At 38.5% G+C, this 144,179-nt stretch overlaps 1 protein-coding gene, 1 long non-coding RNA gene and 1 pseudogene across 2 annotated transcripts; 2 read left to right on the top strand and 1 right to left on the bottom strand.

Annotated features, from left to right (window-relative positions):
* Positions 1-22,999: 22,999 nt before the first annotated feature.
* On the bottom strand, positions 23,000-47,167 carry RGMB (repulsive guidance molecule BMP co-receptor b). Its single transcript, XM_037529489.2, has 5 exons — positions 46,902-47,167; positions 45,893-45,968; positions 42,514-42,770; positions 36,908-37,416; positions 23,000-23,975 (listed from the first exon to the last, which is right to left on the bottom strand). The coding sequence occupies exons 2-5, from the start codon at positions 45,895-45,897 to the stop codon at positions 23,307-23,309; spliced, it is 1,440 nt and encodes a 479-aa protein (XP_037385386.1). The 5' UTR covers positions 45,898-45,968; positions 46,902-47,167; the 3' UTR covers positions 23,000-23,306.
* On the top strand, positions 37,730-39,171 carry LOC129144703 (uncharacterized). Its single transcript, XR_008549141.1, has 3 exons — positions 37,730-37,800; positions 38,520-38,573; positions 39,151-39,171. It is a non-coding gene; the product is annotated as an uncharacterized LOC129144703 (long non-coding RNA).
* A 24,864-nt stretch (positions 47,168-72,031) lies between the features above and the next one.
* LOC119260436 (elongation factor 1-alpha 1-like) lies at positions 72,032-74,540 on the top strand (annotated as a pseudogene).
* The last annotated feature ends 69,639 nt before the right edge of the window (positions 74,541-144,179 follow it).

The following is a 144,179-nucleotide window of genomic DNA, read 5'->3' as shown; positions in this document are numbered from 1 at the left end:
CATTTCTTTTTATTAATGATTGATATACTACTCTATATTGGATTAGTACAGTTGTTTATCCTTCCTACTGAGTTTTCTGTTTTGGGCTGTTATGAACAATGATATTAAATACATTTATATAAAGGAATAATCTATTTTTTTCCTTTGATAAATAACCTTGTAGTGGGATTCCTGGTTTGTGCAGTAGTATGTTTTAATATATAAAAACTCAACTATTTTTATGGATTGGAACAAACCATCTTATAGTTCCACCAGACATTTCCACTATAACCATGTGAGCATTTTATATTGTAGATTATTTTTCATTTGAGTCATTCTGATAGGTGTGTGGTAGTAACTTAATTTGCATTTCGCTAATGAGTAATGATATTCAATATATTTTAATGTGTTGTTTGCCATCCTGGTCTCTTTGGTAAATTATCTGTTCAAATGTTTTCCAATTTTATAAAATATAGTTGTTGATGCAAGTCATCTCTCAGACAAACTGCAAATATTTTCTCCTAGTCTGTGACTTGTCTTCATAGTCTTAACAGTGTCTTTTGAAATGCAGAATTTTATAATTCTATTGATTCATAAGCCATTATTTTCTTGTGATTATTTGTATATACAATTTTTTTTTACTTTTCTAAAGAACAGGTTTGTTAGGAAAAAGTAAAGAAAAAGAGGCACGTGTATAGTCATAGGTGGGCAGGAAAGATGCTGTGTGTAGAAATTTTTAGCTTTAGGTCACAAAGATTTTTGCTTGTGGGTTTTTTTTTTTTTAGGGAATTGCACTTTATTCTTTTGGGAATTGCACTTAGATTTATGATTTTTCTAAGCCAATTTTTGTGAATATTGTGAGGGATGAATCAAAGTTGTGGGGGAGACAGCAGTTTGGAGTTTTTGGTGGTTTGGGTTTTGGTTATTTTGTATCAAATAGTGCTAGCACCATTCCTTGAAAAGAATATTCTTTTTCCACTGAATTTATTTCACCTTTTTTGAAATCAATTACCAATATGTATTTGTGGGTGTATTTCTGGGCTCCTTTTTCTGTTCTATTAATTTGTATTTTTGTCCTTATGCTACTACCACACTATCTTAATTACTGTAACTTATAATAAATCTTGAAATCAGGTAATGTGAGTTCTAAATTTTGCTCTTTTTAAAAATTGTTTTGGCCTAATTTCCTTTACTCTTCCAGTGTATACCAAAAAGTCTAACGGATTTTGATTGAGATTAAATACTATTCTGCATTGCAAATGACCTTTTATTTCAATTTTTAAATGTTCACTGACTTTTGGATGTGATCTTTATTCTGTGACCTTGACAAAGTCATTGGTTAGTTCTAATAGTTTGTTTCAGATACTTTGACATTTTCTACATGTATCTTCTGTGAAAGAATTTTACTTGTATCTTCGAATCTTTTTGCCTCTTTTTCTTGCATTAATGCACTTTCTAGACATGTTTATGCACATTAGTAAGAATGGTAGTCTACCTTATCCCTCGCTAGGGTGAGGGGTGGTAAGAATTCAATTGTCACCACTGAGTATGATATTAGCTGTAGATTTTTTGTAGATGATCTTTATCTTCTTAAGGAAGTCCCCTTCTAATCTTAGAGTTCTAATCCTTACATATTAAAAGAAAATTACACTTGCTTTCTATTCTTTTTTTTTTTTTTTTTAAGATTTATTTATGCATACAAGAATTGGGATGTGGGCAAGACATGTGAAGGGTGAGAGGATTCACCAGAGACAGAGTATGGAGCAGAATAGGCAGATCTGAAATTCACGGCTGAGGGGAGCAGTAGGTGAGACGAGAGGTCTGCTGAGCCATGTGGGTTAGTTCCCTGGCTGGGGATCAAACTCCTGCTGCAGTCGAACTTGTGCTGCAGTGGCTGGCGATAGCTTGATAGCGCTGTGTCTTTAACCCCTGTGCCACCAGAGAGGCCCTGCTTTCTATTCTTAAAATAACCGTAAGTACCCATTCACAGGATACATGCACCTGTTGTACAACTTAAATTGTGAAATCAGATTGAAGCCTGCTACTCTTATTACCTGTTCCACATTGATTTACTCATAATAATTGTTTTTTTATAATTAAGTTTTTTTTTTTTTTAAGATTTATTATTTATTTATTTATGCAAGCGGTGGGTACAGTCAGAAGCGCGGGAGGGTGAGAGAATTCACCAGAGCCAGAGCGGGGAGCAGAGCAGGCAGAAGGACCGAAGTACACTGCTGAGGGGAGCAGCGGGCGGCAGGAGAGGTCTGCGCGCCATGCGGGACCCTCCTCCGGTGGCCGGGGAGCAGCCGGGGATCGAACTGGCGCCGCAGAGGCTGCGGGTAGCTTCGCAACCCAGGGCTCAACTGCTGCGCCACCGGGGAGGCCCAATAATAGTTTTTTTTTTAAATCAAAGAAGCTACCAAAAAAACCAGCTTTGTAATGTAGTAAAATCAAATGATGTAACTGGACTCACCAAGCTGGTAGTTTGCTTTTACAGATGAATATTATCACTGTTTCCTTTGAACATTTAAACTTTCCTGCAGCAGGGCATCCAGCAAGATGGTATATAAATGGAAGATGCTGGCTTCACTCCTCCATATAGTCACAACTTCATTGCAGCAAAACAAAGTTAATAACCCCTACAAGACAAATAGACAACTACAGCATTGAAAAAGAACAATGGTCTGGCAGAAAGACATAGGAGAATCTGTAACTGAACTCTGTTTGTAGAGATACTGGGGCAGTACAGCTAAGATCATACTTAATAGAGAAAGGTGAATGCTTTCATCTGAGATAAGGGTAAGCTAACGATGCCCATTTTTTTAAAGATTTATTTATTCATGCATACAAGAACCGGGGTACAGGCCAGATATGGGGGAGGGTGAGAGGATTCACCAGAGACAGAGTGGGGAACAGAACAGGCAAATTGACTGAAATGCACTTCTGAGGGGAGCAGAGGGCGAGATAGGAGACGTCTGCTGCGCCATGTGGGTTATCTCCCTGGCTGGCCGGGATCGAACCCGCGCAGCAGAGGTTGCGGACAGATTCACAGCTCTGCACTAAACCTCCTGCGCTGCCAGGGGAGGCCCCGATGCCCATTCTTAATACTCCCAGACATCAACTGTCATAGAGGTCCTACTTAATGCAGTAGGACAAGAAAAAGTATACTGATTGGAAAGAAGGAATTAAAATTGTATGATATTAGCTGTAAATGTTTTTTACAGGTGCCTTTTATTGGGCTTGGCATTTTATTCTTGGTTCTGTAGAAATTTTAATATAAATGTCTACTGAGATATACTCTTGCTTATTAATAATATAAACTGCAATTTTCTTTCAAAAATCTGCTTTAGTTTGTATTTTTTTAAAGAATTTTACTTTTTAGAGCCATTTTAGTTTTACAGCAAAATTAGGTGCAAGGTGCAATTGCCCCACTACTAAAATCTCTTACTAGAGGGATACATCTGTTAAAATCAACAAACATACATTGACATCTCATCACCACTTAAGTTTCACTCCTGGCTGTGTACATCCCTTGCATTTTTACAAATATATAATGAAATGCATCTGCCATGGTAACATCATACAGAATAGAATAATTGCCCTATGCTCTGCCTATTCATCCATTCTTCTCCCCAACCCCTGGCAACCATTGACCCTTTTACTATCTCCATAGCTCTGCCATCTCCAGAATGTCATGTAGTCATTTATTTATTTTTTAAAGATTTACTTATTTATGCATAAAAGAACTGGGGTATAGGCCAGAGGTGCAGGGGGTGAGAGGATTCACCAGAGACAAAGTGCGGAGCAGAACAGGAGAATCTAGTTAAATACACTGATGAGGGGAGCAGTGGGCGAGACAGGAGAGGTCTGCTGCATCATATGTGTTGCTCCCTGGCCAGCTGGGATCGAACTCGTGCTGCAGTGGCTGGCAATAGATTGATAGCACTGTCTTTAGCCCCTGCGCCACCAGGGAGTCCCCCTTGTCTTACTTTTGGATTTTGGTTAAATATTAAGTCCTTTCTCTTTACATAGGTTACAATATATTTTCCTATATTATCATTCATTCACTATAATCTTACATCCACATTTATTTTTTTTAAAGATTAATTTATACATATAAGAACTGGGGTGTAAGTGAGAGGTGCAGGGGATAAGAGGATTTACCAGAGAGAGTGGGGAGCAGAACAGACAAACCTACTGAAACACACTGCTGAGGAGATGGGAGAGGTCTGCTGCGCCATATGTGTTGCTGCCTGGCTGGCTGAGGATCGAACTCATGCTGCAGTGGCTGGCAATAGCTTGATAGAACTGTGTTTAACCCCTGCACCACCAGGGAGTCCCCCATATTTATGTTTTTAATTCACTTGCAACCTATTTTATTCATGGTTCTAGGTGAGAATATAGGTTTACTTTTCTTCATATTGTGAACCAGTTCTTTTAACTATCTAACAATAGTCCTTCCTATTCCTGCTGATTTGTGCTGTAACCTTTGACATGTATCAACTTCCTCTCTATACATGAGTCCAGTTGTGTGGTTTCTATTTTAACTCCTCATCCATCCTTTACTACTATCACTTTATCCTTAGATTGTAAGAGTGTTATTAGGTAGTAGAGCAAATTGACCTCCTTTGCTGTTCTCAGAGCTGCTGTGGACATGTATACATCTTCAGGCAAATGTGTTTTTCTCTGCTCATTGTCTATTTACTTGGCGCTATAGTTTCCAATAATTTATACACATTTAAAATGTATACAGGGCCTCCCTGGTGGCGCAGCGGTTGAGCGCTGGGTTGCGAAGCTGCCCGCAGCCTCTGCAACGCCGGTTCGATCCCCGGCTGCTCCCCGGCCACCAGAGGAGGGTCCCACATGGCGCGCAGACCTCTCCTGCCACCCGCTGCGCCCCTCAGCAGTGTACTTCGGTCCTTCTGCCTGCTCTGCTCCCCGCTCTGGCTCTGGTGAATTCTCTCACCCTCCCGCGCTTCTGACTGTATCCAGTGCTTGTATAAATAAATAAATAAATCTTTAAAAAAAAATTTTTTTAAAAATTAAATAAATAAATAAAATAAAATGTATACAGAAAATGTGATTTTTTTTTTTTTGGTGAAAACTTTCTCTGGGTTTATGCTTTTTTGATCTATACAAATAATTATAAAATAGTTAATTCTTCCATTTTAATAATATGTTTTCAGTATATTGATGCCAATATTAGTATAGTTAGTGGAAGTATTTTTATATTTTAAACTTTTATACTCCTTAAATATTTTGGAACTAAATACATGGATATGTTTAGAAGTTCTTATTCATAGAGAAATAGTCAGAAATTAATCTTAAAAATTATTTCACTAGTTATTTCACCTAGTAAATAAGAAATTAGAAATACAAAGGTGTGAACTGAACTTTCCAGGTGAATTTAGGTTAATTATTGGTGAAGTCAAACAAATGTTTCTTAACTTGGCCTTTATTATGTAGTTCTGGACATAAGTATGGCTTATTTACTGCTGAATCTTTTTTCCAGTTATGGCTTTGGAAAACATGTTTGGCAAAGTATTTTTTCAGATTTTAAGCAATTCTTTTCATGTTACTTGGTTCTCACATGCCCCTCATTATTGGATTAAATCTTTTGCATGGAGACACCACAGGGAGACTTACATGAAGCAACAATTTGTATTCAGCTGATAGAATGTCTGTGTTATGTCTCTGGACTCCTGGACTCCTGTTTAGATATGGAAAAGCAAAAACTTGCCTGGTCAAGATGAAGTCTCAATTATTAAAATCAGACATCCCTTAGGTTGTCAAGTATTAATTTTCAAAATGCTTCTGCTATGACCACATTTTGAAATACTTGTGAGAATATGTGAGATGTAGTCATCTCTACAAGTTGCTATTTATTCAATGCAGTAAAAAGGAAAGGGAATTCCTGTGTTTCCAAAAGGCCACTTATCCAAATTTGTATTTCATGTGTTTCAATCACTGTAACCACCAGAGGGCAGTATTAATCCATTCATGAAACTGAACCACAGAAAAGCTATTTTTGACAGATATTTTGCAAAATTTCCCTCTCAGACTTCCAAAATTAACTCCAAAAAAGTATCATTATCACCAACTTAAGTTGATATCTAAAATTTTTTCGATATACTTTCTGTATAATAAGATACCATTTCTGGTATATTTTAAATATTGACTTATTTATTATTTATTATTTTTTTAAAGATTTATTTATCTATGTATATAAGAATGGGGGTACAGGCCAGAGATGTGGTCAGTGAGAGGATTCACCAGAGACAGAGCGGGGAACTAGCAGAATGACTGAAATACACTGCTGAGGGGAGCAGCGGGTGAGCCGAGAGGTCTGCAGTGCCGTGTGTGTTGCTCCCTGGTCGGGGATCAAGCTCATGCTGCTGTGGCTGCGGTTATCTTCATAGGTTGCATCTTAACCCCTTGTGCCACCAGGGAGGCCCTAAACATTGACATTTTTTAATGAAATTAAAATGGAATTTAACTCAATACATGGTAATTTGATACCCATAACCATCCTCTTAAAAATTATATGGTAGGGTGCAGGGGAGGGAGTGCCCCAATGGATTTGTGCTTTCCCTGAGTGGTTCCCCAGTACCCATCCCCTGCCTGGCCACATTCTTATATTTAAGTAATTAAACAAAATTCAACCCCTATAAAAACTATGTGGACATGTTTTCTTTAGCATTTGGAAAATTTGCATTTTTCTGCTTATTGTGTATAAATTCCATTTTTTATACATATATACTTGTTAGTCAGCCTCTCATTCTTCTGCAACAATATATATTGATGTGCAGTTTTAAAAATTTTCATAATTATTAGTTGTTAATAAAATATAATTAATATGTAATTACTCACAACAGTATAAATGTATTATAAATGTTGACAAATAATTACTAAACACAAATTAAATTTTAAAGGTAGTGTTTATCTTAGAATGAGACATGATTTAGCATCAGTTTTATTTCCATTACTCTGACAAAGTTGATCACATAAATGGGTGTTCATCGAACAAGTTTTTTTCAGGCAATACATTATTTCTTGAACTCTTGTCTTCCATTGTTATACAACATATGTCACATTGTGATTGATCTTCAGAAATGTGTTAACGTTCTTTTAGTTGACAACAGGATTAGATCTGCCTATTTTATGGTAAGTAAGAAGGAATTTTCTGAAAACGACTTGATTTTTAAAATGATTTTTCCCCACCCATTGGAGTCATTCACTTGATAACCAATATTTTGAATTGTCCCATGACTTGTTGCTCCAAAGGTTTTTAAAATCAAGGTAAGAGGGTTGAGATTCCACAGTTAAGACTGGGGACTTGAAGGGTGTGCATTTCCTTTCTACTTTAGGAGCAGGGTGATTTTGAAAAGGAAACAAGGAAAACCAGCAGTTCAACCCCAGAGAATAGGCAGAACAATTTTAAGAACCACTATGTATGAAACACGAGTGTCTAGAAATCTGTATGTCAGTAGGAAGATCATTGTCCTAACTTAAAAAAAAAATGCAGGGTTATTCTCACCCCTGTACCTTTGAAATTAATTGAATTGAGATTATGATAAAAAAAACTGAGCACAGGTATGCAGCCCCAACATTTGAATTTTATTTAATCACTATTTTAAGGAGTAGGGAAGACATTTTTTTCCTCCAAATCCTTGTCTTTTTTTAGTTATGTCTTCTAATTCTTCATATCATAATACATACCAATTTGTATTCTGAGCTTTAGTAATTGAAATACACTCTGTGGTTTTTATTAAAACTGAAAACACAATATAAAGACAGGTACCTTTACAAAGACTTTATTATTAAAAAAAAGCAGTTCCTTGTCTCACGCATTTTACCCCTAGAGTTGTCTGCCTTCTCTTGCTGATCCGATGATTGCAACTCACTAAATAAAATGTGTGTGTTGCTGCTTTTCAAGTATACAGTTTTAGGCAGAGACTTTCAGTTTTGAAAGAGGAAGATTGTGCCTCAAAATTCCCATGTGCAAATCTTCCTGTGTAAATATGTCTTTAGTAGGAACATTGTTGTTTTCACATTTTGAGGATTTCGTAGACACTGCTGAGGCCACCTGCCATGGTTACAGTCTGGCCTGCATGATATTTTGTTTACTTTAGAATTTGTGCCTTGTTTTTCATTTTCTTAGTCTAGTTCAATTCCCAAGGACCCCTCAACTGCAAGTAAGGCAGGATAGTTTTCCATGGAAGGTAACCAAAAGTTCCTAGTGTGCAGCTCAAACTAATCATCTTTGGAACTGAGAAAAAGCCTAAAGTGTTAAATTGTTTTTAGACACTGATTGCATGGAAGAAAAAAAAATAATATTTTCTAAACTGTTTTCTGAGGTTTACTTTTATTTATTTATTTTTAAAATTTTTTTAAAGATTTACTTATCTATGCATACAAGAGCTGGGGTACAGGCCAGAGGCGCAGGGCATGAAAGGATTCACCAGAGACAGAGTGGGAAACAGAACTTGCAGACTGACCAAAGTACACTGCTGAAGGGAGCAGTGGGCGAGTCAGGAGAGGTCTGCTGTGCCATGTGGGTCACCTCCCTGGCCAAGGATCAAACTTGTGCTGCAGTGGCTGTGGATAGCTTCATAGTGCTATCCACACTAGCACCACCAGGGAGGTGCCTCTCAGTTTATCAATTTTAAGGATTTTTTTATTACATGTCTTTAATAGAAAATACACATATTCGAAACTTGACCCTGCTGGGAAATAAGGATATAAATATAAATGAAATTTCCAGATAACTTTATTTGTTGTTCATCTGGATTGCTAGATGTTTTCTTATTTTCCAAGAAGATTTTATGTAGGTTAAAGAATATGATAACTAATCTCTAGGTGTCTCAGTTTTAATTATCTATAAATGAACATAATTGCACCTGCTGCATAGGAGTAATTATGAGAAATAAATGAGCTAATATTAAGTGCTTAGAACCCTGTCTAGCACATGTCAAATTCCCTACATGTTTCAAAGAATGAAACACAATATAGCAAAAAGATAAAAATTCAAAATAATTGAGGATGAGGTAAAAATGGGAAAGGCAAGGGATGTGATTGGACTCAGCACATGTAAGCAAAAAAAAAAGGTATAGAAACAAAAGGCAGGGGCCTCCCTGGTGGCGCAAGGGGTTAAGACGCAACCTATGAAGCTGTCCACAGCCTTTGTAGCACGAGTTCGATCCCCGGCCAGGGAGGTGACCCACATGGTGCAGCAGTATATTTCAGTCAGTCTGCCTGTTCTGCTGCCCACTCTGTCTCTGGTGAATACTCTCACCCCCCACACCTCTGGCCTGTACCCCAGTTCTTGTATGCATAAATAAATAAATCTTTTTAAAAAAGGGAAAAAGGGAAAAAAACCTTTAAAAACAAAAGAAAACAAATAAACAAACAAACAAACAAAAAAATGCAGTTCACCAAGCCAATCCACCCCCCAGGAAGTCCTTTTCATGAATAAGAGAAGTTGTTGCCCTTGATTCACACTGTTGGTTTCCAGCTTTCAGATACCAAGCGGTGGGAATAGGGAAGGAATTCAGTTAAATGACTCGTAGCAAGAAATAGCCCTACTCTTCATATTAAGAACAGAGAGAAACGTGTTTCCAGGTTGTAATATCTATTGTTTTCCAGAGTTAGTGAAGTAACAGGTTTTATGAGGCCTGTCTCATCTCTTCACTCCCCGATGACAATGCGTTGAGAGCAGTCTGGGCTGCCGCGGGTGTGCAGACGGCTGAACACCGTGAGCCGGTCACATATTATCTTTACGGCTTGGCTGATTTTAGGAGTAACTTGGAGAATGTCATTAGCAATAAGTAGATCGTTTTACTTCCAGGCCTCCTTGATGTAGAATTAAAAGCCAAAGGCAAGGGATGCGATTGAATGCAGCACATGTAAGCCCTGGATGTCTAATGAATGAATGCATGAAGTTCTTTATTGTAGCCAATTTTAGACATCCTTTATTTATTTTGTACTGAAAAGTGTTACACAAGGGACAAGACACATTTTGCCATCTTATTTGGTGAATTCAAAATGTACTTGAAGCTTTTCTTGGTGACTCGGTTCCACCGCAGGGAACATCAGGGATGCCCCCCCCCGGGGATATTGAGAGCCTAGCCTGTTTGCTCCAGTGATGGATGTTTTGAAATTTCTCTTTCCGCATCCTAAGCAGCTGTCAGGTTACTTTTAGTTATTGCCAGGGTGCCTGATTCTACCATTCTTCTTTCTTCTCCATGCATATTTGTAGCTTTCCTTCTGATGCTGAATAAGAAGTTGGCTGATTAAGCACTTAAAATCTGTATGTAAAATAGAAGTAAATAAGCCCTGAGTGGTGGCCAGAGAGGCTCCTGTGAGTAAAATTTTCAAGATTTTATGCTCATATTCTGAAAGCTTGATTTGCTGGTTCAGACGGCTTTTTATCTTCCTATTTATTCTTGACTGTCTTCTGGATTGTTAAATCTGCCAGATAACTGATTTGGAATAAGTGTGATATTACTCTACACATGATACAGTACTATGCCAAGCAAGGTACTAAAGGGAAAGCTTTCTTGCAAAATATTTCATGAGAAAGAGATTGCAGAAGTTGTTGGGAAAGTTATCTCGTTAGGCATAATAGATTAGTTAGGCAAGAGTTCCAGGTGAATGGGGACCAGAATAACCAGACTGCTGCATTGAGTCATCCAGGTGCTGGAGACAGGCGTTGAAGGCCCAGGGCTTGGAGCACAAATGTCCTAGATACCCATCTTAAACTTTGCTGGCCCATCCTTGGAGCAAAAGTTTTGGAGTTAGTCATTGTCATATTCCATGGTAGAATGAAAAGGACATTTCTTCCTTTCATCTCTGAAATTTGGGAGTGTTGCATCCAGAGTATATTAGAAGGTGGCCGTTTAGTGATTTCATTGTTTCCCCAATTCGTATTTAGTAACCTGGAGATATTTGGGAATGGGATAACAAAAGACATGGACAACAGAACACATTTTTAGCAGCGTGAACAAGGTTAACTGAGGTTAGTTTACTTTTTTAAGTGGGTCACTGTATTACGGTAAACTTGAGAAGTAGAGTAAGATTCTTAAGAGAACAAGGGATAGTCTGTAAAGAAGAAGTAAAAAGAAGTAAATCTTTGAGCTTTTTTTTTCCTGGCAAAAAGCATTACTCAACACACCACTGACAGCCAAAAAAGAATGTATTAAGACTATTTTAAAATCTTATAAAATTTAGTGCACACTGTACCTACTTGGGCATGTCTTTCCCATTTTAATCAGATAATCTTTTGCTAGCAATTGCACTTGTTGATGCTGCTGCCAACTTGATTGATGAAATGGAGTGTTTGGAACACTGGCCCATTTATTTCTCTAAAAAATAAACCATTTATCTTTATTTCTGAAATTTCTTCCCACACTTTCCTCATCTTGGTCCCTATCAAGTTTTTCCCGAAGGTCTAAAATGCATCTTTTTCCTGTAAGAAATGGGCTTCATAGTGAGTAATCGCGGTGTTGTCAATTGGTATGTTCAATTTACTTTAATGTCATGTTAAAAATTATATGGTCCTTAACTGTAAGTTGTTCAAATTGAGGTCAAAGGGAGCCCAAGGAAGTAACCTTCTTTACCAAACCACAAGAGCCCACCCCCAGAATTCACTGATCTTTATACCAAACCCATGTTCACCATCGATTCACAGTATCTCCCAGTGAACCAGCCTCCTCCTACTTTCTTGGGAGAACTTGGGAGCCCTCATAACTGTCCATATCGGTAGGTGGGCATAGAAGTGAGGAAAGCGAACCGAGTTTTTGCTCCCAGATAACATGAGGTGAAGGAGAAACTTGTTTCCTTTGATCAAAAGTGAGACTGGAGAAAGCTCTTGGCAGGAAATACTGCAACCTTCGAATACACTTTTCTATCTTCCACCATGCCAGAACCTGTATATGTCACCATCTGGGATTTTCTTAGTCTCCACTTAAAAATTTTTTTAAAGAAGACTGAATAGACAGAGAGCTAAAAGCCTTTAAACATTAGGAGAATATCTGGGGTTTTTCCAAGTCTACCTATGAACACTTTCCAAGTATAAAAGAGTTGATAACAGCCTACCTTGAATTAATTTATTTAGTTATTGTGAAAATTATTCATAATTCGTTTATATGGAGCAGCGGGGAGAACATTGAGACATTTACAATGATCTTATCTCTACATATGGGTAAACAAGAGTTGCTTGAACCTGTTTTTAAAGGAAGGCAGGTTAAAAGGCAGTCAACTCAAAGTTGATTCTATATTTTATGCAACTTTATCCGGTAACACTTGAGGGAAAAGGTAAAACAAAAGCATTCGATAAGGAGAGATGCATCATTCACTGCTGAGACTAATGCTAAAGAAGAGATGCTATTTTTCTGCCCTTTGGCAAAATCTATAAATTCCAGGAATTTCTGGATTATAAGTTTTTATACAATATAAAACATAACAATACCATATAGATGATTTCATTAGGATAATTGCTGTTTATCTGATGAAGAGGTGAAATATACATGGCACTCTAAGAGAAGCATTTAGATTTATTACCACTAAAAACTCTGGATTTATCGTCTTGCACTTGCTATTAGGACTTCTTTAAGTGCTACATGGGGTGTGTCTGTGTGCGATGCACATGTTAGATCTGAACAAGTACTTGTCTCACCATTTGAGAGGAGGCATTTCTTTCTTTCCCTTAGGAAATTGTAATTAGGATAAGCTTGTTTGCAGATACTGCTTTTCAAACTTTGAACACTAGGTTAAAATAATTTGAAATAAAACATTGCTCAAAACAATGACTTTCTTATGTGTGGCAGATGATGTTTTCCAAAGATATCTAGAGATAACGCTAATCCCACATAATCTTCTACAATGTAATCTTGATACTCCCTCATCAACAGGTAGAATTATTTCTCTCTGTTCTTTTTTTTTTTTTTTTAAGATTTATTTATTTTACACAAGAACCAGGGTACAGGCCAGATGCATGGGAGGGTGAGAGGACTCATCAAAGACTGAGCGGGGAATAGAACAAACAGCCTGACTGAAAAACACTGCTGAGGGGAGCAGCAGGCAGGGCAGGAGAGGTCTGCCACGCCATGTGGGATCGAACCAACACTGCAGAGGCTGCGGACAGCTTCATAGCATGACGCTCAACTGCCTGCGCCACCAGGGGAGACCCTCTCTCTGTTCTTAAATTTGAATGAGCTCTGTGACTGCTTAGACCTATGAAACACAGTGGAAGTGACATTGTGCTAATTTGTGGTCAAACCTTAACATTGTTTGATTTGCTATCTTCCCTAGATATTAAGAAACTGCTTTTGTACTATGGTCTCTCTTGATATAGTCCCTGCCAGAGTTGCTATCCTGTGTATGGGAAGCCAAGGTCAAAGTCATTTGGAGCAGCCATGGGCAGGTTCTTTAGTTCACTTCTCAGCTCACCTCTCAGCAACAGGCGCCACTGACATCAGTCATATGAGTCGGCCATCTTTGATGTCCAGCCCAATTAAGACTTCAGATCAGAGACCCCAAGTGACCACAAACCACCACTGCATGAAAAAACTCAGAGATGAACCACCCAGGTGAGCCCAGTCAATATGCATAATCATGAGAAAAAGTACTTGAATTTATTGAAATTGTGGATAGATTTTTACAGAAATTAATTATACTTGATCTATACAAACAATTTAAACCCATTTCATCTATTTATTTATTTATTTTAAAGATTTATTTATTTATACAAGAACTGGGGTATGGGCCAGATGCGTGGGAAGGTGAGCGGATTCGCCAGAGAGAGAGAGCAGGGAACAGAACAGGCAGACTGATGAAATACACTGCTGAGAGGAGCAGCGGGGAGACAGGAGAGGTCTGCTTTGCCATGTGGGATTCTCGCCAGCTGGCTGGGATCGAACCTGCACTGCAGAGGCTGCGGACAGCTTCACAGCGCGGCCCTCAACTGTCGGCACCACCAGGGAGGCCCAAATTTAACCCATTTTAAAACATTTTATTTCAGGGCTAAGGACTGAGGGTTGAGCATTCTGTTCTCTTCTGCTAAACTCTGAGTCCCTCTAGGTAAGGTGATATGACTACCCAGCTTTTACTCTCTAGCATTCAACATTGTTTTGTACTTAGTGAAATTTCAATAAATGTCTATTGAATGAATAGCCCTTTCCATTGTTACCACATTCAGTCTAATTTTCCTACTCACTGAAATCCTTTTTCAGTTGCAGCGAGTTATTTTATACATTGAATTCATAACCATTTTCTGTAATTGCCAAAAAATGTGATTGTGATGAGTTGACAAGTTCCAGCACATTTTCAAAAAGTAATTAGTAATGGTGAAGTTTTTATTGACATTACACACACACATGCACACACATGTTTATAAGGTATAAGGTATTTACACACACAGCAGGCCAAATATTCTTTGGTTTCTGATCCAACAGATCCAAACAAGAATGATGAAATTCATTTTTTTCAATTAAAATAAGAATTTCATTTTTATAATAGTTACACAAAGTGTTTGATAAGTAAGTTTATATGAGTACTATTTACCTTCTCATGACAATATTCTCAAACATTTTAGGTGCCCTCCCAGCAAACAATTAAAATGGTAATTTGTAGTATTCCCTTATTCATAAAAGCAAGTCTGTTTAATAGGGCTATTTATCCAGACTTTGTTAGTATATTCTTTCAAGTAGATACTATAATTTAATGTAAACCATATGGCAACAGTAAAACACTACTGGGCTGGAGCAGGTTTCACATGGCAAACAGGGACCTTATGATACCACTGGGTCTGGATCTAATGTAAGCTCTACCCCTCATTGCTGATGATCAGACTCTAATAACTCAACCTCTCTGCTCACAGAGTTTGCAAGGGGCCTGCATCGTGCCTTGGCTGTAGTAGATGATCAACAATGCTAGATCCCTCTTTTTCCCTTCTGTTGCTTGCAAGATCAGTCTAGTTCTAGAATCATTTCCTTCACGTTCACACAGCCTCCACCTTGTTACTCCTAATAGGTAAGTGTCTGAAAAAGCAATTACCCAAAGTTCGAAGTCTCCCTGATTATAGTAGTCACATCTGCCACTCTGCTATTGACTCCTCCATTCTTTGTTTTAGTTTCAGTTCTAGTTTACCAGTAAAGAATCACCAAGTTGAATTTCTGCTTGTTCTCTTCCTCCCCACGCCCTTCCACAAATACTCTATTTATAGGTAGTGGGCGCCATTGTCTTTTCTGGGGACAAAACATGAAAAGAAAAAAAAAAGTCTGTTCTTTTGGAATTTACATCCTGGCATGGGAGGCAAAATAAACACATAAACTAGGAATACAGCATATTATGAGATAGTGGAGAAAAAAATAAAGTAGGGGCTAAGGGTAGAGAGTGAGGGATGGGCTATCATTTATTAATTTTTTTAAAGATTTATTTATTTATTTATACAAGAACCAGGGTGCAGGCCAGATGCTCAGGAGGGTGAGAGGATTCATCAGAGATAGGGCGGGGAACAGAAGAGGAAGACTGATGAAATACACTGTTGAGGGGAGCAGCGGGTGAGACAGGAGAGGTCTGCCCGGCCATGTGGGGCCCTCGCAGGCCGGCCGGGATCGAATCTGCACTGCAGAGGCTGCAGACAGCTTCACAGTGCTGAGCTCCACCGCCTGCACCACCAGAGGAGGCCCTGGATAGGCTATCATTTAGATTGGGTGGGATGCTCGAAACTTGAACATAGAGGTCACAGCACCAACGCCTCAGAGCGCAAAGTGCGGAAGCATCAGGAGGCCTGGGCTGAGTGAGGGAGATGCCTGCTGCCCATTTTGCTTTGTGCTTTCGTATCTGGCCTAAGCTAGGCCAAAGCCACAGCTCCCCCAGCCCCTGCCCAGTAATGTGAACGCTGTAGGTAGAGGGAACCAAAACTCTGTGAGGCGGCCATGTTCACCCAGGAATACTTTTGTGGGAGAGAAATCAGCCTGCAGAGTGAGAGAGAACAAAGGGTTAGTAGAATCAGAAGCAGAGATGAGGACCAGTAGCTTTTCAGAACATGTCATACTCTGTTTCCAGCCCTATGGCCTACCTCCCACTATTGTTTTTGGGTTCCATAAAATACCTCTATAATGTGGGCCTCCCTGGTGGCGCAGCGGTTGAGCGCTGCGTTGTGAAACTGCCCGCAGCCTCTGCAGCGCCAGTTCCATCCCTGGCCACCGGTGAGGGTCCCACATGGCCCGCAGACCTTTCCTGCTGCCCACTGCTCCCCTCAGCAGTGTGTTTCGTCAGTCTGCCTGCTCTGCTCCCCGCTCTGGCTCTAGTGAATTTTCTCGCCCTCCTGCGCTTCCGACTGTACCCAGTGCTTGTATAAATAAACAAATAAATCTTTAAAAAAAAATCTGTATAATCTTACAATAAATCCCTCCTTTCCCCCTTTGTGTTTCAGATAGTTCGAATTGAATTTTTTCTATGAAGCCAGAGTCTTGGGCAATAATTAGCTTCTCAGATGCCTGAGGGATATAAAATACAATTTAAAAGCAAATATATAAAAGGAGCACATGATGGTTAATTTTGTGTGTCAACTTCACCAGGCTATGGGATATTCAGATAATTGGTAAAACATCATTTCTGTCAGTGGCAGTGTATCCAGAAGATACGTTGCATTTGCATTTGCATTTGCTTCAGTAGGTGGAATAAAGAGATCACACGCATTAATGTGGAAGGCATCATCCAGTCCACCAGACACTGGAATGGAACAAAGCTATGGAGGAAGGAAAAATCTGTCTTCTTGAACTGGACATGCCCTGCCTTTCTTGGAGCTCGTAGATCTCAGGCCTTAAGATTTACACCAGCCGCCTTCCCCTTCCCCACCTGCTCAAGTCCCTACTCCCTCTATAAGCCCCCCCCACTATCCCCCACCCTCACCAATCCCTCAAAACCTTTGGATTCACACTGGAGGTCTCCACTGATTTTCCCTGTTCTCCAGCTTAAAGACAGCAGATTGTAGGATTTTTTTGCCTCTATTATAACATGAGCCAATTCCTATGAAAAGTCACCTCTTATGATTAATATTACAGAGGCGATCCGATTCTCCCCTGCACTGCTTTTCTTCAGAAATATCACCAGAGGGGCTTGAAATTTTGTGTCTGTACTCTGTGTTTTTTTCCTTTGTTTTGTTTTTTTTTTTTTAAAGATTTATTTATTTATTTAGACAAGCACTGGGTACAGTCAGAAGCACGGGAGGGTGACAGAATTCACCAGAGCCAGAGTGGGGAACAGAACAGGCAGACTGACCAAGTACACTGCTGAGGGGAGCAGCAGGCGGCAGGAGAGGTCTGTGCGCCATGTGGGACCCTCGCCAGCAGCCGGGATCAAACCAACGCTGCAGAGGCTGCGGGTAGCTTTGCAGCCCAGCGCTCAACCGCTCCACCACCAGGGGAGGCCCTGTACTCTGTGTTTTAACAGTTGTATAAAACTTTTCTCCATCATTCCTCCTCTCTTTACTTCTTCACTTTATCCATTTTCCCCTCCCATTTTTATTATTTTGTAGTCTTTTTAAACATCTTCCTATCAACTTATTTTCCATGTTACCTTTTTAGTGTGTGTGTGCAATTTCTCATAGTTTTCCTCTCACTTCTTATATTTGGGGAAAAAAATCCTAAAATCAGAGAATGGAAGGACTTGGCTGACCTGGGTGACTCTGTCTGTCCACCGCCGTGATAGCCAGGCCTTACCTCTTTCCTTTTTCTATGACAAGTGTTTCTGAGAACATAGTTATGTATAGCTGGTCGAATCTAAACAGAGTTCTTCCTGTCCCAGCTCACCCTTAACCCCTGAAGTTCTCTCCTGGGAAATGGTTGCTCACAAGTCAGGATTACTTTTTTAGTGGGGCCTTAAAAGCATTTATGTTGAGATTTCTGGAGAAGCTGCAAGAGGGAACAAGCAGGCAGGACCTGAGAGACAGTTTTGCATTTTGTCTTACCACTCACCCTGGAGACACGACACAGAGTTCACCTACCTCATGAGTGTGTCTAAGCTAAGGGGTCTGTAGAATTTTGGCCCGTCCCCAAACTACGGAATGTTCATTGGGACATGAATACAAATAGCTCACAGGGTTGATCGTTCCCCAAAGTGAACATATAACCCCTCCAACCAGTACATTTCTTTCTTTTTTTTTTCCAAGTTGTAAATATGTATTTATTTTCACACACAAGATCATCTATGTATAGAAAATCCCAAAAGGTGGTAGCATTAAGTGAATTAAAAATGTTGTAAAATCCAAGGTCAATATACAAAAACAATTCTATTTTTATAAATGGCCAATGGATAATTGAAAAATAAAATTAAAATAACAAACCCATTTATAATGCCGTAATAGTTAATTAAAAAATAATCAAAAAATATTGAGAAAGTTCAAGTTTAAAAAACTATACTGCCTGATTTTAAGACTTATAAAAACTTATGCTATTAGCATAGATGCAGACAAAAATGAGTGGCTCTGGAGAACTTACAGATTGACTGTTGTATCAACTCAGTACATTTCTAAGTAAGGTATGCTGAGCACTAAGTCTGTACCAGGTACTGTGCTAAGAACTTTTTAGATGTTGTAATACATTTAACCTTTACAATGAATGTTTGTGGTGCTAAATTCTTTTTTTTTTTTAAGATTTATTTATCGATTCATACAAGAACTGGGGTACAGAGGCATGGGGGTGAGAGGATTCACCACAGGCAGAGCGGGGAACAGAACAGGCAGATTGACTGAAATACACTGCTAAGGGGAGCAGCGGGCGAATCAGGAGAGGTCTCCTGCACCATGTGGGTTGCTCCCTGGCCGGCCGGGGATCAAACTTGTGCTGCAGAGGCTGCGGACAGCTTCACAGGCTGCACCTTAACCCCTTGTGTATGGTGCAAAATTCTATTAGGACCCCCTAATTTTAAAGATGAGGAAAGTGGCTCAGCATGTCTAAGGCCACACAACTAGGGAAGTAGGTGGATTGAACTCAAAACCATGCACCCCTACAAGACAGAACCATGCTCTCCTGCTCCCCCCCACCCCAAAAGAGGATGTGTAAAATAAATATTTATTTGTATGTCTGATCCTTAATAATGTCCTGTGGCTCCAAATGCAATCAGTGAGTTGCTATTTATCATCCTGGAATTACTTTCCTGTTGCGACCCTTCCTCCCAGCTCCCCAGATAAGTCTTCACCTCTTTTCAACCTCTAGATGTCATCGAAATTTCTAGTGAAGGATGTGGAGGTTGTGTGCCATCTCCAGTTATTTCACAGCTTTCTTTTTTCTTCCCAAGAAGATGAACATTCCTGTGGGGACAGACTAGAATCCTTTCTTTGTACTTAGAGCAAGCCAATCAATAGCTCTCCCCACAGACTTCACTGCATGGCCAACAGTGCATTAATGGCATTGCTATTTGGCAGCTCAAAAGAAGGGCTCACATGAAGATAAATTTATTGTCCTCCTCTCCCTTCAGTGACTCTTACCTCACTGTTTCCTGTTAGAAGGCTTCGGAAGCCCTTTGTACCATCAAACAGCACCATGTCCTGTGGCAGTGTTACATTATTGATAGATACTCCTGCCTTTTTTAATCTCATTTACGGCAATTCTTATGTGGCTCATTTGTCTTGTATCAATATGTTCAACCTGGTGGCTGAAGCTTACTTTTTTTTCTTCTTCAGGAGGTGGGAGTTTTCATTATTGAAATAAAACAGGTCATAGAACTGTCACCCACGAATTAGAAAACAACGAACTGTTGCTTTCTTCCTGTGGTTTTAATGTAATTGACAGAATTACAGAATTTAATGTAATTGACAGAATTGGTTTGCTTAGTTGGCTCGAACACCATTCTAATGGGCCAAAGGCCCACGTTCCGTGTCAGCTATTCTCCTGGGCCCAGATGCCCAGTCTCCTTGTAAACTGCATGTTGCTCACAGGGAGATGAGACACAAGGACAGTCTAAGCACACACCTCACAGACATCACATGTGGGTAAAAAGGACCACGTGCTATTGCTTTTAGTTAATAGTGTCAAACATCTTGCTTATCAGAGGTACTTGGGGGGAGAACGGTAATTTCAAATAAAAATACCATCACACTTAGCTCCACTTAGTATTCTACCACTAACAATGCTCGCAGCTTGGATTTCCCTTCCAAACACCTCTATCTACCTTTTGGTGTTTCTTGAACAAAGATGAACTTGTGGTGTCTCTTCATAGAACACTCAAGAAGTGAGGATTTGCAAGTTTCCAAAGTCAAGACTTCCCACCAGGTCAGTTCATGTGGTGCAGTCCACGCTGCCTTGAAAGAATCAAAGTGCAGGCCCTGTGTCTGTGAGGGACCAATACTATTACTAAAGCACTTACAATACCTGAGGGCCGATTTCAGATACTGGTTTCTTTGCATTCACTTAATTTTAATTTTTTTCTCCCCTTGGTTTTCTGGAAGCAATTGTTTAAAATTTTAAAAGGAACCCAGTACAGTAGTGAATGAGATAGTTTAGAAAATAAGAGGGTTTGTGGGCAGGTGGTAACAACTTACTGTCAGTAACCAAAGGATTTTGTGTAAACACACCCTCACTTTCTGGTCCTGAGTTTCTCAGTTCTCCCAGCAGGTGTCACTATAATCACAGAACAAACATTCCACAGCGTAGTAACTTTATTTTTCTAACATAATAATTTAAAGTATTTACACACTGCACACTCACTGTTTTACACAGATACTTATTCATATACCTGTGAACCACATCTATAGGTTTCTTTGCAACGACTTGACACATTGGGGTTGGGTTTGTGGTTCCAAGCATGACAAAGTGGACAAAACCCCCACCCCCAAAAAAACTATTTTGAGTCTTTTAAAGACAGCCATGTGGAGCATCTGTGAAAACGAGGGTTTCCCCCAAGTTTGAAGAACCCCCAGGAGCTCTTTGGACAGCTATAGTCTGTCCAAAGACTACAGGATGGCCTGAAACACTTCAGACTAAGGATTTCTAGAAGCAGTGTTCAAGAAGCATTTTCTCTACAAGTCCTAGAAAAAGAACAGAACGTAAGCTTGGCCCTTCTGAGAAAAATAGCTGTAATTCTGAAAGTCATCTGTGAGGACTGTAAATGTTGTACGTGGCCAGTGATTATAAAGGTAGACTAGCTAAATACACTTGTTCTATTCATGGTGTAGGATGCTTTTAAGCATCCTTTCCAGCTAAATAATACGGCAAAACAACCCAATTCTTTCCCCAACTATTAGTAGAGGTGATTGTTTACCCTGAAAAGGACAAAGATTAATCATACACAATCTAAACTCAGATACTGCAGACATTTCTACTATCATTTTTACCTTACTTTTATACTATTTCCACAAAAACAGTCATTATAAGTATCCTATTTTTCTTCCTTCACAATTGTAAAATTCACTATCTAATTATAGCTCCTGAACCTGGCACATAGTTCCATTAGGTAAACAGTTCAGAGCTGATGGTAGCCCAGTTTCTAAAAAAGGAAGACAGGTTTAGGTTTCAACTCTTTTGGTGTTGAATCTTTATTGAGTAAAAAGACAGATGCCTTTATTGTTTTTCCATACTACTCAGATTATCCTCATATACAGAAAATGTGGAGACTTGCCAAGTTGAGATGAACTTACAACTCCATCCTATGACTAGATGACATACTAGTTCACTAAGAAACAGAAATTCACAAAATGACACCTTCTTTTTCACTCTGGCAGTGCCATTAACCAATGGGAAAAAAGAAATTTGGGGCAAAAGGAAATTTGCCCAACTAAAACAAAGCACAAATTTGACTTAAGTTACTATATTTAAAGTTCATTATTTTTGTTTGCATTTATGGAAACTTCAGGTAAAGTACAAATTCTATCACTTCTTGGAACCAAACATTCACACTTATCTAAACAATACAAACCTACCAATCCTGGAGTTAATTTTCTTAGTGACTGTTCTTGACTTGTTGGTGGTGTTTTCATTTTACAGGGGGATGATAACAATGGAATGGATGTGATTAGCAGATATTTTACTTTATAGGGATTTCACCAAGACATTGAGCAACTAAGTAATAGCCACCTGCAGATGTACAGAGGGAGAGTATCTGAGTGTTCCTGGGCAGCACACTGCTGAATGAGAATCTCTGGACTAACAGGCACCAAGTTAGCTGCAGAGACTCAGGTGACAAATCTTTCCAATCACAGATACCTCATCCCCTCCAGCACATATACAGAAACATGGAAGATGTGAAAACCATGGTATGAAGTGCAAGGAATAATGCAAACTTTTGTGAGGGGATCTGAGCCTTTATGTTAAAAAAAAAAAAAAATCCAATAAACCCCAGTTCCTAGGTTCCTACAGAAAGGATGGGGGCTTATGCGGGTGGAGGTGGGGAGCAGCATGTTTCTGTTTAGTGTTTCCAAACTACCAAGGAAAAATAGATTAAGAACATGGATGGCACAAATTATAGAGAGGCATGATTACTAAATTTGTTTTGTTGTTCAATGCAGAATAGAGCTCAGAGAGGAAAAACTATGATTTAAACAGGGACATGGATAGAAAGTCTGAGAGCTACTGGGGTCTAGCAAAACGCCTAGTGTTTATCCATAAAATTGCCATCACTAGCCCCTTTTGACCTATAAAAACAGCAGTTCCATACAGTTCAACCTAACCTATCGTAAGTGCTCAAATATAACAATCCTAGTTAATAGGAATTGTGGTACTATCTCTGCACCCTCTGAAAGGTGACAGCTGTTAAAGAGGCAGCGGATTTCCTGTTTTCAGTGTTTAACAGAGTCAAATGCACCTGTATGGGGAGTTAACTAGTCCTTCAAATCCAGTGAGGGCAGAAGAAAGGTAAGGACCTAGTTCACAGGAACAAGGCAGGTCTTCCAGGAAGGGGCAAATCAGTAGCCACAGGAAAGGGCGGGAGGGAACAGTAAGAATAGCTCCAAACAACATCACCGCTCATCTTCGACGGGAACACTGCAGATGGTGTCTGTGTATATGTACTGTACATACTAACCAGGTACACACATAAATATTTAATATATAAAAAATAAAGTGCTTTCTAACAGGTCCCCAGGCAGGGACATTATAAAACATTTCACAAAACTGCAAAACAAAATCGATACAATCAAAGAACGCTACATCCAACGTAGGTGAAAACAGTCAAACACATTATGTACAATATGGGGGGTGTCCCAGGACAAACATCCCGTCATATACATGGTATATACATATATATAATCTTTTACTCAATATATTATGACAATATATACTTTAAAATTTGTTATAGACAAAAAAAATAAACAGAACAAAAGACAACCCCTACAAAAACACAAGGAGCATCAAGCACGTGAGTCCTAGACCGACAGACAAATGGCCGCCTCCCTTGGGGGTCCCATGGCCACTGCTAGGGAAAATGTGCCAGCGTTCCTTCCTTGGGTGCAGTGCCTCCACATCTTCCAAGGCACTGTGGGCTGCGGCGGTGAAGTTGGCATCACCAGTGGTGAGCAGGTCAAAGACACAGGACTGGAAGTAGATGTCCTTCACTGGCATCTTCTCATGGCACTGAGCATTGGCAGTCTCCAGTGTGTAACCGGGCCAGGTCCACGCCAAGGACATGCGAGGCAGGGTGTGCCCCAGGATGGCCGACACCTGACCCTGGCCGTCATCAATGCGCTCACTCAGGGGGCAGCCGTTCACACACAGCTGCAGGTCCTGGCTTTCCTCGTAGGACATGGCCAGGTCTTCTGGCATACGGATGGCGAGGGTCAGGTAGCGGCCCAGCTGCCGCACGAACACCGTGGTCCCTATGTAGCGGGCGTGCATCTCCACGTAGCGGCCACTCTCCCTCTCCACGATGCGCAGGCTCTTGGCATCACCGTCCCCACCGCTGGTGCTGCCATCCACAAAGGCGGCCGGCAGGTCATCTGTCACAGCTTGGTATACTTTCTGATCCGTACACTCCCGATGGGCTTTGAAGATGATGGTGATCTGTGGGGAGGAACGTGCACAAAGTTTAAGGTAAGGGAACAGCCCTCTATTGCAAACGCTCTCTTGCATGCTGGAGTTCAACGGCTAGAGATGGACTCAAACTCAGGCCAAAGACTTTGCCTCATAAATGTTATTGTTAGGGAGAAAAATATATCCCAAGTATTCAGAGTGAAAAATTGACACAAATGCCAGAAAACATGTATCAAGAAAACAATTTACTTTCCTGAGACGGAACAGTGTTGCTGCTGGGACAAAGGCAATTTTTATTGGTAATTTATATCTGTTTCCTCCCAAAAATAGATAAGCCATGGGCATAGCTCTGAGGAAAAAAAAGCCCTTTCTAAATTATGCAGAACTTTATGGGCCTTAATAAGCAACACACCTATGAAACTTAAACTTCTAAACACAAGAGACAAAGCAGAGTGTGTGTGGATGGGGGTGGGGGGGTGCATCCCAGCAACAGCTACCCATCACGTGCCTCAGGAAAGATTTCTCTAAGTCTCTTAATCAAATGTTTCACATGACTGGGTAATCCCTGTGACAGGGAAATCACTCGGCAAATACAGTTCCCTAGCACTGGAGGAGAATAAATACACTAAACCTAGTTACAGCAAATCTTGCTGAATACATCTGTGACCCTTTAACTCCTCAGAAAAACACTTCCTCAGCCGATTCTCAATTTTTCAAATTGAACAGATAATTCATAGAGAAAAAAACCTATAATACAAAAGTTTCCCTTTAGAGAACCTAATTTCCCCCCTTAATTATAAGAACTAGTGAAAAAAAACACCACCTCGTGCACCTTCACCTCCAACATAATTTCTCTGGTGCAGGTGGTAGAAGAGGAGACATGGCCTTCTGGGTCACACAAGGTGGGAAAACTGTCTGGGGAAGAGGGGAGACCATATTTTGAGATTTGTATTATTGTCAGTAACTGGGGTAACAGCTTATTTTTACTTCTTGAAGGGAAAAAAAAGTATCAGGTGACTTCGGTCAAGGAGGAAGGTAGTGGGCCAAACACTCTACAAATTACTCTGGATGGAGGAAACCTTCCACCTCCTGCAAGGGAACTAATCAAAACAATAGACCCTTGTTAAAAAGGCCAGAAAATGCCCTGCCTGCCCCTCCTCCCTACCCCTCGTTCTACAAGTCCCCACCACCACCCTCAAAAGTTTATGTCTGAAGTTTTTTTTCCCTAACTCAGCCAGCATTTGCTCACACTATTTAATTCCACATGTTCCCACTGGTGTTACTTGACTGGAATTTTCCAGCCATTTCATTTTACTTCAGCCAGTTATAAAGCCAGATCTGAACCAGCTGCACTGTAGCAACTGGTTAAATTCATATCCGTTGTTTGCAGCTGCAACTAAAAGCCAGACAATGTACTATGAAAATGCTTGGTTTTTTCCCTTCCTAATTACCCCGAGCCACAATTTAATTTCACTACCAGCCTTCTCACGTTTCAACACCTTCTTAACAACTCAAAGGAGGTGTACCAGAGATGATTTCAGGAAATTTGTTGTGCATCCAACCAGAGGGCCTTCCAGAATGAATGGGATATTAAGCTAGATATCTAATGGGACTGTAAAATAGATTTATTTGGTGGCTCACAAGTCACTTTGACAAGTGCTTTATTAAGGCAAGCTAGAATCCCTTGCAGGTGAAAAGAAGAATTCAAGTAAATTCTGCACTTGAAAGAGCTGGAAGTTAATACAGATGGCAAAAACAGTCATGAACATATAACCACCATCCTCACTTTAAACTAGAACATGCACACTCAAATATTCAACAAATAGTCTCCCAACAACTAAGTAATCTCTTTTTCTAGTTTAACAAGCCTCAAATTTAAACCAAATTGTCACTATTTGCAAAGAATTGGGTACTTTTTTGTTCATCTTTGGAAAAACAAAGTTTGTGTTGGAACAAATCAGAGATCTAATTTCAAATGTTTCCAAAAAGGCAGGCAAAGGTCAGTATTAGGATGAGTGGACTGGTTCCACATGTCTTACCAAGTCTCTTTTGCTTTCTGTAAGTACACCAGTTCCAAGTCAGTGGTTATTTCACACATTTCAAACACTTCACACGCATATATTTACGCCTGTGACAAGAATACTAACTCCCACACCTCCGGAACAGCAAGTAAAAATCCAAAGCCTAACCTCTGCACCAGCACACACACTTAAAAAAATAATCCAGTTTACCTAACAGACCTTTGTCCCTTTTATTTCCTTGGAGTGATTTTTTTATGAGACAATGTAGTGCGATACTTCTTGTTTCTCCTTTGAGTGGAGTTATTCTCACAGAGCTTAGGTACAGCCCTTGAGTCAAAATGCTGAGGGTGATGAATTGATTACCAAGGATGAGAGGCGTTTCCTGAGTGGTCCTCTGTAGTTTTAAGTATGTACTGAAGAGGCATCTAGAGATATAATCAATGTAAATGTAGAAAACACTAGGCAACAGTTTCACATGACTTAAGTCTGTAAAGTAATTTCATTCCTCATACCAAGTACAGCACCAGCTCTGAAAAAGCCAGCACTCAGCCATGAAGGGCCAAAAATGCATTTTTATATCCAGCTCCTTCAAAAAACCAAATTTGTTCGTTCTTACTAATTCTTACTTTAAAAACATTCAAAATGCAGTTGGAATGCTTGGAAATTCATTTTATATCAACCAGTAGCTATCAGAGTGTGGAAAAATAGGATATTCAAAATTGTATTTTAAGTCTCTCAAATAGATAATTAAAAAACACCAGTTATATTGCTTACTTCTCCCCCCAATGATTTGCTCCATATGCTATAATAACTCAATTTGGCACATCTGTTCTATGCCACACCATTTATTATTGATGGATGGCATTTCTGTGCATTTAAAACATCAATGCCTTTTGTTAAACCTCCCCCACCCAATCCCTCTCAACCCCCACTCAGACAAACTGCTCCAGTTCTCCTCATTCATTTTTAATGTTTCTCTCCCTGAGATCTTTACCACCCACAAGGTCTATTAGGAGGGGAAAGATAGCAGCTACAAATCAACCTTTCCACACGTGAAAGGCAATAAAGATTTAAAGTTTGCTGTGAAATGTCAGAATGTAGAGGTACTTGCCTCTCCTTTCTACCAGGAAAGAAAATACATTAAAAGAAAATGAGGTGGCCAACAAAGAGGAAAGGCTGGGCACGGCCTGGTCAACACACAGATCTTCCTAGGGCTGAACAGCCACGCCAAGTGCTGCTCAGAGGTTTGCAAACAGCAGAATTCCCCAAAGGCGCACTTAACTATTTGTGCTTATTGTATTTTGGAAGAAACTTTTATCGGTGTTTAATCAGGCCATTTGCACTGTGAGTACAGAACCTTACTGGAATTCTCATATATCGGGACTGGGCATTTACATTAAGGAACACACATCTCTTGTGTGTTAAGATGGACCAACAAAATAAACCGAAACACAGAAATTAGCTTTGAACAGGAGGAACACCATTTTGGTTGGTGCCTTGTTAAAATTCTGCTGAGTTAGAGGAGGCTAAAATGAATTGGCTCTCTCTCCAGCTCTAAAACACCTAAACTTGACTTCTGAAGATCAGTTTTCCTAATGTTGAGAAGTCAGAGCCTACAAAGCATGGATACACCGACAGAAGAGAGGTTTTTGAAGGCACTTTTCCTGGCCCTAACACCCTTAACCAGCAGGGTAACCTGGAAGGGTAGATCTTGACCAAGGCAGGCTCTCTCCATGCAAGCTGAGAAGTGAAAGTGCTGCAGTTAATTAAGCACTGGGGGAGAACTGAGTCTTCCCTCCCTTTTTTGTGGAGCAGGGAAAATTAGCACATTCATCTAGAACGTTCTTTTCTTTTTGTACACTTTAAAACGACAGGTTTATTAGGAAAAAAGAGGCATCGTCACCGTCACAGGTGGACAGCAGAGCTGCTCATCTCGAACTTTCTGTGAACAATTTCATGTAAAACTCTGGAGAGTATCTGTATGTACCATATTTAAGAGAAAATGCTGGTGTGAGAAGTAACTGATGTAATTGTAACTTTCCTGAAAAATTAAGGAAAAAAATTGCTAGGAAGGTGTGAACTCAATGAATTGGAATGTAATTTTACAATCACTACTCAGCTTGCATATCAAATATCTACCTCCAGGAAGGCTCAACTTAACACACACACAAATATATTTTGTTAAATAATTTTAGTGAACTAGTACAGATATTAATATGTAAGGAAGATAGTCTGTGGCTTTTTTTTTGTAAAGACTTATTTATATATGCATAAAAGAACTGGGGCCCAGGCCAGAGGTGTGGGGGATAAGAGGATTCACCAAAGACAAAGTGGGGAACAGAACATGCAGATTGACTGAAACACACTGCTGAGGGGAGTAGCGTGTGAGACAGGAGAGGCCTGCTGTGCCATGTGGGTCACCTTCCTGGCCCGGGATTGAACTCAGAACTCATGCCACAGTGGCTGGCCACAGCTTGACAGCACTCAGACTTTAACCCCTGCGCCACCAGGGAGGCCCAAGGAAGACAGTCTGTGTTTTAAAGAGGAGGGCAGCAGATTAAAAATCTTATCATAGACTCCTTAGCTATTGAATAAAACTGTTTAAGATTCTACCACATTCAAAAGAGTTATTAAAATAGGTCTCTCTCTATTCTCAGTCTCTTTCCACACAGCCCTGTTCTACGGGCACTTACCGAATTCCAAAGCAATGAAATGGATCAAATTATTTGTTCTTCACTGCTGTCCTAAGTAACATGAAGGAACGGCTGCCTTGGCTTAGAAGGTACTTGGCAGCAGATGGAGAAAGAAAAAACCAACGCAGAGGAAGAGGACAGCCACAGCTGAGGATGTGTAAGGTCGTCCTCCCAGGGGAGAAGCATTAAGTTCAGTGGCTGGAAAGAGCATGAAAGCAAAGGGAAGCAGGACTAGAGAAGACACATAAAAGGCACAGGCATGAAAATGTCCACTCCCAAAGAGTAATTTTTGTACACTTAAAACAAAGAAGACTAAAAGTTTCAATAGACTCAAGAGACAGAGAAATTGGCTGGCTATTTAGTACAGACCAGAGCAATGCTGTGCTGCGCAGGAGAGAAAGGTCTCTGGTCTTAACTCAAATTTCTTGTTTGTTTGGTGTGTTCAGTCTTTGCATTACGAAGTGGTCAGCAAATGTGAAACTAGGCATGTGTGCCCAGTACACCAGGCTGTGGCCACAGTGTTTCAGACCAGAGGTGAAAAATATTTTGAAAGGTGAGAGTCAGGGCCAGCCAGGGGCAGAAACTCCAGGGGCAGGAATCTATCCTAGCGGGTGTTGCTTCAGGGACTGCCCTCCAAAGCGGGAGGGGGCACGGTCACAGATCCCTAGGCCCTAGTGGGACCTCTGACAAATGTTCTGGGCCCAGGTTCAGCACAGCTGTTCTCTAAGCAGATGGGGATTGGGAAATCACAGCCTCTTTGATCATTCCTCGGTTTTTGAAGGTGATTAAAAACGTAAAAAGGCTTGAAGGTCTTCACGATACACTGACACTCTTGTCACTTTTAGGTTCAATTTCAAGTTCCCAGGCTTATTTGAAACAACAACAACAAAACCCAGTCAGGGTCAAGGTGGTTAGAGCTGGTGACCATATATTTCAGGAAGCCAGTTAAGTGGAATGCTACAAAACAATATTCTTTTGTCTGCATTTTCCTGAGCAGGAGAAGTACGTGCACACACCTTTAATGGGAAAGAGTAAACCTTGACCCCCATATCGGAGCAAATGCAGAGCAGACAAGAAGTGTTTAAATGCTGTCATATCAATTCTATCCACATTATAAATATTATGTTCCAACACTGAAAGAACCCCACCAAATGTTCTTTTGGCTCCAACTCTTAAAATAACCAGCCAACTGGATCACAAAGAACTCCTCTTTCCACAGACCCATTTTCCCCTCAAATTCTTTCTAGACCCAACAGAACCAAGTGTTACTACAAAGCTGTGCAGTTAAATTCTGTATGTGAGTTGTATGTACCTATTCCTGAGTTTACACTTACTGACAAATTGAGCAGTTTAAAAAGTCCTTAAGTTACCCCACCCAGAAGAACACAAAATTCAAACAGTGGAAGAGCAAGTTCTACTGCAGTCAAAACAAATAAAGACAAATGGGTAAGGTAGCATTTTTTCATTGTTCAACACTGTAGGTAACTCTTTTTTACATACCACATTCCACACAAGCAGAAACTGTTTGGTTAGCATTAACTGAAGCCAACAAAGAAAGTACCAGCCCTCCAATGTTTCCTTCTCGCCCCTTTCTCTCAAAATGTTGACTTAAAGAAAACTTAACAGGGTAGAGAGACATTTGGAACTGTGACAGAAAAACAAGTTCTAACTCTCAGCTGGATATCAGACTTGGCCTCCTGCCTCTCTGGTTTAAACTGTGGTGTGTGGATTTGTTTTAAAGCAGAAGCTCATGACGCCCACATGGAATCCTGCCTGGCTAGGTGGGCAGGCAGGTAGGCAATGGGTTAATTTCACTTATAAATGGAAGGTTTTGAAGGTCCCCTTCTTTCAAACCACACCTTCCAAAGGAACAGAGGGAAGGGCACAGTCATGGAGAGTCAAAATATAGGACTTAAGATGGTTTCTACCTAGCATCTTCTAGGTCTTCATTCCAGATGGTAAGACTTACTACCCAGGATACCTGACAGTCTATGGACAAGAGGTACCTTGTTTACAAAGTACAGCATAGAGAATAACCAAGAGAGGCCCAGTCATCTCACAACACAGTGTATCATGCAGCTAATAATCTCTTCTCCTATTTCTGCTTTCTTTCCCCATATGCATTTGGAAATCCCTTTACCTCCAAGCAATTTGTTGAAACTATATGAAACAAAGTCAAGTATTTCCTGAGCATAAGACCTTATAATCCAAGAGATATGCAGGAAATAGAAAAAAAAAAAAAAATAAGAACACTCCACCTCGAATTCCAGCCAGAATTTCTGCTCTTATAAAAACTACTGCTCAATGTTTCAATATTGTTTCTACAATAAATATGTTCAGGGAAGATAAGAATATCTAAGACATGCTCTTGTGTGTTTTGAAACTGAGATGTGACCCTCAAAAATGAAGAACTAGTGACTTAGGGCCTCCACGGTGGCGCAGCGGTTGAGTGCTGGGCTGCAAAGCTTCCCGCAGCCTCTGCAGCGCTGGTTCAATCCCCGGCCACCGGCGAGGGTCCCACATGGCACACAGAGCTCTCCTGCCGCCCGCTGCTCCCCTCAGCAGTGTACTTCATCACTTTGCCTGCTCTACTCTCCGCTCTGGCTCTGGTGAATTCTCTCTCACCTCCCGCGCTTCTGACTGTACTCAGTTCTTGTATAAATAAATAAAAAAATCTTAAAAAAAAAAAAATGACCTTGTTCAGGTCATGAAAACTTAAAAAAAAAAAAAAAAAAAGAAAAAAGAACTAGTGACTTAATAGTCAAATTGCAGAAAATCTTTTGGTACTTACTCAAAGATCAACCACCTTTCAAAAATGGTAGCCAGACATAGACATAGCATGGTTGTAAGGGAGAGGAAATGTCCATGTAGGTGAGGAGCCACTTTCACTGTGGGAGGTGGACAACAAGTCTGTGTCAAATTCCAGGAGTAAAATGGTTGACTTTACACACAAACCCTGTAATTCTCCACTGACCATTGCATTCAGCTCTGCTTTTCTCACACAGTAGGTCTTTTAATGCTTGGTTGTTTAAATGCATCATCAAATCAATCACATATTTTATGACAGAAATGGTTACACTAAGTAGGAAACTACAATTGCAAACTTCTTTCCAATCTGTTCCACACTGTGCCTGAATGGTCTGATAGTATTTTAGCTTTTTTCCAAATTAGAACCATAAGAGCAAACCTTAAAGAGATGAAAAGAATTATCTGTATAACATAATCATGGAAAAATAAGAGCAATCTCAGACTTTAAAGATTAGTTATAGTATCTGCACAAGATAGTTTACACCTTGTGGGACAAAGAGGTTCTTTATTGTCAAAGAAAACATCATGTGTCTAAAAATGCTACACTCAATATATGGTGTACTCATATTCACAACACAACCCTGTTAATGGTCCCTAGAAATTTCAATCACTTTGTGGTTCACACAGTCTCCATAAAGACAGTAAAACATAATGGGTTACAAAAACTTAGCTACAAAAAATGCAATAGGTCTGAGGTCAAAAGAGGACAGATTTCTAAACCTTGATAGAGAGATATGCTGAAAATGACAGTTGAAAATCTTTGCAATGCAGGCACACCTGGCTCTGATTTTGTAACCCAGAATGATCCAGCACACTGGTTTTCATGCCTATGTGCTGCTGTGGGAACAATAAATACAAGCTAAAGGGCATTAGAAAGGAGCAGTGGACCCAACTTATGCACTAAGAACACACGCAGCTTTTGTTTTTTAAATAAAAATGTTAAATGTTTTATAACATTATAGGCATTTCAAGTGCACAGCATTAGAAACAGTGTTTTATTAAGAGGGCATACTGTGTATTACAGTCTGACAAACACTGAGCAAGAATGAACCAAATGAAGGAATTCTTTCTACATCTCTAGGATTATAAAACAGTGAATTTTTAAGGAATTTTCTGAGAAAGTAGCTAGTCTGGTAATTACAAACTTACACACACACACACACACACACACACACACACACGCGCGCACCCCTGATGGGCAGGGCCTCTTTCTAGACTTTTGCATAGGTACTGAGTGCTCCTACCCAGGGGATTACCAGAAATGGGTGGCTCATGGTAGTACCAAGAACACAAGAGGACTTCAAGAGAACTCACTCATCTGGCCAAGACATCTGGCATGGTTGAGCACAAGGAACACATCTCTCCCGAATGTCAAATGCCTTAAGGTGACTCACCTTTCACTAAGGGATGAAGCATGGAAAAATGTGTAGCAAGATTTTAAAAGGGACTTGCTGTCACCCCCAATCTCTCCTGCTACTTGTAATTTTGTTTTCCTGAGCGTGAAGTACAGGCTAAGAAAACCAGAGATAGGAAAGGGCATAATTACAATAAAAGATAATAAAACAAAGGTATTCATATTACTTTTAAAACGTTTAAACATACTGCTACTGATTAGATGTGCAATAACTGCATTCCCTAAGTTTTTAGGAAAAGGAATTTCAAGTGCAATAGAAAGACTGGTGAGTTTAGTGCATCTGCATTTGTACAGATTCCTTTCAAAAAACGGAATATTCCAAAAGCAGCCTCTGTAACCATGGCGTTTACAAATCCTTACTGAGTCTTTTCAGTGATACAGTAAACAGGAGTTGAGACTGTAGGGTTGGCAAAGAGAATGGGGCAGAGAAGGTACAGAAGTCAAGCATTAGCACAGATGGTTTATTCATCTGTGTCAAGTCCAGGAAAGCTGCTGACATACATGTGTTCCCACTGCAGTTAAAATTGTGGCTACAAAATGAAAACTGCTTTCCTTTTCTGTGTAGGCCAACTGCTAATTCTAATCCCCGCTCTCTCATCTCCACTCTCCCCCAGTGCCTACAGGCCTGAAGCTGCCTCACAGCCAAAGGTGGAGAAGAAGGCGCAGAGCTGATGTGGATCTCTGCCGAGGTGTGCAGTTGTGCCAGAAACCCTGCAGCCCCGCGGGAGAGAGACGGAAAAACCAGCCCTGGCCTCCCATTGAGGAAAATACCTACCTGGCAACCTGTGGACTCCTCCAAAGGTATAAGAAAAACCCAACAGCCCTGAGAAAGCCTGAGATCACCGTAACCAAGTAGAAAACCAGCCTGTTTCCCAGGCAAGGGGGAAAAGAAAGCAGACACGTTAGAGGAGTCCAGTGTAGAGCACTGCAGGTTCAGTTCCCCTAAACAGCTTGCCAGGTGGAAAAAGGAAAAGCCCTAGCTAGGTAATGAAATGGGCCCTTGAGAGCAGATGACTTCATTTTTCTTTCATTTTTTTTGCTTACAACTTTTCCCCCCCTGAGGTGTGTCTTTTTTTTTTTTTAAAGGTCATTATCAAGGAATCAGGAATTTATTATTATTTATTTATGTATTTGGTGGGACCCTCACTGGTGGCCGGGGAACGAACTAGCACTGCGGGTAGCCTCGCAGCCCAGCGCTCAACCGCTGCGCCATCAGGGGAGGCCCTGAGGTGTGTCTTTTTGTGATGAGGGGAAGACCAATGCTGAGGGGCAGGTGGAGCTCATAAAGAGAGGCTTTGAAGATTGCTTGCTCAAGATTCTAGATTCCCTCGAGCTGTGATGTCAGGGACCTCAAAAGCACAAATAACTAAACCAGTGCCTTAGTTCAGTGCTGAAGGCAGTGAAATGAATGGATGCTAAATACAACCATTTTAGTGTGACAGCCAGCCAGCCTCGACTGCATCACTGGTCAGTCTTTAACACTAAGGTAGCACATGGGTAGTAAAATTCCCTGACTATAAGGATGGTACAGTACCCACAATATACAGAGCTGGCTTATCCAACAGCTGGTCTACTACTGTATTTACCATCACAGCAAAACTGAACTGATACAAAAAAAATCTTCTGAAAGATTTTTTTTAAAAACATTAGACATCAATGAAAAAAAAAAGTGGACCTTTCTGGGAACTTATTTCATATGTACTTTTTGCCTCATCTTGTTTATATTGTTATTACCATCATTTTCTCATTGCTTTAGAATTTTTCAGAGTTTTTTTTTTTTTTTTGGGGGGGAGGAGGGGTCTCTGGGCAGGTAAAAGGAAAATGCACTGCCTTAGCTTCGTTTCACCAGCACAGGTTATACCAGCATCGAGACAGGTCTTCAACAACAACCAGTAACATTCCATATCCTTTAGGGATTTTGGAGAGAATTACAAAAGGAAGGGGGAAAAAACCAACTACCAGAGGTCATGAAGCCATAGAGTAATTTGTTGCTGAACAGCATGGTCACCAGATGTAGGAAATACTTTCCAATAGTGCAATTAAAAACCAAGCATTCACATTGTCTGCTTGGATTTCTGTCAGAGGACAACTCCCCCACCCTTCTTTTCAGAATGGGCAAAACCTTTGATCCTTACCAAATTGAGGGAGAAAGCAAAGTTGTACTTTTTATTTATTTCCTAAAAAAAAAAAAAAAAAAGAGCTAGATTCTACCACAACTGAGATAGAATAATCGGAATCAAATGTTCCACTTATATAATAATAACAGTGATAGGACAACTGGTTGTCTCCAAATACTTTCACCATAATTGGTAGAAAGTATAAACTTAAAAAGATTGAATGACAAACAGAAGTGACACATTACTGGATAGATGGCAAGGAAAAAAAGAGCTTGATAAAAGAACTAATATTTTCCCATGTACACAAGACATATTAATTTCAATAGTACTGCCTGAAGGTTATCCCTCCAAATGCTGAATTATTTGCACAATCAAGGATGACTTTCTCCATTCCCAATGGAACTGCCTTCTTTAATTTTCAGTATAATTTTTCCCCCCAAAGACCACCCCCAGGTTTTGTTCCCCATGACTCCACAGCATTGGTGAAATTTTGCCCACGGTTTCTCATATAACTTCAAGACTGCTTAACTTTATAACTTACAGCAAACACATTTTAATATACAGATAGAAAAAATCATTTGATACTTAAAAAAACAGAGGAAGAGAAGTCTGAGATATAGGATTTTGTTAGGCAAAAAGCAACCTTGAATTTTTATTGGGTGTTGAAGTGTAAATATTGTGGAGTTCCCCTAAGATGTCTGGACCAATGTAACAGTCTTCTTTGTTCAGAGCAATGATTTTTAATCTTAATTTGTGACACCCCTGGGTGTCTCCAGATATCTCTGGAGGTGTTGTAAAATTCTCTCCACCAAATGCCAAGTAAAATAATTTAAATTCACTTAAATATTATGCCACACATGTTTGGAGGCAAGAGAAGTGTCCTGGAATCAAAAGAACAATCGTAAGTATTTCAAAAGCCTGGTTCTCCTCGATTCTATTTTATTATATAAACCAACTTATGAACAGATAAACAAAGGAAGTTAGAAACAAAATGAGATCTTATCAGGGTGATTTTGTTGTTGGGGGACACACAGAAGGAGCTAGAGACCTGGGGACATTTTTGTGGAAAACCTTTTAAGACCGCTTTATTTACTCATGACTGAATTAGTGCTGCCTAGCAATTGGAAATCCAGTTTATAGCTCTCCTCTCTACCTCTGCGCTTTAAGATATTGGTACCTTAGAGGATCTCAATTTAGTAGTAGTTTCTTTAAAACAAACAAGAACCACACACACTGACAGCTCGGCAGGGTAAACTTAGCTTAATTTTGTTGACTTCTTTTAGTTTCTGATTTAAATTGCTATCTGGAGATTACATGGGGGTTATGTATTACTGCTCTGCAATAAGCAATTCTCAACTTGATCACCACAAGGCTTAGTAACTGAAACACCACTGTAAGTTTGCTATTGGAAACCTGGTTTATGGACATTACATTTTACTATAGCTTCCAAATTTCCAATAAAATGTTTCCTTATGGGTCACTGCCTCAGGCTTGACAGATTTCTCTATTCAGAACTTCCACTTTAGTAATATGATAAATATGAACATGGATTTCTTCAAGAAGAGTCATACACATATGTACTAAAAAAAAATCTCAAAAAAAAAAAAGCACATATTTTTTCATTAAATAGGCCTGTCTTTTCCCTAGAGAATTCAACTTCACTGCTTACTTATTTTTTCATGTCTTTGCCTACTTAAATTTAGAGCCACATTTTATACAAGGCCTAGAATTCCAGAGAGAAATCCTCCCTAAATAAATTTTATTTAATCCTTTATCAACCCTGTTAACTATTATCCAACAAGACACCAAAAGTTTCTTTTAAGCTATGTCTTCTGCATCACACTTCAAAAACTGAAGAATCAAACATCAGAAAGTTGTAAGTTATAAGAAGGAAGAAAATTATACTTGCCTTATTTGTAGCAGTAGCACTGGATCCAGGGACCACCGGCACATTTGTCACTTGAACTGAAAGATAATTATTATCTATGAGTGGCCAGGCCCCTTCCACTTTACAAGTCTGGAAGTGATCCTTAAAAGTCCTAAGGTGAGGATCTCCAAACAAGCCACAAAAAAGATAATTGGGGGGGTTCTGGTCCCCTTCTCTATGTTCTCTGGCTCCTGTGTGACTGTGATAGTTACAGGGATCATGGGTCACTTCTGGGTTGGTAGAGGATGTGGGACCATCCTTGGAACAGTTCCTCTGGCTCATGAGGTCACTGATACCCAGCACAGCAGAATGGTATACCAGGTTGCCTCGGCAGGCTTTTGAAGTCCGCTGGGTGCAGCCAGCATAGGCACGCAGGGCCTTGCAAAACTCAGAGTCAAAGCCGTCAATGGCAGAGTTCAGGTGTGAAGTCAGGGACACAAAGTCTGTGGTACATTTCTGGATACGACACTGGGCCGGCTGTTGGCAGTCACCTATGGGAAAGAAGGTAAGACCAAATAATTTTTAAATGCTTCAGAACTTCCTGAGCTACATGAGAAAATGACATTCTCCCCTGGGAACTGTTTGTTCTATTTCATATTCTCCTATTTTTAAGAAATCAGAAATAGGGTTGTATTGTGCTCTGTGCCTCTCAAAGTAAGCCACTCACTGGGAGAAAAACTGCATGCAGTTAACATCAAACATGGCTCATTGTTAGTGAACATGAATCTAGTTCAGTGTTATTAGGTTAAAATTATAAGGGAACGGTAAGTAAAGTATTTTTATCAACTTGCTATTATTCACAGATTTTGAAAAAGATTCCCTGGCTCTAAGACCAAGTCAAAGATGGGAACTTTATAGTTGATTCTGAAAACTGTGTAAGTAATTTGCTTTGGAAAGCATTGTCTGTGCACAAAACCATTATTAAAGTCTCCACACCTCAGGTAGGGGGAAACCTTAAATTATAGCATGATAAGTTAAAACAACTTTCCCTGACTCTAGTACAGCTACAGGGTAAGAAAATCAAGAAAAAAATCCAGGTACTAAGTTATTTTGCATTTCCTGAGGGATGTTTATCCACAAATTGTATATAAACCGAAGACATCTTGGTTTCTACAAAGTATAAATGTTCTCTTAAAAAAATGTGGCCATTTCATTGCGATCATTCATTTCAAGTGATCGTTTGACCAAGCTAGGAATTCACTTGGCCCTTAACACACACCACCCAAGTATCCCAGGTTCCAAGAAGTTTACCAGTTAAAAGAACAGTAAATCAAAAGGTATACAACAACTGAAATTACCATGCAGAGATGATTTCACCAATTATGTCATTTTTTTAGAAGTAGAACCAAAGAACTTTAAGATACGGAATTCTTAAAAATCTATATAAACTTTACTTTTTTTCTTTAAATTGGCAATTCAGATAAGCTTAATGATTAAACAAAGTTAAATGAGGTAATGAAATACCAAATATCACTGTCTTACTATTTAAAAGGTCATTTTCAAATAATGTTTTGCCACTAAATTCTCTAGGTCACTGATGTGCTTCTTTTGAAAAATGAGTTTGTTCTAAAATGACCTTTGTGATCTTTTTCAGGCCTAAAAGATGTTAGAATCTGTTCTCTAGATTGGGGTGGGGGATGGAAAATCGGTAAGTATTATTAAATACATAATTATTTCAATATGTATGTATAATAAACTTCAGAGTAATATCAGCATTTATGATTTCATCTGATAATGCCTTAAAACTAAGTGCACTATTGCTTTTAGAAAAATATTTTAATCTTTTCAGTAGTAAACTGCTTTATAAACTGAATTAAATAACTTGTAATCTCTATCTCTGGTTTTAGTTGGGGAGAAAATGGTGGGTGGGGGTTGACGACCTCTGAGGACACCCATGAACCCCAATTTTTAAATTTCAATGACCAAAAAGGAGAAAATGTTGAAATTTTCATTGGGTATTTACTTGAACCTGAGGAAAAAAGATAAGATTAAAACAGTAAGATATTTCGGAGGTATGGATTTATAGCTATCACTAGATTGCACTATAAAAAAGGTCACAAAATGTGTTCTTTCTATTTTGCTTATTCCAAAGTTGACAAAAGCAGCTGATATTTGTAGAATTCCTCTTTCCAAGTAGATCAAGTCATTTTCAGCTATTTTTACTCGAAAAGCAAAAATACCATACAACTCCGCCACCCCCACAGGCATTTAATGCCCTTTTACAGATGGGAAAACCAAGGCAAAGGCCTAGTCCTGGCTATATCATCATGTGAGTAAGTAACCTAAGATTCGAGGTCTTTCCTCAAGTCTGTTTTTCCTTCCCCCACACATCTCCTTTGAATTCCTGATTCTCACAACATGGTTTATTTGAATAGCTTAAAAAAAAGACCTACCTATTTGTATCAAAAAAATTTTTTTCTTTAAAAATCAGATACACAGGGCGAAGATTACTCAGTAGCCAACAGCTCTTTGACTACAAGCAAATGACAGCACAAGAACTTTCCGCTAAACTTGCAGTGCCTATTTGTTCTTTTTATGGTCTATAAAATCCATGCTAGCATACATTTACTTGTAATTATTTCAAATAGTCATAAAAAACCTAAAGTAAGAAGAACATGTGAAACAGCTGTAGATGCAACTGTTCGGAAAGGAAAAAAACTGAACGATTTTAGATTTCCAGCTCCTTTTCCCACTGCTTCCTTCTTGCCTCCCTCCCTTTTTCTTAGCAGGCAGGTGCTGATTGATTCCTCTGAGAAATCTCACATAAAACAGAACTCCTTGGGTTTTTTTGTTTTGGATAAGGTTTCTAACTACCTAATAGAGATGATGGGAGGGAGGAGAGTCTAACTAGGTAGAAAGTGCATTTGGGTCAGCAGTTTTAGCCCCATGGCAGGCTCCTGTATAATGACTAATTTGCAGCATACACCCAGAAATATCCAGGCTTCATGAATTTATAATGACAATGCACACTTTGCCTGTTACAAGCGGTAAAGTAAGCCTCTTGTCAAAGTGCCAAGACAATGCAGAGCAGAAACATCTCAAGGATGTAGCCAAGAAGGCCATGAAGTGTATGAGTAAGCAAATAACTCCCATATTGGATCTCCATTCAGGAATTGCAGAGATCTGCTTACCAAAAAAAAAAAAAAAAAAAAGGTAAATAAAAACACTCTTCATTTCCCAAGGCAAAACTTAAAATCTGTCGTTACTGAGCTTTATTTTTTTAAGTCGGGTCATCCACAACTGGTGTGAGTGTTTTCACTCCAATTAATGAAAGTGCAAAAGGATTTGTTAGGTCTATTAATCTATTAGTGATTCAGACATAAAGACAGTAGCATTCAGTCCAGTTTTCTCAATGCCAGGACTGCACATGTGTAAATTTGCAGCACAGTCACCAATTCATGACAAAGGAAAGGAGATATGCTGAAGTTAAGTAAAATGTGGAGCCATATGGGGTGTTGAGGCAAATTGCATGGACCCAGGCATCAAGCATATGGTAGTCCATCTGCAAAGAGGACTTGGCTAGGCTCCCTGCTGTGAGAAACAACCCCTGCATTTCAATACCACTGCTCTTCAAAGAAATCTCTCAAAAGGAGCCTCTCTCTTCTAACCAGATTAATTGCTCCACTCCAACAAGTTGTCCACACAAATCCTTTACCACAAGAACTGTTGATAGAATTTAATAGTGACTTTAGTAAGGGCACACACATTAAGATACTAAGAGTTGTTTCACATTCCAAGTGCTTGAAATAAGGCACCTTAATTTTATAAACCTTTAAATGAACCTACGTCTTTCACAGGCCAGAAAAGAAATCTTCAAGGACCACATTCCAACCCTGCCATAAGGCCCTGTGGCAACAAAGGGAAACAATACCCAACCAGCCAAGAGGGACACAGTCTCACCTAGCACTTCAATTTCCATTTCAAGAAACCAACACTTTGACATTAGGGACACAATTTTCACGCAAAACACTCCTGATTATTTGACAGTCATGAAAAATGCCCTATAAATAACTTTAAGCAGAATGACACTGTTTTCGCAGGTTCTAATGTCGTCAACTTAGAACCTGAATCATCCTAAAACTTGCTAGTACACTCGTTGACTTCAGTTTAGTTTCTCCAAGTGTCAGTTTTAAAATGCAGCTGTTCCATCACAATGCAAAGTTACACAAAGTCAATTAAACTGTCTTCTCAAAATTTTGCCCCATTACTTAAAATCCTCCCAGATTTTCAGCACACTTGGTATGACTTAGTAAATATTACTTTGCACAGCTGACTATAATTCAGGATTCTCCAGAGTCACAGCGTTGTGACTGCTGTCATACAAACCTCGGGCAAAATATTCTCTAAGGAGGGCCTCCCCTGGTGGCGCAGCGGTTGAGCGCTGGGCTGCGAAGCTGCCTGCAGCCTCTGCAGCGCCGGTTCGATCCCCGGCCGCTGGCGAGGGTCCCACATGGCGCGCAGACCTCTCCTGCCGCCCGCTGCTCCCCTCAGCAGTGTACTTCGGTCCTTCTGCCTGCTCTGCTCCCAGCTCTGGCTCTGGTGAATTCTCTCACCCTCCCACGCTTCTGACTGTACCCAGTGCTTGTATAAATAAATATTAAAAAAAAAAAATATTCTCTAAGGAAAAGTTATCTAATGCTGCGAATTACACTCAAAGTAAAAACTAACCTCAAATTTGGCACTGAAAAAGTTCCTTGTCTAGACTGGACAAACTCCTACAAATGGTACTTATCTGCGAAGAGCGTCCTAGATTTGCCCCCCCCAGTTTTACTGAGATGAACGGACATAAAACACTGTGTTAAGGGAACGCTTTTAACAGAAAAAATAGGTGTCACGTGCCAGCGGGCGCATCTGCAGAGACACCTCCCGTGCGAAGAAGCGAGTCTCGCTGCTGCTTGGGGAGGAGCGCGCCGACCCGGGAGAGCCGCGTGCGATCTGTCAACCCCTCCTGAAACCCCAAAACAGGCGGCTGGCCACAAAGCACGAGTTTTTCCAAAGAGGCCAAAAAAGCGAATTAAAAGCAGCTTTCGCAACAGGACCGAAATCCCCGCTTCAACAACGTGGGCGTTCACGTTACTTCGAGATGAACCCCTCCAGGTTTTCAGACTCGGGGGCAGCTCTTCCCATCCGGTGCAATTTCCTCGCCCGGCCGCCACCCCTCTCCGGAGCCGCCGCACAAGGCTCCTTGTCTCCCCTCGGAGGCGGCGGCGGCGGAAACCTGAGCCGAGCCTGCCTCTCAGTAAACACCAACGCGCGGAGCCATAAAGCGTCCGGAACGCTCGTCCCGGGCGCGCGGGGCGCGCACCCCCGCCGCCCCCGCCCGCCGAATCCCCGCTCGGCGGCCGTCGGAGGGGCGACTCCCCCACGGCCCGGGAGCGGCCGGGCGGGCGGCGGGGCCTCTGCTCCGCGCCCGGGGCGCGCCGCGCGCTCGGCGGGTGCGTCCCAGCCGCGGGCCGGGCCCAGGTGCGCGTCAGGGCGCGCGCGGCCTTCCCCGGCGCGCCCCGCCGCCTTCCGCCCGCGCGCCCCCTCGGGGCCGGGCGCCCGGGAACAAAGCCCTCGGCCCCCGGCCGGCCCCCCGCGCCGCGTACCTGCGTGGAGCAGCCCGAGGCTGAGCAGCAGCAGCAGCAGCAGCGCCGGCGGCGGCGGGCAGAGCCGGGGGCGGCGGCGCGGCTCAGCCCCGGCGGCAGCGGAGGCGGCGGCGCAGGCAGGGGCTGCTCTCAAGCCCATGCCCGTCCATGCAGGTCTCGCGGGCTCCGGCGAGGGCGGCGGCGCGGGCGCCGTGGCGGGTCCGGGGCCGTGGCTGCGGCATGGGCCGGGGGACGCGCCTCGCTTCCTCCTCTTCCTCCTTCAGGCCCGCGCCGGGGACGGGCCGCCGCCACGGGCGCAGCGAGCAGCGCGCCGCGGGCGGAGCGAGTCGGCGGCGGCGGCCACGGGGCGCAGCGGCATCGCGGCGGCGGGCGGCGCGCGGGGGGAGAGGGGCGGGAGGAGAGACACAAAGACCGTGAGCGAGTGCGGAGCGCGGCCCAAGCGCGCGGGCGCCCGGCCCCGGGCCAGCGTGGGCTCGGCGGGCGTGGGCCGGCGGGAGGCGCGCCCAGTCTCCACACGCAGCCGCCGGCGGCGGGGACAGCTCTGCGCGGGGCCCCCGCGGTCAATCAATCTCAGCCCCGCACTGCCGCCCCGCCCCGCCCCAGGCCGGCCAATCCGCTTCGTCCCAGCCCCGGCCGCGCCCCGCCCTCCCGCCCCAATTGGCTACGAGCGCGGTCCGCTGGGCCCAGCCGGCCACTCGTAGGACTCCAAGCCCCCCCCGGCCCCGCCTTCCCTTCAACCCTCTCTGTAATTCGAGTTCCGCGTCGGCCGACTGTGGGGCGCGTCCGCCGCTCCCGGGCCCGACCTCCCCGCGGCTCCCTCCCCTTCCCTCGCCTCCGCCCCCTCCCGCGGTTTACAGTTTCCTCGCGCCCAACGGCAACCGGCAGCCGCAGCTCGCCGAAGCCGTTGTTACGAGGAACAGACCTTTGACCTCTCTTTGAATTAATGGGACTGGGTTCAACTTCCCGCTAAGTTTTCTTTTTTAATGGCCCCCCACCCTCTCCGTCCGTGCAGTTCTGGCTGCTCGGTGGAAGCCGCGCTTTCTGGGGAGCCGCGCGGCGGGCCCCTCGCAGCCCATCGCGTCTGCGGGACCGCGTTTCCAGTGTGCTGGGGAGTTTTGCTAAATCTAGCGTCAGGCCGCGTTGGAGATTCGAACTTGATCCGCGGTCTGGGACAGATCGGATGGTCTGGGAGGGGACCCACCAGCTCCCCCCCTCCCGCGCCCCCCCAAGTCTCTGGCAGGTGTGCGCGCGACTCTGGTGTGTTTCTTTGACGTTTGCCTTCCTGAAAGTTACGGGGAGGGGTCTGAGAGTGGGCAAACTCCAACGTGTTCAGTTACAGTGTAATTAGATTAATGAGGATGGTGAGTTTTTAATGTAGTGTAATTACGCCATGATTTGTTGTTGCTCAGTGGCTTTTCCACAAATTTTCACAGTCTATTAGATTAATTCAGTGGCAGGTCATTTTCTACTTTTGCTATTGGCTGGATCTAAAAATGAGGGGGAAAAAATACAATTATCTGCCAGAGAGGAGGTTGCCAAGTGGAGATATAGGAAAGATGTTTGTGAAATTGATGATAGGTTCCAATTTGTTATCAGTAGGTGTGAAGTGGTATCTAATCTCAAGAACGGCCTCAAAGGCCAAAGGCTCAGGGCTGCTACTTTAAATCCACTTATAATCAAATTAAAGTTCACAGCGTTAACGGCTCTGTTCCTCAGAACCTCTAATTAGGAATTTCACATCAACCAGGGATGCCTTAATACTAATATTCCACCTTATGATGTGTTAAATCAATAGATCAGGATAAATGAGGGCAAAACTTCGATCACTCCAGCTTACTCATTAAACACATTATGATTCGTACAAACCACTAGGTCCCTAATGAAGGATGCCTATCTATTTTTACTGTAACTTTTCATTACTTACTCATTACACATTTGATGACTCAAGAGGTAAACACACCTTTCACTGCCCAAGATATAATCCAAGCCATGTGTACATCCATAATATGCTTAATAACAGCTTCAGAGTTGCCTGAAGAAATGACTTTTTTGGGGGAGGGGGAATGTTATCTGATATGATTTTTAGATAATACTGTGGACTTAAATATTATTAGAGCAAAAATTAACTGTCTTGCAAATACTACATATAATCAATGAAATAAAGTTAAATACTGGTAAATGCCTTTTCAAGAGTACTCAAATATGTACACTTTTCCAAAGTATTTTTGCTAACGAAAACTAAAATGTTTCTTTCTCTTTAACCCAAGATTTAATTAGATCCTATGAGAGCAACATCTCATCTTATTGATCATATTTCAAAACATACAACTAAGAGTTAAGGATCAAATTCAGTTTAGTGTAGGTCTTTTCCTTTGTGACTTTACGATCCCACCCACTCTTCTCCCCCAGTTATATCCTGTTCCTGAAATACACGGTGCTCTAATTTTTTTTTATCAATAGAGGGCGCCCTCTAGTCACTGCAAATCCTGGTGTCATGAAATGGAATTGTTCTTTTAGAGGAAAAACTTAATTTTTTCTAAGGTGCTTTATTGCTCCTCTGTTGTAAAATTTGACAAGCTCAAGATTTATAAGCCTAACAATTCATTTTTTATTGCGGCATAAGTGTTCAGCCGGGTGAAGGAAAAATGTTAATTTTCACAATTAAACCGCAAGGTGGTTCCTATTTTCAAGACATTAGGTCAGTGGCACACTCCCCGGATAAAATCGGACTGTTCGCAAGATCTCCAATCGTCTTGGAAAGCAAGAGCATGGGGCATGAAATGATCGCTTATAGCGCATTCATTGCTCCGGCTTCTAAACAGCAAGTAAGGGAGGGTTTTAAGATTCTACAAAGAAAACTCTGGGAGCTAGAACACAAACAAAAATCGAGGAGTTTTGGAAGTTTCACATTTTAATCAGAAAAAAAATGTGAAGTGACAGCTTGTTCAACTGACAAATCCAGTCTGCTTCTTGACACTTGTATTTTTTCTCCCTCGTCTTTGTTTTCAGGAGGAAAGGTGATAACTAGTACGGTAAATTCAAGGAACCCAGCAAAATGTCCCATGGTGTGAACGTGCGAGAGGATAGAATTTAAACATATGCCAGCAACATTAACGGGTTCTAAACAAGATGCGCTATCTTTCCCTGAATCTATTTGGGATGTCAACTCTTCTGTTAACATATCTCCATTTCCAGAAACCAAGCATCTGCTTAACAGACCACCTGGGGCAGAGAAGCCAGCAATCCAACCCCCGGTTTGCGATTTGTGCAACCCATTCTAGAGCAAAGGTTTCCAGGCTGCTCCCTGGTTCTCGGTGGACATAAAGCAAGGGCTGAAATAGCCCCCCAAGTCTGACCACCCCGAGGTAGTTGTACTTACATCATTCTTAACCCTTCAGTTCCTGGAGGGGGCTTGGTGGGATCAGGGGGTCCCGGAGCTCCTGAAGACGTAGGACCTGGGTGTGAGAGAAGAGTCCCAGAGACCCTGGTGAGCTCTGCGCCCCCGGAAGGAGATGGGCCAGGGCGTGCGGGGGGCTCATCCCTCTGGCGTGCACAACCCGCTCCCGAAACCCCTGCGGGCTCCGCCGTGGCTCGCGCCGCTCAAAGCGGCAGGTGCAAAAAGCATTTGGGAGCCACTTGCCAACGCGGAGGTAATGCGCTTCCTGTCCATTTATCTCAGGAAACCAGTGCAGCCTTCTCTTCGAAACAAAATTAACCTCTCATTAGCCGGCCACTCACTCTCGAGAAGGCCTTAAAAGCTTTACCAGTTCGCTAATGTATTTAGGCTCTTCCAGGCAAAAGCCGCGGCGGCCAGGACTTCCGTCAGCCCCGGGGGTTCCTCTAGGTCCCCCGGGGATTCAATCGCCTACCTACCCCCAGCCTCAAGTCTGGGAAACTCGGACCAACCGATACCCTAATTCGTAGTATTGGGTAGATTCCCACAGATGCCAGAATTTCATGTTAGAAGCCAGCAGAACAAGTCACCACTAATTTCACGAGCTCCTCAAATTAAAACCTCAGTTCCCCTCTGTTCTAGGAACCAGGGAAGGCGCGGGGGGCTGGGGGGGGGGCGCTGACTGTCCTTGAGGGCGCCCTGAGCGCCGGGCGACCCTGGCGCGGGGCGTGGGTGTAATGGCAGCTGGGGTCTAGTTGATCTCAGGAGTGGAGACTCAAATGTGGTTCTAGGTCTGCAAGCGGCTAAAAGCGGCCTTTGGGAGCGCCGGGATTTCTCACCCCGCACCCCCTTTTACTCCCGCCGGCTCGAGGCTGGCAGATTTATACCACACAGGTGGACTGAGACCTAAACAAAACAGTCCCGGCCGCTGCCTGCCGCACGCCCCCCACGTCCCCCTGGCCCACCGCAAACTTCAACAAAATAAACAACTCACCACAGGCATTCCCTTGTCTGCAGCGCGACGCTCGCCAGCTGGGAAAATAAGCCGCAAGCCACGCGGCCGGGGCGCAGGGGAAGGGCAGAGAGGCGCCCCGCGCTCCCCCTGGGTCGGGGCAGCGGCACCCCAGCCCCGAAGAGTCTCCGCCTCGGGGTCCGCACTCCCGACTCCCCGACCGCGGAGAGCGCGCCCGGCCAGGGGCTGCACCCTTCTAGAGACCCGGATCGCTTCGCCGCCTAGGGGAGGGGGCGGGGAGGCAAACCCCTTAATTCCCTCCTGCTTTCTGGGAGCCGCTTTCTCCCTTGTCTGGTTTCAAAGAACAGCAAACCTAAGGGTCCCCACCCAAAGCCTCCAGCATTGTAGCGCCCCCTGCCGGAACTACCCGGGCCTTCCCTGAGCGCCTGGGAATCGGCGTCTTGCGACTTCCCAGACCTCAGCCTCCAAGTCTGAACTCAGCGCTCACCTCTCTCCCCCCACCCGCCTCCCCGTGCTGCACAAAGACGCCTTTCACGCTGCCAGCGCCACCCTCTGCGTCGCCCTCCTGGTCGGCCTCATCGCCTTTGCCCACCCGTCGCACCAACCAAGTCTCGGTCGCTGATGGTGCCAGCCGCCCCCCAGCAGGGAGCGCAGGCAGCTCCCGCCGCGCGCCCCCCACGGTCTACAGAAGTGACCCCCCCACACACAGCCCACCTTCCGCAACTTTGTCCGCCAGCGGCCGCGAAATGCACCCTTTCTTTTCCATGCATTATCTTCGAGGGTCTTCCTAGTGTCTAAATATGGTGGTGGCGGTGGTGAAAGGGGAGGGATCTGGCAGGAATGATCCTCTGGACTTTGACGAAATGGGAAATCCAGCGACCTTCCCTGTCCACCTGGGGTGTCAGTGTGTCTTTATTTGACAGCTTACGCAAGCCCAGGATAACGATTTGGAAATTGAAGAAGGGACAGAGAATAGAATAAAACACCCAAGATAGGTGAATACGTGTATTACACACACACACACACATATATATATTTAAAAAGCCCACGAAGTGCTTGAGGAAAAACAGGGTAAGCGTGGAAGGCGCAGAGGAGGAGAAGGGACCGACTAGCATTCTTCACTAGGCCGATCTTATAAGCATCACAGACATTCAGCCGCAACGACTGCTCTGTGAGCTGTGTGTGCCTGGACCAGCAGGCTGCCTCTCTTGGTCCAGGCTCTTGTTAAGCACTTTGATTTAGGTAGTTGACTTCTTGGGAGTATCTCACCCTCAGCTGCAGCTCTCAGCCTTCTGGTACCTCTACTCCTGAGAGTTTCTCGTCTAACGCTAGAGGCGGTATAGGGCAGTGGAAAGACGGCGGGATAGGAATCCAGCGAGAAGGGTCTAGGCTTGACTGAGTACGAAGACGTCTTAGGCAACAGATCTGATGTCTTTGGACCACGAGGTCACAACTAAGAAAGGGTGTGTTAAAGCCAATGGCCGGGTTCCTTCCGGCTCTGAAATTCTGTGGCCGCGGACGCCTCTTCACACCCTCTACAGGTTCACTTTTATGTCTTTGCTCACTTTGCTTTTTCTTCTCCAAATGCCAATCGAATTGAAAAATAAAATACTGGGGATGGTGTTTTTGGTAAATGTTAGCTATTTTAAAACATGCTCTTTCGGTGGCTGAGATTTAAAAAAAAAGAAAGAAAACAAAAGCCAAAAAAATTCAGCTGCTGGTTCACAGAAACAAGGAATTTTAATGTTCCCACTTGCGTTGCCTTTGAAAGGCCACTCCAGCAATCAACAGAGCAGAGTTTTGATTTCAAACTTAAAGGAGAGTCTCCTGTGTTTTCCTTTTCCTTTCCACCAACACAAAGACAAGCTGTCGCATAAAATAATGATGAACAAGAGTTCAAAGCAAGCCCAGAGAGCTGGGGAAGATGCTTTTTAATGCAGCTCCAGTCCTCACTCCCCTACTAAGCTGGCTTCGACAGCAGATAAATAGTAGGCACAGGCTGCCAGTATCCCTTTACTCCCTCACTCCTTTTCAGTAAACACTGGTCAGTGGAACCTGTATGTTAATTGTCAGTCATCGTGTAAATGCATTCGTTAAATCAAGATCTTTAATTTTTCCTTAGCTTCATGGTACTTTCCAGGATTTTGATTTGCAAGATTTTGAATCTTGAGCTTTCTTCTATCCCATGGGCAACCGTGCCTGTTTTCTGTGGAAACTTTTCTGAAACCAAGACAAAAACTAAAGTGAAATTTCACAGTAAGGTATACAACAGGTTCAGTACTTATTTTTAAACTACAAATTGCTTAGTTCTTCAATTTCAACAACAGAATTTCAGAGTTACTCAGCATTCATAGCAATGGACACTTTAAAACATTTTTCATTAAACTCTAAATTTTCATTGGAAAAATGTTTCTTTAAATAATACTGGTGGGAAAATATTTTAAGTTTGTCTAATTCTTTTGCCTTCATTTGTGTCAGTGTCAACCTCCTTTCCCCCACTGTTCTATTCACAGATCCTAAAAACATTATATTTCTAATTAGACTTGGATGTTATATTAGTAAAAGGACATGATTTGCCCCCCTCCATATTCTTTATCTTGCTCAGTGCTTCACAACTCCCTCCCCTTATCTCATTCTGAACTTTCTTCCCCTCAAGTCATAGTAACCATAAATTAAAGATGGCAATAGACAAGGGACAAAAATCACTATTCAGTAAAATTGGGCATATTGACCTAGTCTGTTGACTAGAAAGAAAGCTGATGATGATGCAAGGTATATTTGCAACATCTTCTGAATTTTCAATTAAACTGTGATTGAACTCCAGCTTGGATGGGTACATTCCACTCTCCACTTGTCAAGGTCACAGCTTGAAATATTTTTTCTTTTTGCAAATTGAAGGCATTATCTCAATTATCAAGAAGTAAGTAGAACATTTTCTAGTATTTCTTGTTTTGTATTTTTGCATGTTTTGTTGAAGTTATTCTTTAAACTAGTAATATTATCATAAGATTGGTAAGGAATAGACTACTTGTAAAATTATACTAGGAGAAGATGCTACTTTTTTTTTTTTCCAAATATTTATTTATTTATTTATACAAGCACTGGGTATAATCAGACATGCTGGAGGGTGAGAGAATTCACCAGAGCCAGAGCCAGGAGCAGAATAGGCAGAGTGACATAGCACACTGCTGAGGGGAGCAGCGGGCTCGGCAAGAGAGGTCTGTGCGCCATGTGGGACCTTCGCCAGCAGCAAGGGATGGAACCAAGGCTGCAGAGGCTGCAGACAACTTCGCAGCCCAGCGCTCAACCGCTGCACCACCAGGGAGGCCCGAGAAGATGCTACTTTGTACATGACATAAATAGAAATATTTTATTTAGAGGTAATTGAACTTCATCAAGATCTTTTTTGTTATACAGCAGTGTTTAATTTAAGTAAAACCATAAGGGATCAAAAGCACACTTCAAGTTTTTAAAAGGGTAGGAATTCATTCCCTACCCCCCCACCTCCTTACAAAGGTGTAGAAATATAAGGCTGTCTTGAACCACCAACATATATTGTAGCTAATATAAAGAATTCTGATAAAATGTAAATTTTAGAGATTAGCTTCACACACATAGTTTAATGAACAAATAAAATTTATTAAAAAGTATATCCTTCAAAATGCAAATGGCCTACAGGCATATGAAAAAATGTTCAGCATCACCTGTAATGAAATGCAAATCAAAACTACAATGAGATACCAGTAAGAATGGCACATATTAAAAAAACTAGCTACAACAAATGTTGGTGAGGATGTGGAGAAAAAGGAACTCTCCTGCACTGCTGGTGGGAGTGCAAACTGGTCCAACCACTATGGAAGGCTGTGTGGAGAATCTTCAACCTGCTAAAGATGGAGCTTCCATATGATCCAGCAATTCTACTTCTAGGTATTTACCCAAAGGACACAGAATCTTTAATTCAAAAGGGCACCTGCACCCCTTTGTTTACAGCAGCACTATTTACAATAGCTAAGCTATGGAAACAACCCAAATGCCCAAAAATAGATGACTGGATCAAGAAGATGTGGTACATATACACTATGGAATATTACTCAGCAATCAAAAAAGATAAACTCATTCAATTTGCAGCAACATGGATGGAGCTGGAAGGGATCATGCTCAGCAAAATAAGCCAGAAAGAGAAAAAAAATACCGGATGGTCTCACTTGTAGCAGGAAATTAGAAAACCTAAATAAGGGACCAGGAAAAAGACTAATTATAATAAAGTAAAAATCAAAAATCAAAAAGCAACTGTAAACCAGATATATGCTATGGGCAGGGATGGGGAGGAGGGATTAGGGTCAAAATAAGGGGGGGGTGGGAATTGTATGGGAAATATAACCAAGATGAAAATGCATACATTGTGCAAAAATGAAAAATGATGTAAAAAATATATAAAATAAAATAAAAAGTATATCCTTCAGAAGATGAAAACTACTACATTGTATAACAGTGCAAGCCTGATTTCATGGAGAAGTGTTGCAAGGCTAAAGTGTTCTTGCATATGTACACAATAAAATAGGTAAGTAGATGCATACTAAATTAATCCTCAATATTCATGAAAAATATCTGATAAAAAGAAAATAGACTACCTCCTCAAAGTGCTTACTATTAGAAAAAACTGTTGTTATGACTCTTTAGTCACTCAGCACAGTATAAAATAGTAGAATATGAAACAGCAGGGACCAGTGTTTTTATTTATTATTTTAATTGCAGTCATTACAGACACACATATACCCTTTTCTAGATCTTGTAATATGTCTAAATATGCAAAGGGTATATATATTCCTAAGTATTCACTCCTTTACATTATATTTGCCCTATAAAAAGCAACTTCAAGGAGTTGAAAGAATCTTTTTAGAGAGGTAAATAATCATAATTCATAATTTCTTTAGAGGCAAAATCTCTATCCCCACACTGACCTGTATACACAGTGGCAAGAACAGTACAAAAGCATGACAGAATGGAATACACTATGGGCCTTAAATTTCCATGAAATCCAAGACATATGGGGAATAAGGTACTCTTGATTCTAATGGCCAATATTACCAATTATGAGCTTAAATAAGAAAATACTGGGTGTGTTCTAATATGCAGATGATATTTGTTTATATCTTACCGGTATTATAGAAAAGATACATTCTAACTCAATAAATTGAAAAATAGACCAAAGAAATCAGTGTTCAAATAATCACAAGTACAAAAATAATAAACATTTTCATTTCCCGTCTCTCTCCAGATTACATCATCTCATCATTTCAAATTTTCTAACCTACATAAAGAGGTTCCGGTAGTGTTAGACTTAAGCCTGAGAATGAATTCAGGGATGAAATAGTGCATATTCATCAGAAGTTTGAATGAGACAAATCTGGCTGAATTCAGAAGTGGGACTTATTTCAAAAAAAGAGCATAGCTTAGGAATAGGAAAGGTTTCTTAGAGGTTGAACTTTTGCTGTGGAATTGTTAGGACCCTTTTTAGCTGTCCCAGTTGGGACTGTCCATCAAGGAAGAATGTGAGGAATGCATGACTGGTGCAGGGACCTATGTGAAAGAGATGAAGTTTCCCTTTCCCTTGCCCCCTGGGGTAGGGCGTAAGGAGATGGGGATGCACTTCCCCAAACCTCAAGTTTTGTGATCAACATCCAGGATACTTGTTCTTTGTTAAAAAAAAAAAAAGGTGGGGGCGGGGAGGGGGAATCTAGTACTATTCATGCTCAAATACAAATCCTTTCTTTTAACTCCTTCATTAAACAGATTATTTTTTGAGCACCCTCTAATGAGTCAAGCAATCTTGAAAGGCCTAAGGATACTGCTGTAAATGATTAAGAAAAACCTCTTATGCATGTGCATTCTGATGATGAAAGAATAAACAGGTAAACAAACAAAATGACTTTAATAACACTATCATGTTTAAGGAATCTGGTGCTAAGGTAGAGAGTAACAAGGGTAAGAAGGAGGTACAGTTAATGGAAAGGAATTTCTGAAATAACAGGCTAGAGTCTGCATGAAATTGGGGACTGGATTTCAGACAGAAGTGAGGTCTCAAGGTGTGAACAATTTGTTGTAGACAGAAACAGAAAAACCTGTGATGGAAAGTTCCTTTCTCTAAAGAATTTTTAGCAATCTAAAACAGTGTTCTTTGTAGTGCTGTGAGGGAGACTTCTTGGTTATTCCCAAACCTCAGGGAGATAAGAATGGAAATGGAAATAGTATTTATTTAATTACTACTAAGAGGAGATACTTGATGTCTGGCTCTCAGAGGCTCTAACTACACTCTCATGACTACTCTGTGAACCACAAATTATTGTTTTAATTCTATAGATGAGGAAATTAGGTTAAAACTTAAAAAAAAAAAAAAGCTGTCCAAAGGTATGTAAGTGGTTGGTACAAGATTTGAACCCAGTTAATGTTAAAGTCCAGTTGTTACATGAGATTTCATTGCTCATTATTTTTTGGACAGTGCCTAGAGATTAAAACGCATAGAGATTCATTATTAATGTATTAAACCACTGACAAATAATTAATAGGGGAATTAAAAATGAAATGGTTGGGGAAAAACTTAAGAATTGTTTTTATTCATTTGTTTTTGCTGAATTAATGTTATAACATTAAATTAGTTTCAGGTAAGTGAGAGTCTGGCAAGATGGTGGTAAAGTGTACTCCAGGCTTGTCACCTCCAAATGTATGTAGTAAAACTGGTGTTAAAAAAAAAAGCCAAAAACCCTGAGGGAAAAACTGATTACCACTGCACACAACAGGAGCTTTAGTCCCATGGAAAGGTTTAGGAAAAACTTTAAGTGAATTCTGTGACAATAAGCCAGTGCAACCCATAAGAGGGAGAAGTAACTACCATGCAGAGCCCCCTTCAGCTATTGACTCGGGCACACATAAATATTGGAGCCCCTAAGAAAGACCCAGTTTTGTACTAGAGAAGGGGGTGCAAGAGCAGGCACCCAGGAGGGAGGATATATCACTAGAGAGCTATGGAGGTGAGGACACAAAGCAAGAAACACTGGCTTGAATCTGAGGCTCATAACACAGAATGACTGTAGGGTGAATTGGACCAGAGCATCTGAACTTCCCTATAAAAAAGGCTACTGCTGGAGCCCAGGCTGAGATATCCAAAACACCTGCCACTTCTTACCACAAGTTGAGATATCTCCCACACCTGCCATCACCCACAAACACTTCACAAAAGGAAGTTCAAATTCCTAAACCTATTGGAGGTGATCCTTTAATGCCTATTGTCCCTGCTCTCTTTCATATTTACTGTTAACAGTTCCCCTACTATGCCAACAGTTGCAAAAATAATTGCTGAAAATCTACCCCTACTAAAATCCATATGAAAACAAAACTGAGGATGCAGAAGAACACAGTACAAATATCAGAACCACTCCCGACACCCAGCATCAACTCAGTGGATTTGCAAAACATGGCAGAAGGGGATTTCAAGGCAGCAGACCTGACAACATTGATAGAACTTAAAAACAAAACAAAACAATGGAAGATATAAAACAACAACAGAATAAAGATAATGAAAATATAAGGCAGCTACATTCAGAGAAAAATGGAGTAAGGAATACTATAGCTGATTTTAAAAACATAATTGAGGGCCTGAAAAACCAGACAAATAGAAGTAATGAAAAGGATTAATGAATAAACCTTAAAAAAAAAGAATTGTTAAGCTGAAACACAATGTTTGAGAATATAGAATAGAAAGTGGGAGAGGAAAAAGAATAAAAAAGCGAAAATAGTGTAAGAATTCTCTGGAAAAACACAAACAAAATTAACATCTGTGACATGGGGATCCCAGAAGGAGAAGAGAGAGAGAAAGGTATGGAAAACCTAGTCAAAGAAATAATCACTGAAAACAACCCTCAGTTTGGGAAATGAACAGAAGTTGTACACCAAGAGGTCAAAAGAGTTCCAAACAAAATAACACCAGACAGACAGACACCAAGACACATAATAATAAAACTGTCAAGAAATAACAGTGCAGAATATTAAAAATATCAATAGAAAAAAAGGATAAACTGTAATGGATCATTAATCAGACTGTTGGGAAATATTCAGCAGAAACATTACAAGCACAAAGGGACCAGAAGGAGATATTTGGAATATTTAAAGAAAAAAATTTCCAGCATAGAGGTCTTACCCACCAAGATTAACAATCAATATAGAAGGAAGAGTGAGGAGTTCCACTGAAAAGCAAAAACTAAAAGACTTTATCATCCCCACAGTGCAAATGAAAGTAATCCTAAGAGGGTTATTATAAAGAAAAAGAACGATAGATATGAAGGTAACAGACACCTAAGTTACTTCACATAGAGGAGAGAGGATGAATGTAATAATATGGCCCATCAGACTGTCCAACTGGTCACACAAATAGCCCATCAAATGCAAACCTCAGTAGAACCCTTAAAAAATATATACAGAAGTAATAAATAAGAGAATGGAAATGGAACTTAAACAAAACATAATAGCAAGCTCACGCCAAAAAAAAAAAAAAAAAACAAAACCAAAAAACAAAGACTAGTAAACCAAAACAAAAACATCACAAAATGGCAACAAGCACCAATATCTCAATTATCACCTTAATCATAAATGGCCTGAACTCAACAGTCAAAAGATGTAGAGAGAGTGAATGGAATTAAAAATAAAGTCCAACCTTCTGTTGTCTATGTTAAACTCACCTTACCAAGAAAGAGTTAAAGGTTGGCAGGCAGAGTGATACTGATAACAGCACAATAATACTAGGGAACCCTAATACCCCACTTAGAATAATGGGCGGATCAACAAGGCAAGGAAACAATTGCTTTCTTTCTTTCTTTCTTTTTTTTTTTTTTAAAGATTTATTAATGCATACAAAAGCTGGGTACAGGCCAGAGGCTAGGGGTGTTGGGGGTGAGAGGATTCACCAGAGACAGAGTGGGAAACAGAACAGGCTGACCGAAGTGCACTGCTGAGGGGAGCAGCGGGTGAGGCAGGAGAGGTCAGCTGTACCATGTGGGTTGCTCCCTGGCTGGCTGGGGGATTGAACTCGTGCTGCAGAGGCTGTAGACAGCTTCATAGGTAGCGTCTTAACCCCTTGCGTCACCAGGGAGACTGGGAAACAACTGCTTTAAATGAGAAGCTAGACCAAACGTGTCTAACATATCTACAGAACATTTAACCAAAAAAACTGCTCCATATACTTTTTTCCAAGCGCACATGGAACATTTTCAAGAATGGACCATATCTTGGAACATAATTCAATTGTCAATAAAACCAAAATGATTAAAATTTTATCTAGCACCATCTCTGACCATAACACCTTAAAACTAGAAATCAACTATATGAAAAGTATGGGGAAAACTGAGTCATGGAGATTAAACAACATGCTTTTTAACAGCAACTGGATAAAAAAGGAGATCAAAGTAGAAATTAAAAAATACCTGAGATGAATTAAAATGATGATACAAGTTACCAGATTCAATGGGATGCAGCAAAAGTGGTCTAAAGGGGAAAGCTAATTGCAATACAGGCCCATATTAAAAGCAAGAAAATTTCCAAATGAAAAACCAATATTATATCTAATGCAACACAAAAAAGAGGAACAAATAACACCCAAAGTTAATAGAAGGAAGGAAATAATAAAAATATGAGTGGAAAGAAATGAAATAGAGATTTTAAAAAACTATGTAAAAAAAATCAATGAAAATAAGAGCTTGTTCTTTGAGAAGAAAAAAATAGATAAACCTCTAGATAGGCTAAGAAAATTAAAAAAAAATGAGAAAAAATAAGCACAATCACAAATGAAAGAGGAGAAATTACTGATAGCACAGAAATACAAAGATCATAAGAGATTACTGTAACAATCATGTCAATAAATTTGATAACTTTGAAGTAATGGATACATTTCTAGATCAACATAATCTACAAAAACTAGTCGAGGATGAAACAGATGAATTGAAGAAACTGATCACAAACATGGAAATTGAAATAATAAAAAAAAAATTCTTCTGAAAAATAAAAGCCCAGGACCAGATGTCTTTATAAATGAATTTTATCAAACGAATACTAATATTCTCTTTGCTCCAATTGTTTTTATTTTTTATTTTTATTTTTTAAAGATTTATTTATTTATTTATTTATACAAGCACTGAGTACAGTCAGAAGCACAGGAGGGTGAGAGAATTCACCAGAGCCAGAGTGGGGAGCAGAGCAGGCAGAAGGACCGAAGTACACTGCTAAGGGGAGCAGCAGGCGGCAGGAGAGGTCTGCTCGCCATGTGGGACCCTCCTCCGGAGGCCGGGGAGCAGCCAGGGATCAAACTGGCGCTGCAGAGGCCCCGGGCAGCCTCGCAACCCAGCGCTCAACTGCTACGCCACTGGGGAGACCCTCCAATTGTTTTTAAACATACAAGGAGAGGGAATCTTCCTAATACATTTTATAATGGCAACAGTACTTTGATATAAAAACCAAAGACAACACAAGAAAAAAATTATAGATAATAGCTGTGATGAACATCAATGCTAAAATTTTCAGCAAAATACAAGTAAATTTAATTACGCAGTATTTCACAAGGATCATATACTATGATCAAGTGGGATCCATCCTAGGGATGCAAAGATGGCTTACTATATGTTGCTCAATTAATATAATACTATATATATAAACAAAAAGTAAAGATGAAAATCATATGATACTATCAATTGATGCACAAAAAGCACTTGATAAGATCCAGCACCCATTTATGGTAAAAACTCTATTCTCAAGATGAGGATAGAAGGAAACTAACTTAGTATAATAAAGACTATATATCACAAGCCAGCAGCTAGCATAATACTCAATGGTGAAAAATTGAAAGCTTTCCCCATAAGATTCGGTATAATATAAGGATACCCATTGTCACCACTTCTTTTTAACTTAGTACCTAGATGTTTTGTCCAGAGCTATCAGACAAACACAGGAAATAAAGGCAATCCAAATGGAACAGAAGAAGTAAAACTATCATATTTGCAGATAATATATTTTACGTAGAAGATCCTAAAAAGTTATCAGAAAAATAAATGAATACAGTAAAGTGGCAGGCCATAAAATCAACAAACAAATCTATAGTGTTTTTATACACAAAACAAACAAGAAGCAAAAGAAATTAAGAAATAATTTAAAATTGCTTAAAAAAATTAACCTAATAAATAAAAGAGGTTAAAAAAAAACCCTATCCAGTACTAACTACAAGGTATTATTATTAAAGCACTTAGATGGCAACATAAGGAAATGAAAGGATATCTCATGGCTGGGGAAAATCAATATAATCAAAATGACTCTCTTGCCTAAAATGATATATAAATTTAACACTATTCCCATCAAAATCCCAGCAGTATTTTTCAAAGAAATTGAACAAAAATTATTGAAATTTATATGGGACTACACAAAACCATATATATACCAACACCTAATCTATAATAAAACATTCATGACCATAAAATGGATTTTAAAAAGTCTTGATAATAAATGGTGCTGGGAAAATTAGAAAGCCACATATAAAGAAAGAACCTGATTACCTGCTAACCATACAGAAAAACAAATTCCAAACAGATTAATGATTTATATGTAAGACTGCAACAATAAAATACATGGAAGAAAACATTGGCGATAAGCTCCACACTATCAATAATAAAGGTATATATGGTGACTCAACCCCTATGGTAAGGGAATTATAAACAAAATTAAACAACTTTGATTACTTCAAATTAAAAAGGTTCTATACAACTGAAAAACTGCACATACATTTCAGTTCTCTAATCTCTATATATTCTATATCTCCCAGGCCTTTACATATTTTAATATTCTTTAGAATATATACATGTTAATGTTTATTGTCTCCCCACCCCCACAAGGGAGAAGGATTTTTATATTTTATTCATTAATGTATATTTTAGTTCCTAACTCCTCTCTTTAACTGATAAATTCCAGTGTGCCTGGGAGAGTGCCTACTATGTGTCAGCACATAGTAGGTAGTTCACTACATATTAGTTGAATATTTGGTCAAAATACTAAGTGACTGACTCAAGATGAATAAATGAATATAACAAGACCAGCTATCTATTTAAAGTAATAATGAAGGGAGTGATGAAGCTTTGAACTGATGACCTGGATTATTTCTCATTATGAATCTTTTGGACTTTTTCTACATCATTACCTTTAGTTCTCTTCGCAGGCTTTGAAGTGGTAGGAACCACTAGTATTACTGTGAGCCTGACATCTTGGCTAACACCCACTGTTACCATAGTCACACAGCCTTAAGTAAAGAAATAATAAGGAAATGGCATAAGCTAAGTTGTGAAGTAGGCTAGAGTATTTCCACAAGATAATTCTGCTTGTGAAATTCATTAGAAACTTAGAGGCCTCCCATTGAAGGACCCTCAAAAGACCCTGAATGGTCTTTTTTTTTTTTTTTACATATTTCATTTCTTACATTGTTAACTTTTGGACAGTACTTGATTTCTCTTCTCAGGTGTAGTCCGCGTAGTCCTCCCACCACCACAGCACCCGTGATCCATCACCACAGACCCTGTACCCCTTTCTCCCCTGTTTTGACCCCTTTCCTCCTCCCTTTCCTGCTGTATGCCTCAGATCTATTGTCCACGTGTAAGTTTTGTCTTTTTAGTGGGCCTTTGCTTTGTTTCTCTATATTCAGCATATAAATGAAACTATCCAATATATACCTTTTTCTTTGACTTATTTCACTTTGCATAATCCTTCTAGCTCCATTTATGTTGGCTCAAACATCATGAGTTTATCATTTTTGATTGCTGAGTAGTATTCTCACATCTTGATCCACTGAATATTCTTTTTTTTTTTTTTAAAATTTATTTATTTATGTATACAAGAGCTGGGGTACAGGCCAGAGGTACGGGGGGTGAGAGGATCTACCAGAGACAGAGTGGGGAACAGAACAGGCAGACTGACTGAAACACACTGCTGAGGAAAGCAGCAGGCAAGTCAGGAGAGGTCTGCTGCGCCATGTGGGTAGCTCCCTGGCTGGCTGGGGATGGAATTTGTGCTGCAGAAGCTGTGGATTGCTTCATAGTGCTATGCCTAACCCCTTGTGCCAGCAGGGAGGCCCTCCACTATATATTATTGGCTTAACATAATAATACCTACATTGAGCATTGCACTATAGATGCATTCTGTCATTTTGCCTTCCAAGCTGACAAAATTCTAATTGCCACCAAGGGTTGCCCATAATTTCTAGCTCACTTAAAAAAAGTCAGGCTCTGTGCACCTACAATACTCATAATGCAGTCCCAGTCATGGATCTTGGGAGCTGGTGAATAGTAGGTCATCCAGGACATGAGTCAATGAAGTAATCACAAAGATGGTTGCATGGTGTTGCTAAAATCTATGAGAAAGAGGAAATTCAAAATTTAGCCATATCATTGAATTCACTGCCCCAAACTTACTTTTCTAACATGTATCACCAGGAATCTAGGTGTTGGTATATCCTTTGGCTTTTCTGTCGTACTTCTGTGCAAGGCACTCCATGTTAACTCACTGATTTTCTTAAACTGTCAAGCTGAAGTCAAGCAAGATGTCAATCAACTTCCATTTTCCAATGTGAAACTTGTAATTTCTGTTTGGGTTTGTGCCAGGATAGATTTATTATGAGTAAGTCCTCACGTCAATCATTCTCTTCTATTTTCTTAAAAATAACTCAATAAAATGCAGCTTGAGGGAACTTTTTAATTTCTTTTTTATCCTTCAGAGGATGTTTCTAATCATCAGGGTTAAAAAATAAACTAAAATGACATTCTAAATTGAATGGGAGAAAGTACTCTGTTATGTGCTTTTTATTGCTGTCTTTGTTCTGAGAATAACAGGTAATTGATGAAACACTTGGAACTTTCCAGTCATCTACCCTCCCATTTTTGGTTTGATAAATATGCAGTTTGAATTTTTATATAATGATTTAGAACTATAAGAATTTATGCAATTTTTGAGGTGAAATGTGCCATAATTGTTTAAGGGTTAAGAAAAACTTTTTTGTTATATCACCAGTGTAATATATTCTTAACAGCTTCACAAAATGTGCTAAAATTATTAGTTTTTTTATAACTACATTATAGACAGTTAACTATATTATAGACAGCTAACTATATTATAGACATTTAAATATATTATTTTGTAGTTTCTGGGCATCAACAAAAAGAATTATTAAATAAACATATAGGGAAAATAGAGACTTCCTGGTTTATTATTTTAAAGACATTTTATTAATGAAATGATTTAAATAATCAGATCTCAAATGAGACACAGAAAAGGAAATGACTGATGTCACATCAGAAATATATAACAGATAAAGTATAATATATGTGTCAACTTTTTAGTGTGCTCATGAGCCTGAAGGAAAGATATCATTCAGAAAAATGCTTCCTGAGAAACTCTTGATCTTGGAAGAGCAATTCCCTTTATTTTCTATGTATGATACTCAACTCTTCACACTATATCAGCATGAACTTTGATTAATTTGCATTATGCAGCATGTTCACAGGAAAGAGACTCAAAGTTGCCTTGCAACAAAGCAAACAAGAAAGTGGATAGATCAATATACAGTGCAAACAAAAGGATTCAGAACATTAAAGATTATTCTAAGTAGGGAAACTAGTTGCATGCTGTGGCTAATTTTCTGAGAAAGACATCATTCAAAATTTAGCATAAACTTCTCTAAATGATAAAATATATGAGGTCTAGCTTCAGTGTTACAGATTAATTTCTCCCTAACCAAAACACATTTGCTGACCTCTCATTGTCACGATCCTCTCTTCCCTGAAATAAATGCATTTTAGCTAGCTTTTTTTTTTCCTGAAGAGAATATTCATAAGGGTGTGCTTAGATGGAATTCATGGGAGAACAAAAAGATCAAGTTTTCTGGGTGATGAAAATCAAAATTACAAAGTCTGTGCTAAACAGCAAAGTGTGTAGTTTCTTCCTCATTGGCTAGCCCAGTGATTTCCAGGTGTGGTGGCACTTCAATCAGCAGCATCAGAATCACCTGAAAACTTGTTAGAAGTGCAAATTTTTAGGCTAAACCTTGGACCTACTGAATCAGGATCTCTGAGGGTGGAGTCCAGCAACCTGTTTTAACAAATACTCCAAGTTATTCTGATGCATCTCTCACAACTTTGGGGCTAGCCCTTGCTAATTAAAGTGTGATTCTTAAACCTGCAGCAAAAGCATCACCTGAATGCTACTAAGAAATTCAGATTCCTGGGCTCTACCCTAGACTCATGTAACCAGAATATGCATTTTAGCAAGCTCCTAACATGATTTCACTGCACATTAAAGTTTGGGAAATACAGAGCTGGCCATTCTGTCAAGGTATTTAGCTTTGGTGAAATTCAGCCATGATGAAAGTGATGGAGGACAAGAATAGAAAGACTGGAAAGGAGGTGTCCCAAGACCAGAACCTGACTCACAAGGAGGTGGGGGTCAAGGGGAATAACGTGACCATTAATCCAGCTGTAGAGGTCATGACCCTCAGGCACCAGTGCCTTATCACAAGGCATGAGACCCAAGCAGGATCAGATGCTCCAGGGAGTGGAGCACAGACCTGAGGGTAAAGATATAGAGATTGGGCCCACCCTGGGATCTCTGGCCCCTTCCTGGTTTTGCCTAGTGTAGGGTAAGGAAAAATGTCAGGCTTTTTTGCCCTCTCACCGTCAAGAGAGATGATGGATTCTTGCAGTCCTGAATGCATGCCTGATGGCGGGCACCTGGAATAGGGTGTGGGCAGATGTAGATGGGATTCACCTGGGCTAAGACTGTGCTTTTGTTGTAGAGCAACCCCGATACAAAACGGGGTGCCTGACTGTGGGTCCTCACCCTGTATGGGTGTAGGGGCAGGACTGGGCACAGTGCAGGTTTTCTGATCCCATGCAGACCGGGTAAAGGAGGAGTCAGAGTCCTCAGTAGTTTTGCAGGTTTATTTGGGGTTCACCAGGCATATGGCAGGCAGGGGTGCTGGCCGGGGGGCTGGGAGGCTGGCAGGCTCCCAGCCCCCAGCAAGTCTTCACTCTATCTGGGCTCTCTGGCGTTCTCTGCTTCTGCTTCGGCTTCTCCTTCAGGTTCTGCTGCTGCTGGCTGGGGCTGCTCCTGCTGCTGGCGTCCCCCCGTGACGCCGCCCTTAAAAGCACAGTCTCAGCTCAGCTGAATCCCATCTACCTATGCCCACACCCTATTCCAGGTGCCCGCCATCAGGCATGCATTCAGGACAAGGATCCATCATCTATCCTGATGGCGGAAGGGCAGAAAAGCCTGACATTTTCTTTACCCTACAATGGGATTAACTCAGGACATCATTTCCCCCTAACACTTTTAAGGGCGGTGTCACGGGGACGCCAGCAGAAGAAGCAAGCCAAAAGAGAAGCCAAAAGAGAAGCTGAGAGATGCAGACGCAGAGAAGCAGAACCACCAGAGAACGCCGGAGAGCCCAGACAGAGTGAAGACCTGCTGGGGGCTGGGAGGCCTGCCAGCCTCCCGGCCCCCCAGCATCTCTGCCTGCCATATGCCTGGTGAACCCCAATAAAAGACCTGCAAAACCCCTGAGGACTCTGACTCCTCCTTTACCCGGTCTGCTGGATCCTAGAAGACCTGCTCAGTGGCCATTCCTGCCCTTACATATGGCATAAGTCAGCAAGATGATCCATGCAGATGGGTATGGAGCCCTCAGAAGACCTGGAGGGACTAAGGAGTAACAGACTGTGTGAGCCTGTGATAGGACTGTGAGCCTGTGATAGCACTGTGATGGCACAGAGGGTGGATAAGGTCCAGGAGCTACAGAATAAGACCACACCTGGAGGAGGAGATGCCCGAGAGGACCAGCCAATTACCCCTGAGGCAGCAAGAATTGTTGCGAAGAGAGGACCATGATTCGGAGCTCACCAGTGCTGATGCAGGGAGAGGCCAATGGACTTGGACTAATAGACTTGGACTGATGGACTTGGACTATTGGAGTTGGGCTGACAATCCCACCAGAAGGCGGAGGACCTTGCAGGTTGATATGTTTAGGGACCCTGAGGGTGGAACAGTTTCGTTTGTAAACCCCAGGAGATGGGAATCTGGGGGTGGCCAGTGGGCCTCAGTGGCCAAAAGCAGCCTGTGTATGCCCAGCAGCCAGGCAGAGGAGAAAAGCCAACTAAGAAGGCAAAAGCTGGTGCTGATGCTAAATTGAGAAATCCTGAGCGGCTGTTAAGCAGCCTGAGTATGCTGAAGACCAGTGAGTCTCGTAAAATCACCTGTGGGTGATGCCCTGCTCATTGTCGAGAGAGGGTGAGGAGCTGAGGAACCCGTCCTTGGGGGACGGGTGGGGAACGTGGCTTGGGGTGGAGCCCAAGCCGAATGTAGAGTTTGGATCCCCGACCCAAGTGCTTGTGCAGTGGGTGGGCCTGAGTGCAGGGGTCTGTGAGTCGCATTGGTGGCCATGAAGGCCGAGTGTTGGAGCGACTGCAGACAGAAGCCCTGAGGGTTGGCGATTACCCCCAACAGTATAGAATCTCCAATCCCAGAGCCAGTGCATCCTGGGGGTGGATGCTGTGTGTGGCTTGTAGCCGAGACTATAGCCAGAGAAGGTCAGGAAGCTTGACGGTTCCTGGTGTGTTATAGTAGACGCTGTCAGTGATTCCCCTCTCTCATATGAGCAGTGCCTTTGGCAGCAGATTTGGTGGCTCATCTGCTGGTACCAATAATTGTCTTTTGCCCCTAGGTTGGGGCCCTGCCTGGACTTATTTGTGTTCTGTTGTATTTTGTTGTTATTTTGTGATGTATTTGCTTTTGTGGGCCATGGCTGCATTGTTTATGCTTGCTAAGAAAATTGTATATATGAAGACTATATGGCAGAAACCCCTGAGGGGGTGGACTGTAGGTAAGGAAAAATGTCAGGCTTTTCTGCCCTCCCGCCATCAGGAGAGATGATGGATCCTTGCAGTCCTGAATGCATGCCTGATGGCGGGCACCTGGAATAGGTTGTGGGCATAGGTAGATGGGATTCACCTGGGCTAAGACTGTGCTTTTAAGGGCAGTGTCACGGGGACGCCAGCAGAAGCAAGCCGAAAGAGAAGCCAAAAGAGAAGCTGAGAGATGCAGACGCAGAGAAGCAGAACCACCAGAGAACGCCGGAGAGGCCAGACAGAGTGAAGACCTGCTGTGGACTGGGAGGCCTACCAGCCTCCTGGCCCCCCAGCACCCCTGCCTGCCATATGCCTGGTGAACCCCAATAAAAGACCTGCAAAACCCCTGAGGACTCTGACTACTCCTTTACCTGGTCTGCTGGATCCTAGAAGACCTGCTCAGTGTCCATTCCTGCTCCCTACACTTAGTTATCCCAAATCAGCAACAAACGGGCCACTCCACGGAGGAGTGACCCCTCCCAAACAGAAGAGGACTAATTAGTGCAGTCTCTGTACAGGTTCGGGGCTGCACTCCCACTGCCCACCTGGGACTATGTAGCTCCTTTTCACCAACTCTCTCCCTCTGCAGGGCAGCAGCTTCCTGCCTGCCGGTGACAGCTACCATGCCAGGACTTCTCTTCACTGACCTCCCTCAGTGGAGGCCGCTCTCCTCAAGGTCCCCCGCCTGCAAACATGTAGGTCTCTCTTAGCAAAACCTGTGCCTTTTCCTTTCCCTAATAAACCTGTTCTTTAAGTATGACTAACATCTCTGTCTCATGGAGAAACTCGCCTGGGAAACTCGCCGTGTGAAATGGGTGCTCTGGTGAAACCTTTCCCAGAGTGAACCCAAGGACCCTGCACTCTACAAAACCCCAACAAAAGCACACCTCCAGAGATTCTTATTAAATTGTGTCTGGGGTATTTTCTGGACACCGGGGATTTTTTTTTTTTCCTTAAATCTTCCTGGGGAGTTCTAATGGACAATGGGGTTGAGAATGACCACATTAAACCCTCAAGCAGACTTTATTTACTTTTGTTTCTTGCAAGCTTAATCACATGGCTTTCAACCTTCTGGAATATTTAAAATTTTTTTTTTAATTTATTTATTTATACAAGCACTGGGTATAGTCAGAAGCTTGGGAAGGTGAGAGAATTCACCAAAGCCAGAGCGGGGAGCAGACCAGGCAGACTGACGAAATATACTGCTGAGGGGAGCAGCGGGCGGCAGGAGAGGTCTGCTGTGCCATGTGGGACCCTCGCTGGCGGCCGGGGATCGAACCGGTGCTGCAGAGGCTGCGGGCAGCTTCGCAGCCCAGCGCTCAAATGCTGTGCCACCAGGGGAGGCCCTGGAATATTAATTTAATCTTTAACTGCATTCATAGAAGAACATCCCAGGTAAAAGTGGTGATCATTTCACTTTAAATAATCAGATGAAACTCAAATCACTCCCTTCAGTCTGGACTCTTCTGGAGAAGAATGTAAAAAAAACAAGAGCATGTTTTGAGGGGTAGGACCAAGAGAAACAATGCAAATCATTCCTGTGAGAAATACAGGAATTTGTAACATTCAAGCAGCCTGAACAATCTTTTAAAATACAAATCAGATTTTATCAGTCTGGTGCCTGTCACTTGCCATTGCATTTGGAAAGAGATCTAAGCCTTTTTACCAAATTCCTGCATGATCTGGTGCTACAAACCTCTCCCACTCCTTTATATCACTGCCCCTCCCATATCTCACTCTGCATTCTCAGTTGCCTCCTTTAAGTTCCTCGATCATTTAGTGATCATCTGGGAATGATTTTATGTGCTGTTCTTTCTGCCTAAAGTGCGTTTTCCTCTTGGCTTTTCCTAAGGGCAGAGCTACAACTCTCCTGTCTACTCAGATATGGTAATGTAACCCGTGGTTGAAGCCAAAGACTGTTTATGGGTGGTGCCCCCTTGAGGGGGTTCTGGTGAGAATGGATAGCCCCAGGGAAAATGTGAACAAAGTATGGGTGGGGGTGGGGACTCTGATAAGAAATATAAGGGACTGCAGAAGCAGTATAGCCCCCAGGATTTTCGGTGTTTGGGATTTCAGTGTTTTCAGGTCTTCAGCGATTCCAGGGATTTCTGCCCCCACCATTCCTGTCTTCCAGAAGGCTGTTGTGGGCCTCTGAAGAACGTGGAAAAGTTTCTAGTAGCCAACCCTCCTAGAGAGGAAAAGTTCAGAGGCTTTGCAAGTAGCTGAGTGACTGAAACTGTTCAGCTTTATTGCTGTTACAGCCTGGAAGGGAAGGCAAAGACCCAGAGCCAGGCGCTTCACTGAGCTGCGTGATGAGCGTGGCTGTTTGTCAGGCCGTTCGGCCACTGCAGCTGCTGCTTTGAGTTTCAGTTGTCTGGTGCTGTGCTGGGGCATCTTTGCAACTCTGGTGAGTATCTCCTGTTGTCTTCTGCTGTCTTTGTGAGTTGGATTCCAGCTGCTGCGTGCTCCAGGGCCTCAGTGGCAGGAAAACACCATCTTGGGGGATTTGTGTTTAGGACTTGAAAACACTAGACATTACTTTGGGTGAGATAAACAGCCATTTTTGGCCTCCATAAATCTTTCTTTTTCCCTGGCTTGTTAAATAAATTCCATTGTTGTTGTTCTCTGAACCTGAGTAGTCTTGTGATTGTGCGTGTGGGTGAAGAACTCAGATAGTGACCAGTGCCCTTGGCCAATTTTAGTGCCCCTTGCTGCCCTGTATCAGTAACTTTCTGTATTTTCATTCTCTCCTAGTACATTTTTAGAAGAAAGTCTACTTTGGTTTTTCCCTATACCTACTGTGATCGGTAATTATCTTGTTTACTTATTTATTTTCTTGTTTATTATCTTCTACTTTAGTTGGATAAGGAACAGGGATCTTAATTTGTCTTATTCATCACTATATTCTCGACTTTTAGAGCAGTGTCAGCAAAAAGTAAGTACCAAATAATAAATGAAAAATGAAGGAAAAGAGAAGACTTTGGGTACCACGGTACTTGTTTTTTAAATATGCCAGGAACTGTAATTGGAAAAGACTTTAGAATTGAATGACCTGAGGGGCTATCACTAAGAGCAAATGGTGAGTATCGCAAGGGAAATTCACAAAACTGAACAGGGCAGCAGCCAGCCAGTGGAAGAATTAAGTTGTACTTAGAAGGGTGCAAATTTCAGTTGGATGGCATTTGGCCGTTGTAAATGAAGTGATTTGAGCATTCCTAAGGTCACTGGTTTCAGTAACCTCTGACATCCTATTTAGTGTTATAACGAAGAGATTAAAAATGCAAGGGGCTTCTAAGGACAGGTGCGCTGTCAATATTGGGAAGATAGCACAGGAGGCCTTACAACAATCCAGAAAGGCAGAAATATTTTGAAGTCAGGCACTAGACTTGAAAAGGTAAATTTCCTGTGTAAGATGTTAAAGGACTAAGCATAGCAAGACAGCAGCCATTTTAAGGAAAATGACCGTTTTGAAGAGCACAGCTGTTCGTTGCAGGGTACTTAAATTCAAGGCCGGAAAAAAACTGAAGGAACTCAAGTTAGGGATCAAACTGCTGAAGTTTATGGTTGAGGCCACGTTTGGGTCAAAACCACACCCACAACAGCCGTATGCGCGGAGAAAAAAAAACTTTTCAAGACGTGAAACAAAGAGTTTCACTGCGAGTCCTGCAGACCTAATGCGCTTTTATGGTGACCAACGCAAGAAAAATTACTTTGGGCTGGTCAGCCACGGGTGAAACTTGCAAATCACGTTTGGGCGCCAAGCTGTTATAGAGCAACCCCGATATTAAACGGGTTCCTGGCTGTGGGTCCTCACCCGCGCGCTTTAAAGGGACTTATGAATACTCTACTACAGACACACACAAAAGGGTTAATAAAAGGTTTATTTACAAGAGGAAAGGAAATAAGGAAATGTACAACTCAGGGAGAAAATAGGGAAATAAAGTCTTTAATGCGTCCTACCCGATCCGACGACCTGGAAACCCAAAGTCACTCCCAGAGCTGGCCGGAGGCTCCGCGCTGGCCCAGAGCCCAAAATGGAGAGAGAGCCCCCAAAGCCCACGTGTCTGCCTTTTGTATCCACCTGGCTGCTTAACCCCACCCTCAGGTCCCAGCCACCTTCCCTTTGGTGGTGATGGGATTTGGAGTTCCCAGTGTCTTTGGCTTTGACCTGGGGTGGGGGTGGAGTCCACAAAGCCTGTATGGAATTTGCTTTGGGACCGCCTTTTCCCCCTAACAGAACCACAAGGCAAGGATGAACAAAACTTAAAGGTTGCCAAAGAGGTACATAATCAGATCAAACTTGGTCCGCGTTGTGAAAGGTCCCCATTTTCTTATATGAAAGGTCCCCTTTTTCTGCTGTAACAGAGTATAAAAAACAGCTTGTCACCCTTAAAGGGGTCCTTCTCTCAACCTGATGAGACTTCTGTGTCAGTACACCAGGCAGAGTCGGACCCTAGCTTAAGCTAGCAATAAAGCCTTTTTGCTTTTGCATCTCTGGCTCCGTGTAGTCTTTGGGAACCCTGGACGGAGTTGAGGCGCCAACTCCTAACACCTGATTTCATTTTTATTGAAGAATAATTAATATACAACATTAAATTAACTGCAGGTGTATAATCTTATGCTTTGACATCTGTATGTAATGTGAATTGATTATCATATTGTCTGCTACCATCCATCCTTAGCAATTTTTCAAATTTGCAATACAATAGCATTGCTTAGGAACTTTTTTTTATTTGAACAAACAACTCTGTTCTCATCAGCAAGTTTTAAGGTGACCATCGTACAATATTACAATATTGTATGCTTTCATAGTATACTTTCATAGTAAGATTTATATTTTTCCCTTTGTAAAAGTGTGACATGTTCATTGTAGGTTTTCATTTCATAAAAAATTGTAAACATTGCTTATTTTGTTATCATTTATCTATACCATTTTAATGGCTTTTGAGTACATAGTGTACAGTCATTTATGAAACCAATTTTATATTGATATCCTTGTAGCAGCTCCTTGTGTATCCCTATTATGTTAAAAAGATAAATTCTCAGTAATGAAACTATTAATGTAAAGCATATACCACTATTTAAAACTTTAATAATTGTTATATTTAATGATGAACTTGGGTCACTAATATTTTATTTATTTTAACATTTATCAATTTTTTCACATTTTTAGACAATATTTGCTTCCCCCTACCCCCTCCTATTGAGTCCCCATTGAATTTCCTTCCCCAAGGCACCCGTGCACCAACACCGCAGTCCCCTGTGCTCCTCAATCCCTCTCTCTCACCCTCTCCCTCCTCCTCCCCTGCAGTATGTCTGGTTTACAATTGTCTGTTTTTGCTTTGTTGTGGTTTGTACTGTAATTATTATTTTTTTTACACTGATGTCCTATTTGGTTCCCCTATATTCCTTTTATAAGTGAAACCATCCAATATTTTTCTTTTTCCTTCTGGCTTATTTCACTGAGCATAATTCCTTCTAGCTCCATCCATGTTGCTGCAAATAGCATGAGTTTATCTTTTTTAATTGCTGAATAATATTCCATTGTGTATATATACCATATCTTCTTGATCCAGTCATCTATTTTTGGGCATTTGGGTTGTTTCCAGGTTTTACCTATTGTAAATAGTGCTGCAATAAACATAGACGTACAGGTGCTCTTTTGATTCACTGTTTTTGTGTCGTTTGGGTAGATCCCTAGTAGTGGAATTGCCAGATCGCATGGTAGGTCCATTTTTAGTAGATTGAGGAACCTCCGGGCAGCTTTCTAATGGTTGGATTGGGTCACTAATATTATTTGTTTGAAGAGTCAGGCAAATAGTGATTTATTTTGGGACGAATTCTTCCAAAGAAAATTAAAATATAAGAGGTTGGGCATGATAAAATAAGGAAGTCAGCTTACAAAAATAAATCAACTTTCTGGAAGTATTCATTCACCAAAGGTTCCATTCCACAGGTTATTATACATTTCCCTCCTCTGGCTTTGAGAGAAATTTGACACATAACATTTTATAAATTTAAGGTATATGGCAGGTTGATTTGATATATTTATAAACTGTAAACTAATTACCACCATGGTGTTAGTTACCATTTCCCCGGTCACATCATTATTTTATGATAAGGACATTTAAGATCTATTTTCTTACCAACATTCAAGTGTATGATACAATATTAACAATCACCATCTTGCGCACTAGCTCTCCAACTTGTTGATTTTACCGTGGAAGTTTGTACATTTTGACCAGTATCTTTCCCCCACAACCTCTGGTAATCACCATTCTTTTCTCTGTTTCTTTGAGTTTGACTCTTTTAGGTTTCCCATATAAGTGATATTCTACAGTATTTGTATTTCTCTGTCTGACTTAGTTTATCTAGCACAATGTACTAAAGCCTTATCCAGGTTGTTGCAAATGCAGGCAGGAGTTCATTATTTCTCATGCTTAATCATATTCCATTATATACACACACACACACACACATATATGTATATGTGTGTGTATATGTATGAATGTGTGTGTGTATATATATATATATTTATATATAATCATCCTTATTCATTCATCTGTCAATGAACACCCATGTTTGCTTCCCTAGCTTGGCTACTATGAGTATGTTGCCATGAACATGGGATATATTGTTTAAAAATCCTGATTTCAATTACTTTGTAAGTGGGATTGTTGATCATATGGGAGTTATATTTTAAATTTCTTGAGGAAAAAGGATTTCCTTTCACTACATCCTCACCATTACTTTTTATCTCTTGCCTTATTTTATGATAGCTATTCAAACTTCATGTGATTTGGAGAGAAATCTCTATAGTTCTCTTTTCTTTGCTGAAAACTATGTTTTAAAATAACATTGACTGGCAGGTCTACAGTCAGACTGGATACAGTTTCAGCCAATACCATTGTAGCAAGAGTTTCTCTTTCTTTTATTCCCTACAGTCCCTTGATTGACTTTGACCCCAGCAGGGTTCTCCCTGGTGATCTGCAACAGCTGTTAATCTTTTGTGGTCTGATTTTCACATCCTATGCAAAAGAGGGAGAAACTTTGTTCTAGGATTTCTAGAAGTGTTTCTTTGTCTCTCTTTGAGTCAGGTGCTTATCAATGGGCCAATCACTATGACCAAGATATGTGGCATGCTGCTAAATTCTGTGCCACACATTCATCCTATAGCTCATGTGCTTTGATGGAGGGAGAATTAGAATCAGGGGATCATTGCCAGGAGAAACTGAGTGGATGCCTGCTGGTAAAAACCAACCACAGATATCATTTTCCCCATACAGTGGCTTTTCTAGTGCTCCCTTTTCATTTCAGATTCAGTTAAATGAACCAATGCTTTCTTAATTCAATACCATGCTACAATAAAGTACTGAGTACCTGTTTTATGCTTGGCCCTATGTTAGTTCTTAGAAGCAGAATGAAAATGACATGGATCCTTTCAAGAAGCCCATAGACAAGAAAAAAATTAATTATTTCTAAATATTTTATATTTTCGTGACATAATTTAATCTTTTGGCCTCATCAATATTATCTACTTTACACAATAGCTTTAGGAAAACAGAAACCTGCTCATGTTAGCTTGTTTGATACAGTTTTGTAGACAATTCCTTTTCAGTGAAGAGTCTTCCAATGGACATTATTTTTCCAGAGCCTGAAAGGATATTGAGAATTCATGAAGTAGCTACTTTTTCTTAATCTGTCTTATACTATCAGATTTTATAATTTTTTGTGATACAACTCATTTTGTTCTCAGAATTAAAGAAAAAAAAAACAAAAACCTTCCATAAAAGAAATTGCTGTATGGAATAACCTAACACAAATCAACTAAAACACTTTTTTTTAAAAAAGAAACTTCAGATGGAAAAACAACCATTGAAAATTTTAAAAAAGAGGCTGCTTAGGTAGGGAAAATTTCCTTCAAATGTGCCTGGGGCTTGGATAATCTGAAAATGAACATGGTATCACCATCAATACCACCTTGTAGAGAATCATGATCATCATTGATGCCCTAAGATAGAGACTTGATGAAAAACATGATACAGGTACATTTCAGGCTGTCTGTCTTGTCTTGATTATTGCTGCAGGTGTTAGTGAATTTGAAGTTCGTGTCTTCAAGCATGGGAAGACACATGAGCATACCCTTCTGCTTACATACTGGGTATGAAACAAGTCTAGTTGTTGGTATTTTTTTTCCAAAACCTGGAAACAACCCAAATGCCCAAAAATAGATGACTGGATCAGGAAGATATGGTATATATACACAATGGAATATTATTCAGCAATCAAAAAAGATGAACTCATACTATTCGCAGCAAAGTGGATGGAGCTAGAAGGAATTATGCTCAGCGAAATAAGTCAGAAGGAAAAAGAAAGATACCGGATGGTTTCACTTATAGCAGGAATATAGGGGAATCAAATAAGACATCGATGTAAAAAAATAACAGTAATTGTTAATATTAACAAGATGGATTCCACTGAACTACTCCATAGCCAGAAGCAATTCAAGAAAATCATTAGGGAAATCAGCACCTACATTGGGAATACTGGATACATACCTGACATGTAACATCTGTATCAATTTCTGGTAACAGTAGTGACATGACTAGAGCCAAGTGCTAACATGTCTTGGCTTGAGGGATGGAAAGTTACTGTAAAGATGGCAATGTCAGTTGGACCACATTGCTTGAACCTCTGGATTGTATCTTTTAACAACTCATTCAAATTACAAGCCCTTGCACCTGCCCCTCCAGATTATCTGAAAAATTGTGTTTTGGGATTGTCCCTATGGGCTGAGTTGAGATCAGTGTTCTTATTGTTTTTAATATATTTTATATAATTCTTACATCATTTTTCATTTTTGCACAATGTATGTATGCATTTTCATTTTGGTTATATTCGCCATACAATTCCCACCCCCCTTATTTTGACCCTAATCCCTTCTCTTCTCCCTGTCCTCCTCCCATAATGTGTCTCTGGTTTATAGTTGCTTGTTGATAATGATTTTTTATTTATTATAATTAGTCTTTTTCCTGGTCCCTTATTTAGGTTTTCTAAATTCCTGCTATGAGTGAGACCATTTGGTATTTTCCTTTTTCTTTCTGGCTTATTTCGCTGAGTGTGAGATCAATGTTCTTAAACATAGCACAATGGTCTCCTTTGCTCCAGTCAATGTCAAAATTTAAGTCTGTTGAAATGCACCATGAAACTTTGATGAAGCTTTGAGACAATGTGGGCTCCTATGTTAAGAATGTTAAGAATGTGCCTCTCAAAGATCTTCTTGGCAATGTGGCTGGTGACAGCAAAAATGACCCACCAGTGGAAGCATCTTGCTTCACAGGTCTGGTCATTATCAACTATCCAGGCCAAATCAGTGCTGGATATGCACCAATACTGGATTGTCATACAATCACATTGGTCACAAATTTGCTGAACTGAAGGAGAAGATTGATTTATCTTCTATAAGATGGTCCCAAATTCTGTCTTAGGCTTGGCCTTGTGTTAGTTCTTAGAGCAGCAAAACTGAAAATGACATGGATCCTTTCAAGAATCTGGTAGTGCTGCCAGAGTTAATATGCCTCCTGGCAAGTCCATATATGTGGAGAGTTTCTTTGACTATCCTCCCATGGGCTGTTTCACTGTTCATGACCTAAGAGAGTTGCTGTTTCATGGACCAGAAAGCAACTGAAACTAGTAAGGTCTCTAAGTCTGTCCAGAATGTTTGGAAGTTTAACTGAGTTATCCCCAATACCTGCCACTCCAATGATGGAAGACCTCAACTCAATTGGCCATTTAAGTTGAATAATAAAAGACTCATTGATAATTATGCATTATGAAACCTTTAAAATAAGTGTTTATGGGTGATTTTCTTTATCTGTGACAGTTTTAAGTTATTAGTTTTTAAAGTAGGGACTTTCAATAGAAATTGAACAAAGATCTATCACAAAATTTCAGACCCATTAAAACAAAATTTACTGGAAAAAAAAGGAGGCATCAAGAGACATTTTAGAGTTAAAATCTTTTAATTTTGCTCATTTTTAAGGTGGTTAAGGTGGTTATTTGATATTTACTATATAACTTAAATAATGCAAGTTCCCAAATGAATTGTATTTTCTTCTTCTTTTCTCTCTTTTTCTTCTTTCCAATCTCCATCATGACTTTTTGTTTCCTTGTCCTCCCTCTTTACTATCCATTCTCTGAATATTCCTTTGTATCTGTGATACCTGAAATTTTATGGTGGATCTTTTCAATTTGTTTTGTTTTTTTCTTTTTCTTATATTGTCTTATTACCTATATATGTAAGTACACATACATACATACATATTAATATATATGTTTGTCAGTGTGTATTTTTCTATCAAGTTGTATCTGGTTAGAAACAGAACATTGCACTCATTAAAACAAGCGTGGATATCACTATATCATTAAGAAGGTGCAGAGTTTGATTGATCTATGGTCCCTTGATTACTCAGTCCCTGGATGGCAGTAAAACAAATTCTCCCTGATGTAGGTGTCTAAAAAAAGTAATTAATTTTTTTGCCTTTTATATTTATGCCCATTCTGTTCAGTACATTCAAGTTTATGGTTATTTCTTCTGAATGGATTGTTCCTTTATCTTGGCTAGTGATATTTGGCCTTATTTTGCCTGATATTAATATTTTACAAAGCTAGTATTTTGATAGTGTCTCTTTTTTAAAAATTTTTCAGTTTGCCTTTATTTTAATTAGGTTTTTTAGAAGCAGAATATAGACTAGTAGCAAAGAATTAAGAAACAAAAGAAGTGATAGTTACTATCACTTGAACTACTGTAGTTTGGTGACAACAAAAATGTTTATATTTGAACTTCCTTCTACAATTTTACTTTGTATTTTGTGTTTTTTAACCTCCTTCATTTTCTGTTAGATTTATAAAATTTTCTTTATTCTGGTATTTGAAATAAATAAATTATATTTTTATTGTTTTAGTAACACTTGAAATATTAAGATACATTTTTAGTTATAGTTTCCTAGTCTTTAAGTTTATTTTTTATCAAACTTGGGAATTTTTCTCATTTTTATTCACATTTTAAAAACTTGCTCTTTCCTGTGCTGATGAAACTCTCCTTACATATATGTATATGTATAAATATTTATAAATATATTTATATAATGTAACATAAATTTTAATATAATTATTTGTTAGTTTTTATTTAATATAGTTATGATGTGATTTATCAATGTGATTAATATAAATAATATAACATTTATATTATTAAATAATATAATCCTTTTATATTATGTAATATGTCCCAGAAGCGCTAATCTTTCCCCCAACTTTTTTTTTTTAAAGATTTATTTATTTATGCATACAAGAATTGGGGTACAGGCCAGAGGTGTGTGTGGGGGTTGGTGAGAGGATTCACCAGAGACAGAGTGGGGAGCAGAACAGGCAGATGACTGAAATACACTGCTAAAGGGGAGCAGCCGGCAAGCCAGGAGAGGTCTGCTGTGCCATGTGTGTAGCTCCCTGGCTGGCCCGGGATCAAGGTCATCTTGCAGAGGCTGCAGATAGCTTCACAGTGCTGTGCTTAATCCCTTGCACCACCAGGGAGGCCTACCCCCAACTTTATCTTCTGTTCTTCAGATTTAATTTTTTCTGTGGACGTAACTTCAAATTCACTGCCTTGCCACGGTCACCGCCATTCTGCTGTTAAGTGCATCCAAATATTTTTTTAATTTCAGACATATTTTTCAGTTCTAGAATGTCCATATATTAATATATTTCTCTGTTGAAATTTTTTTAATGTGCACATATTTTCCTTCATGTAGTTGAACATAGTTATATTAACTGTTTTAAAATCCTTGTACTTTTCTTCAGATTGATGATCATCTCCCATTGGTTGCTTTCTTTCTTTTTTTTAAAGATTATTTATGCATACAAGAGCTGGGGTACTGGGCAGCGGTGTGGGGGGTGAGAGGATTCACCAGAGTGGGGAACAGAACAGGTAGATCGATGGAAATACACTACAGAGGGGAGCAGCGGGCAAGTCAGGAGATGTCTGCTGCGCAATGTGGGTTGCTCCCTTGCTGACTGGGGGATCAAACTTGTGCTGCAGAGGCTGTAGCTTAACCCTGTGCACCACCAGGGAGGCCCCTCCCTTTGGTTTCTGTTTATAATGTTCTTCACTTGAAAGTGGGTCATATTTTCTTGATTGAGTAATTTTGGATTTTATACTGGATGTTGTGAAATTTTATGTTGTGGAAACTCTGTTATATTCCTCCAAAGAGTGTTAGCTTTTGTATTTTAGCAGTTAACTTAGTTGGAATCAAATAGCAAACTCTGACCCTTAGGAGGTGGACTCAAATCTTAGTTGGAGTCTTTTATCTTTATTGGAGTATGTCCAATGCATATATGATTCAAAGGTAAGCCAGAGATATGTTCAAAGTCTTCACACAGAATTTGGAACTTTTCTTCTCTGTTGTCCTTTTATCCTGAATTCTCCTCCTTCCCACTCTCCAGGGTTTTTTTTTTTTTTTTTTTCTCTCTCTCCCTCCTGACCCACGGCAATTGAATTGTTTTACGGTTGCCTCCATTTAGTTTTATGGGCCCCCAAACAAAAACTAGGATTTATAATAATGCTGCACTGATTTGTGAGGATGGAGACATCGTATACAGTTTAGCTTTAGTACCAAGTTGCATTTTTTTTAATTGTATTACTTTTACTGATGTAACATTGGCTTATAACATTTCATATTATTTAAGGGCCTAGGATCACACCTCTTCAGATGTATGTTACCATAACACATCCTTCACAAAAGCACCAATAATTTCCTACTATAATCCACTAGGCCTCCCCAGCTGCCTCTCTGGCTTCAATTCTACAGTCAGATCTTACAGTTGATTTTGTCTGTTCTTTTGTTTTGTTTCTTTATATTCCACACTTCGGTGAAATCATCTGGTATTTGTCTTTCTCCTTCTTACTTACTTCATGTAATATAATTCCTCTCCAGTTCCATGCATGTTGTCACAAATGGCAAGATTTCATCTATTCCTTTATATCTGAGTAGTATCCCCAAAACTTGCTATCATAAAAAGTGCTCTAATGGACATAAAAGTGCACATATCTCTTGCAAATCATGTTTTTGCACTCTTTGGGTAGATACATAGGTGGAGAATTGCTGGATCATATGGTACATCTATTTTTAAAAATTTGAGAAACTCCATACTGTTTTCTATAGGGGTTGGACAATTCTATAATTCTACCAGAATTTTTCTTGGTTCCTTTTTGTTCACATACTTGCCAATACATTTCTCTGTTTTTTTTTTTTTTTTTTTTTGAAAAGAGCCTTTCTCACAGGACTGAGAATATCTCATTGTGGTTTTAATTTGAATTTCCTGATGATAAGCGATGATGAGCAGTTTCTTCATGTGTCTGTGGTCATCTGCATGTTTTCTTTGGAGAAAAGTCCATATAGCTGTTCTTTTTGACTGGGTTATTTGTTTTCTTGTTGTTGAATTGTATGAGTTCTTTATAGATCTTGATATTAGCCCCTTGTCAAATGTATGATGTGCAAATATTTTCTTCCATTTAGTAGGATGAATTGTTTTAATGATAGTTTCTTTAGCTTCAGAAGCTTTTCAGTTTGATGTAGTACCATTTGTTTATTTTTGTTGTTGTTTACATTACTGTTAATGTCAAGTTCCCAAAGACATGCTTAAGCCAATGTCATAAAATGTATTGCCTATGTTTTCTTCTATATATTTTATGGTTTCAGGTCATACCTCTTAAGTCTTTAATCAAGTTTGTGTTCATTTTTGTGTATGATGTGGGATAATGGTCTAGTTTTATTCTTTTGCATGTGACCTGTTTAAACAATAATATATGTCGAAGAGATTTTCTTTTCTTCATTGTATAGTCTTGGCTCCTGTGTCATAAATTAACTGTCCGTATAAGTAAGTGTTTATTTCTGTGCTTTAAATTCTATTCCTTTGGGCTGTGTGAAAATTTTTATTTCAATACCAAACTGTTTTGTTTGTTATAGTTTTATAATTTGAAGTCTGGGCATATGTTGCTTTTGTTTTTCTTTTCTTTCTTTTTGGTAAGTATTGCTTAGAATATTTGGAGGTCTTTTGTGGTTCTTTGTACATTTCAGTAATGTTTGCTCTATTAGATTGTAGAATACCATTCAGATTTTGAAAGATTGTATTGAGTCTGTATATTGTTTTTGATTAGATGGTTATTTTAACAATGTTAATTCATTTACTCCATGAGTAAGAAATATATTTCCATTTCTTTGTTTCTTTTTTTATAACTATTTATTTATTTATTTTTATTTTTGGTTTGATATTTTATTTTATTTTATTTTAGAAATAGACATGAGTTGGCACAGTTTTTTTTTTTTGAAGATTTATTTTTATTTATTTATACAAGCACTGGGTACAGTCAGAAGCGCGGGAGGTGAGAGAATTCACCAGAGCCAGAGCGGGGAACAGAGCAGGCAGACCGAAGTACACTGCTGAGGGGAGCAGCGGGCGGCAGGAGAGGTCTGTGCGCCATGTGGGATCCTCGCTGGTGGCCGAGGATCGAACCGGCGCTGGAGAGGCTGCGGGCAGCTTCGCAACCCAGCGCTCAACCGCTGCACCACCGGGGAGGCCCCCCCCCTTTTTTTTAATAACATTAAATAAAGTCTTGAGAGTGTTGTTGTATAGGTCTTTCACATCTTTTGTTGACTTTACTCCTAGGTATTTGTTTTTAATGTGATTGTAAATGGGACACTTTTCTTGATTTTGTTTTCTTCTAGTTTGTTGGATTATAGGAATGCAACATTTTGTAGATTGATTATATAACCTGTGACATTACTTTATTGATATATTGCTTCTAATAGTTTTTTTAGAGGAGTCTTTAGTCTTTTCTATCTATATTATAATATTATCTGCAAATAGAGATAATTTTTTTTAAGATTTATTTATTTTATGCATACAAGAACTGGGGTGCAGGCCAGAAGTGTGAGGGGTAAGAGAATTCATCAGAGAGAGTGGGGAGCAGAACAGGTGGATTGACTGAAATACACTGATGAGGAGAGCAGTGGACAAGACAGGAGAGGTCTGATGCACCATGTGGGATAGCTCCCTTCTCAGGGATCAAACTTGTGCTTCAGTGGCTGCCTATAACTTCATCATGCTCAGACTTAATCCCTTGTACCACCAGGGAGGCCCAATAGTGATGATTTTTAATTCTTTCCCAATTTGGATTCCTTTCACATCCTTCTCTTAACTAATTGCTCTAGCTAGGACTTCCAATACTATGTTGAATAGTAGTGTTAAAAGTGAACATCCTGGGCCTCCCTGGTGGCGCACAGCAGGTTGTGCCCAGCGGGTTGAGCACATCACTGTGAAGCTGTAGCAGTGTTTTTGGTCTGTCTGCCTTTTCTGCTCCCCGTTCTGTCTCTGGTAAATCCTCTCACCCTCCCGTGCCTCTGGTCCATACCCCAGTTCTTGTATAAATAAATAAATTTAAAAAAAGTGAACATCCTTGTCTTGTACCTTATGTTAGAGAAAAAGTTTGAATCTTTCACCCTTGAGTATGACTTCAGCATGGGTTTGGCATACATGATCTTTATTACATTGAGATATGTCCTTATATCCTCACTTTTTGAGTTTTTATTATAAATGGATGTTGAATGTTGCCAAATGCTTTCTCTGCATCTAATTGACTGAAATACTTTTTATTTTGTTGATGTGATGAATACATTGTTTTTCAGATGTTCAACTATTGATGTTCTTTATTTTTCTCGAGCTCTTGCTTGTTTCACTGCTGTGAGTATTGTTGTAGGTCTTACTGAATTTACATGATCAGGTGTTCTTTTAGCTTCATGGACTTGTGTATCTAGTTCCATCCCCAGGTTTACAATATTTTCTCTATTATTTCTTTGAAAAAGTGCTGTCCCCATAACGTTTACCCTTTTGGAATACCCATTATTCTTATGTACCTTTCTTTTTTTTTTTAAAAGATTTATTTTTATTCATTCATTCATTCATTCATTCATTCATTTATTTTACTTATACAAGCACTGGGTACAGTCAGAAGTGCAGGAGGGTGAGAGAATTCACCAGAGACAGAGCGGGGAGCAGAGCAGTCAGAAGGACCGAAGTACACTGCTGAGGGGAGCAGCGGGCTGCAGGAGAGGTCTGCGCACCATGTGGGACCCTCCTCCGATGGCTGGGGAGCAGCCGGGGATCGAGCCAGTGCTGCAGAGGCTGTGGGCAGCTTCGCAACCCAGCGCTCAACTGCGGTGCCACCGGGGAGGCCCTCTTATGTACCTTTCTTAATGAAGTTAGATAGTTCTTGATGTGCTTCTTCATATATATATATATATATATATACGCACACACACACACACACACACACACATATATATATACACATATATATTAGATCTTATTCTTAGTCTACCTAGCTCTCTTGTGTACTGCTCTCCGAAGTCACTGATTTGATTCTTCATTTGTCCTATTCTGCTTACATTGCTTCCTCTAGAATTTTTAAGTCTACTTGTTGAGCTTTTTAAATCCTGAATCTCTACTGTTTTCTATTTTATTTTTTTTTTTTTTTTTTTAAAGATTTATTTATTTATTTATACAAGCACTGGGTACAGTCAGAAGCGCGGGAGGGTGAGAGAATTCACCAGAGCCAGAGCGGGGAGCAGAACAGGCAGAAGGACCGAAGTACACTGCTGAGGGGAGCAGCGGGCGGCAGGAGAGGTCTGCGCGCCATGTGGGACCCTCCTCCGGTGGCCGGGGAGCAGCCGGGGATCGAACCAGCTCCACAGAGGCTGCGGGCAGCTTCGCAACCCAGCGCTCAACCGCTGCGCCACCGGGGAGGCCCTACTGTTTTCTATTTTAAATCTTCAATTTCTACCTTCTGTTCTAGCTTTATTTCCAAACTCACTAACTTGCATTAATGAATTTTGTTGTATCTCTTTGATTAAATTTTCTGATTTCCCTTGCATCATTTTGACTTGCCTTTCTGTTGTTTGTCCTATGTCTTTCATTTTCTTTCTTTCTTTTTTTTTAAAGATTTCTTTTATTTTTATACAAGGACCGGGATATAGGCCAGATGTGCAGGAGGGTGAGATGATTCACTGGAGACAGAATGGGGAACAGAACAGGCAGACTGAAGAAATACACTGCTGAGAGGAGCAGCAGGAGAGGCAGGAGAGGTCTGTTTCACCATGTGGGCTGGCCGGCTGGATCGAACCTGTGCTGCAGAGGCTGCGGACAGCTTCACAGTGCGGCACTCAATCACCTGTGCCAACAGGGAGGCCCTCATTTTCTTTATTATAGCAATTTTTTTACTGCCTTTCTGATAGGGAGATATAATCTTCTAAGTCTTTGTGATTGGATTCTGGAGAGCTCTCTCATTGTGATGCCATATTTCCTTGAGGTCTCACTGTACCATCTGTTATAGTTTCTTTTTGTCCCCCCATTTTGCTGCTTTCAGTTTCCCTATTTTTTTAAAGCAATTTAGAATTGAACAACTTTTACTTTTCCCAGAGGTGGCACTGTGGTTTGGTATTTTATTTTATTGGCTTTTGCAGGGTTATGTAGGTACTGAGACCTGTATTTGCAGTCTATGTGTCAGTAGGGTTGGGAGAGGCCTGGAGAAATCCAACCACTGATGCAAATGTGCTGGGGTGGAACCTTAGCTCATGTTTGGGTTAGCCCTTCATCATTGCGTTGTCCAGGTCTGAGACTTTCCAGCTGTGCACTGTCATTATTTCATGGGATTAGTGCCAGTTCTGAGTGGTGGAGGAAGGGGAGGCAGTGCAGAATATGGTCTCTTTTCTCCTTTCCTGGGACCCAGCCTGTGTACAGCACCTCAGTTTTTCCTATGTGGTTCTCTTCAGTCAAGTGCGTTTGACTCCATATGGTTTTCCTATTTCTATGTTCCCGAACTCAGTTGATATCACCAAACCTATCAATGGCTTATATGAAATTTTTTGTGTATTTATAATTTTTTAGTGTAAATGCTATGGTTAGACAGTTTATAAACTGAACAAAATCATCAGAACCTGTATAATGAGCCAGACATGGCAGGAAAGTATGTAATATTCTGGTATTGTAGAAATTCCAAGAGGGCTTCAGATTTCTAGAGGGACTTGAATATATTTTATCAACTAAGGAACCTCAAGTTAATAAGTTGCTATAAAAAAGAGTGAGAGTGGGAGGTAAAATGAGTAAAACTCTTGGTTGAGTGGGAGGAGGTTAAAGATCAATGTAAGGGAGTTGTGGAATCATATTGAAGTGCACCTAGCCAGAATACCCATCATCTAATCATCTGTAGACTAATTTTGATGACAAAAATTTATAATCAGTAGACTCATTATTTAAGTAGTTATGTTCTTTAAATTTGCCATAAACACTGAAATAATAAATGCTGGACAAGGGGAAATCAGAGTTAGGTACTGTGAGTCTCTGAACATTACATTGATAACCTTTTACATGTGTTTTCTGTTTAAAGACACTTGTCTAACACATGTATTTTCTCTGTAAGGCATATGGAACCTTCTTCCACTTAGGAACACTAGACAGAACTCTGTTATTTTGCTTGTGGATTATTTTAAACAGCAAAATCACAAGCTAAAAGTACAAAAATGTGGCACTAAATGGACCACAAAAAGACATTTTAAAGTATGAGAGTTGAAACAAAAAGGTAGAGTCACCTTGTTCAACCTCAGCTGGGAATGTGGCCCTTGGATGACTCAATTTTTTGCTGTGAGTGATCTCAAGAGTGCATCAAGTATTGATTTTGAGGTTACAAATAAATTTTAGTGAATAAGAAAATTCACTGGTACAGAATCTATAAATAATTAAGCTTGACTGTGTTTTCATTTTCACAGGTATCAATATGTAGGGCTTGTCAGTCCTAGTAAAATCTTCAATTCTATTTCTAAAATTCCAAATGAAAAAAAAAATAGAATATGATCTTTAATCATATACTCATTTAAAATGTGGTTAGGGAAATTAAGACTAATTTAGCAATTCTGTTTCTTTGAGAGTTTTTTGGCTTTCATGCAAAATATGCATGTTCTCAGAAAATTGATGGAAAAATATCTTAAAAATTTAAAGCTAAGAAGTTTACAGCCTTACGAGTTCTTTCTCAGTAAAAACTGTAATAAAGTTTAATTTGATACCTAAAATTAATTTGCTGTATATTTCCAGAATTCCAATTGCTTTTTAAATTTGAGCACTGAAAAACATTTCTGAAAGTATAATAATTACTAACAGGATATAAAAATTTTCTTTTTCAAATATATTTATTTTTAAAATTGAGGTACAGTTAGGATCACCTCCTCCATCAGGTATCACCACCATATGCACCCACCAGTGACTCTCCCATAGACCACCACCATATTCTATTGCACTTCCTGACCTCTTTGAAAATTTTCAGTTACTAAAGTGTTTCCTTTGCACTCCAATTTCAATGTCAAATGGTTTTCTAACCTAATAGCCCAGACTACATAGATTATATAGAAAACAACATTTCACATAAAAATAATTAAGACATTAGTCATTAAAATAGTGTCAGGTATTTGACCTTAGAAAAACAGTCATATTTAAAAAACTTTCGAGACCAAAGTCTATCATAAACTGGTCTGGCATCTCTGTCTCTCCTTTCCTTTTATTATTTGTGGACTCCTAATATTCATCCAACATAATTATCAATAGCAATAGGGAATACTCTAATTTTTAAAAAAGTGTTTCTGTTTGGTACTCGTTAGGCAATGCCACAAGGAAGGATGTAATAAGGCCTCTTTATAAGGTGTCAGCATAATAAGTAGACTGTTGACCATAAAAATTGAACACTGACTGCCTTTTAAGGACAAGAAGCAAAGCTCCTATGTCCTGCTACATGGACAGATATGGAATGTGGACATAAGTAAAAAACCTTTAATTTGACTAAAGCTAAGAAGTTCAAGACTATAGGTACCAATTAGTGATTTAAATTCCTCACAGGTATGTGAAGAGAGAGAACTTGATGAGTTGTATGGAAGATGATGTGTTTCTGTTTTTAGGCTACTAGCTCACTCTCTGTAGGCCTTGTGCCTTGATTCTTTTGTCTAATGGAGCTGTAAACTATTCCTTGCTCTTCCTTTTCTTTAAGAAATGAATGTCTTTCATCCAAGGAATCCAAATAGGAAAAGAAGAAGTCAAACTATCACTATTTGCAGACGATATGATATTATACATAGAGAACCCCAAAAACTCCACAGAAAAGCTAATTCAACTCATCAATCAGTTCAGTAAAGTGGCAGGATACAAAATCAACACGCAAAAGTCAGTAGCCTTCCTATACACAAACAATAAATCTGAAGAAGAAGAAATCGAAAAGACCATCCCTTTTGTTATTGAAACAAAAAAAATCAAATATTTGGGAATAAATCTAACAAAAGAGGTAAAGGACCTATACAAAGAAAACTATAAAACACTGTTAAAAGAAATAGAAGAAGACACAAAGAAATGGAGAGACATCCCCTGCTCATGGATTGGAAGAATAAACATTATTAAAATGGCCATCCTTCCAAAAGCAATATACAGATTCAATGCTATTCCAATCAAAATTTCAATGTCATTCTTCAAAGAAATAGAAAAATTATTGATGAAATTCATATGGAATCACAAAAAACCCCGAATAGCCAAAGCTCTCCTGAAAAAAAAGAAGGGAATGGAGGCATCAGACTCCCAGACTTCAAACTATACTACAAAGCCATAATCATCAAAACTGCATGGTATTGGAACAAGAACAGACATACAGACCAATGGAATCGAATAGAAAATCCAGAAATAAACCCACAGATTTATGGTCAACTAATCTTTGACAAAGGAGCAAAGACTATGCATTGGAGCAAAGAAAGTTTGTTCAATAAATGGTGCTGGGAAAACTGGGTCGCTACATGCAAAAGAATGAAGCTTGACCACCACCTCACACCATACACAAAAATCAACTCAAAATGGATTAAAGAACTAGACATAAGACCTGAAACCATAAATATATAGAAGGAAATATAGGCGAAACACTACGTGATTTGCACATCAAAGACATCTTTACAGACACATCACCCAAAGCAGTGATAGTGAAGGCAAAGATAAACAGCTGGGACTATATCAAATTAAAGAGCTTTTGCACAGCAAAAGAGACAATAACAAAAACAAAGAGAAACCCCACCAACTGGGAGAACATTTTTGCACCCAACACTAATGATAAAGGACTGATCACAAAAATCTGCAAAGAGCTGATGAGACTCAACAACAACAAAGAAAATAATCCAGTCAAAAAATGGGCAGAAGAGCTTAAAAGAAACTTCTCTGAAGAGGAAATGCAAATGGCCAACAGGCATATGAAAAAATGTTCAACATCACTTGTCATCAGGGAAATGCAAATCAAAACTACCATGAGATACCATCTTACACCAGTGAGAATGGCACATATTAAAAAAACTAGCAACAACAAATGTTGGCGAGGGTGTGGAGAAAAAGGAACTCTTCTGCACTGTTGGTGGGAGTGCAAACTGGTCCAACCACTGTGGAAAGCTGTGTGGAGATTTCTGGACCTACTAAACATAGAGCTTCCATATGACCCAGCAATTCCACTCCTAGGTATTTACCCAAAGGACACAGAAACATCAATTCCAAAGAACACCTGCACCCCTATGTTTATAGCAGCACTGTTTACAATAGCTAAGCTTTGGAAACAACCCAAATGCCCAAAATAGATGACTGGATCAAGAAGATGTGGTACATATATACCATGGAATATTACTCAGCATTAAAAAAGATAAACACATGCAATTTGCTGCAACATGGATGGCGCTGGAAGGGATCATGCTCAGCGAAATAAGCCAAAAAGAAAAAGAAAAATACCGGATGGTCTCACTCATAGCAGGAATCTAGAAAACTTAAATAATGGACCAGGAAAATGAAAAACTATAAGAAAGTGAAAATCAATCAACAAAAAACTATGAACCAGAGACACTTTTAGGGGGGCGGGGGCGGGAGGGGAGGGATTGGGGTCAGAATGGGGGGCGGCAATTGTATGGGGAATATAACAATAAAATTTATAAAAAAAAAAAAAAAAAAAAAAAAAAAAATTTTAAAAAAAAAAAGACAATCACTGAGAAGTTGTTCCCAATTAAAGGAGATTCTAGAAACGTCACTCTAGACTGGATCTTAAATTGGGAAAAAAGGACATTATTGAGTCAGTTGACAAAATTTAAATGTGAACTGTGGGATTAAAAATAAAATTGTATTGATGTTATAAAAAAAAAAAGAGTTGTAGGCTTTTTAAAAGAATTAAAATTTCTTTAAGAGAAAAAAAAAAAAAAAAAAAAAAAAAAAGAAATGAATGTCTTTAATTTTCTAGTTCCAGGATTAAGGAAAGCATTCTGTGGTCAGATAATACATTTATATTAAGTAGATGATTTGGGAGCTTGATTTTACAAATGTGACTGTACTAATACCATGCTTGACCTCTATAAACTAAATGTAGCAACTATTACTCTTGTTGACACATGATAAGGATGCAGTAAATGTTTTTATATATATGTGTGTGTATATCAATATATAGAAAGTCGTGACATATCTATGAGAAATGAGCTCCATCAGTAATAGAAATTGATATAAAAGATAAAAATGATTAACTCTTTTGGTTTTAGTCCATGAAGTGGAATTTTGTTTATTTTTAAGAATTGTGGTTGGAACCTGTCAAAACTAACTGGACTGAGTGCCCCAGGGCCTGTTAACAAACAGTAAAATACATGCTTTGACTTGGTTTGAAATTGCTTAGAACATTAATCACACTCATATCATCTGGCTAAATTGTCTACCTAAACTGTTTTATTTTAGGCTCTATTTGGTTGTCAATAAATAGATAGCATTTTGCAAAACAGTTTATTTTCTACTTGTATGACTTCTCTTAATGAAAGATAATTTTAAAAGTTTGTAATGATTTAAAGAAATGAAAAAACTTCCAGGCCAGATACTATACTTCTCGCCAAGGCCTGGAAAGGAGACAAACCCATTAATATAGGATTTGATTTCCTAACAGAAGCACTAGATTTATTAAAGCAGATATTTGTGAGAAGTCCATTTGTTCAAATGTTTTATCACCTACCACACACAAATGATTAGAATGCTTTAACTTTCTCACTTGCAATCAGATATGATCTACCTTTGCTGATTATACAGTTGTGACTCATATTTTCAATTATATACAGAGAGATGAAGATCAAGGAAAGGGAGGGAACCAACACACTATTTTATTGATACTTAACATGCAGTAGATCATATGATAGAAAATTCTAATATTATCTCCCAGATCTTTCTAAGAACTTATGGAAATAGTTAATATTTACATTTTATTTTATGATTAAAAAGTCTAAATTTGAAAGGTTTTTATTATTTGTCCAAAAAAGTATGTTAGTGAGTGGAGATGGTTGCTGAATCTGAACACATAAGCATAAAGAAGGTCTAGGAAGGAAATGGAGAGCATAAAACCTATGAGGAATCCAGTGTGCTTGGAGTTCTTTTGGAAAGTATATTACTACTTTTGCAGAATCAGATGTGTAGCACAATTATTTGTGTGCTGTTCTTTTAACTAACCTCAATCATTTCTCACAACAGGAAAAGTTTTTTGCTGATTTCAAGGTCATGTATTTAAAGCTGTTGACCTAGAGTTGTCATCATATTCTTCCAACTTCCAATAGGCTGAGTTATAAAGTAAATATATTCTCCATCATTTTCTGTTAATCAAATCGAATCTTCAAATGAAGGTAAATAGCTAGCTCATTAAAAATAATAAAATACATCGTGATATATTTACTCCCATGATGGAAACTACCTAAAATATGGGGTGGGTTATCTTCATTCTGCAATAGAAGTAGGCTGTATGAGAAGGCAGGAATCTAAAAGCATAAAAACAAAGTCCAGAGTAAAGAATAACACTAAACCCAATGGGTAAGTGGAGTAAGTGAATAATATACCCTTGCTCTGAAAAGAACCAAACCAAAAATGGCTAAGCAGAAAAGGCCTAAATAACTGGGTTCAGGAGAGGGATAAAAATAAGAAGTAGAAAATCCCCTTTGACTTTTCCCTTAAGATATCCCAGGAAAAAAAAAAAAAAAGAGCCTGGCAGAGAAGGCTTTTTTAAATGTGGAGCCATTTTTCCAACCAAGACTTGAGTGGCCATCAAGATAGTGATTGTGATCTAGAAAGGGGATAGATTTGAAGGATACAAATACAGAGGCATCTTCTCCTTAAATAGTAAGAACTGTACAGTAGAAGATAGGGGCAAAGTAAAAGTATTAAGAAGTGAAGTTTTAGATAATTATAAATGTCAGATTGCTGTTAACTGTGATAAGGTGAAAGAAGGAACTTGACATTGTGTACTTACAAATTACATAACTAATTACTCTGAGAATGTTGTTATATAATCTAGTGGGGTTTGTCCTACAAATGACTATACAGATTCTCTTTAAGAAGGGTGCTGTCAGGGAAGGCATGTGAAGAAAAATCATGAAACAAAGGCAGGAGAACCACCACACCACGTTCATTTGAATGGTGGTTATAGAAATTTCATAGGATCATAAAAAATTACAGTTGGTAGCTTGGAGTAATAATGATAATGATAGTTATCATCTAAAGACCACATACTATGTGCCAGAAACTAATAAGAGTTTTACACGTATTAACTCACTCAATTATCCTAACAAGCTCACAAAACAATGACAATTTTTAACCATCATTTTATGGATGATAAAACTGTGTCACAAATATTCAGTAATATTTCCAAGGTCATATTACAAATAAAAGAGGAATTGGGTTGTGAACTCCAGCAGTGTGGCAGTGTGGCTCCACAGCCCATTTCTTAACCCATTTAAAACCTGGGGTCAAGTCCTTACTTAGATATGGCATCACTTAAGGTAACAGGAATCACTCTAACTACTAAACTTCAAAAATATAGAGTGACTATAGCATATGTAAGATTGTGTTTAGTCATGTAACAACCCCATGTGAACAAATGTGATAATTTAACTGACAGAGGTTTTGACATCTTCATGAGATATAGCAAGCAAGGAATATGATGATGCAGGACAATACCACATTGGCTATAGCATCCCTGAGGGTTATCTCCCTCTCAGCCAGCCAGAAGAAGAAAGAATATAGATCACATATAGGAGAGGTTTCAATAGGGTAGGTTTCCAAGGCACACATCACTTCTATTCTCTTCCCAGTGATTAGAGATCAGCCACATGACCACATTTAATTTCAAGGGAGAGGACCTCCCTGGTGGCCTAGGGGTTAAGTCTCAGCGCTATCATCACTCTGACCTGAGTTCAATGCCTGGCCAGGGAGCTAACCCACATGGTGCAGCAGACCTTTCCTGTCTCGCCCACTAATCTAATCCATTTAGCGGTGTATTTCAGTCAATCCACCTGATTTTGCTCCCCACTCTGTGTCTGGTAATCCTCTCACCCCCTGCACCTCTGGCTTACATGCCAGTTCTTCTATGCAAAATAATAATAATAATAATAATAATAATTACAAGGGAAACAGGGAAATGTATTCTAGAGGTGCAAATGGAAAGAAGAGGGAAAGATGGGTTTTGCGGGGCATTTAAGAGTGTGGGGTCTAGAAATATCACGTGGCTTTCTAAAAGTCACACCACTTAGAGTAAAAATACTCCCTGTAATAGTAAAATTGCCTCTAAAAGTGTCTGTATATGTAAGTACTCACATTCTGTTTCAGACATAAGGCCGACCTTATTGTTTGGTTTTGAAAGGATAACATGGCACTTAGAGGATACATTTAATAGATCTAACCATGTCTTACCTATTTTGGTATTTTAAAATAGTATCTGAAATTATGTGAGAAGATTCAATTTTATGTGACATTAGAATTGAAGTTAGCAACAATTGATTGTTTTAAATAACAACAAAAGAACTTCTTGTTTGACATTTAGTGAACCATTAAGTCAAAAGTCTCAAAACAAATGTGAATTAGACCAACTCCAAATATGTGGCCAAAAAGAAATGTTATAAAGTATTTCAAATGTATTTAATAAAAAAGTAAGTAGGACATTTCTTGACAGATACTTCCAGATGTTAGCTGAACCTCAAAATTGAGAAGTACTTCATGTTCTAAGCAGATATGCTGGAAGCATCTCCGCAGCAGGCACTTAACAGGTGACCACATAGATTTGTGGTTATCACTCTACTCTAGTCTGCATTAGCAAGGGCTAGAGATTTAAAGTGAATCATATGTAGGGGGTTTTTAGGAGTATATAATACTATGGCATTTCTTTCCCTTTCACTTCATGGGAAACAAAAAGGAGAGCAGTTCATTCCTTTTTCTGCAAGCCAAGTGAGGGATGAGTCAAAGAAACCATTCCAAAAAATTCACTGTTCAATGACAAGGAGACCTGTGCTTACATGTGTCTGAAAAACTCTGAAGATGGGAACTAGGCTGGTGTGTTTGCTCTGCTGGTGAAGCAAGAATTGAGGAGCCAGTAGTTGATGTAGCTGTACTTTGTAATTGGTTGGAAGTCAGATATTCAAGAGTCTTCTGTGGGCCCAGTTTTCTCGGGATTGAGCCCAATGGGACTGGGTGTTGTGACAGGAGAAAGTTGCAAGTTTCTGAGTGTGTTAGGTCATGGGGTACATTGGTACCCCATGGAGATAATTGGTATCAGATGCCGATCCCTGCCCCTTGGAAGATGTGCTTGGGTTCCAGGTTCTGTTTTGCCAAATCTTCATTGCCAGCAGCCCTCATTCTTGTCTCCTTCTAGTTGTCTTTACCTTCCTGTTTTGACTGTGGGGTGAAAATTGAAGTCAAAATTAGTAATTCTTCCAGGTGACTCTGATGCTATTTAATTGGAATAAAGCATGATCTTCACAGAGGCCTTTCTAATGTCCTTTCACTAGGTTATTAACCTTTTATTATGGTTTTGTATTTCCCTCTTTCTTACTCAGTCTTGCTAAGCATTTGAAATGGGATGTAATTATTGTTGGAAACTGACTATATGGATCTCTCATGCTTCTTTTTTTAGTGAGAAAAAACCAAATCAGTGATTTAGGGAATTGTTTTGGCTTCAGATGTGTTACGATCTCTCTATTATGGGGAAGGAGTTTCAAATCTAGAACATTTTACTACCTCTGCCTTGTCATGCCTTTCTTACCACCATTTTGGGGAGTATCAGGGAGATTTTTAAAAATATATATTTGTGATTTCCTTCTCAGTGCTACTTGAGGAGAAAAGGAAATAAATCATTTCCAGGGTCCTTTACTTTCTTAAATGTAATAGGAAATCATTAACTTAGACGTTTTTAGATTTGCAACAGTATGTGTACACAATTTACTCATATTCAGTTAGATTGGAAAAAAGACAAACTAAATCCAATAAAAATTCAATAATTTTTCTTGTCCTTTTAACATTAGTAGATGGGTACAGAATCATTAACTCTGAAATTATTCAAGTCAATGAATTAAAATTGTCACTTGACATAATAGCATAGTAAAGACTTGCAGAATTAAAATTTTCTTTTCAGAAGATGCAATTTGTACATTTGCACATTAAAAATAAAAGACTTTTTCTGAGCTCCTTAAATGAGCTAACTAAACCAAAATAAATAACTAAATGCTTTTCCTTATTTTTACAAATGTTCTCTTTGCTAAGGAAAATAAGATGTTTAAAATTTTCTCCCTCTTTAGTTATTTAACAATGTAACATGAAAGAATATGGAAACTATCCTACAGAAATTCTCTGTAAAACTTGAAAATGAAAGAGCAGTTCATGTATCTTTTTAAGAAGACTACTACGAAGATGACTGAATTTCGTGTGATCATTAAACTCTATAGTTCTCTGGACATAGAAAAGAGCCATTGCATGTTGCAACATCTGGAGGCACCATTACCTCACAACACTGTGGATGTTGTCCTGTAGACAATGTTGTACGGTATTGTGTGGACTGCAATCTAAGCCACATGGCTGTATGTAGAGCCCCTGACTTAGAATCTTTTTTATATTACCTTTAGAAGAATAATTTTAATAAAGAATCAGTTTTCTTATGTTTTTATATTTTAGTCTATTTTGTAAATGTTAGCTTATTTTCTCAGAAGTATAAACAGTTTAGTAGGAAATCTTAAAATAACTGCTCCTCAGGGACAGCAGGGAGAGCTGTTGGGAGAACTGGTTGGCTTCTAAAAACAACTGGGGGAGGCAAAGGAGATGGGTGGGCCTGGCAGGAGAAGAAACAATACCTTCTGTGCCAAAACAATGTCAGCTGGCATTCCATGTTTTTTTTTTTTTTGCTATGGATGAACATACTCAACATTGAGCAACCTCACTATTTTTAATTTTGCGTGCCTTTTTTAATGGTCTACTGCTGGTGGTTCTTGACCAGATCCTCAAAAGATCTATACTTTTTAGATCTACTCTTCCCTCACCCTTTCTTTCTCCATAATCCTGACATTTCATATTGAAACATGAATAAGAATAAATCAATTTACCTGCAGTTGGCTTAACTGGTTTTTCTTATTCATCTTTCATGTTGGTATAAGGAGAGGATAAGGGAAGAAAAATTTATGTAGACTTGCTTTGATGTTTATGAAGTGATGGTGGTATAAATTCAAAATGAAAAACATCAACTGGAAATAAACAATTCACTATTTAATATAATATAAATTTTTCCATTTGCAAAATGTCCAAGACATACTTTGGTTTATGAGAATTTTATTTGTCTTACTTTTCTTCCATGGTTTACACTAAGTTTTCCTGCTTATGGTTTAGATTTTAAGTCTGTGCTACTGGAATCTCTTCAGTAGTGCCAATTCTGATGGTTTTTCTGCCCCCATATACTGTTTCCACAAACCTCCCTGATGAAGATGAATTCAGAATATAGGCTTACCTTTCATATATAGTGGGTATATTTTTGTCACTGTTAGCTCTATTTATTCATATGAGAGTTGTGTCATACAAAATCCTTTTTATTCTGGTTGATGATATATACAAGACGAGACTTGGTTAACACAGATTTAAATAACATAAAGCATGTCTTTTGAGGTGCTTTCCCAGGGGGGACAAATACCTTTTAATAGAATATATCATATTTATTCTCTAGTTGTACAACTTTCTTACCGGTAGAATATATTTGTATAATAAATCTGTTGGTACAAGTATAGAATCTGTACAAGTCAATACCATTCCTTTTGACAGGTGACCCTATTTTAAGGATTTTGGATTTCATCTAGCTGTCATTCTAGCTCAGAGGTTCATCCACTTAGAACCTAATAACTGCATGTTACGTGACTGGATTCTTAGCTGAACCATCACTGTCTGCCTCATGAATTTACATTGTTCTGTGTCATTTTTTTCTATTTCTAGTCCAAGTCCTTGCCTCTGCCTACATTTCTTTGTGAGAGTACAAGATTTCATGTATTGAAAAATTTATCAGAATTTAAATTCCATGATAGCATATAACTCCCAGCTAGGATCAGGAAACTAACCTAGTTCTTTCCTACTTATGTTCCTGAAAACATAAATAACTGTACTGCTCTTAACTAGAACTTTCCCACTGCTTGCATAATGTTATAATGATGTAGACAGAGTCCCTCCCCAGATTCTTTTTGTTATTCTATAGATAGGGAGTGACACAAAATACCCAATAAAAGGTGACCAGAAAATCATTAGAAATAATCATTTAGAAAATAAATCAGGCAAGAACAGTTAGGCAACTGTGACTCAGGGAGTCAGAAAAATGTTGGAAAGAACATATTTTGGCCCAAAAGAAAACAAAATAATGGTCACTAAAGATAAACAAGAATATTTTCTCTTTGATATTTTTACTAACAGAATTTAAAAATAATTTATAACATACATTAACATATTCTAGCTCCATGTTTTGAATGCTTCAGTTAAGGCACATGGTGATTGACTTATTCAAAGCACTCAGCATGTCAAGTGGTTGAATTTTGTTGCAGTTCCTCCTTCACTCTAGACCACACTGCTTTTAATGACCCATGTATCATTCACTTCAGCTTCATCCAAATTAGGAACTGACAGTTTTTGGTAACACAAATCATAACTTCTTGTTGGTAAAAGAACCCCAGTGTGGCCAACTCAGACAGCTAGGAGGCTCAGTATGCCACTAGCTTTGTTGTTTTTGTAAAGATTTGAGAGAATCAAACAGCTTGCCACCTTTATGTTGGCACATGAATACATATGTTTATTGATGAAGTTGAGTTTTGTTCAACCCAGGTATTTCCTGTGCAAGTGGGAAAGGAGATTATCCTGAAGATTTTCTTTTGGGTGGTCAACATGAATTAGCAATGAAAATGCATTAAAATGCTTTTGGTTGAATAATTTTTCAATAATAATCTTATAATGATAGCTATGAACTTAAAAATGGAATCAGGAGGTTTTACCTCAAATTTTTAACTTATTTTTGGAATTTTAAATTCCTTTCCTCCTGACTACTATGTGATCCATCTTCTCTTAGTCACATCCTGTTGTGAGAGTGAATAACTATGATAAAAGGCCAGTTTTGCTTCCTTAGGGTGCAGGAATCATTGATATCAAGACAAGCTGCGAAGGAGTTAAGCTATGCATATGTGAAGGAGAAGAGAGTAAGATCCACGGGAGGACCAAATTATATTGGAGGATGTGTTCGAACTTTGATTTCAAACATTAACCAAGCCTTTCCCTTTGTTTTTCTAGAATAGATGAAAAAATTTACCAATTACACCTTGATGTAAATAAAAATTATGCAATACTCTGAGTATTAAAAATTCTAGCCATAAATGGTTTAGATGCCACAGAATATTAGAAGATTAGCTGTAAATGTCCATCATATGAATAATTAATTCAAATATCGGTGTGATTTTTTTATTAATAAAATAAAACAAAGAATTGTTCTGCTTTAGGCAGTTGAAAAAATGTCATTGGAACAACCTCACAATTTCAGTATTGTTCTTATGGTCTTAATTAAGCCAAGAAATTCTGGTAGTTGAATATTTAGGAATTCTGCATAAATTGGCTGTCTCGACTCAAACTCTCCATGAGAAACAGAGATAAGGGTGTGCAGGCAGAGAGAACAGTATCAATTACATCTCAAAATGTCCAACAAAGTGGGATTTTTGCAACATAATAATTAGAATATCTTTTCTAAGATCTTTTACATTTCTGGAATATAACTTAGTTACTAATATTGACTTTAAATTACCCAAGACAGTGTGATTCATTAATATCAAAAGAGATGTGTTGACCATTATTTTTGTAGGTTTTCCTTATAATTAAATCTTTATTAGGTATAATTAAAGTAAAGCATAGAATCATGAAGCTATGATAGCTTCAAATTTAAAAGGCAAATCAAATTAATACACACTTATTACAGATCATTGATATAGAAAAGAATATATATTGGGCACTCAATCTTTTTTCTCAAATTTCATTAATTTGTCAATCCTTTACATAACTATACAATTTTGTGAGTATAACTTCACACCTCGATAAATGCATGTGCTTCACTCACCCTCCATTTAAAACGCAAGTAGCCTTAATTTTTCATATTGACAAAGGGTTTTCAAGTTGTTATAGAATAAAATAAAAAAATGCTGTCCTGATATCTTCTTCTTTGAGTATTTTCTCTCAGGTATAGCAACCATCAAAATGAGAAGATTCCCTGTATCAAATATGAAAACAGCACATGCAAAAACAATGTGAAACCAAATACATGAGGTTGCAGAAAGAACAATCAATTCATTATACTACATGATTGTATTATATGATTTTTGTGCATATGAAACTTGCCCTGTTTATTTCTCCATTTGCAAAAGAAGGTACTTACTATATCCAATGCCACTTTCATGAATATTATTTATAGACATGGTATGAATATAGAAATATAACTATAATATCATAAGGTCCACCAAATTTTCTTTTATTTGGTCTTAACCCATAAATGATGGAAATTAAACTTCTTGTCCAATATTTTCTACCTATAGTGTATGCAATCTGTGTAGCACAGATTATTTTGTTAGACTTCACTAGGAAATACTTTCTAAAATATGATTGGTTGTGCACAGAGCATCGGTGCTCAATCTTAGTATTTCATAAACAAAGATTATATTTGACATTCAATATTTTGTTTGGATGCTTAGTGCACATTGTGTTGAATAAAGTCATGATTAAGCCGTGATGGCATAAGGTAGCAAGTAGAAGGGAGAATTATTCCATTTATAGTAAACTCTGGTGATACTCACATATAATTGTTTTTTCTTCAAAATAGTCTTTCATAGGATGGTTATATCTAAGATCTAATCTATATCAGAATTTCTTAAAGATCTTGAGGAGTGCTAATTTTTATTTTCATGAAGGTATAAAATCTCTTTTTAGGTGAATAAGAAGGAAAGTTCTAGGTAGTTGGGCAGGTGGGAAAGAAAGTAGAGAAATTCGTAAGTAGGATATTATAAAAGGTACCATGTGCATTATTTCTTTGTCTACTGGTAAATGACAGCAAGAATGACACCTGACTGGACAGCAACCAAATTTCAAGGTCTATCAGAAAAGTCGGATATATTTGTCGAAACTCCTTGTTGTTATGTCATATTTTTGATAATAATATTTTTGATACTAATATTTGATTTCTAATGTGATAACCTATATATGAGAAGAAATTCTTAGAGCACATTTTATTAAAATATGACTATAAAATTGAGAATTCTAAAGGGAGAAGGAGAAGGTGAGATGCAAAGTGGGGAGGGGGTGCAGTGGACTATCAGGGAGGACTATGGCTGTCTTGGTGGTGGTTGTGGTGTGGTAATATGCATATGAAATGGTATGAACCTATACCTTTGAATCACATACAGTGCTGTAAAACAATGTTACTTCAATTAAAAAATACATATTTAAAAATATATGAGTCTGGAAAATTCACCTCCCTCCCTTCAAATATTAGGAATTTTAAGGTGTAATTTATGCTGCCCATTCTGTCTACACACCATCACCTCTGTGTCCCCACACCTCTGTGTACTGTGTTTAGTACAGTTATGAAGACAACCAATTTATCCAGAATTTTCTATGTTTCTGCTCAACTACTTAAATTAGTTGCCTTAACTAAAGCCACAAACTCAATAGTTAAAATATGGACATTTTCTCCCTCCCTACTTCCTTCTTCTCACCCTTATTTCTACTATCATTTCTTGAGAACCTGTCATATGAAGAACCACTGAGCTATAGAGCATCCAGAAAGATCAACAAATCTAAAAGACTTGATTCATGTCTGGGTGAGGGGAAAAAGGATGTACATTCATGTGGCTAAAAGCAAGCCCCCAGTATTTCCACTGAATTAGCATAAAGGACCACAAAGATTCAGAGGTTTTAAGGATATAACCAATCTTTCTTTGTAGCTCCTGATCCTTTCACATGCAGAGTCTTCCACATCCCACCTATATGCTGACATTTTGTGATCAGTCAGCCAAACACATGATACTTTACTGACCCAGTAAAGTAACACAGCACCATGCATCATCAGCTCAACTGAAACGTGAGTTGCTCAATCAATATTTGATTGATTTTCTCAGCGCAATATTTGGTGTTTTCATAGAGCAGTGTATTGTCAGAATAACAGCAACTTCCTATAATGCTAATGATTTTAGGCTTTATTTCTGTGTTAAATTTACACTATGTTAGAGTCAACCAAAAAATTATTTCATTCCAGACAAAAGTGAAGTATGAAAATGTATTTTAGGTGAGGTTTGAAAAGGTCCAGGATCAGTGAAGAGGAAGAAAAAAGATTTTCTGTTGACATTTTAAACTAACTCATTTAATAATTTAATTTTCCCTACTTTTAAAAGAAAAATAGAGGGAATAATTCAAAATATAATGTGAATGCATGCAAAGGACGCTGAGTGAGAGGAAAGAGAATAAAAATATTTCTTGGTTAATTCATGGCATTTCCTATTCATAACTTCATATATAAGAAAGAAAAAGTGAGAAACAATTTATTCTTTTTCTTAAGATTTTTTTTTATATGCCACATACAATTGTACCCCCCATATTTTGACCCCAATCCCTTGTCTCCCCACACCCCCCCCCCTTTAGTGTGTCTCTGGTTTATAGTTGCTTGTTTTTGATTTTTTCTTTATTATAGTTATTCTTTTTTTTTTTTTTAAAGATTTATTTATTTATTTATACAAGCACTGGGTACAGTCAGAAGCTCGGGAGGGTGAGAGATTTCACCAGAGCCAGAGCAGGGAGCAAAGCAGGCAGAAGGACCAAGTACACTGCTGGGGGGAGCAGTGGGCGGCAGGAGAGGTCTGAGCGCCATGTGGGACCCTTCTCCAGTGGCCGGGGAGCAGCCGGGGATCAAACCGGCGCTACAGAGGCCGCAGGCAGCTTCGCAACCCATCGCTCACCAGATGCGCCACCGGGGAGGCCCTATTATAGTTACTTTTTCTTGGTTCCTTATTTAGGTTTTCTAGAGTCCTGCTATGAGTGAGACCATCCGGTATTTTTCTTTTTCTTTCTGGCTTATTTTGCTGAGCATGATCCCTTCCAGCTCCATCCATGTTGCTGCAAATTGCATGAGTTTATCTTTTTTGATTGCTGAGTAATATTCCATGGTGTATATGTACCACATCTTCTTGATCCAGTCATCTATTTTTGGGCATTTGGGTTGTTTCCAATGCTTAGCTATTGTAAATAGTGTTGCTATAAACATAGGGGTGCAGGTGCCCTTTGGAATTAATGGAGAAACAATTTATTCTTAATTGATCTTTTAAATATAGGCAAACATGCTCTGCTTGAAAATAAATTATAGGAAATTAGCATGTTTTAACAAACTTTTATATTGTGTATTTGTTTGTTATGACTTGGAACATAAGAGCTAACATAGGTTGCAAGCAAATACTAATAAAAACTAACCAACTTCAGGCTTCCCTGGTGGCGTAAGGTGTTAAGCACTGCACTGTGAAGCTGTCCCTAGCCTCTGCAGCATGAGTTTGATTCCCCCGGCTGGGGAGCTGCCCATATGGAGCAGCAGACCTATCTTGGCTCCCCTGCTGCTGCTCCACTAGGCAGTGTATTTCAGTCTATCTGCCTGTTCTGTTCCACACTCTGTCTCTGGTGAATCCTCTCACCCCCCGCACCTCTGGCCTGTACCCTGGTTCTTGTATGCATAAATAAATAAATCTTTATTAAAAAAAAAAAACCCAGCATCTATAAGCCAGAGCAACATAGATGAGAATATATTATCACTCTGAATGTCAGTGACTTGGTGATGACCTATAAATTCAAGTCAATTCATCATGGCAAAGGATTCTTTTATTGTCAGTCTTTCATGGGAATCCCCATTTTGCCTTCTTAATTACCCTGACAGGTTCAGTTTACTTGGAGTATAATTATTAAAAGCTCCCTTTTAAATTCTGAAAAGTATTTCAGCTTGGATGATAAATTATATGGTCGTCCCAACTATAGATACAATTTGGAGACAGAAAGCTAAGAGATCACAGCTCTTCTTATGTATCACTCTGACCCACAACAAATTAGCCAATTTTAAGTAAACCGTTCAAAGTTCCTTAGGGCAAGCTCCCCTCAAGACTGCATATGAATGTAAATTGGACCAATCAGCTGCATTTTACACCAGCTGTAACTTCTGGGTGGTCTTCAAAGAAAACTCCATTTAGAGTGCATTTCAATGATGCAAGAGAAATTTCACAGACTGCTAAAATGAGGGTGGGAGGTCCAGTTAAAAGAGAAGGTTTCAATCACCATATTGTGGACAGGAGGCAAAAGCCTTTCTGGCTATAGCTGTCACCTGAAACTTCAGCCACTAAGTTACTCCCCAATATACTTTGTTCACAGCATTCCACTAGTTCTCATAATATCTAAATAAATTCTGAGCACCATGTTATTCAGGGTGGTGTCTTGGATGGAAAATTTAGCACTCTTTGTCCAGTATTCAATGTTGACAAAATATGCTGTCAATGCTGTCTTTTGTGTAATGAATGGAAAACAAGCTTTAATAGGATTTCATACTTTAGTTGTGTGATTCAATACTAATACAGTATGCTCAGGTGCAAAATTATTAGTAATATAATACTTTCACATTGAGTCTTAAGATAGGAATGGGATTTCTGTCTGTCAGGATTAACTGAAAAATTTAAGACTTGATTGTGAAATATAATATAAAGTTTTAAAGACCACCTTGTCTGACCAAATCCACTGAGAGAAAATTCTATGTATATAAACAAGGAATGTTTAATGCAACAACATTTGATCATAAAGACACTGTGAAATCTTTAATCCATTTTGCATGAAGTGAAGAAAAACATATGATGAGATGGTATCAAGATTTAGAAACTGAAACAGTAAGTTCAAAATATGAGAGAAAGAAAAATGAATTACAACCAGGAAGAAAGAACAATATGGTGGTTGGGAGTCCCCAAGGATTAAATAAAAATAAAGCAGCAAGAAATCTGAAGACTGCAGTCCCAATTGAGTAGAGATGTCATAATTTTCATTTTCTTGCTTGAGAAAAACTCTGAATTTTCAAGATATAGATGCTAGGCAATTTCATTTTTGATTAAACTTTCGAGATATGTAAAAGCAGACATTGCTACCTAGAGTTATGTGAGGGAAAAAACATTTTCCCTTCTTCCCTTTTAGTTTCTTTTTTTTTTTTCAAAATTCTTTAAAAAATATTTATTTATTTATTTATATAAGCACTGGGTACAGCCAGAAGCGCTGGAGGGTGAGAGAATTTACTATAACCAGAGTGGGGAACAGAACAGGCAGACTGATGAAATATACTGCTGAGGGGAGCAGAGGGCAATACATGAGAGGTCTGTTGCGCCATGTGGGACCCTCCCCGGCAGCCTCCGGGGATCGAACTGGCGCTGCAGAAGCTGCGGGCAGCTTTGCAGCCCAGCGCTCAACTGCTACAGCACCAGGGCAGGCCCCTTCCCTTTTAGTTTTTTTGATCTAATTATTACACTGACATAAGACAGATTAATAAAGAAAAATTTAATTATGGGTATATGGGGCCCCATAAAATATAAGATCTCCAAATTCAGCCTGGCCATTGAGGCTTATATGTAGTAAAGTCTCCTGCATTAAGGAAAAGATAAGTAGTCTGGGGATACAAAGAGAAGGCCATTCATGGGAAGACAAAGCTATTTGGAAAGCAAAACTTAACTTGTTATGCAGACAATTTTCTTAGGAAAAAAAGGTATCCCTGGTAACAGTTCTTTTCTTGATACAGGCCCCTGTCCAAAGTAATTTTAAGCAATTGAGGGGGAGGTTGCCAGGAAAGGCACAGACAACAAGGGTATGGTTATTATACAGATTAAGAGTTAGGGATTTGGTCATCTTCCTTTCCATGGTATAAAGGGAGACACCCTGATAAGTGGAGATTTTCCTTATACATGTGATCTCTCTTGTGGGGCCTCCCTGGTGGCCTATGGGTTAAGTCTCAGGGCTATCACCACTATGGCCTTAGTTCTATCCCAGCCAGGGAGCTAACCCACATACGATGGAGTAGACCTCTCCTGAATTGCCTGCTGCTCCCCTCAGCAGTGTATTTCAGTAAATCTGCCTGTTCTGCTCCCCACTCTGTCTCTGGTGAATCCTCTCACCCCCCGCACCTCTGGCCTACACCCCAGTTTTTCTATACAATGAATAAATTAATGAATGAATAAATCAACAAATGTAATCTCTCTTGCAAAAAAGGTAACATTTACTAGGTTTTTGAGAGCTTTCCATTTGTCTGCTGTTTTTAAAATTAATCAGCCAGAAAATTATATTTATACCAAAGAGACATATTTTGAGATAGCAAATTCTGCTCCATTTAGTTATCTAGGGTATCTCTATCTATCTATCTATCTATCTATCTATCTATCTATCTATCTATCTATCTATCTATCTATCTATCTATCTTGATCATCTACCTATCATCAATCTTTATCATCATCATCTGTTGTTAAATACAAAAATCCAATGATATTAACTTTAAAGACCTATGTGGATTTTTATTAAATAATTCACAAATCAAGCAGTATTCCACCTACCAACTAGAAAGGTGGAGCAAAAAGTTGTATAAAATGGGAAGTATTTATAGTCAGAAAGGCGGTGGGATAGGTTATTAGCAAAAGAAAAGAGGTTATTTCAGGCAAAGCCAACTTCCCCTCAGGGGATGTAGCAGTCTTATAGAGTCTGTCACTTGTGTTGAGCAGGAAGCCCCAGATTAATTAGTTACAATTTCTACTTTTATGTTAATTATTCGTATTGGTGGGGCCTGGCAGTTAAGACTTCATTTTAAGCCTGTCATTTCTCCTTTCTTTTTTTTTTAAATTATTGATATCATATATATTTCCAATAGTGATTGTGACCTCCTAACTCAAGCTTTTGCTCATCATCTAACCCTAATTTCTTCAGGCATGATGCAAATTGGAGTTTTGGAGACAAACAGGTTCATTTGTTTGGTTGTCACTTGTTTCTATGCCATTGTATAATAAAGCCTTTTTGCTAAATCCTAAAAATAACTTAAAATGTACACTCATTTACATCTTGGCAAACCAAAAATACAGAGCCCAAAATATCCTTTTTTGTCTACCACATGCCATTCTGTTTTATGGATTTGGACATTGCATTATGCTCAGAAGCTATATTCTAAGAGTGGAAGATTCTTTGTTTATTTCCATATTCACAGGATTTGTCACAGTCCATTGGGTCCCCTTCACTCTTTTTTCTTTTTTTTTTAAAGATTTATTTTAAAGATTTATTTATTTTTTAAAGATTTTACTTATTTATTTATTCATTTACTTTTTAAAAAAGATTTATTTATTTATGCATACAAGAACTGGGGTGTAAGCCAGAGGTACAGGGGATGAGAGGATTCACCAAAGAGAGTGGGGAGCAGAACAGAAAGATCTACTGAAATACACTGCTGTGGGGAGCAGTGGGTGAGACAGGAGAGGTCTGCTGCGCCATGTGGGTTGTTCCTGGCCAGCTGGGGATCGAACTCATGCTGCAGTGGCTGGCGATAGTTGACAGCACTGTCTTTAACCCCTGCGCCACCAGGGAGGCTCCCCTTTACCCTTTGATTCCATTCCCCAACTTCCCTCTCTGTTAGCCTCAATTCTATAGCCATATTTATAGGCTTGTTTTAGTTTATTTTGTTCTGTTCCTTTGTTTTGTTTCTCTATATTGTATATAGATATATGAGTGAAATCATCTGGTTTTTCTCCTTCTGACTTATTTTGCTTTGCATAATCTCATTTCCAGTTGTTACAAATGGCAGGTGTTCATTTTTTTGTAGATTTTTCATGTAAATAATAAAATAACTGCACAACTATTTGCTAATATAAATACAGTATTTTTGAAGGAGACCTCTTGATTTTTAAAATGTTAAATGTTCTTATTTTATTTTCAAGGTATGGTAAGTTTTACTGTATGGACTCCTTTTACGCTGTGTGATTTTTGACGAAGAATTTGGATTTTGTCCTTTGGATCTTTATCTTTGAAAAGCATATTTTATTAACATATTATCTTCAGGTAAATGACATAGTGATTGTCTATCGATCGATCATTTATCCACCTTTCTTTCATCAATGTATACATTGAGAAACCACAATAGTTCTGGTTAACATTCATCACCAAACACAATTATACTTTATTTTCTTATGAGGAGAACTTTTAAATCTATTCTCTTAGCAAAAATATTCAAATATGTAAAAACAGTCACTATTCTGAATATTACACTCATGACATTCATTTTATAACTGGAAGTTTATACCTTTTGACCGTCTTCACCCATCTCATCTTAAAAAAGGCAAAATATTTACTTCTGTAGTTCAAAATATTAGTCAGTGTTCATCCCTGATAATAGATAATAGATTTGGAGTGGTTATTTTCTTATTTTCCTTTTGCACATGCAATACTTGGGCTCATATTGATGAACACATACTACTTGAGCAATTAAACACTATACAACAAACAAGCCATTCTCTCTTCTGTTCATCTTTGTGCGGGCTATAGAAAATGTTTTGTATTTCTTGGTAGCCAGGTGTATTTTCAGTCACGATGTGGGAGATGTGGACATTTAGGAAGTGAAAAAGGAGCTGAAAAAACAGGTTCCAGCCAATTTGAGCCTGGGGCTGCAATACGCGCAGCTGTGGTTCTACTATAGATACATGATACCAAAAACTCAAGTTGCACCAAATAATTTTCATTAGGCTTTTATTTCTCTAAAACTAAACATAACAAACTGTAGAATTAACACCTTCCCTTTTATTACTGGGCATACATTGGCTTTTAGTGTGCTTATTAGAAAGTTGTTTCAGGTGCTGAAATAAATAATAATGAAAATACGATAATTTGTAATAATAATGATCATTAAAAAAATTAAAGGTTTCCATATATGCAGATAAACTGCCTTAAACTTCATATGTTCTTTTTTTTTTTTTAAGGAAGCGCTTTTTTTTTTTTTTTTTTTTTTTAAAGATTTATTTATTTATTTATACAAGCACTGGGTACAGTCAGAAGTCGGGAGGGTGAGAGAATTCACCAGAGCCAGAGCAGGGAGCAGAACAGGCAGACTGACGAAGTACACTGCTGAGGGGAGCAGCGGGCGGCAGGAGAGGTCTGCGTGCCATGTGGGACCCTCGCCCAGTGGCCAGGGATGGAATCCGTGCTGCAGAGGCTGCGGGCAGCTTCGCAACCCAGCGCTCAACCACTGCGCCACTGGGGAGGCCCGACTTCATATGTTCTTGAGACTATTTTTTGGGGAAAGAAAATAACAGAGAATTGTAATGTTTGAACAATTTGTTAAAAAGATTTTAATACTAATATGCAAAGATTCATGTTCAATTCTCTATGTTTCATTGCAACTTGAAAAATCTATTGCCTCAAGTCATCTCACAAGGGCAAACTTTCCATTAAGCTTATTGAGTTTCCACCTAAAGATCGTGATGGTGATTGCTGTACTTCCAAAGTAATGACTAGTTTAAGAGGAGATTGTAAAAAGTCAGCCTCTCTATTAGTAGAAGATCTTAGTCTGTACTTTCTCTCACAAATGACAGTCAGATTGGGCCTTTACTGATTTTGCAGTTTTGACTTCCCTGCAGTTGTCTTTAAATTGCCCGATTTTCATATAATCAAGAGGGATTACACAAATTTCTCCAACCACAGCTGTGTTTGGAAAGAGTAAAATCTCTCTAATTTCAAGGTATGAAGCCTTTTCAGTTGAAGAAACTGCAATCTTATTTTGAATTTATTTGCTACCTTGGTAGGTCTTATTACTCTTTAGGTCTTATTTCCTCTTTTATTTTCCTATTATTCAAAGTAATAGAAATAAAGAATACAATTCAAGGCGAGTTCAAACCATGGAAATGAAATCTGTATTAAGTTCTCTAGAGCCTTCTTGTTCAGAAAAGTGGGAAATCTCTTAGCCTGGGGTGCAAATAATTGATGCCCATAGGGAGCTACAAAACAAGAGAGAGGAAAGAATACTCAATTGGAATTCATTTAAGAGTCTTGAATTTTCCTCTGCCAGTGTGCAGTGCACACGTCTTGCATTTGAGGGTTCCTTTTGGTATGTTGTCAGGAAGTGCTTTGAGACTTTTCTCAGGTGATCTTTTAACATCCTTCCATTTTCACGCTGAGTTTACAGCATTACCCACATAGAAACCTGTACAAACCCTCCAATGAACAATTACTCAACTTTATCAGCCTTGTGGGTCTCTCCAGGATATGAGCAAACAACACCAAGGAAAGACATTTCACACCTTCCAGTTCCTAAGCCTCTATCTTTACACAAAGCCAACACATTGTGTATGCCTCAAGCTTTTGCATGAACAATACATGTACTCTGGCACCACCATATCAGCATTTTCCAAAATCCTCGTCTAGGGAAACAGTTATCCGTTATCACAGGAACAAGAGTAAATTTATTTTTGCTGCTGAAAAGAAAAAAATTGTTCAACTTAAAGGATTAACAGATATTAAAATAATATTTGTGTAAGGTTAAGCTCAGAGACTGGCAAACAGTGAGCTCTCTTGAACATTAACAATCTGGAGATAATACTTGCTATACTTCAAAGACTTTAAAGAGACCCTGAGTAGCATTTGAATTAATATGGATGATCAAGTATTCCTCTTAGGATCTCAAGTTTTCACTGACAGATGAGAAACCAATATTCAACCACTATATGTCTCATAGCAATTTGAAAATCTGTAATAAAACACACCCTTTAAGCAGAGACTTTTACTTACATTGCTCAGCTTGAACAAAGAACACTTCATATTAAATTTCACAAAATTTGTCATCCTAAATAATGAACTCTTTGTGTCATGATAAATTACTGGAATGTATGAAGGTCAAGCTCATTATATAATTATTACAAATCACACACTGCATTATGCTACATTTCAAGGTATCTGCCAAACAATATTCTGGACAGTAATGCACAGGCTTGTTAAAAGAATCTATAGGAACAGGGTAGAAGGAAAATGAAAAGAAAAGTGAGATCTTAGCTTTAGTTGTTAGAAAGCAGAGCAGGAGAAAAGGGCCTGTTTATTTGGGGGGGATTTGTTTTTACAGGGAAGTAATCCAGGGAAATAGGTGTGTAAGATAGGGAAGACTGTATCAGAGAAAGAGAAAGACAATTCCAATTGTGTGTTCTTTAGTCAATGCTGTGGTCAACTAGATTTGATCCTTAGGGGATCTTTCGAGGAGCTAAATGGACTATATCACAAAAAATTTCTCCTTTGCTCCTCTGTTCATTCTTCCACCAGGGAGAGAAATGAGCAGATAATTATTAACAAACTCTCTTCCCTCATTGGAAAAAAAATTGTCCTATGGGTTGTTAATTCCTCCACCTGCAGATTGTACATGTGTGATTGCTGGTGGTCCTGTATCGTAGATTCTGTAACATAGGGTGAGAAAGGTCCATTGGCAAAAAGTAAGACAAATGTATGGCTAAAAAGAGATGATCTCTGGTGACACATATGCATGACTCCTCGCCATTGCTGCACAATGGCTGGCATGAAAATAAATGACTGAGAGGATGAAAGCCATGACACATGACATGTCTACCCCTTGGATTGCTCATATTTGACCACATTCCCCATTATATTTAATCAGGGACAGAATCATCAGCATTATGTTTAATTCTAATTCTATAAAGACTTTGACAGGAAATCACGTATGTGTGTGTGTGTGTGTGTGTGTGTGTGTGTGTAACAATCTATGATCCCTGCTGGACAATCTTAAGATTTCAGTTGTTATTTATTATTTTCCTCTATTACTCATTTCAATTTCTGTCATTCACAACCATCATTCCACTTGCATAGTTTACATACCTAGTGGCTAAACAAACCTATATCTACAGGACATCTGAACCTTAGCCTTCTTCTCACTGAACCAAAGTGTTGTAATTTTCCGCTTAGCATTTATCACTCAGTTATATAAGCACCAAACACCATTTCATTGAATCCCCTGGGTTCTTGAAGTACTCCATCCTCTCCATGTAACAGGACCTCTAGCTCTTTATGGTAAAATGGATCTATTAAATGGATCTATTAATATTGTACAATACATTGCTCACCTCTTTTTCCACTGTTACCGGTAGGTACAAGTGAACAGGTAGTATTCTTTAAATTGGTGGAACTCTTAAGTTAGAACTGAACGTAGCTGGAACATTCTTTTGTGGGAATCCAGGATCTTTTATTCAGCAGAGTTCAAGTTTTTGGAGATGAGAAACTCTTTTGTGCCTCTCATTCACTCTGAATATGATGTGAAGGACTAACATGCTTCCCTCACATAGTGTCTAGGCTCATGTATTATGGCTGTTTGGAATATTTCAATCACTGACTTGATGCACATATTATGTATGTCCTGAAGAATATTAACCAATTATGAAGGGTCTGTGCTCAGCCTGATCTCTTACCTGAGCTTGTAGTTGCCCATTATATTGCTGTTTTAGGGTAGCGCCATATATTCTGGGACAGGTAAATCCCATGGCCACTTTCCATTTGTTGCATGTTTTCACTGGCATAAAATATCATAAATAGATTTAATGTAACATGAGATTCCACATGGATCAGTTAGGCATTCTTTAGGTCCGTGGGCCGTGATGCTGGTAAAGAAGTCTTGCACACAGGGGGCAAACCCATTTCGGGAGTAGATGTCTTTTTTGTTAAGGATAAATCTCTGTGTTTTCCAGGATGAAAGAAGTTTGAGGTAATCGTCATTAATAAGTAAGCCCCAACAATATTTCCACTTGTCATGTCACCTGTTGATTTACTTGAAAACACTTTTATATCTCCAAATAATCTTGATTGTTAATTTCTGTCAGAATGCAAATTCCCACCTTCATGTGGCATCATCTCTGTACACTTTTCCTCCCCCATCTTACCAATCCTTCAACTCATTCTCTTTCACTTCCATGTGCTCCATTGCCCTTAAGGCTATCATCTATGATTAGCGCTCCTACAATTTATTAATGGTTCAATTTCTCTGTTCCAGTGCACACTTGAGAAGACCTATATACTTTTTGGCTGTATTTATCTCGTAGAATAAATCTATCAGTGTTTCTTAACATTGGACATATGGAGTCAGTAACAGTTTTCTGAAAGAAAAAATGTTTTAAATTTGTGTCTGTTATGTATTATGAAAGATAGTAACGCATTACTGTGCCCTGTAAAAATAATCTTTGACTTGTATACAGAAAGCAAGGGATGAGAAATAGTTTCTCATTTCACTGGAATGTGTTTCCAATGCTAACATAGGAACCTAGATTAAGATGCAGGATGGAGTCTTAACTCTGATGCTTTGTTTGCTGCAGAGCTAGACCTTCACTCAGCAGGGAGTATCTATATTTCAATACATATAATCCTCTATTTATTCAGAATAGCTCTTTAAGCAAATTTCTTCCTAAATAGCCTTCTTTTGTTATTTTTATAGTCATAAGTTAGAACAATTGTGCTCTTAGTTCTTTGTGCTGATCAAAGAGGCACAAGCAAGTTGTCCCCGGGTACTAGTTAGGATGAATGAAAACATCAACTCATATTTGTCAAAACCCACAGGAAATTCTGAAAATTGTATTGCAAATCAACTTCTTCAATTGAAAATAAAAATAAATTCAACAAGCATGAATTGAAGTTATGAAATAATAATTACTTAGAAGTTTTGCATGATGTTGTTTGTTGGTTGGGTTGTCATCCCAAGTTGGATTTCTTCTTGTTTGGAGAAGGGAGAATGGTTAGATTTAAGTCAAATTTAATCAGGAGCATTTTCATAAAAACATTGTATTCCCCTGCTTTTGTTTTCTTTGAGTAGGAAAGTAGTCATTGAAATTGGAACATTGCCTGCAGCAATTAGTGTTTATTAAATACTTAGTATATAAAGCTTAGTTTCTTGTTTTTAGTCACAGATACTATTAAGTAAACCGCTCATTAAGGTTATTAGAAATAAGATATTCAGTTTTGGCAATGGCCCACAGAAGGTTACCTTTATTATTTTAGCCAAAAGGTAGTTTGTCTGACTACAGTAATTTGGTTTTCACATTCACAGGTCATATCTCAATGGGGGAAAGTAAATAACAGTCAATGATATTCTTTCCCATGTAAATCTTCTTACACTCTTCAGTGCTCTTTACTGTATAGATGTCAAGTGAATTTTCTCTGCCCAGATTTTCTTGGTAAATTTAAGCAACCAATCAAGATAATGTAAGCTTTGACTTTTTTTTTGTCCCAGGAAAAAGCTAGATCTTTTGATCTGTCCATATTACTGATATTTCACAGGTAATTTCCAATTTAAATGTCTTTGGTTGCTTAGAGTCAGTTAAAATGTACTGGATAGTTAGAGCAATAATTTTAACAATAAAACTCACCATGCAAAGAAAAGGAAGGGCCTTGATGGGCCCAGGTGGTCCAGGTAGAGGAAGCCTTGGTGTGGAGGCTTTGAAGAGTGATAAGTTCACCTCATTGTCATTCTGCAGCAAAACCAGGGACCTTAGGCTACCACTGGTTTGGGAAGAATTTGTTCTGTTGAATTTGTAGAGGCAGGAAAACACAGGGCAGGATCTCTATGATCAAGCAGACGGGTGAAGGAAGAGAGTCCTGGAGCCCTTGGTGGCCTTTTCAGGATTTTATTGAGTTTTACTAGGTACACGGCAGGCAGGGGTGCCAGGGGGCTGGGAGGCAGCAGACCTCAGCAAGTCTTCACTCTTTCTGGAGTTCTCTCGTGGCCTCCGCTTCTCTTTCGTTCTTGTTCTCCTCTCTCGCTTTGTTCTGCTGGTGTCCCTGTGACGCCACCCTTATAAGCTCAGTCTCTCAGCTCAGGTATACTCACCTATGTATGCCCACACCCAACTCCAGATGCCCGCCATCAGGCATGCATTCAGGACCACAGGGGTCCATCATCAGTCCTAATGGTGGGAGGGCAGAAAAGCCTGATACTTTATTTAACCTTACAGGATTTCTCTGTACAACCAACTTATTTAGTTTCGTGGATCTTAGTATTTATGTGAATTTCTTGAAAACATTTACTTTATAATAGAAAATAAAAATCTTTGATTTAATGGACTGGAGGGAGAGTGCTTCTCTGCTTGCATGTTGATGGGGGTCAGGATTTGAGTCTTACAGTCATTTCTCCACAAAATGGTGGACTTCAGCAATCTCTCTAAAGATAATCCACGGATGAGGAGGTGCTGACCACAGCAGACAGTGCTTACAGGCCCAGGTTGACTTGCTTCTGCAGGCCTGCCTTCAAGGCACCTGGGGGAGGCAGACTTTTCAGTTGTTTTTTCAAGTCAATTCATATTTCCTGAACTTCTGAGTTCTGGAAGTTCATTATCTACTTTATCTTCACTGCATCTCTTTCAACTTGACAACCACATTTGCTTTCAGAGAAGGAAAATAATTTAGACATTGCTATTCTGATTTCCTTCCCTATCATATTTTATAAATGAAAGAATTGAGGTATTGAAAGGGTGAATGAATTGTCCAGACCATACAGGCATGCAGTGGTCTTGCTGAGATGAGAGGCCTCCTGTCTTGGGTCCTGGTTCGAGCTCTTTGCGCTGTGCAATGCTGGGCTACGCACAGTTGGCCTGATTCTGTGCCTCATTCTGTCATGATCATTATTTCCCATGGTCTGGATCTGAAATAGTTTTTCTATGTGAATTCTTAAAATCTCATTCCAGGTTCTATCTTGGCTCTCAATTCCAGTTTGTTATACTGATTCCTTGAGCCTTTGCTGTACAAAGTCCATTCTGAAAGTTCCCAACTGGCCTTCCCTTTGCCAGAAGTTTTTCTCTTAATTAGAAATTCCAAAGAGAGATGCATGCAGCTTTTCTTTCAAAAATTTGTTTTCTACTTTCACTTTAGACTCTACTCAGCCTCATCTTTTCTGATCCATTAAGACAACTGAGTATTATCTGACCATTTTCTAAAATGCTATGGAGAGGTATACCTGTCATATGGAATAATTGTTAGGGTATACCTTTCTATTGTTCTACTGCATGCCTTTTTTAATATTCTATTGTTGGGTTATATGATGACTGAGCCTATGAGTGATGATCAGAAGGAAAGCTTAGTGTAAGACATCATAGATGTTATAGTACTAAAAGAGCTATTTTTTGGAGGGAATAAATGTGCAGATATTTTTCAAGGAACATGTATCCTGACAACTTCTCATTTCAGTGATCACATTGCCTCCACATCCAAAGGTAGGTTCCTGAATTTTTAGCTTTTCCCAGTAGTGAAGTTTTTATATTCAGGTAGGCTCTCTTACCCAACATAAAGATTCACAAAAGAAGGCTTAGAACTTGAGTTTGTCTGTGCACCCATCCCCTTAGGTTATACTTTCTTTGGGTTCCTGTCTCTTCCTGTAACTAAGATGTCTTCCTACTTTATTTTAATATAAAAATCAATTTTCAATACATGAAAAAGTGAATATTACCTTATATCGAGAACTTCCTGGTTGGCATACACACAAACATTGCTTCTACAAATATTAGCACTCATTGCAAATGTAGTATTACTTATTTATTTTTTATTCATAACCATTTCACATAAACTTAAAATTACTGTGAATCATATCATTTGGGGGCAATATGCACTGCCCTGAGGACTTACAGGTATATTTACATATTAATCTTGTCTTTTATTGTCTCTCTGATTCTTTGACTTCTGAGTCTGGCAAAGTTTCTCTCACAACCAATAACAGATTCATTACTAAATATGGCATTTATGTTTCTAACAAGATTTCTCAGGTGATGCTGTTGGTCCAGACACTGATCTAGAAAAACATTGAACTCTTTTTTTCAAAGAGTTTTAAAAACTGTTTCCTTTGCAATTATTTCAAATTTACATAAAGGTTCCAGTACACCTTTTACTAAGATTCTCCAATTGTTCAATTTCTGAACCATTTGGGAATGTCATAAACATGATACCTCATTATTCTTTAGCTTTTCAATGTAAATTTCCTAATTATAAGGAACGTCTTACATAATTACAAGTGCTCAAAATCAGGAAATTAACAATATACCATGCAGTCTCCATTCATATTTCCCAATTGCTCCAATAATGTTCTTTCTAGATTCAGGCTCATATATTGGATTTAGTTGCCAAGAATTAATCTGGATTAGTTCTTCAATCTTTTATTGACTTTCATTATTTTTACATTTTTGAAGAGTACAGGTAGTTACATTGTAGAATATCTTTCAGTCCAGGCTTGCCTGATGGTTTCCCATGATTTATGCTTTTTTTTTTCAGGAATGTCTCAGAAATAGTAATGCCATGCTTATCTCAGTAAATCATATGAGAAGGAACAGAATGCCTGTGTGCTTCATTGCTGTTTATGTTAACTCTGATTAACTTGATTAAGATGGGGTCTGAGAGAGATCTCCTCTTAATTAACTAATCGATATGCTGTACTTACTATATAATAACTGTGGGAAGAAGTATTGAGACTATATGAATATTCTATTCCTTACAATAATTTTGCTGATGACTCTAAACTCCAATGATGATTGTTGCCTGAATCAATTATTACTATCATAGTTACCAAATTGTGTTTTTCTAATTCCATTATTCCATTAGTTGATAATCTACTGCAGGATAGTACTTTTCTTTCTTGACAACTTATTTACCCAGCTTAGTACTTTTCACACAGAAGGCATTTAACAAACACTTCTACAATGAATACAGAATGTTTCTATGCAAAAATAAGTTTGATCTGAGAGTATGTCTCATTTAAATATATTTAACATAATGATTAATTTCCCCTCTAAATTATTTGAGAATAGTTTATCTAAATATATATATATATTTTTTAAAGATTGGTTGATTTATTTATTTATACAAGTACTGGGTACAGTCAGAAGAGTGGGAGGGTGAGAGAATTCACCAGAGCCAGAGCGGGGAACAGAACAGGCAGACTGACGAAATACACTGCTGAGGGGAGCAGCAGGTGAGACAGGAGAGGTCTGCCACTCCATATGGGACCCTCACTGGCCAGCCCGTATCGAACCGGCACTGCAGAGGCTGCGAACAGCTTCACAGCGCGGCACCTCAACTGCCTGCACTACCAGGGGAGGTCCCATAGGTTGCGCCTTAACCCCTTGTGCCACCAGGGAGGCCCAGTAATAAAATTTTTAATAAAGAAAATCTCCTTACACCTTCTGTAAAGGGAGAAATTTCTTACTGTTACTCAGTTTTTGAAGAACAGAGGGCCAAACTCCTGCAATGTTATCAGAGAGGCAGTTTGTGTTTATGTGGCACATAGTTGCTTTATCTTCACTTTTCTTAGTGATACATTTCAACAAATACATGAGATATATAAGGAGCTTGGATCTGTTAATGAGGGATAATATTGAATTTCCTTTACACAAAATCCTTAAAAGATGAATCTCTCATGGGATGGATTTGAGTTTCTTATCCTGAATCCAAGAGAAATCTCTAGAAAACGTTTTACAGACAAACAGATTTTTAAAAAATAGCGTTAAGAAGCTTTATGAATCTACAAAATTGTCATCTTTCTCTCACTTAATAGCACCAGGGAGTGATTCCAGTGACTATCAGAGGCTTAGAGAAGTCTAGTACAGTTGCCAGGGGCAATAGTTTTAATTTTTATGAAGTAACTTATCTTCCAGGAACATGATTTATTTTAGGTATGGCCTAATTTCATTCAAGCCGTAGGCCCGAGTGTCTGTGATAATTTGCAAAACTTGGTGAGATGACCTGGAATTTTCCACACGTCAGTGTAGGATTAGTGCTTCGAATTTTGCAGACATGAGAGATGATACTGAGAGACATGATAAAGTGAAAGATTGTATCACAAATTGGCAGAAAAGCTAAATTAGTCCTAACTTCTCTCATTATCAAGTTAGAAAATTTCTCCCCTGTTAACTTTATTTTTCAGTCTCATTTCCATCCCAAGGCATAGTTTTTTTCATCTATTCCACATACAAAGCTTCATTTACTTCAAAGTTTTTCCTCCAGTCGGGGGAAGAACCTGACTAGATTGGTGTTCTGTCTTGAGATTTGTAAGGATGTTTGTTGAAAACTGCTACCGTGAGCTTGGTTAATGATGTGGACTCGATGAAGAAAACACAATCCTGACCTATTCTTTAAAATTATATAGCTACATGATACAAGCTTGATGGTTATTGGCCCAGTAAAATCCAATTTTGTGCTCAGTTGAAGGGAAACTTGTGGAGGAAAATGACAACTAGCATTTTAGGACCCTCATGCTAATCCTGTGTGATCTTCTACTGATTTGATTGTGGCTACCCTGCTGTGCTCTTGCTCTAGGCTTGCAAATAAAGGCCTTTAGAGGAAATCATAAATACTTGATTTAATTAAGACCATTACCAACACCACTTCTTGCCTCATTTCTCCAAGTGCTAAGGTATAGAATACACTTAAACAATGGCAATGCAATAAATACACAGGGATAAAATGCAATTCCTTTTTTACGGTTCATGAAAAACAGAGCAACACCACAAGAAGCTCTGTAGTAATTAAACATTTTCCTAGTCAGTAAAGTCCTTTGGAGTTGAGGTTTCCAGGGCTAGAGGCTAAGGGTTCCATTGATACCTTGTCACTTCAGTCAAAAAAAAAAAAAGAAAAGCAGAAAGGAAGAGAGGGGAAGAAAAGTGAGAGGTGAAGAGGAGAGGAGAAGAAAGAAAAAAAGCAATCCTATGGGCCATCTAATCCTTTGCTGAGGTATCCAGTGCTGCTATTTCAAAGCCACACATCAGAGGGACTAGACAGTTTCAACTTTCATAGAGATCTCCACATTAATGACAATAAGAACTACATTAATTCTCTTCATCCACTCATCTTATAGTTTGAAGAAGTCATAATGTTTTGCCAGATGTTGTTCTAATAATGGCAATCATTAGATAGCGTGAATACATCTTATTCGCTTCTGGATGTTTTTTGAGTTAAAAATATTTCTTCTTTAAAACAATGGGTAACTAATTCATCCCAGTTCCACAGAAAAACTAAAATTTCTGAATGTCAAGAACACATTTAGTCTGGGGCAAGCCAGGTCTGTTGGCAACCCATTATGCATTATGTTCAAACTATACTACTTGAAAATTTAGGAAAATTTCTTTTTGAGAAATAGCTTAGGAATAGCTAACATTTGTTGTCTTAATAAGTCACAAATGCTACGTCCTTTAAATGAATTTTTTAATTTCCTCAAATTCCAATAAAAATGTTGAATTACTAGCACGGAATATGTGCTGTATAACTCTGTGGAATGCCAATCACATAGACAAGGTGGCCCTGCTGACAAAGGTAGATCTTCTGTTATCTCCATTATAAAGACAGCAGAAGCACTGAGAGATCAAATAAGTGTCACATGACCAAACAGCTAGAAAGTAGTAAATAGGGAGCTTATCTTCATAGTCTTATTTAGAGACTCAAATAAGAATATTTTTCTAAAGTAATTTTTATTAGACAACATTGGTTTACAACAGTGTATATGATTCAGAAATATAGGATCACACTTTTTCAAGTGTATGTTACCACACCCCACCCACCACGAAGGCACTAACCGTTCCCCATCATAGTCCATTGGGCCCCCTCCTTCTCTCTTGCTGGTATCCTCAGTTTTATAGCCAGATTTCTAGGGATTGTTTTTGACTGGTATCACCTGATACTTTGCCTTGTTTATCTATATTCTCCATATAAGTTACAGCATCCAATATTTGTCTGTCTCCTTCTGGCTTATTTTGCTTAACATAACCCCCTCCAGCTTTAGCCAGATTGTTGCAAATGCAAGAGTTTATCTTTTTTTATAGATGAGTACTATTCCATTGTATATATAAACCACATCTAATTATCATTCACTCATCTTTTTGAGTACTTAGATTATAGAAATAAAAGAAATAGAAATGAAAAAGACAATCCAAAAAATAAATGAAATCAAAAGCTGGTTCTTTAAAAAAATAAACAAGGCAGACACACAAATAGCTAGACTCACAAAGACAAAGAGGAAAAAACTCTAATAAATAGAATCGGAAATGAAAGGCAGTAACAATAGATGTCTCAGAAATACAGAGAATCATTAAGATTACCACTAACATTACATTGCTATGCCAATAAATTGAATAACTTAGAACAAATGGACAATCTCTTAGAGGTGTACAACCTTTCGAGAATAAATCAGGAAGAAATAAAACACATGAGCAGACCAATTATAAACAACAAAATTGAAACAGTCATCAAAAGGTCTCCCAAAAAACAAAAGCTCAGGATCCGACTCACTAGTGAATTCTACCAAACCTTCAAAGATGAGCTAATACCTTTACTTAAACTCTTCCCCCCCCCAAAAAAAAAAAAAATTGAGGAAGAGGGAATGCTCTAAACACATTTTATGAGGTAACACACTACTCTGGTTCCAATAGTAGACAGGATTATTCTTGTTAACAATTTCAATAACAACCTTTAAATACTTAGAAGAAAACAGGCCAAACATTACATGACATAGGCCTCAGCGATGTATTTGGGGACTCTACACTCACAGCACAGGAAACGAAAGTAAAAGTAAGCAAATGGGGATACATTGAACCAAAAAATTTCTGCACAGTAAAAAAAATCATCAAAACAAAAGATACCCTGCTGAATGGAGAAAATACATTATGTACATTATATATCTAACAAGGGGCTGATAAATAAAATCTACAAAGAACTCATATTACTCAACAACAAAAAAAAAAAACAAAACAAAAACTGAGTAAAAATATGGGTAGAAGCCCTAAGTAGTAGATACTTCTCTAAAAAAGGCATGCAGATGAACAATAGGCACAGAGAAAATGCTCATCATCACTGATCAGGGAAATGCAAATCAAAATCACAATGAGACGCCATCTTACACCTGTGAGCAAGGCCCATATCAAAAAGAACAAAGTGTTGGTGAAGATGTGGACAAGAAGGACCCCCGTTGGGCACTGATGGTGGGAATGTAGACTATTTCAGCACCTATGGAAAATAGTATGGAGATTTCTCAAAATATTAAAAATAGACCTACCGTATGATCCAGTAATTCCATTCCTAGGTATCTACCTTCAGAATGCAAAATCACCAATTCAAAGGGATATATATGCTCCTATGTTCGTTGCAGCACAATTTACAATCTCCAAGTTATGGAAGCAGCATACGTGCCCAAAGATTAAGAAAATGTGATTTATATATATATAAAATAAAATAATGCACAACTATAAAAAAAAGATAAGCTTTGCCATTTGTGACAACATGTATAAAACTGGAGGGGATTATGCTAAGTGAAAAAACCAGAAAAAAAAAAAGACAAATACTCAATGCTTTCACTTAGATGTGGAATATAGAGAAACAAAGAGTCAGAAAACACCAACCAAGACACACCCTAGAAATCTAACTGTAAAACTGAAACTACCAGAGGGGAAGTTTGGAGACTAAGAGGGGGAGGGGCACAACACAGTGACTTTGGGGGAGGACTAGTAGAGTGGGGGTTCGTGAGTTGTGGTAGCATATAACCGAAGTGGTAGGATCCTATATTTCTGAGTCATGTACAGTGTTTTAAAACAATGTAAAATTAATAAAAATGACAACAAAATGCATATTTACTGTTTTTCTGCCTTTATTTGCTCAAAGCTGTCCTGAAACTGTTGGATTTATGGTACCTAATCTAGTAAATTTTCTCTAACCAAATCACTTAACTATGTCTATAGTTAGTACTTACTATTGCTTCACTATTTTGTAATTATCTTACAATAGTTAACTTATTGTCTTTTCTCTATTTCCCTGTAATGACTATTGAACAAAGTAGTACTCAAAATATGAATACCCTTCCTGATTCAATATGAAAATAGAGTCATCTAGAAAGAACACTTTCCAATAGAAATTTCCTTGATTATGGAAATGTCCTATACCTGCACTGACCAATACAGTAGCTACTAATCAGTGTGGCTATTGTGTTCTTGAAAAGTAGCTTGTGTGATTGTATGAATTTTAAAAATTGTTTAATTTTAATTAATTTTGGATTAAATTTATACAGCCTGCATGTAGCTTTTGGGCTATATTGGACAGTACAGGTCTTGAACCATTCCCTGATTAAGGCAATCTTCATTATTATTATAAAAATTATGCTAACTGCTTCATTAGTTAGAGGTGTACATGTCAGCTAACTTCTATGTATAACTCCTACATATAGAGAAAAGTCAAAAGGGAAACAAAAATGAGAGTGAGCCCATATCAGGGGAAAAGCTTACACCCAACTTCCTATGCTTCTTTTACCTAATAATGTTTTTAAGGGTACAAAGATGATCAAAAAGTCGATTGCTTTGGGAACCATAAAACCCATATTTGCATTTTGATGGACGTTGGACACATCAGGACTTAGAGAGAGACAACAAAGTGAAAACAAACACAAGAATTATGGCTTTTTGGAAAATGTTGCAATATTTATCTTGGAAATATCAATTAACTTTAGTTATTGCCAGTCTCTTTTCACCATCTCTCTACGTTCATCGACAATTTTACATGTTACATGTATACTATAAATATAACTTGTTTTCTACTATTTTAAAACAGATGTAACTGAGATTTGCGCTAAAAGACTCTTAGGAAATTTCTTCAAAACAAAGTCCCCTTCAAGCAGTACAAGATTATCCTCTGACCTTTGCTTCCTTTCAATTACTGGGTGGAACAATCAGAGATACCTAAAGGAGGGATGATTATAAGAACAAGCTGGATGGCTAATTTTTCCATTTAAGGTCTTTTCCTGGCCTGGCTTGACTACTTTTGTTCCACCTTATTAGTCTTGAAAAGAATACTCACAGGGAAATCACCTTATGGGAACAACCCATCTGGAGCAGGTGTGTCTCCTTTATTGAGAGCCCAGGAGCATCTTTGTGCCCTTTGTTATTTTCTACATCTGTCATCAGGGTGCCACCTCTCTCAAGGGCCTGGCTTCATTCACCTTGCAAGCCAAATCTCTCTTTGCTTGCAGGGAAAGTATTTTAAGGGCTGGGTGCTGGCTACCATGAGGCTTTCTGCTTTCAGTTGAGTCCCTTGCTGCCATTGATCCCGTTTTCTCTGGTTTCACTTGTCCACTTCATATTGATGTCATCAGGAAGAATCGCCAGCTACATGACAAGGTACCTAATTAAATATGAATAATTTTTTTGTATTAGTATTCCCAAATTTTACATGAGACACTGATACTAAAAATACTCATTTTTCCAATGTGTTTCAAATGTAACTGGGCATCCTATGCTTTTGTCTGTTAAACCTGCCAATCTTGCTTCAAGAGCATTCTTTCCAAATCTTAAGAGTGAGGAAAGAGCTGCTGTAACTGACACTTTGTAGAAAGACATTAGAGGTCATTTGAACAGTGTGACTCACCTTTCAGCAATGCAAATGGTGTTTTTTTTTTTTTTTTTTGAGTGACTAAAACTTTGATAATGGAAATAATCACTGAATTTGGTTCTTTGCTATGACAAAACAGTGTTGATGGGACTAATTACTTATTGACTGGCTCTGGTTGAGTGCCTCATGGAGCTTCAATTAATTGAGACAGAACAGCAATTTAAACTGCAGAAGGTCAATGTCTAATTCAGAGTCTGGAACTCTTTTTTTTCCTTCTATAGAGGTGTGAAGAGCAGAACTAAAATGAAGTAGTTTCAGTTCTTGAAGTTACTTGTGTCTGAGAATAAAACAGGTTGCTATTAAAAATTTTCAGTGAATTTGCTTTAGCAACCAGCTGAGGCTAGGGAACTGTGCCATTATGCTTGAAAGTATGAAAAAAAAAACCATTCTGATAATGATTTATAATACAGTGTGGAATTGAAAAAAGAGAAGAGGATGTGGATAATAAAATTTGTATTGATACAGACATCAATGCCATTGTTCACTGCAGATGACAAAGGAGACAGAATCAGGAAAGCAACACGACTTGTCAGCCCACCAAGCCACTTCTGGCTCTCCTCGAGGTTACCCTAAATGTGAGGCAGAGCTACAATGCTCAATCCCAAACATAGCTCTTTATATATAGCTGAGTTTGTTTCATCTCCACTTTATATTTGGATTAGTGGTTTTAAAATGGAAGTGTTGGATTCATTTCAGTTATTAGGTTGATGTAAGCATTGTAATTCTCTCTCTTGAATTCTTAAATGTGTTGATTGTACCCTGGGAATTTTATGGTTCTTTTAAAAATACTGAAAGTGTTTTGCTCCATTTTCTGATGTAATTGCTTGTACTATTTAATTCCCAACTCTATTATATTTGAACTTTTGTAGAAAATCAAAGAGACTCAAAGGCATTCTAAATGATAAATTTCTGTTTCTTCTTTCAAAATACAAGTAAAACTAGTTTGGAAGAAATTGGAGGGAAAGAAAATGCCATTTTCTTTAACATGGCACTTTTTCTGAGCCTGGAAGTCTTGGTTTTTTAAAAAGAAATACTCTGGTGACCAAAACAAATTGTGGTGAGTAGGTGACACAATAATAATTGGCAGTCTCTGGTGTCCAAAGCCATTTGCTTGAATTATTTATATCTCAAAAGTGACAGGAATTTCATAAGTGCAAATAAGGCAAGTCCAGCGGGTGTCATTTACATGATGCAATCACACATCTGATTGACTGCAGGTCTCATCTGCCAGAGCTGAGGCCTTAAAAACCCAGGAGAGGGCTTTATTGCAAGATAGTCTCACACGCATCATGGTTTGATCAGTCCTTCACCAGCTTGATTTCATTTATTGCCAAAAGCAAGTTGACAAAAAAATCACCTAATATTTCTTCTAAAATAACTCAGTAGCAAGTATTACTACTGGAATACCTCCTGGGACTTTGAAATAATTGTTAAGTCCTCTAAAAATACTTTAAAGAGCTATCAGGAACCAAGTGTGTAATGATTTATAGCTTTATAGTGCCTGCAATGTGGCTATTACTGTCTGGCAGGCTTCTAGAATGATTTTCTGCTGTGTCTCTGGGACTCAGCTGTCTTTTATGTCTTCTCCCAACCCTCATTAACTAAGTTTTCTCTCTGTTGTGCCCTTCTGGCAAGGTGGGTGGGTATGGGGGCATGATTCCATTGTACTAGCCTTTGGAGTTGGAAGAGTAAGTGAGCAAAAATCAATTGCCTTAGGACAATCTACCACGACTTCATTACTTACAAATAAGTAGCTATTCTTGAGAAATGTTCTATGAATTTTTTTATGAATTTTTGAGAAATGTTCATGGAGTTTAGGAGCCTTACATTTTAAGTTTATCTTATAAATTTAAGAAAAAGTTTGTTAATGCTTGAAGGAAACAACATATTTATGAAATTTCTGTTGGAATTTGGGTTTTTTAAATTTTTGATTTGGGCATTCGAACAAACTGAATTACATAATATTCTTCATATATTTTTATTTTATAGAATATTTATATGTATAGAATAGTCCATATATATTTTTTAAAGATTTATTTATTTGTTTGTTTGTTTATTTATACAAGCACTGGGTACAGTCAGAAGCGCGGGAGGGTGAGAGAATTCACCAGAGCCAGAGCGGGGAGCAGAGCAGGCAGAAGGACCGAAGTACACTGCTGAGGGGAGCAGCGGGCAGCAGAAGAGGTCTGCGCGCCATGTGGGACCCTCCTCCGGTGGCCGGGGAGCAGCCAGGGATTGAACCTGCGCTGCAGAGGCTGCGGGCAGCTTCTCAACCCAGCGCTCAACTGCTGCGCCACCTGGGAGGCCCAGAATAGTCCATATTTTAATACATTTTAAATATTTTGGTTATCAAAACTCTGAAGTTAATTTTTTTCCAGAATATCATGGCTATTGTTCACAATAAAATTGCTTAAGTTATTCAGTATCAATTTATCACAATCAAAAGTTATTTTCTCAAATGCTAACATTTGTGATGACATGAATGACACTTGAGGGCATTGAGAAAGGTAAGAGGTACAGGATACCTTTTACATATGAAGTCAAAAAAGGTCAAACTCAAAGAAACAGGAAACTCATGGTTGTCAAGGGCTGGGGGTGGGGAATACATTTCCAATTATAAGATGAAGTGCTGGGCCTCCCTGGTGGTGCAAGGGGTTAAGCACCGCACTGTGAAGCAATCCACAGCCTCTGCAGTATGAGTTTGATCCCCCTGCCAGCCTGGGAGCAACCCACATGGAGCAACAGACCTCCCCTGTGTTGCCTGCTGCTCCCCTCTGCAGTGTATTTCAGTTAGTCTGCCTGTTCTGCTCCCCACTCTGTCTCTGGTGAATCCTCTCACTCACCCCCCCCCCCCCCCGCGCCTCTGGCCTGTACTCCAGCTCTTGTATGCATAAATAAATAAATCTTTTTTTTTCCCAAAGATTTATTCATTTATATACAAGAATTGGGGCACGGGCCAGAGATGCAGGGATGAGAGGATTCACCAGAGACAGAGCAGGAAACAGAACAGGCAGACGGACTGAATACACTGCTGAGGGGAGCAGTGGGCAAGACAGGAGAGGTCTGTCCCGCCATGTGGGTTTCTCTCTGGCCGGCAGGGAATCTAACTCGTGCTGCAGTGGCTGCGGATTGCCTCATAGGTTGCGTTTTAACCCCTGCGCCACCAGGGAGGCCCAATAAATAAATCTTTAAAAAAAAAAAAATCAAGTGTTGAGGAACTAATATATAGCATGGGGATTATAGTTAATAATACCATATTATATGCTTGAAACTTATTGAGTAGATCTTAAATGTTCTCTCCACAAAAAAGAAATGGTAATTATGTGTTGTGATGGAGGTGTTAGCTAACAGGATGGAAATCATTTTGCAATACATAAATACATTAAATCAAAATGTTGCACAAATTAAACATATACAATGTTATATGTAAATAATGTCAATAAAATTGGAAAGAGAAGAAAAAAGAAGCAGTCCTGGAGAAGGTGGTGATGATGACTGCACAACAGAGTGAATATATTTAATGCACTAAACTACATACTCAACAATGAGTAATATGGTAACTTTTATGTATGTCCATTTCACCACAACATAACAAGAAATTGTGAAAGTTATTTCCTGTGGACATCCAGTATGTAAAGTGAGTTGATGGTTGTCAGTGTCATTTATGATCAAAAGAGGATCTTACTTCCCCAGAGCTTTCGAAAAACAAACACTCTCTATTCATAACTAAAAGTTATGAGGAAACATACAACTTTTACTCTTTGGAATGGTTTTGGAAATGGAGAACTGTTAGATTAGCAGGAATGTTAATTTATCCAAAAGCCAATTTTCAGTGGTCCCTGGAAGAGAAATTTTTAGTTTTTTTTTTTTTTAAGATTTATTTATTTATGCATACAAGAGCTGGGGTGTTGGCCAGAGGTGGCAGGGGGGTCGGGGGGGGGGGGAGGTGAGAGGACTCACCAGAGAGAGTGGGTAGCAGAACAGGCAGATCTACTGAAATACACTGTTGAAGGGAGCAGCGGGTGAGTCAGGAGAGGTCTGCTGTGCCCTGGCCGGGGATCGAACTCATGCTGCAGTGGCTGCGGATAGCTTCATAGTGCTGATGATGCTTAATCCCTTGCGCACCTGAGAAATCTTTAGTTTTAAAAATATTCCCCTAGAGGCAAAAAAGCCCTATTTCTCACCATAATCCATTTTTATGTTACTCCTAATGATTTTTTAAATTTTTTTAAAAGATTTTATTATGTCTAAACTTTGTGTCTTAGCTATTGATTTGGGGCCTGATTTTTTTAAATTTTATTTTATATATTTTTTTACATCATTTTCCTATTTTTTGCACAATGTATGCATTTTCATCTTGAGACACACTATGGGGGTGGGATGAAGGGAGTAGGATCAAAACAAAGGTGGTGGGAATTGTATGGGGCCTAATGATCTTTTTATTCCAAGTCTGTGGTATGTTATCTCATCTCTCTTACGCTCAACACAAATATAAAATTTATTTTCATAGACCCAGGTGTTAAAGACAATTGTATTAGCTGAAAAAATAACCCCCCCCCCCACAGATTTCTTCTTTCAAAAGGGGGCTTTTTAGCTTTTATTCAGCAGGTTATCTTTTCAGTGGTACCTAGCTTTCCTAGACCTTTTTACAATGTCTAAACTCATTTCTCCAACTTAGTAGGGGAAATTGCTTCTCCTGTTGTTCGGGCTGCAGCCACCATAAATGTCTGTGGTCTTAGTGTGAGAGGGGAAGTCTGAATAAATCATATTGGGATTTGCTCAGACTTTTCTGAGCTCCTCTCATCCAGGCACACGTGAAAAGGTTTAAGTCATGCAAATATCATGAATAAATGACTTGTATTCATCTCTAACTCATGTGTTTACAAAGATGTCCCGGGCACCTGGAAAAGCAGTCAAACCTCACTCAACACTTGACACTAAATTTAACTTCCACTTAAGGAAAAAAGTCCTTCAAATTTGCTGAATCATCAGATTCTCATACTTCTTTTCATGAGAACCATAGGCCAGGAGGTTTGTCAGATACACCCTTTCACTGGGTGAGCTTGGAAAATATCTATAATTTTTTTCTCTACCTGGCCTGAGCTTTTGGAACATGGCTCCTTCTTATAAACATATGAAGATACTTAAACTGTTAAGACTTTCCTTCTCTTAGCCACTCTTGTCTTCTAAGCCATGCCTGGAGGTCACTAATTTCTGCGTCGTTCAGAGAACAGCAAGACATGGCACTCTGGTCACTTTCAGGTTAGAAAAGTCAAGCAGGTTACTGTTCGGAAAACATCGGACAGATATTATTGCTTCTTAAAGCTTTAGGAAATTTTACCTTATTAGAATACCTACTAAGAAATATCTTTAATTGCAGTATGTTTAGTCAGTAAATCATTGAGCACTGTCTCTGCACCCACAATGTAATAATGTTTTTATGAACAAGAACCTGGGAAATTTGGACATTATTTTTGCCATTGATGATTATACATCCTGATTATCATAATAAACACCTCATAGAAATAATGTGCAATGTAGAAAGAAAAGCCTTAACTATGAAGCAGGAAGAAAGCTTACTGTTGAAATAGAGGGCTGAGATTAGTAAGAAAAAGGTTCCAAACAGCATTATTGCTAACAAATGAATACTAATTAGTTTAAATATGACAGGAAAATGTTATGAATATTCAGATTTTTTCCATCTCTAAGCTACACCTAGCACAGAACTGACAATTATGTAACTACCTTACACTTTGTGTTTCTGAGATACACTGGAGAAAATAATTTTTATTATAGAGAAAACACATGTCTTCTGCCCCAGAGGGATTGTGGTAGATTCCCTGCTTGCTTTGGCAGGCCAAATAGCATCTTTGTGGAATTTTGTAGGGGTAAGGAAAAATATTGCCTCTTTTTCCCCTCTTATAACTAGATCATAGCTCATTCAGCAAATGTGGAAAAGTGGTATAGTTGTTTGTGGATAGTGGAGCCACTACGCAGACTTTAGTGTAAACGTCTGTTAGCAGCGAAGAGTGAAGGAAATTGGCCAACAGTACATTTTCTAATTACCTTAATGGAGGTATTATGTGCAGTCTACTAATGAAAAAATTCAGCTAAATGTTTAACATTTTCTTTAGGGAATAAAGTATCATTAAATGAATACAACAATGACATAAATGATTATTAATGGGAAGAGAAAAATCTAGATATTCTGAAGGGTGATACGTTTCTTTAACCTACTACGAATTTATGAACTATAGGGTCACTTCTTTAAATAATAATTTATGGTGAAATGTTATGGATGATATGACTCATTTAAGCTTTATTTGTGTATAATTTCCAAATATTAGAGTAAACCAAAAGTAACAACTGAATAATAATGATAAAATAAAATAACAAAAATTACTATTAGTAATATTTTACTAAGTCCTGTGCTAATTTTTAGATTTATTTAGGATTTTAAGAAATAGTTATTCTAAAACCCATGAATACAACTGAAAGGTTGTAGCGAAAAAGAGCTCTCATTTGAATTGGTCAGTAAGAGGGCAGTAATTCAGTGCCCAATACCCAATGCAGTCCTGTTGCTATAGACAGAATGCTTGTGCCCTGCCCAAATAAATATAATATTTAAATATTAAAATTAATATTCATGTGTTGAAATCCTAGCCCGTAATATAATGGTATTTGGAGGTGAGGTTTTGAGGAAGTGTTTTAGGTCATGAGAACAGAGCCTTCATCAATGGAATTAATATTTTTGTCTTTCTGCAATATGAGGTTATGGTGAGCAGGCTGTCTGTGAACCAGGACATAGGTCCTTAAAGCCAGACACTGATCTGCTGACATCTTGATCTTGGACATTCCAGCCTCTAGATTTAATTAAATAAATTTATATTGTTTTGTAAGCTACCCAGTCTATGGTATTTTGTTATGGTAGGACAACAGACAAAGACAGACTCTTCTCTGGAGTCTTATTTCACATAATTTGAAATAAATGCATAAGACAAGTTGATATAAATGCTTTTGTAACAACTAAGCGTAAGGAATCTGAAACAAGGAAAACATATTTCTGAGTAGCACACAACCAACCCAGGTAGAATGAGTTTTGTTCATAGCGCTACATAAATAAAAATAGGTAATACCATTTTCTTAGGAATGCAGAAACTTCCAAACTACTCCCTATCCAATTTTCACACAAATTATTCCACCATATGCAATATTCTTGGGGAGAAGATGATATCATTGCCACTGAGGGGGAACAGGGGAAAATTCTCCATTCTTCTGTGTTCTTTTGGGCTGTACAAATAATCAAAACACCATCTGATGGGTTAGCAAAAGAAAAATTAACTTAATAACATGCATGGGGAAGCAATCATCATTAGTTAAAAGCCAATATCAGATAAGGAGAAAAGGGGTATAAATTCTGAGCTGAGGGACCTGAGGTGACCAGGAGAGAACAGGGGGAGACTTCATATGACAAGAGGGGATGACTTCATGTCTGACTCTGAAAGTAAAGAGATGAGTTCTCACATAGAGAGGACAGGTATATACTAATAAAATTACAGTTGGATAATACTCCCCAAACAATCTTCTTTTGGGTAAAAAAAAAAAAGTGATTGCTTCTTCTATTTCTTCTATTAGAGAAAGGGCAAAGGAATCAGACAAAGACAAAACTTTTTCTCAGTCACCAGGATCTTCACTGCTCTTAACTTAAAGTAATCTACATTCTTCAAGTATGGTAATGTGTTCACAAAGCATTGATTGACAGTAGTTCCACATACCATGGTCACACTTTCTGGAAGAAGTCTAGTGTAAGCATATTGATAAAAGATTATATAACTCTCTTGGGAAGATTGACTATTTACTAGATAGAAAACATTATCGGCTCTAGATCGACTAACTAATAAAACAATTTTCCTAAACCTAATTTGCCGAAAGCTAATTTTCCATGAGCCAATTCACTAAGCGATATCTATTCAATAACTAGTTTGACTATGATAATAAGAATAATATATTCACAACCATTGAAACATATTCCTTCAGACATGTTTGGTAGATTAGTGAATTTCATGAATTTGTCATTTGGCAAATTGATACTTTGGTAAATTGATTTTCTCTCAAACTAACAGATTCATCCATTCAGTGCTAAATAGTATACCTTTAATGACATGTACTATATGCCAGGGATTGGATGTTTAATACTAAATGAGACAGTTTGAGAGAAATTATATTTAGTGGAAGAAAGTTCAAACAGAACAGACAGTTCACAATAGTAATGCTATAAGAACATTGAGGAAGACCATGGGAAAAAGCATCTTACAGCATTTGATTATGGAGAATAGGAAATTTCTAAGAGGAGGGGATATTTGAGCAGGGATTGGGAGATAAAAACGATTTGCTCAGAGGAGTGAGCGAGCAATCAGAATGTAGGCTAACAGAACAGAATGTGCTATGGTGATGCTTTTCAAACTGAAATTGGTGACAGCGCTTTCATGAAATAAATATCAAATAAAAGGGCCTTCCCTGGTGGCTCAGTGGTTAGCGCTGGGCTGCGAGGCTGCCCGCAGCCTCTGCAGTACCGGTTTGTTCCCTGGCTGCCGGTGAGGGTCCCACCAAAAAAAAATAAATAAATAAAGATCAAATAAAAACAAAATCAAGATTGACATCTAAAAAGTAGAATAGAATGGATCAGAAAATATCAGAAGGTAAGTATTATTTTGTGTAGTTCTATTTTATCTGGTATCATTATGAGATAAGATCAATATATAAAACCTTTTTCAGACATGTCCACTATATTCCTTTAAGCAACAGTAACAAAAATCTCTTAGTTCAACTATTAAAAAAAAAATTGAACATCTCTCAACAATGGATTAGGAACCACCTAACTTCACTGTGTTTTAATCTTCAACAGTTACTTTATTTTCATGGTTTGGACAAGATGCTAATTAAGGTATGAGATTTGCTTTCTTTAATCTGTAAATGAGGGAGAGGGTGTGATAATGATGCCTGTCTTGCCTACCTCTCAGGGATCTTCTGAAGCACTCTGCAAAGTGATGAAATAATTATTATTATGATCCAGACTCTTCAGTTTATATGTACATACATAATTGTCACAGGTAACTTTATATAGTGCCTTCAATGTGGTAGACACTGTTCTAAGAATGTTAACTATATTAAATCACTTAACTAGTACACACATGAGGCAGATATCACTATCTTATCTGCTTTGCAGCTGAAGAAACAGACACTTGAGGAACAGGTACTCAAACTTAAGCCTGTGTCTCAGTCTATGCTATTAACCACAATGATCACATTCTAGGAGAATCTTCAGGATTTTTATGTCATGTAGCTGTTTTTTACTTGTCTCTACCTATATTGTACATCATTTAAATACAGTGAAAAGACCACAAGTTATTGGGAAACTTGACATTTCTAATACTTGTCCAATACTAATCTAAGACAGTCACTTCTCTCTGGCATCTCCCTCTTTGTTGTTCCTGTCATTCTTCCCCCCATTGTTATTTTTTCCTTTTAATAATCATTAAGGGCCCCCAAGATTCAGTTTAGGTAAAATTAAAATCTGCTTCTTACACAAAACACTTTCAATGCAAATTGTGGTTTTTTTATTCCCCCCACACCAATCAATTCTCTAATTCTCTGGACTCCAACTAGGTATCTAGAATTCAACTCAATTCTGACATTAACTACTCAAGAATTAAAGCTAATCCCACAGATTATGGGTTCAGTCCACAAAACTATTATTTTAGGTTTTATGTGCTTTTTGGTATAATTTGGTTGGTTAGCTTTTGGGTTTGTTATAGGACAGGGAGAGGGGCAGCCCAAACCCAAACCTGCCTATTCTAAATGGGTTCTGCCATCCGCCGCATCAACGCAAAACATATGAGATATTAATGAGAAGGAACTTTAATAAAACTAGGAAACAATACAGGTAAGGCAAAGAATCTAGTTTCTAAATGAAGCACCCAAAGTTACCCATCCCCTCGTGGGTAAAAGTCCATCCATATGGGATCGGCCCAGAACGAGGCCCCAAAGCCTGCCACAGGTCTAAAGCATCTTCCAGTGGGGACCCACAGAAAAGGGTCAGAAACAACCAGACAAGCCCAGAAGGAAAAGAGCAAAATCAACATCAAGATAAAAGCTGCCATTGTCACCTCCCCACGGGTCTCACCCACATCTGTGTCACCCAGTCCACGACCAAAAGACAAGCGCAGTTTCTTCACGTGTCTCTAGGCTCCACGCACCTCCTCCTTGCGCAAAAATAAATTAATCCTAAATGGATTAATGACACAGTTACAAGACCTATAGCAAAATAATATATATAAACAATATTGGTTATTAATGATAGAGATATCTTTGGAAACTTGATCCCTGTGGCAAGGGAAAGAAAAGCAAATACTAAAAATTGTAACAACCTCAAATTAGAAGTTTTTTTTTTTGCAGTGAAAGAATATATAAGTACATTATAAGATATCTTACTGAATGGGACAAAATATTTAAGGATTCCATGACGGTCAAGGGGTTGATATTCCAAGATATAAAAAAACTTATAGAATCAACAATAGAAAACAACCCAACTAATAAATGGGCAGCAGATATGAACAGATAATTCACCAAAGAAGCTATCCAGAAAATCAATAGATACACGAAGTTGTTCATCATCAATCCCAATAAGAGTGATGCAGGTTAAAACCACAATGAGGTATCTTTCATACCTGTGAGAATGGCACCATTTATTAAATGATCATGCTGCATTGTCACAGATTAAGTATTTATATGCATGTGGACTTGTTTCTGGGCTTTCATTTATGTTCCAGTAATCCTTGTGTCTATTTTTATGCCAATGCCATATGTTTTTTGGTACTGTTGCTTTAAATTATAGTTTACTTAAATAATTTGATGCCTCATTTCCCCCTTTTTTCTCATGATTGCTTTTACTACTTGAAACTTTTTATTGTTCCGTATACAATCAATATTTTTGTTCAATTTCTTTAAAGAAGATTGCTTATACTTTCATGGGGATTGCATCAAACTAATGTATCATATGACCCAGAAACTCCACTCTTAAGCATCTATCCAAAAATCACGAAAGCATCAACTGAAAAACCTATGTGCTTCACATGTTCATTGCAGCACTGTTTACAATAGCCAGATCAAAGAAACAACTTAAATGCCCACTGATAGAAAATTGGATCGAGAAGATGTATCACATCCGATTAAATGCTATTACAGCAAAATGGAAGGATTTCAAGGGAGCTATAAGGTCAAGCAAGTCAGAATGACAAAGACAAATATTAGATATTTATATAGGTGATGATTAAAAAGTAAATACTTATAAAAAGTAAAATACTTATAAAAAGTAAAATACTTATAAAAACTATAGGGCATTAACAAATGAATTGAGGTTTCCGGAGTTAATGGGAACAGGTAGGGAGCAAGGGGCCAGGGAGTATAAGAAATGATGGTGGGGAAATTTTTTTCCATATAAAACTAATGGTAATTACTTCTTTGTTTTACACCGTTTTGCTTTAAGAAAGGTTCACAGGAACAACATTTTTAGAGAGCAGGGGAAATGTATATATTTCTAGTATCACAAGATCACAGTAGTCTATAACAATTAGGTCTAAAATAATTAAAATGGTCATGGAAGATGCTTGGGAGTGTCCTATGAGTGAAGTACAGGGATATTCCTACATGGATGTGGTGACATGCAGATTGATTTTTCTTTTGTTCTTTGTTTTGGTTCTGGTAGCCAGAATTAGTAGTTACCTATGGTGATCATAAAGATTGGATTTCAAAGACTTGTTCCCATTGTTAGAAATAATTTCCATCTACATGCTCCAATTTTATTTAAATTTTTTTGTTCCTATACAAAGAAGGGACTTTCAGAGGAGAGACACATGACTGAATTCCATTATATCAATGAGAAAATCAATTGTCTGGGATTACAAATATATAGATTTATCTGTAGTTACCTGTAGTTTTTAATTTATTAACAAGAAGTACAGAATTCCAAAAGGAATATAAAAGTTGGAGAAGAAAAGACCATTTGGGGTTGCCCAACCTCCTTTCTGATTGTGTCCAGTGTCCTCAGGGCCAGTTGTAGTCTGTAGGCAGTTTCTTAGGCTTCCCTTTCAGGAGAGTTGATTAACTTATCATATCTAGGTTTATTTCTTAATGTTCAGCACACACATCACTTAGAAGACACTCATAGCTCTAGTACTGCTAACCCAGGACTGCACTATTTCTTTGGTTTTATAGATCCTCTTAAATCAGATGAAGTACCTGACAAATTACATAAAATACCCTGGATGGATCCCAGACTTCAAAAGGCAAGCAGATTAGGCGTACACTAAAGAAAGGCACAGGACTCATTTGTACTCTTGCTAGATAAACAGGCCATCCATAAACAGTATCTTGTTCCAAAAGAAATGCCCAAATGGAAGAAAAATCTGTTAAGATATTTTCCAGATTCTGGATGTTTTTCTTTTCTCGTTTCCAATCTTCCTTTACCAACTCTGCTGCAGGAACCTGCAGGTGCCCTTACAATAAATGTGTAGCTACTTATAAATGTTCTTAAAGCATGGGCTTACTTAGGCACAATGTACCTTTGCTCTCAGTTGTTTTAGTTTTTTTTTTTTTTTTTCCCTTAGAAGAACTAGGGTGTAGGCCAGAGGTGCAGGAGGTGAGAGGATTCACCAGAGACAGGGTGGGGAGCAGAACAGGCAGATCCACTGAGATACACTGCTGAGGGGAGCAGTGGGTGAGGCAGGAGAGGTCTGCTGCGCCATATGTGGGTTAGCTCCCTGGTCAGGATTGAACTCAGGCCATACTGGTGATAGCGCTGAGACTTACCCCAAGGCGCCAGGGAGGCCGTCCTTCCAGCTTTTAAGTGGTGTTCTCTGTTCAAGTTTTTTGTGTATGTTTGAAGCATCTCTGTGACTATGTTTATTTTTGATTCTATACAAATTGGATAAAGACAACTGTCCACAAACTTTTCTGAGTATTCCTGTGGATTTTTAAATGTGTTAGGACAGATACTGGCCTTAGCTCCTCTGGGCTCTTAAAGATTTTCCTTTTTTTTTTTTTTCAGGGCTCTAAAGGGTCCTTAATTATTAAAACCTTTAAAATTTGAGTTAATTCAAGCACAAAAGTGAACAGACTTAAAACTCACGCAACACTAAAATGATTTTAAACAAACACCCTTTCTACCTTGAATAACTACCTATAAAATGTACTGTTTTTAATTAGGTTAATAAACTACTTACTAATCTTTTTCATTGTTAGTTTTCAGGTTCTGGATGCAATGGTCAAGAGTTTTTAAAATTGGGTATGGTTTGGAAGTATCTTTTTCATATATATCTCCTTATTACTTAAACTCTGGCATTAAGAAGTATATTCAGATTACTGTGATATGTTGTATTTGTTGTTCTTGGTCTATTAGTTGGTTATAAGGAGATTTAGAGATGACGTAAAGCAAAATATGGGGTAGCTTTTACTTTTGTTCTTGATTAAACTTTGGTAGGAGAAGACATTATTCTGCCTTCTTATTTAGCAAGCAGCAAGAATCTAAAAATGGTTGGGGCCTCCCCTGGTGGCACATCAGTTGAGCGCTGGGTTGCGAGGCTGCCCACAGCCTCTGCAGTGCCAGTTCAATCCCTGGCCACCAGCGAGGGTCCCACCAAAAAAAAAAAAAAAAAATGCTTGGAAAATATCTCCATGTACTTTCCTTTAAAGGCAAAGGGACTTTTGCCCATAGGTTATTTGCCTATGGGAAAAAAAAAGTGGGAGGGGTAGTGGGGAAAGAATAGAACAAAACAGAACTTCTATTTATTAGTTTTTCTACAACTGACCAAGCCATGGTCCCCATGAATACAGCTTAAAGCACAAGAATCAACTTTATGATGTTATTTTGGAACCAACTTTCTAATGTCATTTTGGCTCAAGGCCTCATTTTTAAAACTAAGTAGAAAATTATAGAGATTCAATTAATATCCAGATCAGCACCACCATCATCAAGAAGAGATGAGAATCTGCTCAACTTCTCACTACATAGAAGGATTATTAATTAATCTGAGTCATATCTATAATGATGATTATAAGAATAACAAACATTAAGTATTTATTATTTATGTCATAAGTACATAATCTCATATATTACTCACAAAACTTAATGAAACAAGTATTATTTATTATTTTCCTCATTTATTCTTAAAAATCAATTTTAGTGATATATAATGTAAGTGCAATAAATTGCACATATTCAGTGAGGAAGGAGATAATAACTTCTTGTGATGTCACCACCATAATCAAAACAGAGAACTTGGAAGAAAAGTCTCACCATCTGTGAAAGTGTCTTTGTGCCTCTTTACAGTTCATTCTTCCCTCTCTCCTGACACAAGTCAACTGCTGCTCTATTTTCTGTCAGTAAAGATTGGTTTTTATTTTCTAGAATTTTATATAAGTGGAGTCATACTGTATGGGTCTGGCTTCTTTTACTCGTGGTTTTAGATTTATTTCTGCAATTGTGTGTTTCAAATTAATTAGCTACTTAATTTTTGAAGTGTATGGATATGTCATCCTTTGTCTGTCAATAGTACTCACACTCCCTCCCCCGCAACATTTGGTTTACATTCATTTTTCACTGGGTCATTTGTCTTCTTATAGAGTTGTAAGAATTCTTTTTTTTTTTTTTTTTTTTTTCAAAGATTTATTTATTTATTTATTTGCACAAGAGTTGGGGTACAGGCCAGATTCACGGGAGGGTGAGAGGATTCACCAGAGACAGAGTGGGGAACAGAACAGGCAGACTGACGAAATACACTGCTGAGGGGAGCAGTGGGTGCAACAGGAGAGGTCTGCCTGTCATGTGGGATCCTTGCCCGCCGGCAAGCCGGGATAACCGGCGCTGCAGAGGGTGCGGACAGCTTCACAGGGCAGCGCTCAACCGCCTGCACTACCAGGGGAGGCCTGTAAGAATTCTTTACATATTTTTATATGAATATGTAAACATTTATATATGTTCTCTCTATGTTTACATGTTACAGATCCTTTGTCATATAGATGTATTGCATTATTTTTGTTCAGTCTCTGACCTGAATTTTCATTTTTTAAACAATAGTAGTTTTCAAAGAGTAAAATTTTAAAATTTTGATGAAGGGTAATTTATCAATTTTTCTTCTGTCAATTGTTCATGTATCTTAATTAAGTTATCTTTGCCTACACAAAGGTTATGAAGAATGTCTTTTATGGTTTCTTCTAGGAGTTTTATAATTTTTGATTTGATATTTAAGTCTATGACTCATTTCTGATTAATTTTTTGGTGTGTTTTGAAGGATCGATGTTTATTTCTTCCCATATAGATAGTAGTCCTAGCACATTTTGTTGAAGACAGTTTTCTTTTGCTATTGAATTGTCTTGGTACCTTTATCAAAAAATCAATTGAGCAAATGAATCTAGTTCTATGCTCTGTTCTGTTCCATTGATTTATACGAATAGTCTTTCACCAATACTACATTGTCTTGATTATTGAAGTTTTATCGAAAGCTTTGAAATCAGGCAGAGTGAGTCTTCCAACCTTACTCTTTTTAAAAATTATTTTGGCAATTTTAGACCCTTCGCATTTCCATTTAAACTTTAAAAACAACTTGGTAATTTCTACAATAATCTTGCTGAAATTTTTTTTAGGAGGACATGGAATGAATCTCTAGGTCAATCGAAGGGAAAATTGATTAAATATTAAATCTTTTTGATCCATTAACTAGTATAATTTTACATTCATCTAGGTTTTAATTTCTCTTCAAAATACTTTATAGTCTTCAGTGTAGAGTTTTGCATTTTTTGTTCAATTTTTTCCAAAATATTTTATGGGTTTTGATATTATTGTCAATAAAAGTATTTTTATCTTAAATTGTAATTGTTTGCTAGTGATATCTAAAAATTTAATTCACTTTGAATATCTTTATATTTTATAATCAAGATCAATCCATTACTAGTTTTAATCATTGTTTTCTTGGTTCTTTGAATTTCTACATAAAACAGCAAGGTTGAAAACATACCATATAGTCTTCTACTTACAATTTCAACTTTCCAAACAAGTTGAAATGTTACTTCAATTTGGAAAAATATGTAGTTGGTGATTCTCCCTGTGTATCTTAAGAATACTTGCTTTTTGACTATAAAGCCTTTAATTTTATATTCAATGAAGTTTTTTTTAACCATTTAATATCCATTGACCCACAGGAGACACTGGTTTTTAGAAAATTGTCATAGCTAGATCTGTGGTTTTAAAAGATTACTCCAGTAGTAATGTAAAGGATGGAATGAAGAGAGACTAATCAAATGAGAGGTGATGAGTGCTGTATTAATATATTCTAAGAAAGAATAGAGCAGATGTGACAGATTTATCAGGTATTCAGAATATAGATTGGCCTGGACCTGGTAACATTCGATTATGAAAGTGAATGGGAAAGGAGAGATCAGTAATTCTGGGGAAAATAACTCTAAGATTAAAAACATGATGTTATTTCCTATTATTTGAAAAATGTTAATTAATCATATAAGTTAGAGGTTGTTTAATGATACAAGGTGAAAACAAATCACTTCACCTTCAGACTTCAAAATGGGTGAAATATATCAATGATACACATAAGAATGAAGAACTGAATTTCAAAAACATGATTCAATAATGCAAAGAACTTTGAGTCTTGCTATATTCTTTATATCGGGAAGGGGAGTGGTTGAAAGTAGAACCTATCTAGGGAGCAATATGCTCAGAGTTAGTTCAGTGGTAGGAAAAGTTACAAGGAGCTATCTAACTAGTAGGACTTAGAGAATAGTCCTGCTTAAAAGAATAAAAGAGAATTATGCAATACAATGGGCTTTGCTTAGTAGAAAAAAAATTCCCTATCATGCTCTCATTTAAATATTTAAAAGTAATAGATGCAAACTAAGCTTTCCAGAATCATGAAGATTTTTCTATTTGTGAAGTAAAAAAGTGTTGAGAAAACATTACTAGTTCCTTGGATCTTCCTGTGAATGATTACTGGGAAATTTTGAACACTTATATCTTTCACTATTATAGTACCATTTGCTTTGATGGATGCCATCTTGATCATGTGTTGGATTATCTAGTTTGGATGGTACATTGAGAATTTCAGATTTCTCCCATCCTCCTGAGTCCTGCCCAATCTATTGCTTGTTTTTCTTGCTGGGAAAATTTATTCTCCCGGCAGCTCATATCTGGGCCCTGCCTACTTGTCTAAGTATCTGCCCATGAGGAGATGAATGATTTTAGAGTTGATCAGGAGTCAGTTATTTGAAATCTTTCTCTCCCTACTCCTTTTCTCTCTACCTATATATCAACAATCTTTGAGGACACTATAGGTCAATTACTCTGCTTTGATGTGCTTGGGCCACAAACACAGACCCTTAGAGTTGTCCACATGGGTTTTCTTTCCTTAAAAGTTTGAGGACACTCTTCAGTTTCTCTGTGCACCAGTTTTGGTTCCCTGACTGGGAACGATATTCCTTGTAACAGGCAACTCAATAAGCTTCCATAATTATTATGCTTTTCATTCCCATTATTTGTGTTCTCTAGCTTGGAACTAAACACATGGACTACTCTAGGTAGCAATGCAACTAAAACATTGCTTTCTTTTTCTCAAATAATTAATTTTTAGGATCCTTAAGTGCTTATAGTTTTAGCTGGTAGAAAATATTTGTACTACAAATTATCAGAACCTGTATTAAGGGAGATTTGCATTTAATAGAGCAGGGAAGAGTTTTAAGTGGTCAAGAACATTTTATACTATGAGAATTAAAGCAATGATCTGGTTGCTCCAACCAAAACAATCCTTTCTTTGTCTGGCAAATTTGCATAGTTGGTGTTAAAGTCTCCAAATAATATCTCCACTCTTCTACTGCATTGTGTGTGTGTGAATTTATAATCTTAGTGATCCTATTTTAAGTAGATAGGAATCCTTCTTGTATAATTAAAACTATCCTCTTAGGAAATATTCAATTTAATATGTAATTTGTCAAAACATGAATTATTGCAAATATTATTGGGCAGTTCCTATATATCACTTTCTGAATTATGATAAAAGAACTGCTTATTCTGTAAGTAGAACTTATATCCTTAGGTCATCAAATCTTCCACAAACATTCTTACTGTACCATTTACCTTTGTGGCCATAAGCGGAGCCGAAAGGAAATTTTAAAAAAGTAACAGAACTTCTCCCTCCTCCACTTTCTATTCCTATTTCTTCTCTTCTCTTTCCTCTTAGACAATCTAGTCTAAAAATCCTTACATAGTTTGATCAACAAGACAGAAAACAAAGAAATAATTATCTTTAAAGATGAGCTATATCAAATAGGTTTTGTAGATATAAAAAAAATTCCAACCCAAAGTAGCAGAGTATACATTTTTCTCAAGTGCACATGGAGCATTCTCAGCATAGACCATTTGTTGGGACTATACACATAAGGTGAAATCTTGGGGGGATCCTTCCCCTGGTATGGCAGCAAAGGAAAAAAACATTTATACAGGCTCCATCTTATATGTAGGAATCTGCTGCCTGAAGGTGTCTGTCTTTTTTTTTTTTGGGTGTTGGGTTGCTTTATTGTTTTTTATGGCAGCCACTGAATCTTTATATCTTTTACATTAATGTAATCCTGTAGTGTTTTCTTTGCATTAGACAATTCTGAAAATATTTTAATGCACCAAGTAAATTTTAAAATAGCAATTTGCAGAGTGATAGTCCATTACATTTAAGTCTTATACATTGGCATTAGAAACCAGGAAGTATACATACACTCGTTCTAAAATTGTAATTGGGAGAGATTTATTTTTTTTTTTTTTTTTTTTTTTTTTTTATAGAGGCATGCTTTATTTATTTGTTTGCTGGTTTGTTTATACATGCACTGGGTACAGTCAGAAGCGCGGGAGGGTGAGAGAATTCACCAGAACCAGAGCGGGGAACAGAGCAGGCAGAAGGACCGAAGTACACTGCTGAGGGGAGCAGCGGGCGGCAGGAGAGGTCTGCACGCCATGTGGGACCCTCCTCCGGTGGCCGGGGAGCAGCCGGGGATCGAACCGGCGCCGCAGAGGCCGCGGGCAGCTTGGCAACCCAGCGCTCAACCGCTGCGCCACCGGGGAGGCCCGAGATTTATTTCTTGATGTTGTCATGTATACTCACTATTTAGTTCAAGGAAACACTTCTAAGCATAGTCCACTATATGACATAGTGGAAGTAGGTAAATAAAATACAATTTACACATATTATTTACTTGATTGAAGGCTTTATGGTACATAAAAGGTAGGTTTTTTATAATTGCTCTCAGCTTTTTTCACACAGACTTCCGTTGTATTTGAGTGTTCCATGCCCGAGATTGCTCAGCTGCTGCTGAGCCATTGGTTTGTTTTCTTTCAGGATCAAGGTGGGTACTTTCATATAAAATCTTATTTTTAATTCCTTCTCTGGCAATTCTTTACTGGATTCTTTGTTTTGCATAGTTATACCTACAATGGAACCAGCATCCTAAAGTCACTAAGAAAAATCCTCCTACTCCAACATCACATGATCTTCTAATTCTACTAGTTAACAAAAAATGTCCCAGGCCAGCCACAACAGATCCTAATGAACCATATAATATTGAATCCCGGGCACAGGGGATGTTTTCAACGTCTAAAATTCGTAGAAGTTTAAAGGGCTGATAGGAGGAGGCTGCAGAGCGCATGGTAACCACATACACGCATGGCGTGATGGGAAAAACTGGAAGCACAGGGTTGGGTTTTGGTCTCATCCTATCATTTTTCTAATTAGGACATCTGACCTTTAATCTTTCCCTTCCCGGGCTCGCCCCGCTCCTGCTCGGCGGCCATGGGTGACGAGTCCACCCTGATGGTGTCTTATCTTTTCAAATAAAAAAGATTTAGAAATGGTACCCAGCCTTTGCGTCTCTGCAAGACATTTTTTGGGAAAGGAAGATATGAAAACCTGAGCTGTCTTCTTCTGTATCAGCATATCTTTAGATCAGTTAGAACCAGACAATTTATAACCATAAGTCCTTCTATCAAAAAAATTACATTGTACAAAAGCAATGTCAATGACTCACTGTTTCTAGCAATTTAGACTCAATTCAACCTTATGTTTAATTGAATAGCTCTCATAGAGTAAAATCTGCTGGCCTGTTTCCCAGGTTTGAGTTCTTACTTTGATTATCTGATAAACTCTTTGTCTACCTAATTTTGAAAATTTTATTTTTCAGTTATCAGAACACAAGTCAATTGTCAATAAATTTATGATGATTGAAGTCATACCAAACATTTTTCCTGATCATAATGCTGTAAAACTGGAAGTATACTATTAAAAAAACTGGAAAAACCTCAAATACGTGGAGGTTAAACTACATGCAGCTGAAGAACCGCTGGGTTAAAGAGGAAATTAAATCACAAATTAAAAGATAACTGGCCTAATGAAAATGAGGGCAAGATATCAGAATTTATGGGATATACAAAAGCAGTTTTAAATGGAAAGTGAATTCCAACATAAGCCTACATTTAAAAAGAAGAAAAATCACAAGCAGACAATTTAGCATTACCCCTATAGCATCTGGAAACAAACCAACCCAAAAGTTAGTAGAAGAAAGGAAATAATGAAAATTACAGTGGAAATAAAATAAAGAGAAATAAAAAAGACTATAAAAAGTTAAATGAAATAAAGGGTTGGTTTTTGAAGATGATAATAAAATCAATAAACCTCTACTGGGACAAGGAGTAAAAACCTTAATAAACATATATAAATATAACAGAAAAAATTACTACAGATATAAAAATACAAAGGACAATAAGAGATTACTATGAAAAACTGTATACCAATAAATTTGATAATCTAGAGGAAATTAATGAATTTTTAGAACAATACATCTTAGTAGGACAAAACAAAATGGAAAACTTGAATAGAACAATTACAAATAAAGAAATCAAGATAGTAACCAAAAATCTCCCTAAAAGCAAAATCCTCTGATCAGATAACTTTATAAGTGAATTTTACCAAATATTTAAAGAAATTATACCCATATTGTTCAAGTTATTACAAAAAAACTTACACAATGAATGATAATATTAACAGATTTAAAGAAACATGAAATGAAATTTTTACATAGTTTAAAAATACTTCTCACAAAATTCATTACTAATTACAAAGGAAAAAAGAATTATACCTTAATTTCTCTGACATTACTGCCAAATATGCATAATATGAATCTACTCATAGGAAGAAAACTTTTAAAAAATCAATTATGTGATATTAAAAAAAAACACTGGCTTGTAATTTTAAAAAAAGTCTAGATCGTGAGAGTCAAGTAAGTCTGAAGAACAGTTCCAGAGAGGATATTAAGCAGACACTATAAGTAAATGTAATGTGCATTTCTTTTAATGTAAAATATATTACTGAGATAATTGGCAAAACATGAATAGGATATGAGGATGAGATGTCAGGAATACGTCAGTGTTAATTTCCTGAGTTTCTTGGTTGAATTGTGATTATCTAGCAGAAGAATGTCCTTAGTTGTAGCAACTTCTCACTAACATATATGAGGATGTATGGACATCAGATCAATTTATTCACCAATGGTTCTGGGAAAAAATACTTCATGATTATTTCCAGTGCTTTTGCAAGTTTGAGAATATTTAACGAACCATCCTTTTAAAAAATAACTGTAATCACAGCATTGTTCATGGCTCATTATTGGACACAATAAATTATTTTACAAGAAAAGACAACATTCTAAAGTTCACTTTCTTCTCTTTTCCCTTGAGTTTTGACCCAATTTTTCAAATATTATTTTATCATGTAAAATAACATCCTTAAGAATTTTTTCCCCAAATGTTAGTGGTAGTTAATATTGTCCAAATCAAATTATTACCAGCTAGCTAAAATACTTCACAAAGACTTCAGAAGGGCATGTGGACATTTTACTTTCAGTTTCTTGCCTATTAAATTACTTTTTTCCTTTCAGGTCTTATGCTTCATGTAATTTTAAGTTCTTGCTGTCAAGCATCTACTAATCCTTTAAGGCATTTTTCATATCTGAGAATTCTTGAACTGCAGCTAATTCTTGCCAGTCACATTTTTGGTGTTGAACCTCAGCAAGAACTCGTTAATATCTATGCACCTTGAACTGTTTGTGTTTCTCTAATATTTTAGTTCATAACACTGATGAATTTTGAAGTAAACATTATCTGAAAATCTTTTATGAGTGAAAGTTGCAAAGAAGAACATTTCAAGCTGCAGATAAAGAACTGAAATTAGTGAAGTTCCCTACTTAGATGATAACTACAAGTCATTTTGATAGTTTTTTTTTTAATACTTTCTGTACAGAATTATCTGAATATGAAATGACTTTCTTTATACCATGGAGTAGAAAGTGCTGCTTCATTCCATGTAGATAAACTTAGTTTACTTGTATATGTGTATATTGTTTTCATGTTCTTGGTCAACATAGTGTAGAATTGTTACTAAGCAAATTAATAAAAAAAATTCCAACAATATTTGTGGGCGTATTAGAGCACACCTGCAGGCTCTAACTGTGTTGATATGCATTAGAACAAGCTCTACTGATTTTCAGAATATTTTAGCAATATGTATTTATGAAACACTCTAGCTTACTGGCAAATCTTTACACTTTAGTTTCATACTGTGAACAGTTGAACTATTTCTTTATTGTGACAACATATTTGTTGAATTCTAAGTATATACAAGAGAGAATATGACCAGGTGGTATATATTTTAATGCTTGTTAGGAATATTTTACCCATTTTATGTGCAAAAAATGCATGTATGGGTCTCCCCTGGTGGCGCAGTGGTTGAGCGCTGGGCTGTGAAGCTGCCCGCAGCCTCTGCAGCGCTGGTTCGATCCCTGGCTGCCAGGCAAGGGTCCCACATGGAGTGCAGACCTCTCCTGCCGCCCGCTGCTCCCCTCAGCAGTGTGTTTCATCGGTCGGCCTCTTCTGCTCTCCACTCTGGCTCTGGTGAATTCTCTCACCCTCCTGCACTTCTGACTGTTCCCAGTGCTTGTATAAATAAATTAAATAAATCTTAAAAAAAATTATAAAAAAAATGTATGTACATTTTACCTGTTTATTTTAAGATAGATTAAAATATAAATTATTAGGTGCAATAGCTAAAAAATTGAATTTTTTTACTTTCAGATGTAAAGATCAATAATAACCATGTAACCATTGGCTGAAAATTGTGAAGTAATTATTGGAACTTAACTGTGTGTCTTTCTTGTTCTATACTATAAACCTGAGATAGTAAGTGCTTTGGACAACAGTGCCTTTTTACTTATCCTTCTTAGT

Source organism: Talpa occidentalis, unplaced genomic scaffold (assembly GCF_014898055.3).
Source record: "Talpa occidentalis isolate TD23 unplaced genomic scaffold, MPIMG_talOcc4v2.1 talOcc4.6, whole genome shotgun sequence".
Lineage (NCBI taxonomy): Eukaryota > Metazoa > Chordata > Mammalia > Eulipotyphla > Talpidae > Talpa > Talpa occidentalis.
The sequence above is the reverse complement of the archived record's forward strand: the minus strand, read 5'-3'. Positions and strand labels throughout refer to the sequence as shown.

Bases quoted from the DNA above. Each gene is read 5' to 3' on its own strand.
- RGMB (XM_037529489.2), bottom strand. The intron at 37,417-42,513 runs GTACGCGGCGCG...TCTTTCCCATAG, and splicing joins CCTCGGGCTGCTCCACGCAG to GTGACTGCCAACAGCCGGCC. The intron at 23,976-36,907 runs GCAAGTATAATT...TCCTCCCCACAG, and splicing joins GTGCTACTGCTACAAATAAG to ATCACCATCATCTTCAAAGC.